The 142,526-nt window shown below is 46.0% G+C and overlaps 6 protein-coding genes and 1 long non-coding RNA gene across 8 annotated transcripts; 4 read left to right on the top strand and 3 right to left on the bottom strand.

The window, feature by feature from the left end:
- The first annotated feature begins 4,868 nt into the window (after positions 1–4,868).
- LOC128418298 (apolipoprotein C-II-like) lies at positions 4,869–13,582 on the top strand. Of its 2 annotated transcripts, none has more exons than XM_053397827.1 (5): positions 4,869–4,936; positions 5,424–5,477; positions 7,835–7,901; positions 12,670–12,826; positions 13,360–13,582. In XM_053397827.1, the coding sequence occupies exons 3-5, from the start codon at positions 7,850–7,852 to the stop codon at positions 13,448–13,450; spliced, it is 300 nt and encodes a 99-aa protein (XP_053253802.1). In that variant the 5' UTR covers positions 4,869–4,936; positions 5,424–5,477; positions 7,835–7,849; the 3' UTR covers positions 13,451–13,582. The 2 variants fall into 2 exon arrangements, with proteins under 2 accessions (XP_053253802.1, XP_053253801.1); XM_053397826.1 differs by having other exon boundaries at positions 4,896–5,014.
- A 5,962-nt stretch (positions 13,583–19,544) lies between these two features.
- LOC128418291 (trypsin-like) lies at positions 19,545–26,885 on the top strand. Its single transcript, XM_053397818.1, has 5 exons — positions 19,545–20,110; positions 22,951–23,125; positions 24,072–24,331; positions 25,132–25,268; positions 26,360–26,885. The coding sequence occupies exons 1-5, from the start codon at positions 20,071–20,073 to the stop codon at positions 26,507–26,509; spliced, it is 762 nt and encodes a 253-aa protein (XP_053253793.1). The 5' UTR covers positions 19,545–20,070; the 3' UTR covers positions 26,510–26,885.
- A 4,256-nt stretch (positions 26,886–31,141) lies between these two features.
- Positions 31,142–34,013, bottom strand: LOC128418289 (C-X-C chemokine receptor type 3-2-like). Its single transcript, XM_053397815.1, has 2 exons — positions 33,928–34,013; positions 31,142–32,516 (listed from the first exon to the last, which is right to left on the bottom strand). The coding sequence occupies exons 1-2, from the start codon at positions 33,964–33,966 to the stop codon at positions 31,479–31,481; spliced, it is 1,077 nt and encodes a 358-aa protein (XP_053253790.1). The 5' UTR covers positions 33,967–34,013; the 3' UTR covers positions 31,142–31,478.
- Positions 34,014–37,332: 3,319 nt separating this feature from the next.
- On the bottom strand, positions 37,333–50,437 carry CXCR3 (C-X-C motif chemokine receptor 3). Its single transcript, XM_053397814.1, has 2 exons — positions 50,209–50,437; positions 37,333–40,464 (listed from the first exon to the last, which is right to left on the bottom strand). The coding sequence occupies exons 1-2, from the start codon at positions 50,209–50,211 to the stop codon at positions 39,370–39,372; spliced, it is 1,098 nt and encodes a 365-aa protein (XP_053253789.1). The 5' UTR covers positions 50,212–50,437; the 3' UTR covers positions 37,333–39,369.
- Positions 50,438–74,159: 23,722 nt separating this feature from the next.
- LOC128418999 (uncharacterized) lies at positions 74,160–129,048 on the bottom strand. Its single transcript, XM_053399226.1, has 22 exons — positions 128,903–129,048; positions 126,133–126,328; positions 124,293–124,412; positions 122,975–123,025; positions 121,513–121,560; positions 119,337–119,360; positions 119,142–119,171; positions 117,731–117,819; positions 115,022–115,187; positions 114,055–114,186; positions 111,066–111,092; positions 102,875–102,988; positions 100,643–100,731; positions 98,534–98,729; positions 95,318–95,422; positions 90,308–90,427; positions 86,259–86,276; positions 83,980–84,074; positions 79,677–79,914; positions 76,697–76,816; positions 76,252–76,302; positions 74,160–74,915 (listed from the first exon to the last, which is right to left on the bottom strand). The coding sequence occupies exons 1-22, from the start codon at positions 129,031–129,033 to the stop codon at positions 74,877–74,879; spliced, it is 2,199 nt and encodes a 732-aa protein (XP_053255201.1). The 5' UTR covers positions 129,034–129,048; the 3' UTR covers positions 74,160–74,876.
- BLOC1S3 (biogenesis of lysosomal organelles complex 1 subunit 3) lies at positions 110,844–112,992 on the top strand. Its single transcript, XM_053397824.1, has 2 exons — positions 110,844–110,948; positions 112,167–112,992. The coding sequence occupies exon 2, from the start codon at positions 112,178–112,180 to the stop codon at positions 112,751–112,753; it is 576 nt and encodes a 191-aa protein (XP_053253799.1). The 5' UTR covers positions 110,844–110,948; positions 112,167–112,177; the 3' UTR covers positions 112,754–112,992.
- Positions 129,049–136,079: 7,031 nt separating the features above from the next.
- LOC128418300 (uncharacterized) lies at positions 136,080–141,764 on the top strand. Its single transcript, XR_008331688.1, has 3 exons — positions 136,080–136,596; positions 138,934–138,992; positions 141,678–141,764. It is a non-coding gene; the product is annotated as an uncharacterized LOC128418300 (long non-coding RNA).
- The last annotated feature ends 762 nt before the right edge of the window (positions 141,765–142,526 follow it).

Genomic DNA, 142,526 nt, shown 5'->3' with positions numbered 1-142,526 from the left:
GCTTATCTATGTACGTGCGGTTATGAACATTGCCATATATCTAAGACCTCAAAATTCCTATCACAGTGAAAAGCTACATTTGCTCATGTCTCGAGATCAAACTGCTGTCTGAAGCAGGAGGCTTAAATAGCTTTTCTTTTTCCTGGTCGGCTGGCAACCTTATAATAACAATAGCAATAAAATCTGAGAACAGTTGTTAATATCTGAAAAAGAAATGTGTCTGGGGTGCCTGGGAGCCACATTCCTTGGAGGAGAAGGTTTTGACCCCTAAGCCCTGAAATGTGTCGCTCCCGAGGAAAGCATATTATGGCTTTTGTCAGCCTGATGCCTTCCAGATGTTTTGGACTACAACTCCCATCAGCCCCAGCTGATGGGAATTGTAGTCCAAAACATCTGGAAAGCATCAAGTTGACAAAGCCTGGCATACTGGGTGCTCTCAAGCAGCCCCTGTTGTTATATTCCCATCACATGTTCCAGGGTTGATTGATAGTGCTCAGAAAGGAGTATTTATCAGGAAGCCCCACTGATGGATCTTAGTTATAAACCAGCAGTGTCTTCTCCTCCCCCCAAGCCAAGTCCCCCGCTTGGTGCCCAGAGATTTTCTCTGCTTGTGAAAGGTGGGGGGTGGGTTGGTTTTTTTGAAGCTCCTCCAGAATAAAGTTGGTTGATCAGTGACCGGGGACAAACATTGCACAAGGCCTAAGCAAACTGTCCTTGTCTCCCCAAGCTCTGCCTGCTCATCACTTTGCATCCTTGAATAAACAGCCCTTTGGACTTGCAGCCTACCAGGCCTTGCCCATTGCTGGGGGAGGCGCTTCAAAGAAAGGTCCAGCCCGGGGCTGGGATAGAGACAGCACGGATCGTAGGATGGCCGGGTGTGGCGGGTTAGGGGGAAAGGCCTTGTTCCACTGCTTCTGGTGCAGTCAGTGCGTTCACACAACTACTTTCCACACTGTGTATACAGTGGACGCTCGGGTTGCAAACGTGATCTGTGCAGGAAGCATGTTCGCAACCCGCAGCGGCACGTCTGTGCATGCACGGGTTGTGATTCAGTGCTTCTGCGCATGCGCAAAGCGCAATTTCGTGCTTCTGCACATGCGCTACCCCCGAAACCCGGAAGTAATCTGTTCCGATACCTCTGGGTTTCGGCAGCTCTGTAACCTGAAAAAGCGCAACCTGAAGCGTCTGTAACCCGAGGTATGACTGTCACAGAGAGAGAAAAATTATGCACAACCTGCATCTTTGTGGAATTTTTCCAGAGAGGATCCTGTGTTGTATTCAGGCATAGTTAACACTTTGCTGCTGCGGATATTATCATGGAATCGTAGAGTTACAAGGGACCTCAAGGGTCAACAAGTTCAAACTCATGTACAGTGGTTCCTCAGGTTACATACACTTCAGGTTACATACGCTTCAGGTTACAGACTCCGCTAACCCAGAAATAATACCTCGGGTTAAGAACTTTGCTTCAGGATGAGAACAGAGATCGTGCTCCGGTGGCGCAGCAGCAGCAGGAGGCCCCTTTAGCTAAAGTGGTGCTTCAGGTTAAGAACAGTTTCAGGTTAAGAACGGACCTCCGGAACGAATTAAGTACTTAACCCGAGGTACCACTGTACTGCATTTGGCCAATGTGAGACTCGAACCCACAGCCCTGAGATTAAGCGTCTCATGCTCTACTGACTGAGATATCCACCAGGGCAAGATGGTACGTGAGCCCAATTCCTCATTCAGAATCATCCCACTGGACTAATAATAATAATAATAATTTATACCCCACCCATCTGGCTGGGTTTCCCCAGACACTCTGGACGGCTTCCATCTTATCTCAACACCAAGGCAGCCATGTTCAGTGAGGTCTCCTCCTCCTAGAAAAGTGCCCATCAGAGCCAATGCCTTCGCTGTTCCATCTGAAATCACTACAAATTGTTGTGGACCGGGCTCACAAGCGAGGTCCCAATTAAAGAAGAACGGCAACTTAAACTGACGGAATATGTGCACCTTGCAGACCTAACATATAGAATAAGAGAACCTTTAAAGAAGATTGGAAAACGTTTATTGAATATATGAAGGAAAATTGTGTACACTTGAAAACATTGGCAGCATTAAGATAAATTAAGCAGTGTAGATAAGTTTTGATGGATGTAATCATGGAATACTGAATGGTTTAGTTTGTGTAAAATATGCAGGGATTGATGTTATGCAAAATGAACCATGGAAAGAGAAGTCATTGATATTTTAAGGTTATTTAAATGAATAAATTTATAAAACAGTAAACTAAATACACACAAACACACACACTTGTGGACTAAAGTTGTCCAGCTCTGCCCTGAGGGAGGAAGAAGGGAGGAAGGGAGGCGTGCAGGTGAGGGCAACATCAGGGCTTGCTCTTGTGAGGCCATGTTCCCATTGTCGCTCACGACCACTGCTTGTTTTCGAAGCCATGTGCACACAATATTAGTCACGACGCATGGCAATCCTGTAGTTTCTTGTCAAATCCTGTTGTTCGATGAGGGCTTTCCCCTCAAACCAGCTTCAATCCAATTAGAAAACCGGAAGCAGTAATGTGAACATACCCAACCCCCCTCACCTGTCCTGCAAAAACTGTGACATTCCGTGTTTTTCCTTGCGAGAACATGGCAGCCATTTTGGACACGCCACAATTCCCCCTTCCCTGTGGCCACAATCTTGGGGGGGAACCGTGGCATGAGAGATAACAGCGCCCCAAAATGACCACTGTGCTCTCAGGAGAAACAAATGGAAAGATGGCATCCCAAAATATAGTGTTCCAGTTTTTCCCTTTGACACGTTTTCCCTCAAATGATGTGAGTTTCTCCCTCTGGTGAAAATTTTGCTACCCAAAGAAGGGCGATTTTCTCACCAACAAGAAACAGGACACGCGTTCTCCACCATCCTGAGAAAACCCCTTAATCCCGTTTTTATTTTAATTTATTCTTTGGCAGATTTACAAAAAGAGAAACACACGCCAATAAATAAATTTAAGAAAGGGGCAGAATTAGATGCAGACGCACAAAGCATTTTTTACTGTTCATTTTTTTTAATTAATTTTCCAAATTTATAACCAATACAACACAACACAAAAAACAAAACATATAAAAAGAAAAACAAACAAACATATAGAATCTGTGATCATAAAGAGGAGAAATATCAAGAAGATTGGAAGAAATTTAAGGAATATCTAGCTAAATATTATAATATAAGTGGAAATACTTGCAAGTATCAAATTGGTTTAGGATTAAAGTATGTTGAATTGTATAATACTATGGATTGAGATTATGATGAAAAGAAAGAAAGTTAATAATTTGAACTAGTTAATTATATTAGAAAGTGAATATTGGAAAATTGCTAAATGAGATTTAATGAAAATCAGTTAGGAAGGATTCGAGGAAGTCACTTAATAATGGAAATTGATTTGGATTTTTGATCACAGAGCAACTTTTTTTAACACCCACACACCAAGACTCCTTGTTTTCTGCTCCCCCTTTCTTCCCACCCAGGGCAGCCCTGCCCTCTGCCTGCCCCTCAAATAACAACACTTTGGAGGTCTCAAGCCTCAAGGAGGTTAGATTGGTTTCAACTAGGGTCAGGGCCTTTTCAGCATTGGCCCCGACATGGTGGAACGCTCTGTCACAAGAGACCAGGGCTCTGCGGGACTTGACATCTTTCTGCAGGGCCTGCAAGACTGAGCTGTTCCGCCTGGCCTTTGGTTTGGACTCGGTCTGACCCTTATGTTTCCCTCCCCTTATGGTCTTGATTTATCAGCTATTTTAAAATGAGGCTGCATTTTAAATTGCATTTTAACCTGTATTTTAAATTGGGTTTTTTTTCTTTTCTCCCCCCTCCCCTCCCTATTATGTTTTTACTGTGATTTTATTGGTGTTAGCCACCCTGAGCCCGGCTCTGGCCGGGGAGGGTGGGCTATAAATAAAAATTATCATTATCATTATCATTGAGTTGCCCAGGGGAGGAGACTGGCAGCGGCAGCCATGGAGCAGCAACGGGATGTTCCCTCGCAGCCGCAGCCGCTACCGCCATCACTTGGGACAAACGCTGGCTCTTCCTGCTCCCAGAACTCAGTGCTGGCAGGGAAAATAGGGACCTTCTGGGATCAAGTCAGAAGCTGGGACGGCTTTTGTAATTCCGGGACTGGAAAATCAGAACCCCTGGAGGTCCTGTGTATCAGGCGAAGACATCCCTGCCTCCCATGACCTCACTGCATTTTAAGCTGCTAATATGGAGGGCTGGTTCCATGCGGATTAGGCCAGTGGCTTGCCAGTAGCTAACAACCCCTGTGGGAGGCAGTATGTCTCTAGGTACCAGTTTCTGCGAATCCCAAGATGGGGAGAGCACTGTTGCACTCCTAGAGGGGCCTCCAAAGGCATCTATCTGACCACTGTGAGAACGGGACGTTGGGCAAGATCGGCATTTCTCAAACTTGGGTCGCCAGCTGTTTTTGGACTACAACTCCCATCATCCCTAGCTAGCAGGGCCAGTGGTCAGGGATGATGGGAACTGTAGTCCAAAAAATCAGCTGGAGACCCAAGTTTGGGAAACCCTGGGCTAGAGGGACTTTTGACTTGATCCAGAAGGACTATGCTTCATGTCCTAAACTCTCGGGGCTCCAAAGTTGGTAATGGATGGGATACTTTATGACTGGGCAGTGTCCCAACTCTTCTTCATCTGAGCCCCCCAGCCTGCTGGCTCACAAAGGCGAATATTCTCTGGAAACTCTCGTCCATCGGTGTCGCAGCTCAGGCCTGTTTGCTTGAACTTTGGACATGTCAGGGGATGTGCCATTTGGCCAAGAGGATTGTGGGAGAAGGTGGGGCTGCGGGTGCAAGAGCGCCGTCTCATATAAATGTGCGGTGGCTAATTCTGGGACAGGGAAGGGTAACACGGACGGCGGCGGCTGCAGAGAGTGAGTGTGCTTGTCTACTCAGGGGCTTAACTCTACGGCCATCTCCCTTGTACCTTTGGAAAGACCAACAGGAGCCAGGTTTGACGGGGGAAATGGGGGAGAGAAGTTGTCTGCGTGTTTGGCTCCTGTACCCATGCAACAGATGAGGATGTTGAGGCTGCGCCAGGACCCAACAGGGAGATCCATCACATTAAGATGTGCTCCTTGGAGGCCCAGGGACCAATGCCGGGGGAAGGGGAGTGTTGCAGAATTTAGGAACTGGTGTTATAATTCTCCCACCTTTTTTAAAAAAATGTTGTCTGCTGTCCTTGGATGCCTTGCCCACAGTCCATTTATATTTTTGCATATTTGAGAACAAGGTAGGAAATCAAACAGGCTTTTTGGGATTCTTGTTCTAAGGAGGTCAAGGGCTGACCTCTGATTCTGAAAGGGGAAGAACCGTTTTTCCATAATGGGCTCTGTTTACCTGTATATCTTCTTTGCTTAGTTTTAGGTCTCCCTAAAAGCAAAAAGGAAGGAACGCAGCAATTTAAACTGAGAGGTAAGTCTCCATTTCTACTAGCTGCCGTATTTCATAGAATTGTAGAGCTGGAAGGGACTCCCCCCCCCCAGGGTCATCTAGTCCAACCCACTGCAATGCAGGACTCTCACTTAGATCTTGTGGGAGTCTGTTCCACCGGACATGCTCTTGTGGCTTTAACGTGATTCCACGCCGAAACAAAGCACCTTTCCCACTAAATATCTAATGCCGGGGAGAGCTTCACCTGCTTAATCCCTGCATCTCGGACAGATGTTAGAGATATGAAAGGCAGAGGCTATTGAAAAGTTTGCAGCCATTCCTGCAAGGCTGGAGGATCTGTGGCCCATCAGATGCTTTGTTGGACTCCAACTCCCATCAGCCCCAGCCAGCGGTCAGGTATGATGGGAGTTGTAGTCCAGTCACATGTTCCCCACCTCGGCGTTACTGAATGGCGGCATTCAGCATTATACCTCAAAATGTGTACTGTGAATGTCATTTATGGTAGCTTCATTAAGTACATAAGAAGATTAATCGGATCAGGTTGAAATGTTCTAGTCCAGCATTCTGTTCTTTTAGGACCAATCAAATTGTTGTTTTCATTTCTACACCAGTTTATATATATATATATATATATATATATATATATATATATAAAATCTCAAAGCGGTTTACAACCTCCGTTGGAATGTCAAATAAAACAATCCAGAATAGTATGAAAAACTATGGTAGAAACGGATTATTTAAAAATAAACAAATAGAGAAAATTAAAGGAAGCGGTTAAAAAGAAAAAGATTGACAATGGTAACCACAGAAAGGTGGAGGGAAGTCGGAGCATTCAGGGACTCCTAAATGAGGATGTTGATGTTTAATGTTTGAATTTAAATTTGTAACGTAAAATTCAGTAAAAAAATAATAATTAAAACCAATCCAGAATAAAGCATTGCAAAAGAAAATCAAATATAAAGTATAGATTCAAGATTATGCAAATTAACAAGTAAGCTAAAATGCCATCTGAAATATTTCAAAATATGACATTGCAAAGGAGGTCACTGCAGAATGCACATTGCCAGAGTTGTTTGCCTTCCATCAACGTAAGCAAAATGTGTTTTTGTGTGTGTGATGAATCTGCTCATTTGGCTGAATTCAACTTAAAAATAAAAAACACTGCAACCCTCCCTCCTAGCACAGAGGGTGAGAAAGGACTGTGTTTTATCTGGCAACGATTTATTTGTGAGATTCAAAATGTTTCAGCAAACACATATCATGGCCGTTGGGTCGGCAACTCCAGGGACTCCGCAGTAAGTGGATAGGGATGAATGAGATATCGACTGCCATCTTGTGCCCTCTGCCCTTCATCCAAGACCACCACCCCTTTATCCTCACAGCAACCCTGTGAGGTGGGCTGCACCAAGAAACAGTGATTGGCCCCAGGTCATTCTGCAAACTTCATAGCAGAGTATTTGAAATGTATCTCCACAGTCTAGGTCCAGCTCTGGCTCTTTAAAAACAAAAAGTATAATAAAGATAATAGAATCATAGAATTGTAGAGTTGGAAGGGACCACGAGGGTCATCTAGTCCAACCCCCTGCGATGTAGGATTCTTTTGCCCAATGTGGGCCTCGAATCCATGACCCAGAGATCATGACTCCAGCTTGGACTACTGCAATGTGCTCTATGGGGGGCTACCTTTGAAGGTGACCCGGAAACTGCAATTAATCCAGAATGCGGCAGCTAGACTGGTGACTGGGAGTGGCCGCCAGGACCATATAACACCGGTTCTGAGAGATCTGCATTGGCTCCCAGTACGTTTCCAAGCACAATTCAAAGTGTTGGTGCTGACCTTTAAAGCCCTAAACAGCCTCCTGTATACCTGAAGGAGCGTCTCCACCCCCATCGTTCAGCCCGGACACTGAGATCCAGCCTTCTGGCAGTTCCCTCATTGCGAGAAGTGAGGTTACAGGGAACCAGGCAGAGGGCCTTCTCAATATGGCACCTGCCCTGTGGAACACCCTCCCATCAGATGTCAAGGAAATAAGCAGCTATCCTATTTTTAAAAGACATCTGAAGGCAGCCCTGTTTAGGGAAGTTTTTAATATTTAATGCTGTATTGCTTTTAAGACTTGATTGGAAGCCGCCCAGAGTGGCTGGGGAAAATCAGACAGACGGACGGGGTATAAATAATAAATTATTATTATTATTATTATTATTATTATTATTATTATTATTAGAGTCTCGTGCTTAAACGACTGAGCTGCATGTGGGGGGGGATTTGTTTTGGCTGGGAAACAGCAGGACCTGCTATATCCCGCGAGGGGTTCAGCTTTGCCTGTTTCCTAACCCGGTTTACCTAAGCGAATGTTTGTGTTTCGACATCCTAGGCGGCGGTTGTGAAAATGGATCTGAAACTTGTGGCCGTGTCGATCCTGTTAGTGCTTTTCTGCTCAGGCAAGTTTCCTCCGATTACTGATTTGAGAAGGCGTGTCTGTATACGGATATCTGTATGTGCCGTACATTGAAAGCGAGCGCACCCAAATCGCTGGGATTTGTAGTTTGTTAAGGCTGCTGGGAACTGTAGCTCTGTGAGGGGTGAATCATAAGAACATAAAAAGTGACCAGTGGCCCATCCTAGTCCAGCAACCTGTTCTCACAGCGGCCATTGAGATGCCAAACACACAAACAAGACCTGAACACAAGAGCATTTCTCCTCCTATGGCTCCAGCAGAGGCATGGCCATTTTGGCCAGTAGCCGCTGATAGCCTCTCACCTCCATGAATTGGTCCAATCCTCATTTAAAGCCACCCAGGAGGGCAGCCACCACTGTTTCCTGTGGCAGAGAGTCCCACAGTTTAACGATGTGCTGTTCCCAGGATGCTTTGGGGCGGCAGCAAAAAAGCGTGCATTAAATGTTTGTGGTGTATACAACAGTTGACAACTGTGCTTCGGTCTCCGATAAAGTGGAAATCACGAATGGTTTTATGTTCCGATGTGCAGTGTAAAAGGCAGATAGGGTCAGGCGAAAGGGCCCTTGAACAGGGCACAACCCAAATGGTTGTAATCACTCCAAAAGTTTCCTGCGCTTTTTACCGTTTGTGTGCATTTAAACCCCATTAAGCTGATAATGGGACGCGGGTGGCGCTGTGGGTTAAACCACAGAGCCTAGGACTTGCCGATCAGAAGGTCGGTGATTCGAATCCCCGAAACAGGGTGAGCTCCCGTTGCTTGGTCCCTGCTCCTGCCAACCTAGCAGTTCGAAAGCGTGTCAAAGTGCAAGTAGATAAATAGGTACCGCTCCAGCGGGAAGGTAAACACCGTTTCCGTGTATTGCTCTGGTTTGCCAGAAGTGGCTTAGTCATGCTGGCCACATGAGCCAGAAGCTGTACGCCGGCTCCCTCGGCCAATAAAGCGAGATGAGCGCCGGCCGCAACCCCAGAGTTGGTCACGACTGGACCTAATGGTCAGGGGTCCCTTTACCTTTTAAGCTGATAAAATGCAAGTCAACATGCAGAAGACGGAGATTTATGTGGAAGGTGGAATGTCACTGCTTCAGCCTTTTGGTTCCCTTTGCAACATAAGCTGCACTTCCGAAATTTTTGCACAGTAAGGTAGGGTTGCCATATTTCAAAAAGTAAAAACCAGGACACCCCAAAAGTTGTTGAGCTTTTTTGAGCTTCTTTTCAAAAATGCCTCTAACAAAGCAATTTTTCGATTCACTTGTCTAAGATCCTGGAAAATCCGGACATATGGCAACCCTAATTAAGGGTACAGGAGCCCCATCCTCAATTGCACGTGGTCACCCAACTGGCACCTGTTGAATTGCTGCCTGGGGGGGAGGAGTCGGTGGCAACAGTACTATCATATATTCTGATGTGGCAGCTTTAATCAGAATCTGACCATGAGAACTGTTTGTTCTGAAAACATTAACATTTTTCAGAGTGAGACGCGTCTTTTGGCATTTATGGCATGACACGTGGAAGTGAAAACGTGCGTTTTAAGCTTTTGGTAAAGCTATAATTTGCCACTAGTCCTCACGGAAAGACTATACAGTGGTACCTTGGGTTGCATACACTTCAGGTTACATACGCTTCAGGTTACAGACTCCGCTAACCCAGAAATAGTACCTCAGGTTAAGAACTTTGCTTCAGGATGAGAACAGAAATCGCACAGCAGTGGCGCAGGAGGCCCCATTAGCTAAAGTGGTGCTTCAGGTTAAGAACAGTTTCAGGTTAAGAACGGACCTCCGGAACGAATTAAGTACTTAACCCGAGGTACCACTGTATATTGCCGACGATCTAAATGTAAAAAGCTTACACCTCATTTACACTCCTACTTCTTGTAAGCAGAACCAATGCTACCATTAGGCAGACTGAGGCAACTGTCTCAGGCTGCAGATGCTATGGTGATTGGGGGGGGGGGGACAATGATGGCAGTTCTTTGGCTGTTCCTTCAGAGCCCCATGCCATTCCTCCCTGTTGAGGGATAAGGGCCCGTCCATAAAGGTAAAGGTATTAGGTCCAGTTGTGACCGACTCTGGGGTTGCGGCGCTCATCTCGCGTGATTGGCTGAGGGAGCCGGCGTACAGCTTCCGGGTCATGTGGCCAGCATGACTAAGCCGCTTCTGGCGATCCAGAGCATCACACGGAAATGCCATTTACCTTCCCGCCGGAGCAGTGCCTATTTATCTACTTGCTTTTGAACTGCTAGGTTGGCAGGAGCAGGGACTGAGCAATGGGAGCTCACCCCGTCACGGGGATTCGAACCACCGACCTTCTGATCAGCAAGTCCTAGGCTCTGTGGTTTAACCCACAGCGCCACCCGCGTCCCATGGGGCCCGTCCATACTTTGACTTAATGTGGATTACAAATTCCTTGCATCTCCTTGAATTCCTTCCCCCTTCTCAGGGCCGTCTTAAGCATATCCAGTGCCGTGGTTCAAAGCTCCCTCCAGCGGCGCCACCCCCCATTTCCCAGAGTTTTTTTAGGTAGGATGGCGCTGCCAGTGGGGCTGGAGGAGGCGGGCAGCAGCAGCTGGAGAAGGGCTCCTCCACCGGGGAAGAGGCGGAGACTGAACGCGGCGCCTCCTGGCTCAGCTGGCCACTTCGTGCTGTGGTGGCCACGGCAGGCAGAGGCGGGCAAGGGCGGCGAGCTGGTGCTGCATCCAGCCTTCGCCTCTTCCCTGGCGCCCTCCAGAACTTGGCGCCCTGGCGCCCTGCGCTACTAGCCTCTATGGGTAAGACGGCCCTGCCCCTTCTCCACGTCACACTTCTCCTCCTTAAATCTGGAGATTCCTTTGGCTTTGAAAATCCAGAGAACTACACCGATTGCATAGGGAATCTCCAGATTTGCGGAAGAGAGGGCAGCAGCAGTTGGAGGCGAACGCCACAGTGGAATAACTGCTCTCCCATCAAAACCGGAAGGCGCCGTTTGTGTGGCCGCGGGCGGCGCCCCGATCCCTGAGACAATGGCAGAAGTTCCTGGTCCGCCTCCCCACGTCACAGCCCTTTGAGGTTCCCGCCAAACCTCAGTTCAAACGAACCTATCTGTGGCAGGGGGAGGCGGAGCTCTTTGCGTAGTTGAAAGGGGCGGAGCCTACCTGAGAGCGAACCGTCAGCTCCAGAGCTTCCCCCACCCTCCCCTCCCTACGGTCTTCGGATGGTTACTGTTAAGGGACTGGGAAGGAATTTCTCTGCATTGGCAGGTTTCGCCTTCCCTGTAGCAGATGTCACAACTAAATGGGGCAGGGGGCAGTGCCGGATTTACATATAAGCTAAACAAGCTATAGCTTAGGGTCCCGCTCTCTTTTAAATTAAAGGGGAAAAACAACTGGGTGTACATTTCCAAAATGTAAGATAAAAAACAAGTAAAATAAAACAGTGTTTTGTGTTGTGTAGGGTTCTATAATGGGCCCCACCTGCTAGCCTGCTCCCTAAAATATCACTGGTTTGCTCATTTCTGTATATAGGGTGCATACATTCTGCATGTGCAAATTGCTTTAGATACCTGTTAGGTCCATAAATTACCATATAGCATATATTCAACACAAAAAACCAGCGACAATTTGTTGTTGACAAAGGACAGCTGGCCATATAAAGGGCCCCATTGCCTTCAGTAGCTGAGGGCCTCATCAAACCTAAATCTGGCCCACTGGGCGTGGGAGTGCCCCCCCCCACGGTGGCGATCGCAGGGTTTCCCGTTAAAGGGGCTGAGTTGGAGGGGAGTCACTGGCCAAACACTGAAAGGTTATCAGTGCAATCCCCAGCGTTGTGGTGAAATGGGGGTGGGCACTCTGCCTAAACAAACATCTTCCAGAGCCAATCCAGACAGACCTGATTACCCTGATGTGCCTCAGATCAGGGAGCCAGCATGGTGTAATGGTTAAGAGCGGTGGACTCGTAATCTGGTGAACCGGGTTCGCTTCCCCGCTCCTCCACATGCAGCTGCTGGGTGACCTTGGGCCAGTCACACTTCTTTGAAGTCTCTCAGCCTCACTCACCTCACAGAGTGTTTGTTGTGGGGGAGGAAGGGAAAGGAGACTGTTAGCCGCTTTGAGACTCCTGAAGGGGAGTGAAAGGTGGGATATCAAGTCCAAACTCTTCTTCTTCTTCTTCAGATCCCCAGCTGGGGACTGGGAGAGATACGCGCCCAATGCCTAAGCCAAGGTCTTCCTACATCTGAAAGTTTAAATAAAGTTGTGGCCAATTTAATCCCATAACATGTTGTCAGAGTCATTCATTTCTTCCGGGCGGCCCTTGGGGTTGGGGGGGGGGTCTCCGCCTTGGCACACAATTAAAAGAGACACAACGAGTTCACAATCCACGTTAAGCCGAGGTATTTCTGACAGGGGACCCCCTAAATTAGCGTATTGTGCGGGGAGATGTTATCCGCATGCCGGCTTTAAAGTAAGATTTCACAGCCAGCCTAGTCACCCTCTGTATAGAGAATGGTGGGGGCGCCATCTTGTCTTCCGCCTCAGGCGGCAAAATGCCATGGACTGACCCTGGTCATAAGGAAAGGCCCAAACCGAACAAACTGTGGTTTCATTTCCCTTAATGAATTTACATCTCTCTTTGAACAGGAAGCTCCCAGGAGCTTACAATAACTTCAAAACAAAAGTCACCATTTCAATCACCCGAGAAACGCAAACAGTAAATAAAGCAATTCACCCCCCAAATCTTAACAGTTTACCTTTTTTTCTTTTCTGTTCACCTTTTTTGCAGAAGTCTCCAGCTATCGCTTGCAGAAACGAGAAGCCGAGGAGCCGGAACTGTTCGCTCAAGTTAAGGAGAAAGTCACAGGGGCCTGGGAACAAGTTTCCAGCACAGCCCAGGGCTGGCTAGAGAAAATCCAAAATCTGGAAGTCACAAAGCCAATAATGTGAGAATAAGGCAGGGGACAACCAGGAGGTGGACGGAGGGAGGTTTTCCAATAATTTCGGGTTGTAGCCAGTGTTACTCATACTCAGAAATTGAAATTGATGGACATGATTAACTCAGATTTATTAATTTCAATGGATCCACTCCAAGTTCAAAACCTATATTTGCAGAACTATGATAGCACTTTAAACTGTCATGGCTTCCCCCAGAGAATCCTGGGAACTCTCATTTGTTAAGGGTGCTTAGAGTGTTAGGAGGCCCGCTATTCCCCTTCCAGAGCTACAATTCACAGAGTGGTTTCGCAAGTCAATCCCTCTTCCTAGGGAACTCTGTAAATTACGGATCTGTTGGGGGAATAGGAGCAGGGTCTCTTATCAACGCCCAGCACCTTTAACAAACTACCTCTCCCAGAATTCTTTGGAAAAGGGGACCCCATGAGTGTTTCAAGCGGCGCCACTATGCTTTAAATATATATGGTGTGGATGTGGCCACTGACGACCCATCTTCAACCCTTCTTTCCTTTATCCTTTCCAGAAACATGTACGAAAACAGCGTGTCTAGGATTAAGACCTACACGGACATACTCTCCGACCAAGTTTACCACCTGCTGCAAAGTGAGAGTTAATGTCGCCCACCTTTCTCCCTTCTGCAGAGACTAGTCGCTGAGGCTCAGGGAAGCCTTCGATTTTTTTCATACATTTGGCTTGTAAAGATGCTCCCATGCTTAGGAAATGAATAAAGCTCCTTTCCTGCTGAAGTGCTGATTTGTGAGTTGCATTCTTGCTTTGGGAGGGACGAAAGTGTTGACGTTGCAACTGATGACCTAAAAAATAAGGAGAGGCATTTCAGGGTTGTTGTTTTTCTCAGCTCCTCGTTTTTCTCCAGTCGCTAGCTGAGTTCTCCACATTTCCACATCAGTTTTCATTCTATTTATTTATGTTAAAAGGTCACCGTGGAAATTCGCCTGCTCCTCGCTGTGAATGTATCCCGACAGACACATTCTTGAATTCAATTTTGTGTTTTGATTGGGAACCTTAGGGTGGTGGGCACGCAATAAATCGCAACGACAAAACAATAATTACACCTTTTGCAAAGCCATTTTGGCGTTCGTTATTTTCCACCACCGCATGCATTTTTATTTTATTTTTTGCAAACATTAGCATATGCATTCTTGTATTCTGGCTTGAGGACTCACTCGCAAAATTCAAAAAAGTGTGTGAAGGACGGTTGCGATTTGATTCGCGCAATGCTTCGGAAAGCACAAACGAGGTAAGTTCTCTTTCAAATGCAAGCTGACTTTAATTTCTGCCACCCACCAACTTCCCCTACCTGCCACTCATTCTGTCACCTTAAGAACTTTGGGGGAGATATCGCGAGGTTAGAGGGAGCTAGAATTCTCAGCATTCTGACTATGCATTTCAACAGGGACAAATGTAAGTTTCTATATTTGAAATAATCAGATGCACAAATATAGGATGGGGGGGGGAGAGACACGTGCATGTGAAAGGAATCCAGGGGTCTTCATAGACCACAAGCTGAACATGAGTCAACAGAATGATGCAGCAGCAAAAAAGGCAAATGCTACTCTAGGCTGCAGTCTAGTGTCCGGATCAAGGGAAGGAATATTCCCGCTCTATTCTGCCTTGGTCAAACCACACCTGGAGTCCTGTGTCCAGTTCTGGGCACCACCATTTAAAGAGGATATGCACAAGCTGCAAAGGAGAGTGACCAAGATGATAAAGGCTTTTGGAAACAAAGCCATATGAGGAACGGTTGAGGGATTTGGGTGTGTTTAGCATGGAGAAGAGGAGAATGACAGGAGGTATCAAAGCCATCTTCAAATATCTCAAGGGCTGGCACATTGAGGATGGAGCATGCTTGTTTTCTGCAGCTCCCAAAGTTAGGACCCAAAGCAATAGCTTGGCAGGGGGGTTGGACTCGATGGCCCTTGTGGTCTCTTCCAACTCTATGATTCTATGATTCTAAGTTTACAAGAAAGGAGATTCCGACTAAACATATGGAAGAACTTTCTGGTGGCAGTGGAACAGACTCCCACGAGTGGTGGTGGACTCTCCTTCACTGGAGGTTTTTAAGCAGAGCTTAGAGGGCCACCTGTCACAGATATTTAGTTGTGATTCCTGGGGGGGACCTTCCCAGATCCTGACACTGAGTTAAACCACAGAAGGTATGTTTGCATCTTCACCGATGAGGCTTCCGTTGCTTCAATTGAACATTTTCTGCTGCCTAGCGCCACCTCCAGGGCTTGGAGAAAATCGCACAAGCGAAATAATAAATGGTTAAAAACCTAAGAATTTGGAGAGCGTGGCGTCTTGGTTTTGCCATTGTGGGGAGCTTTGAAACATCCTACAATGGTCCAGTAGCATGGCATACACTAATACATGTGCCTTTCTGTTTAATCTCCACCCTGTTTGCTTAGGAGACAAATTTGCAGTGGTGTAGTACAAGGAAACAGAACTCTGGGACTATTTTCACAGCAAGAGTGAGGATATGTTCCAGAGTACTAGGATAATGGACAGACCCTCCTTGTCCTGGAAAGCATATGACCTTGTAGCTTTCAAGCTTGTTTGTGATAAGTTATCACAGAAAAAAAGCCATTCTGGGAAATAACCCAGGAGAGGCTGGGTACGTCGTCCCTTTCCTTTGACCGCTCTCCTGTTTCAGGATAGCAATTTAGATGGTGGATGTTTCTCTGCAGGATTGTTTAATTAATAGCCAAAGCCGCTGCGTTCCAGCTGGCTGAAGATATTTTGTTAAAGCCCAGTGTGTTTTGCAAGTTGAACTTACATCGTAGGAGAAGTAAGCCTCACTGTGTTTCATGGAGCTTACTCCCAGGTAACTGCTGTTGCAGCTGCAGTCATGCCACAGGCAATAATAATACCTGATGTGTTGTCTGAAGTCTAGCTAGGAACAGGTTTGATGGTTCTAGGGTGGGAGGGAGGAGCAGGATCCAGGCTGGCTAAATCCTGAGCTCCTCCACAGGCCACGCTGACAGATGGGTGGGGTTGCCCTCTTGTCAATCACCAGGTGACACCCTGAAAAATATATGAAGATTCCTGTCAGGCCTAATTTGGCCCAGGAGCTGGAGGTTCCCCATAATCTGTTCTGAAGATTTCATGACAAGTTCCTGCCCCTCAAAATTTACTCCCATGCCACTACCAATTATGAACAAACTGCTAGTCTCTGGTGTCAGCGCTGCTTAAAATGTTTATTTTATTAAGGCTTGACCTCAGGTCACTCAGCCCTGCAAATAATAAGACCATCATCTGGTGCATCCAAGACTTCTTTAATTCTTTTTCTTTTTAAAGCAAATATATTTATAAACAACTATTTGTTAAAAAAAGAAAAGAAAAGAAAAGATAAAGCAGATTGCAACAGATTTACATAAACCTCCACAATTTAAAAAACCACAACAAACACCAAGTTAAAACCAGAAATCAGCTAACTGTTGTGGAAAGATGCCTTCTTTATTGACTACTACATAGGCCTGAAAGAATAGAATGTTTTTTTCCAGGAAACGGAAGTTACCTGCTTTCTCTATTGCCATAGAATTTCACAACAGTGAGCAAATGACAATAAAGGCTCTTTTTTTCTTTTTTTGGTCAAATGAGCCTTGCCAGCTCAGGGAACAACCAGATGATCTCACCTTGTCCTTGAGGCAACCAGGACCTAAGGCCACATGCACCCCTTATCTTTAAAATATGACACCTCCTTAAGCAGACGTTGCTTCCTTCAAGGAATACTGGGAGCTGTAGTTTGTTAAGGGTGCTGGGCGTTGTTGGGGGGTGCCGCTATTCCCCCTTACAGAGCTACAATTCCCAGAGTGGTTTAACAGTCAAACCCTCTTCGCAGGAAACTTGTGGACAGGGGTGCTGAGTGTGGGCGAGTGGGACCACCTCATAAGAACATGAGAACAGAAGATCATTCCTGTTGTTTAGTTATTTAGTCGTGTCCGACTCTTCGTGACCCCCTGGACCAGAGCACGCCAGGCACTCTTGTCTTCCACTGCCTCCCACAGTTTGGTCAAACTCATGCTGGTAGCTTCAAGAACACTGTCCAACCATCTCGTCCTCTGCCGTCCCCTTCTCCTTGTGCCCTCCATCTTTCCCAACATCAGGGTCTTTCCCAAGGAGTCTTCTCTTCTCATGAGGTGGCCAAAGTATTGGAGCCTCAGCTTCAGGATCTGTCCTTCCAGTGAGCACTCAGGGCTGATTTCCTTCAGAATGGAGAGGTCTGATTTTCCTGCAGTCCATGGGACTCTCAAGAGTCTCCTCCAGCACCATAATTCAAAAGCATCAATTCTTTGGCGATCAGCCTTCTTTATGGTCCAGCTCTCACTTCCATACATCACTACTGGGAAAACCATAGCTTTAACTATACGGACCTTTGTCGGCAAGGTGATGTCTCTGCTTTTTAAGATGTTGTCTAGGTTTGTCATTGCTTTTCTCCCAAGAAGCAGGCGTCTTTTAATTTCGTGACTGCTGTCACCATCTGCAGTGATCATGGAGCCCAAGAAAGTAAAATCTCTTACTGCCTCCATTTCTTCCCCTTCTATTTGCCAGGAGGTGATGGGACCAGTGGCCATGATCTTCGTTTTTTTGAGCTTCAGCCCATATTTTGCGCTCTCCTCTTTCACCTGGATCAGCCCAATGGCCCTTTTGGTCTTGCATCCTGTTCCCACAGCAGCCAACCAGAAACCCATGGGAAACCCACAAGAAGAATCTGAGCACAAGAGCATTTCTCCCCTCCTGTACTGGTATTCAGAATCCATGGAAGCAGAGCGGAGCCATCACTGCTGGAAGCCATCAATAGCTTTCTCCCCTATGAATTTGTCCAACAATCCTTTTTTTTTTAAGCCATCCATGTTGGTGACCCTCACAGCCTCCTGCAGGTGTGAGTTCCCATAGTTATGCGTTGTGTGGAGAAGCACACACTTTTGTAAATAATACACACCCACGTGAACCCGTACACATCTGCACTGAACACCTTCACACCGGTGCATATTTTTAAATTCTTACCTATTATGGCACCAGCATTTAAGAAATAATTTTAGACCAAAACAAATCAATACAGAATTACCACCTCCCCAGTGGCACAAAACATGTGCTAAAAGAAAGGAGGCAGAGCAGTCTATCGTCACATCTCTAGGTCTCTGGGGAGATCAGACGTCTGCAGTGTATTTCGACAACAAAAAACCAAATACAGTGGTGCCCCGCAAGATGAATGCCTCACAAGACGAAAAACCCGCAAGATGAAAGGGTTTTCCGTTGCGGAGGCGCTTCGCAAGACGAATTTCCCTATGGGCTTGCTTCGCAAGACGAAAACGTCTTGCGAGTCTCGCCATTTTTCCCCCGCTTCCCCCCCTTTTTCAAAGCCGCTAAGCCGTTAATAGCCTTTTAACAGCTTAGCTGCTAAGCCTTTAATAGCCGCTAAGCCGCTAAATCACTAATAGCGCTGATCCTCTTAGCCGCTAATGGGGTTGCTTCGCAAGACGAAAAAACCGCTAGACAAAGAGAATCGCGGAACGGATTCTTTTCGTCTTGCGAGGCACCACTGTAGAGATATTTAGCCACTAAGTTGGTGAGCTCCTGATCATTCCCCAGTAATAGAAAATGTATGGCTTCCAACTCTGGTTTCCATTGGGGGATACAGAGTTGATCTAGAAATTGCTGGCGGAGATCAGCATATAGTTTACAGTTAAGAACCATATGTGTAAGAGTTTCCACCTGAAGGTCTTCACATGGGCAAATTCTTTCTCCTTCCACCATTCCTGAGAACCTTCCCCAAAGGAGGTTGGATGGATTTGAATTAAAGCTGGCCAGCGAAAATGCCTTTCTTTCTTGAGGCTTAAACAGAAATTCAAGATAATTGTGGTTAGTTTAAACCAGCTTTCAAACATGGCATGTGTGTGAGAGATTGCCGTTGGGATATCTTACAGCTTGCAGCCAAATACTATTTGTTCCCTGACCCCCCTCAGAAATTCGCCCCTGCTCTGAGGGTACATATTTTTCCCAGACAGGTGCCTTTGAAGTGTGTTTAACTTGGCAAGGTGCAGAAACTTCACCTGCCAAGCACAGACTGTCATCTGCTGGCAAACAAGCTTGTCCTTGTGTTTCCACGCCAGGGTCGCCAGTCAAGCTGTCCTTCGGTGAAATTAGCAACCCATTAAGCGCTAGTAATTTAATTGCGGTCGGAGTAAACTTGACCCTTTCCATTTCTTTGGCGCGGGGACAAAAACCTGTACTTATTAAAAGTCATGGCAGGACAGTCCAACCTTCGGGGGGAAGTGAGGTGTCTTGCCTGAGTGAGGCTCATTGATCGTGGAGCAACATTCAAGGCCGGCAGCTGACTGCGAATAGCTTTGTTTGCTCACATCGGCCAGCCTGTTCACCATCACAATCGGAGTGAAGTGTTGTGTGTGGCAGGAAAGATGACGTGGACTCCCAGAGCAGGCGAAAGCAAGTTTGCTCCATTTCCCAGGTGACAGATGAGTCCATCCATTGATGCCAACTCCCTGGGGCCCTGGGTGCCTGAGCACCCACAAAATTCCCCACAAAGGGGCCGGGCACCCACAGATTTTGGCGCAAAGGCCACAGTTGCCGGGCCAAGCTGAGTCCATCAACATCTGGAGGGCCACAGTTTCCCAGCTCTCTTTCACGGGTTACTAGGTCCACATGGCTGAAGTGAGGGAGGATTGGAACTGGTGCAAGTCCTCCTGGATGTCCCATTTGAGGGGTTTAAGCCAGCTGAATTTACACCAGCACAGCCCCAGTTTAGCCAGGAGAACCCAACATCTCCTGGATCCGAAACTCCATTTGCCTCAGTTGCCTATAGTTTGGATTGCTCTGTCCAGCTGTGACTGCCATTTAGCACCCTTAGATCTCAAAAATCCTTATAGCGGCTTATGAGAGAGAAGGCAAATAGTCCATGGAAGCCTGAATGCTGAGAACGGACAGCAGAAGAAGGAGGAAGAAACAACTCTTTGCTTTAAGGCCTATGTTACCTTGACTGCTTTTAGAACAGGGTGTGCCATTCTGGGTTATTTTAAAATTCCCACCCAGGGAATGTGTCAGGTGGAACCGACAACTATTTCCCTCAAAACGTAGATAGTGGGGGCTGTTCTTTCTATTTTTGGCCTGTCAACTGAGCAGCTGTGAGATAAGGGGAGGCGATGGCTAAAATATAAAAGGATCCAGGGTGACCACTGTTCTGTCTCGTTGTGACACAATGGCGATTTTCCTGTTGGCGGTTCTCCTGGGTGTGGCAGGTAAGATCTCTCTCTCTCTCCTGAAGCTTGTTGTTGTTGTTTAGTCGTTTAGTTGTGTCCGACCCCATGGACCAGAGCATGCCAGGCACTCCTGTCTTCCACTGCCTCCCGCAGTTTGGTCAAACTCATGCTGGTAGCTTCAAGAACACTGTCCAACCATGTCGTCCTCTGCCGTCCCCTTCTCCTTGTGCCCTCCATCTTTCCCAACATCAGGGTCTTTTCCAGGGAGTCTTCTCTTCTCATGAGGTGGCCAAAGTATTGGAGCCTCAGCTTCAGGATCTGTCCTTCCAAGGAGCACTCAGGGCTGATTTCCTTCACAATGGATAGGTTTGATCTTCTTGCAGTCCATGGGACTCTCAAGAGTCTCCTCCAGCACCAGAATTCAAAAGCATCCATTCTTCGGCGATCAGCCTTCTTTATGGTCCAGCTCTCACTTCCATACATCACTACTGGGAAAACCATAGCTTGAACTATACAGACCTTTGTTGGCAAGGTGATGCCTCTGCTTTTTAAGATGCTGAAGCTTAGCATCGTAGATTTGGAAGGGATCCCAAGTGTCATCTAGTCCAAGCCCCTTCCTAACATCTGAGGGGATGTTGCCAGATAGGGGCATTCCCTATCTCCTCAGAATATTGTGAAAGAATGATGTCAATCAACATTTGATGCTCTCCTTCTACTGGTCAACAATAGAAAGTGTCCTTTCATACTGCATCACGGTGTGGTACTCTGGTTTGACATCAACTGATAGGAAGTGCCTACAGAGGGTGGTGAATACAGCACAAGATATTATGGGCTGTCCTGTGAATCCGCTGGATGAAATAGCGGGAGAATGTTACCTCAGGAGAGTGAGGAAAATTCTCAGGGATGATTCACACCCTGGCCGGCACTTTCTTGATCTCCTGCCCTCGGGCAGAAGATATAGAAGCATGATTAGTCGCACCAACAGGGTAAAGAACACTTCTATCTGTGGGCTGTTAGGCTGCTGGATGAAAAGATAACAACAGGGCAACTGACTTTCGGGTTTGGTGGGTGTGCGTCAGCAAACGAGGGGAATTAAGACTAAGAGAGCTGAGTGGGGGGTGCTCGTGTAATCTCACTGTATACAAATTGTACAAGTGACAATAAAGTATTTCAATTCAATTTCAATTTCCTTCACCTATAGAGAGCATTAGGGGTTGATCTCCTGTTTTGCAACAACAACGCTTTATATAATAATGATGGAACTTCACACCCATGAGTTTAACGTGGTCACGGGAACCCCCTCCATGACTCGGGCAGCTAAAGTGGCCTGAGGCTGAGGGCTTTGCACATTTGGCTACAGAACTACAGCTCATGGTTGTGGTTTTGTTGGGGGTCTCAAGCCAAAGCTGCGATGTGGTTCTTAAGAATATCTGAACATCTGATGGATCAGCCAGCATCCAGTTCCCACAGGGGCAACCAGATGACCCAATGGGAATTTCTCGAGAGGAATCTGAGCACAAGACCACTCTTCTCACTTGTGATTCCTAGCAACCGGAATTCAGAGGCCTACTCCTTCTTCCAACCATGGAGTAAAGCCTAGCCATCATGGCTAGCCTAGTAGTAGTCACTGAGTATGTGGGTCCTCCTCCTTACATCTCCATCTCTGATCACTTTCAGTCTCCCATCTTTGTATTTCTGCCCACCATCCATAGTTTCATACCCTCCAACACTTTGAAGGCAAAATCCAGGACGACATCTTCTGAAGCAACATCTTCCCCTTTTTTCATTGTTAGAGCATGGCGGCCATTTTGGTCGCTGCGATCTCGCACAATTTCACAACATGGTTCCCCCCCCCAAAAAAAGTGGGTGTTTTTTTTAAGGCAACGTGCTCACAAATGTGTGTGTTGGGGCACCATACCAGAACACGGCCCCGAAAAAGCACACACGTGGTGGGGGAGGGAACTGCAACAAGAAATCATGTCAGATCGTGGCAACCAAAATGACCATCGTTCTCTCTTCTTTTTTAAAAAATATTTTTATTAGTTTTTTTAACATATCGTTTCCAACATTCATATAACATAATTTATTATCTTATACAATGTTTTTGACTTCTGTCAGCTCCTCTGGTGATTTTCCGCTTTTATCACTTATTCTGCATTTCCTAATTTTTCTATTACTCTTAATTATCATTAACTAATAATTCTCTTCATAGTCTATTTTTGCAATATTTCACATAATCCTCCTTACAAAACTTCTTGCAATCCTACTAGCGTAATCTGTTCATTACAATTACTTTTCAAATAGTTCTTATATTTACTCCAGTCTTCTGAGAATCTCTGGTCCCGCAGGTTTCGAATCCTTCCTGTTAGTTCACCTAGCTCTGCACAGTCCATCAGTTTCATCCTCCATTCTTCTTTCGTCGGTAGTTCTTCTTGTTTCCATTTTTGTGCCAATAATATTCTTGCCGCCGTCATTGCATATAAAAACAACTTACAATCCTGTCTATTTATATCATCTCCTACAATGCCAAGTAAAAACGCTTCTGGTTTCTTAATAAATGTATATTTCAAGATCTTTTTCATCTCATTATATCTCATTTCTCTCGTGATAACAAATGGGATGTCCGGGATTTTCCAGGACACTTGTGGGGCATGCAAAACATTGCACACTCGCCATGTGCTGTGACCTGCCTGTTGCTTGAGAAACCCATCTCCTTTCCCAGTTCCAGACAACTCCTAAAATCTGAAGGCTTCTCAAGATCCTGTTGGGCTGCACAAAGGCCTGCCATTTCTGTTAAGGCGCAGGAGCCCCCGCCAGGGGAAGGAACTGGCAACCCCCAATCTCCACTGACGCTGCACGCTTGTTTTGTCTTCCTGCAGCAGCTACACCGCTGAACGGCTATGATGACGACGATAAGATCATCGCAGGGTACGAGTGTCCGGCTCACTCCCAGCCTTGGCAAGTCTTCTTAACCTACGGTGCCGGTTACCGGTGGTGTGGCGGTTCCCTCATTAATGACCGCTGGGTCATCTCGGCTGCCCATTGCTACAAAACGTGAGTTTAATGTGTAGGGTCGATGGGTTTATATGGATCATTCTTTAAAAAGCAAGCATGGCTATATTGCAGACTCCTTGGGGCAGAAAGGGCTTGGCAGGGGTATTCAACCGAGTTACAGAACTGGCAATATATTGGGGAAAGCCAGATGTGTACACTAAGAAAACAACAGTTTTGGGTCCAGAACTTTCATAGAATCTGCTTCAAAGTCACACCCCATATTGCTCTCTCTGCTTCCCATAAAGAAACTGGGAGACATTCAAAAAACTTTTCTTTAAAAGACAATCATCTGCCGATTGGAAAACTTACCATGCACGCTGGACGCTATTTGGATAAGGCATCAGAGAGGACTTTGGCTGGCCCAGTGGGTCAGGTGATAGCAAAATATATTTTTTGTTAAGTACTGAAGTTCTCACCCTGGGCCAGCAGGGGGATACTGTAGATAGTTTTCACTCAGGTCCACATATGCAAATAAGGGATTGAAAGTGACATTCAGTGATTGGATAGTTACAGAAAATGGTTACTGTTGCATCGCAGTGGAGCTCTATATAAGCAGGCTGGCTGCTGCACAAAAAAAATTAGGGTGTTCCATTTTTCCTGGGGCACTTGGCAGGTATGAAGTAGTGGCGCAGGAAAGGCACTCTGCGCAGGCTCAGAGAGCCCCTCTTTGTTGCTTATGCTCTCTTACATATTTTTGATGGCGTGATTTTAAAATATTTTTGATGGCGTGATTTTAAAATATTTTTGATGGCGTGATTTCAAAATATTTTTGATGGCGTGATTTTGAGCCGTGATTTTAAAAACACAGGTTCTGGATGGAGCACAGGTTGAAGCCGGGTTAAAACCACGACCTGCCTGCTTCTGGCTTGGTCCTTCTTTGCTCTCGAGTAGGTTTACTGTGAATCACTCTGAGTTCACACCAAAGTCTCTCTCTCTCTCTCGCCAGCCCCCGAACTCTCATGGCCCACCTTGGGGAGCATGACACCAGCCAGGAGGAAGGTACTGAACAGCACATCCAGGTGGAGAAAGCTATCCGCTACCCTGGCTACGATGCGCGCACCACGGACAACGATTTCATGTTGATCAAACTCTCGCAGCCGGTCACTTTCAACGCCTTTGTCCAGCCCATCGACATTTCCCCAAGCTGCCCCAGCGCAGGAGAGGACTGCCTCGTCTCAGGCTGGGGGAACACTCGGACTACAGGAGGTACAGCGTTTATCCCTCACAATAATAATAATAATAATTTATTATTTATACCTTGCCCATATGGCTGGGTCTCCCCAGCCACTCTGGGTGGCTTCCAACAGAACACCAAAATACAATAACCTATTAAACATTAAAAGCTTCCCTAAACAGGGCTGCCTTCAGATGTCTTCTAAAAGTCTGGTAGCTGTTTTTCTCTTTGACATCCGGTGGGAGGGCGTTCCACAGGACGGGTGCCAATACTGAGAAGGCCCTCTGCCTGGTTCCCTGTAACTGGGCTTCTCACAGTGAGGGAACCACCAGAAGGCCCTTGGCGCTGGACCTCAGTGTCCGGGTAGAACGATGGGGGTGGAGACGCTCCTTCAGGTATACTGGGCCTTTGAGGCCGTTTAGGGCTTTAAAGGTCAGCACCAACACTTTGAATTGTGCTCTGAAACGTACTGGGAGCCAGTGCAGGTCTTTCAAGACCGGTGTTATATGGTCTCAGCAGCCGCTCCCAGTCACCAGTCTAGCTGCCGCATTCTGGATTAATTGTGGTTTCCGGGTCACCTTCAAAGGTAGCCCCACATTGAGCGCATTGCAGTAGTCCAAGTGGGAGATAACCAGAGCATGCACCACTCTGGCAAGACAGTCCACGGGCACGTAGGGTCTCAGCCTGTGTACCAGATATTGCCCTGAGACCCTTCTTTACAAAATAATAACAGTGGCAAACTGGCTTGGAATTGTGAAGAGCTGAACTGGGGAGCCGAAAAGGTCAGATTCACACCATCCCTAACTGAGGCGCACCTTTCTTCTTTCCCTAGTCGAATACCCAGACAAACTGCAATGCCTGAAGTTGCCGATTCTGTCCTCCTCTGCCTGCCAGACTTCCTATCCTGGCCGCATCACTAAAAACATGTTTTGCGCTGGCTACATAGAGGGCGGCAAAGACTCTTGCCAGGTAAGAGGGAAACTGGGTTTCTTGAACTTGGGGGGTGGGAAGGGGGGAAAGGAGAAGCCCTGTCGGCAGGGCTGGATTTAGGTTTGATGAGGCCCTAAGTTACTGAATCAGGTAATGGCCCTTTATAAGTCCAGCTGTCCTTTGTCAACAACAAATTGTCACTTTTTTTGTGTTGAATATATCCTGTATGGTAATTTATGGACCTAATCTAAAGCCATTTGCACATCACTTCTTGATCCATTCCTTGAAACTAGTAAATCAGCTCATCATGAACAACACTAACACTTTCTCTCTGATGTTCCTCTCCTTGCATGAGAAGCTACTTAATCTGTGCCTTTCAAAGCAATACGGGAACTGTAATGCAGTTATCCTTCAAAGTTCGTGCTTCTCTGAATTTTGTGCTGCACTTGTCCAAACAAAAATGCACACAAAGTGTCCATTAAAAGGCATGCTTTGGTGAAAAGAGCATTGAAAATAGCATTATATTAGGGAAAACGGCTTGCAAAAAGTGTGCATAATTCTCAGAACTGCAAAAAAGTACATTAGGAGAAATTTGCACTAAAAAGCTCACCAGTTTTCTCTAGGAATTATTATTATTATTATCATTATCATTATTATTGCAAATTGCTTCCAAAACGTGGAAAACTCAATTTAGGATTGGAGAAGTGAGAAAGTGAGAGAAACCAAAATCGACAGATTCCTCTCTAATTCTTGTGGCCTACCTTGCCTTTAGAGAGGTAATTTTAAGAACAAAAGTTTGTACAGATGACAAGTTAAATTCTTTAGGGGAGCAAGCTGTTATCTGACATAGTGTCCTGCTTCAATAATTATCTTAAGCGTGTAACGTTATTTTATTCCATTTTATGTATTTTATTTTTTGCAACAGCTTCGGCTACACAAATAACAAATATTTTGTGGGGGAATGTGCTTGATTCCTACGGAGGGAAGGATGAGAGAGAGAGAGAGAGAGAGAGAGAGAGAGAGAGAGAGAGAGAGAGAGAGAGAGAGAGAGATGTGTTCTTGTGTGGCTCAGTCTCTCCTCTTATTCTAGTTCAGACAGTCATGTTTTGTTTGTCTGCTCTTGGCTGCAGGGAGACTCTGGTGGGCCTCTGGTGTGTAATGGAAAACTGACCGGCGTTGTGTCCTGGGGTGCTGGATGTGCCCAGAAAAACAAACCTGGCGTGTACACAACAGTGTGCAACTACCACTCCTGGATCCAAGAGGTGCTTGCCAACAACTGAGATACTTGAGGATTTTCTTCAAGGAAAAGGGGGTTCCTCATCTAGGGAAAAGGCCACATCTGATTATCTTCCCTGCAGCAAAACAAACCACCTGCGTAAAAGTGTGAAAGCTGGTGCCCAAAAAAACCTGTGGCGCCCAATATTGGGAATTGTAGTTTTGTGAGTACGCTAAGAATCTCTAAAGTGTGCCTTCTTTGGAGCTGTAGTTCTTAGGGAAATCACAGAACTAAAGTTCCCAAGATTTAAAGCTGGGAGAAGTCTTTAACAGGTAGAAATCTGGAATGGACTTGGTGGGAAGATCAGAAAGCATGAAAGACTCGGAGGAGTTTGCACTACATTGCTGTGTTTAAAAATAAAACTTAGTATGGGCACCCTATCTCATTGTCAGGTTTATTTATTATGGTACTCATCATCACCAAAACTTTATTGCGGCCCAAAGACCCACAAAACAATTTCAAAACTAGATACAGTTAAAACGACCAGACAGACAGATGGAAGAAACCAAGGAAGTCATTTTGTTTTATCTAGGGCATAATCATCTTCGTTTCTTATAACCTCCAAAAGAAACTTAGCCACGGCCAGTGTAATATCATTTGACTGGTCTTCCAAAAGATATTTAATATGGGAGGCTTTGGATTTTCCTGGCAAATTTGCCAGTAGGGGTTTGTTCAGTTAACCCCTTGCTTGCTCATATTGCCCACAATGCAGTAGGATATGCTTCGTATAATCGACGTCCTGGGAACATAAACTAAGCCTATTCCGATAGGGGATGCCTCTCAGCCCGCCGTTTAGAACTTCCGAGGGAAATACATTTAGTCTGGCTTTGGTAAATAAACGCCGATAGGTACCGTATGAGGATATCTGAAAGTCGTATATTATGGTACTCAGTCCTGAACCCAGCGTGGTGCATCAATTCTAAGGAGGAGGCACATGAAGAAGGGCCTCGGAAGATGATGTCAGGGTCCGGGTAGGTTCATATGGAAAGAGGCGGTCCTTGAGATATTGTGGTCCTGAGCTGTTTAAGGCTTTATAGGTCAAAACCAGCACTTGGAATTGGGCCCAGAAACGTACTGGCAGCCAGTGTGGTCAGACCAGGATCAGGGTCATATGCTAAAACCATCTTGCTCCGGTGAGCAACCTGTCCGCTGAATTCTGCACTAGCTGAAGTTTCTGAACCGTCTTCAGAGGCAGCCCTACGTAATAGCAGATTGCAGTAAATTGTGTCCTCCCTCAAAGAGGGCACGTGTTGCGGTGCGACCTGACAACCAAACCCTGTGTTGTGGGTGGATACAATTGGATAGCCACAACACCCTATTGGTAGGTCCCTCGATGCTGGGTTTAATCAGGCCAATGGGACGCTAGCCAAACAGATCGAGGGACCTATTTATGCCCATGCACATGACCCTGATCTTCCTCTTTGGGCCAGTGCATCGGAACACCTGCCCACCTCTCCCTATATTTAGGGCTTGCACTTGACCTTGCTATGCCGTCGTGTGTCGTCTGTCATTGGGACAGGGGCACAGCAGGAATTTTTCCCACTTGGCTGATTAGCTGTTGCCATTTGGGTTTCGCCTGCCGCGTAGCAAATCGTCACAACTTGTTAGGTTGCGGATAGGCTCTGGTTTAGGTGATAGGGATGGGAGAACGCTCTTGCCATCCCTATGTAAAGAGTATTCCGTTAAAGGAATCCAGGGACTCAATAGTTTGGTCAACCCTGAGAGGGGTTGTGCCCGTACCTGAGTCCCGGGGGACATTTGGGTGGTGGACATAGTCTGTTCCCGGCTTTCCGCTGTTCCAGGTGTTCACCCTTGGCTGACCTATGCTGGTGCCCTGGGTCAGCGCTACCTGCATGGCAGGGAGCTAGGCGAACCAGAGCCTATGCAACTAGTCACTTTCTGTAATCAATAAAGTTGTGGCCTAAACTCTGCCAAAAACCAAACCAAAATTTGAGTCTTCTCTGAATTTATTTAAGGGGGAGGTTAAAAGGTCTAAACACACAATCTAACCCTGAGGTTACCAAAGCATAGACAACAGTAGTTATGCTGTCCCTGTCCAGAGAGGGGTGCAGCTGGGCCACCAGCTGAAGCTGATGGAAGGCACTCTGGGCCACTGAGGCCACCTGAGCCTCAAGTGACAGCAGAGGATCCAGGAGGACCCCCAAGCTATGAACCTGCTCCTTCAGAGGAAGTGTAACCCCATCAAGAGCAGGCGACCTCCCAGCCATCTGGTCTAGGGAACCACCCACCCTAGGGAACAGAGCCTGAGTCTTATCTGGATTGAGCTTCAGTTTGTTGGCTGTAATCCAGTCCATTACCAAGACAAGACACAGGTCCAACAGTAGGAGGTGTGCAATCCTTGTTGCTCAAGTTGTCACAGTAGACACATGGCATTCGGTAGCTGAAGCTTCTCCTACAAGACAAGGTTTCATCTCCTGCGGCATCCCTACGTTTCTGGGGTGGTGTTTAAAGGCACAGGAGCAGGCCAACGAGAGAGGGGGAAGTGGCAATCAGCAGTTAAGGGTTCAGAGATATCTCCGCAAACCGAACACCTTGAAGGGTGATGACGAAATCTGCTCGTCAGGATGAGGAGGGTGTGCACAATTGACTTCCTCTGACCAAGACAGGAGATGATCTTTACGGTAATTCCTGTGAGGGTGATGTCAGTTGCGTGCTTGGTGTTTTGTAACCACCTTTGAAGCTGTTGCAAGGCTGGAACCTTCCACTTTGGGGGAGGTTTCCCTTTCTCCACCCGGCCTCTGATAAGACGAAGCAGGAGGGGAAGAGACAGACTGAAGAAATTAGACTTTGTCTCTGGGATCTATCTGTCTGTCTATCTGTCTATCTGTCTATATCATCTATCTATCTATCTATCATCTATCTATCTATCTATCATCTATCTATCTACAGTGGTGCCTCGCAAGACGAAATTAATTCGTTCCACAAGTTTTTTCTTCTTGCGAGTTTTTTGTCTTGCGAAGCACGGTTTCCCATAGGAATGCATTGAAAATCAATTAATGCGTTCCTATGGAGACCGCTTGCCAGGCTGGCGGTGTGGAGAAGGGCTTTTCTCCCCACCGCAAGCCTTCAGGACAGGTACGGGAACAGAGGGGAAGGCGCGCAGCGCTTCTCCTCTGTTCCCGGGGCTTGCGGTGGGAGGAGGGTTTTTCCTCCCCACCGCCAACATTCAGAACAGCATTCTGAATGTTGGCGGTGGGAAGGAAAACACTCCTCCCACCACAAGTCTTCAGGACAGCCATCCAAAGGCTGGCGCAGGGAGAAGGTCTCTCCGCCCCACCGCCAGCCTTCGGAGGAGCCTTCCGAAGGCTGGTGGCGGGAGGAGGTCTCTCCGCCCCACCGCCAGCCTTCGGAGCAGCCTTCCGAAGGCTGGCGGTGGGAGGAGGTCTATCCGCCCCACCGCCAGCCTTCGGAGGAGGTCCGAGGACAGTGGGGAAGACGTGCTGCGCTTCCCCGCTGTCCCGGAGATTTCCCTATGGGCTTTCGTCTTACGAAGGAAGCCCATAGGGAAATTCGTTTTGCGAAGCGCCTCCAAAACGGAAAACCCTTTCGTCTAGCGGGTTTTCCGTCTTGTGAGGCGTTCGTCTTGCGGGGCACCACTGTATCTATCTATCTATCATCTATCCATCATCATCTATCATCTATCTATCATCTATCTATCTATCTATCATCTATCTATCTATCATCTATCTATCTATCTATCTATCTATCATCTATCTATCTATCTATCTATCATCTGTCATCTGTCAATCTATATCAGGGGTCAGCAACCTTTTTCAGCTGTGGGCCGGTCCACTGTCCCTCAGACCATGTGGTGGGCCGGACTATATTATGGAAAAAAATATGAACGAATTCCTATGCCCCACAAATAACCCAGAGATGCATTTTAAATAAAAGGACACATTCTACTCATGTGAAAACACACTGATTCCCAGACCATCCACGGGCCAGATTGAGAAGGCGATTGGGCCGAATCCGGCCCCCGGGCCTTAGGTTGCCTACCCCGATCTATATTATATATCTATAAACCAATGAATGATACTAAATATTGATTTCCACCATAACCAGGTTGAAGTAAGAGTAGCGAAATCACAGCTAAGGAGCTCAAATCGTCTATCTAATGGACAACCTTATTTGGAAATCAAACCCATGTCCAGACTTTAACATTCAAAAACTTTACTTGCAGAAACTTACAATAGATGAATGAAAACATCATATATACAGCCACATGCTTCTCCAAGCTTGGGATTACAGTCTCTTCTTCTAACTTCCAAACAACTGTATTTTCCTCCCTTCCTAGCACTTCCAGCCTTCAGTGTCTCAGTTGGGCCATGCTTCGCAGCTCCTATGAGAGTTTCCCATTTTTACTTTCTCCTGCAGCGTTGCTCACTTTCTTTCAAGTAGAAGCACCCCAGCACTCTGCTCCACTTAGCAGTGTTCACAGTGTATTCTAACACACAGTCCTCGTGCTTCGCATAAAAGAGTCTCTCCTTCATTGGATACCTCCCATGTGACCACCGTTAGCCAATCACACAAGAACCACCAGAATTCCGTTATGAACCAATCCAATTTAGACGTGTAGCGAATGTATACAACAAGCATTTACAATTTCAGTGAATTAAATTGCTATACAGTGGTACCTCGGGTTAAGAACTTAATTCGTTCCGGAGCTCCGTTCTTAACCTGAAACTGTTCTTAACCTGAAGCACCACTTTAGATAATGGGGCCTCCCGCTGCTGCCGTGCCGCTGGAGCACGATTTCTGTTCTCATCCTGAAGGAAAGTTTTTAACCTGAGGTACTATTTCTGGGTTAGCGGAGTCTGTAACCTGAAGCGTATGTAACCTGAGGTACCACTGTACTTAACAAACCATGATTTCTCTCTGTCTCCTGGGGTTCCAGTTCTTTGGGAAAGAGATCTGGTGCTCTGAATAAGGCTTCCTCTCGCCCCTAATGCTCACATCATGATGGAATAGTCTATGGGTCGGGTGATGGTGTGCTCTGTGGCTTGGCTGAATTCCCAGTCGGAGATCCTGCGCTGGCACTCTACATCCCTGTCCCGACAACGGAACAACATGGAAAGCTCTCTCCGGAACTTGACCCCCATGAGGGCATACACCAAGGGGTTGAGGCAGCAGTGGACCAGGCCCATGCTCTCTGTGAAAAGCAACCCAAAATCCAGAATCTTCTCCCTGGCGCAGTCTCGGGCCACGTGGCCCAGGCGCTGCAGGCTGTCCACGAAGATGAATCCATGGAAGGGCGCCCAGCAGAGGACGAAGAGAACCAGAATCACCAGCAGGATACGCACGGCCTGGTGCCTGCAGAAGATGCTGGCTTGGCGCAGGCGATGGAAGACACGGAAATAGCAGACCGCCATTACCAGGAGAGGCAAGAAGAAGCCAAAGAGGAAGGAGACCAAGCGCAGTCCCAACCGCCAAGACTCTGCTTGCCCAGCGTCGAATCTCAGGTGGCAGATGACGGCCCCGGCCTGCGGCGCGTAGGTCGCGGAACGGAAATGGAGGTCCACCACGGACAGGCCGAAGCAGGCGATCCACACGAGGGCGGAGAGGAGGTATGTGTGGGGAAGTTTCACGAGGTGGTGGAGCTGCATGGCATGAATGATGACCAGGTAGCGTTCCATGCTGAGGCACGTCAGGAGGAAGACGGTGCTGTAGCTGTTCATGGTGGAAATGGCTCCCACGAGCTTGCAGGAGACTTCACCGAACACCCAGCCCTGGGTGAACTGGACGGCGCGGAAAGGGAGAGTGAAGGTCAGCAGCAGATCCGCGACGGCCATCTGGAAGAGGTAGCAGTCTGCGAAGAGCCAAGGGCAAGGGCGCCGGCCCAAAATGGCCAGCACAAGGCCGTTGCCCACCAAGCCCACCACAAAAGCCACGGAGAACACCGCTGGGCCAAAATAACGAGAGAAGGCGCCCACCTCATCTTGTGTACAGGGGGCTGTTCCGGGGTCAATTTCGGGGTAGCCTGTGGGGTACTAGGAAGGAGAGAGGGAGACAGTGAGCTGGAGAATCTCTGGGGATTCAACTCACCCGTCCTGAAGGAAATCTTTCAGCACAAATTCACGGCACGTTTTTTTTTAATTCGGGACAAAGCCATTGGGTTTTGTAATTTTCAAAGGTTTGCAGGCAAATGCAGAAGCAGCAGCAGCTAATCTGTGGGTTGCATCTGGCGCCATCCCCCCCACGAAAGGGTTTTTTTGTGGTCACTCAAGGCATTCCCCACCGCCACCAAAAATGTGTGGCCTTTTTATTTCAGCTTTTAATAAAACTGCCTGCTCCTGAGAGTCCCCTACTATCGGGTCAAGAAGCCGAAAGCTTTTTGGGCGCCTCCGCCCAGCCATCCACTGCGTCATACACATATAACACAAACAAAATGTTGATTAAAATAATGGCGACATTTGCTGACCTAGACCCGTGATAGTGTGATACCAAAAGAGCTTTATATGCCCTCCCCAGTCCCATCAAAATGTGTCCATTAAACATTTTCATTTTTTCACAGACAGTGAGTCCCTGTTCTTGTAATGTAAAAAAGTTTTGGGGGGTCACCCTCCCAAATTTCAAATTTATTTATTTACCCAATTTGACTATGAATGAATTATAAAAATTCTGAGTTGGAATGTAAAGAAGAGAGGTTTTGTTTTGTTTTTGTCACCCCCACCCCACATTTTAACTTCGACTTTATTTACCATATTTAACAATGAATGAATGAGGGGGGAGGGAAATCTGTCAAAGTGTTTGGGTCGCCGGTGAGAAAACCTTCTGGTAGCCTGCCTTGAGGACTCCACATTTCCTCACCAAGCCCCCCCCCCCCAATTTAATGTGTGACACCCTCATCCCCACACACAGGCCTCCCCACAGCAAAGGCACAGGATCCAATCCAAAATAGCCATGCCTGGAGTCCCACTTATAAGGGAGGACTTTAAGCAGGTGCTGAACGAATGGGTTCCAGCCTATAATTCACTGGTGAGAGGCAGAAGAGCCCTGGACGAAAAAAAGATGGCAACCCTTCACAATTTGGGAAACAGCTTTCTTATTCCAAGCCAACCCCAGGTAAACGGGCGTCTGGAAGTGTGTGTATGTGAACATCGCTAACGTTGTGTCTCAGTCTGGTCTTAAAGGTGGCCAAGTGACAAACAGGACAGGGGCTCCTGTGCTTTTAATTGGCATGTTGTAGAAGAGGTGATTTTGACAGGGTGCCCTGAGCAACAAGCTATGCCTGCCTCTTCTGCATCGCTATTAAAGGCGCAGGATGCTTGCCCTTTTTTCTCAACTCCCCACCAGCTCACCCTAGCTTAAAGGCAGAGGAGCAGGGCCAGTTTTTAAAACCCCAAATGTTGGCAGAACAGGGAGCTATCCCAGTTGCTAGACGGAGGGAGTGTTACGTACCTCTATGTAATCGGAGTAATCTCCCCAGTCGTCCGACATGTTTGCTTCTGCTACCAAACCATTGCTTTGAGCCCTCAAGTTATGGGGTAAGGCTGGCCCTGCTGCACCTTCCCCACATCTCCTCCCCCCACCTCCAAATGTGGAAGTGGCCCAAGTCATAATTCCGGAGCAGACGCCAACGTTTGCTGCAGTGACAGGAAACAAGGTGAAACCCAAGAAACCCTCCCCCATTGCAAAACCGTCCCAGATGGGGAAGTCAAGAAGCAGTGAGCCTGTTCTCCTGGCCCTGTGCATTCAAAGGCAGCCTAACGTAAAGGTTTCCCTCCATTCAAAGGGCTACCTTTGAAGGTGACCCGGAAACTACAACTAATCCAGAATGCAGCAGCTAGACTGGTGACTGGGAGCAGCCACTGAGACCACCAGTCCTAAAAGACCTACATTGACTCCCAGTACGTTTCTGAGCACAATTCAAAGGGTTGGTGTTGACCTTTAAAGCCCTAAACGGCCTCAGCCCAGTATACCTGAAGGAGCGTCTCCACCCCCATCATTCTGCCCGGACACTGAGGTCCAGCGCCGAGGGCCTTCTGGCGGTTCCATCACTACGAGAAGCCAAGTTACAGGGAACCAGGCAGAGGGCCTTCTTGGTAGTGGCACCCACCCTGTGGAACGCCCTCCCAATGGATGTCAAAGAGAAAAACAACTACCTGACATTTAGAAGACATCTGAAGGCAGCCCTGTTCAGGGAAGTTTTTAATGTGTGACATTTTAATGTATTTTTAATCTTTGTTGGAAGCAGCCCAGAGTGGCTGGGGAAGCCCAGCCAGATGGGCGGGGTACAAATAATAAATTATTATTATTATTATTGCTGAGTCTCCATAGAATCATAGAAATGTAGAGTCGAAATGCAGGAGTCTCAGCCAAAGCATCCAAGACAGATGGCCGTCCAACCTCTGCTTGAAAGCCTTCAAGGAAGGAGAGTCCACAAGCTCCTGAGGGAGAGCTGTTCCACTGTCAAACATCTCTTACTGCCAGAAAGTTCTTCCTGGTGTTTAGTCGAAATCTCCTTTCTTGTAGCTTGAAGCCATTGTTTCAAGTCCTACTCTCCGGAGCAGGAGAAAACAAGCTTGCTCCATCTTCCATGTGGCAGCCCTTGAGATATTTGAAGATGCTATCATATCTCCTCTCCGTCTCCTCCTATCCAGGCGAAACATATCCAGCTCCTTCAACCATCCCTCATAATGTTACGAAAAGGAGCAATGCAGAAGCGAGCTCCAGGTGGCTGGAATGGAAAACAGGATGTTGATGTTATGGGACTGTACCGTGGGAACCAGGGACAGTCTATTCTGTGCACTGAGCACCGGATGTTAGCTCAGAGTGTCACATGACCCTGTACTGGAAGTACATGGGTGGAGTTATTCTCTCTCTGCTGTTGGTGATGAGAGTGTACAGACATGATTTCTCTGTACTGCTGGAAAGACAGGAATAAAGGCATGTAGATACATTTCTGTCTGTCTTTTTCCCCTCCCTGGGAATGGGAGGGGGAGAAGTGGTGTGTTCTTCTCACGTTAGAGGAGGATCGCCGATTGAAGACCTCCCCTGGTCTTGCCGGGAGTCGCTGACAGGGAGGTCAACAAGAATTCAAGCCGGGCACCTGGAGGGTGGCCAATTCCTCTGAACTTCGCTGGCTTTTGGCTTGAATTCAACACATAAGGCATGATTTCCAGACCCTTGATCATCTTGGCTGCCCTCCTCTGCCCACATTCCAACTTGTCAATATAGAGCCGTCTTAAGCACATCCGGCGCTGTGGCGCAAAGATCCCTCCAGCGCCCCCTCCCTTCCCCAGAATTTAGAATTCTGGCCCAACTTGCAGACCACCTCACAGCCCAGGGAATCGCCACCCACAGAAGACATCGCCGATGTGGTGGCTGCGGCGTGGCTGGCCAGACCACCGGAACCCTGCGTTCGCTTGCAAAGCTCCGGGGCTCCTCCTCTGCTGCCTGCCAGTGCAGCCCGCTACCGGCATTATCGCTGCTGCCCAGCGGCCTGAGGAGCAGAAGGCAGTTGCCATGCTGCCGCCTGTGCCCCGGGGAGTGGTGGTGGTGGGGGGGCGGGCACCAGTGACGCAGAGGAGGCCCCTCAGGAGCCGCTCCCGCCACCACCGCTCCCCCCACTCCCTCAGACAACAGCGGCTTGGCGGGCCGGGCAGCGACTGAGGGGATTCCTGCGGCCGAGGGAGAGGAGGTGGCGGCAGCGGAGGAGGAGCCATAGGCCTTAGTGGCTCGTTGCACCCCGCCAACCATCTGGCAGCATGCAGGGAAAGAGGAGGCCGCCGGCAAAGCTGCACAGCTCCCCCACCTCGCTGGAGAGCCCCTGAGAGGCCGGCGCCCTGGCGCAATGAGCCACTAGGACCTAAGGGGAAGACACCTCTGTGTCAATATCCTTCTTAAATTGTGGTGCCCAGAACTGAACACAGTACTCCAGGTCTGGTTTGACCAAGGTGGAAGAGAGTGGTACTCTGACTTCTCTTGATTTGGACACTATGCAGCCTAGAACAGCAGAAAATATTTTCATAGAATCTTAGAGTTGGAAGGGACCCAAAGGTCATCTAGTCCAACCCCCTGCAATGCAATGTTTCATGGCTAAACAGGGTCTATCAGGCCCTTGGGAATGCTTCCACAGGCCAGGCCCCCTCATTACCCACACGCCCTACCCTCAGGCCTGCTTTGCACCCTAAATTTTTTTTGCCTGCCTGGAATGGTACAGTGGTTGGAGTATAGGACCAGGACCTGGGAGACCAGAGTTCAAATCTCCACTTGGCCACGAAGCTCAGCAGGTGACCTTGGGCCGCTCACTGCCTCTCAGCCTAACCTACCTCACAGGGTTGTTGTGGGGAATTAAATGAGGAGTGGGAGACCCATTTGTGCCACTCTGAGCTCCTTTGGGGGAATGTTGGTGTATAAATGCAACAAACAAACAACAAATGCATCTTTGAAATGTGATTGCACCTTTTGCTTGCCAGGATAGAGAGGAGATGTTTGAGTGACAGGTGTCAAAACTAGCCTGCTGTGAAAAGGCAAAAATTTCCCTTCCCTGTTCTGCCTGCTTTTGCCTCTGGACACACTGGGCTGGTGGGTGAGATCCTGTTCCCCACCCGCATATTCCGCCTGAGTGTAAATCTTAGTTGATGTTTTACTGCACAATTTTCACGGTGTCTACGTGGAAATAAGTCCTATTGAATTTGGTGGGGCTGACTCCCAGGGAAGTGGGGTGAGTATTGCAGTCTATGACACTTAGAATAAACAAGCATGGAGCTTTCCGGAGGCAGGGTTCACACACCCCGATTTAAACACGTTTATTTGAATATCTAAAGAGTGCACACTGTACAGGTATTTATACATGTTGTGTGATCAACCCTTTTCTGGTACTTGGGTGTCTGTAGTTTTCAACATTGTCCACAAGGTGGCGCATGGACTTTCATTTGGATGGACTCCCTTTTAATTTGTTATCTGCTAGGACCACATTCACACATTTAAAGTGCTATGATACCACTTTGAAGAGTCGTGGCTTCCCCCCAAAGAATTCTGGGAGCTGCAGGTACAGGCACTCACCTATGACATATTTTCTTTGTGAGCACAGCTGTGGCAGATGAGATGCTCAGGTGCTCATGGAACCGACCGAAAAACCTTAGAAGATTCCTGCTGTGTCAGACCAAGCGCTCATCTAGCCTAGCATCATGCTTCTGACAGGGGACAGCTGGAAGCTGATGACCAGGGTGTGAAGGCATCACTCTTCCTCGCGTATTTGGCTCCAGCACCCGGTTCAACAGGCTCCCTTGGACATCCCATGGAAATATAACCAGGCTGGATCAGGCGAAACACCTATCTCAGAGCACCCCCCCAACATTTCTCCGATAAAAACAGGGACGTCTTATTCCATAGTAATTTTATTAGTTATACCTTGCCCATCTGACTGGGTTGCCCCAGCCACTCTGGGCGGCTTCCAACATATAAAAGAGCATAATAAAGCATTAAACATTTAAAAACTTCCCTATACAGGGCTGCCTTCAGACGTCTTCTAAAGGTTGTATAGTTACTTATCTCCTTGGCTGCGGGGTCGCAAAACTCAGTGTCTTCCAACATTTCTCTGATGAAAATAGGGACGTCCTAAGGAAAAGTGGGACATTCTGGGATCAAATCAGAAGCTGGGACGGCTGCTGTGAATTTGGGACCATCCCTGGAAAACAGGGAGACTTGGAGGGTCTTGCATGGAAGCATGCGAGCTGCCTTGCCCCCGTGACTGAGTGGCCCTAGGCCACGTGATGTCAGCATGCCCCCCAGCATGTGTGGATGTCACGGGGCGTCCTGGCGTCACACACAGCAGGGCATGCAGGTGTGTAATGGGGAAATTTGGGGTGGTGGCCCCCTGCCCCCACCCACTTGGCTCCCCTCTCTGGAAGGAATGTGCCCCTGGCCTGTGATCCTGCCTTTACTTGCATGGATGGAGAAATGTGTGTGCATATCAGAAACCTCACCTTTGCTGTATTCCCTCTCTGCCCCTCCCCAATACAAAAGTAAAAAAATGCACACTTGTTCCTTCACCTGCTTTTGCCTCTGGTCCCACCCACCACTGGGATGTGGCCCCCAGAAGGGAACATGGCCCTTGGCGGAAAAGGATTCCATACCCCTGACCTAGCTAGACCAACATCCCGCTCTCACTGTGGCCAACTAGACATCTGTGGGAATCCCAGAAGCCGGGCGTGAGCTCAAGAGAGCTCTCTGGTTCCATGTTGTTCACTGGGCGGAAGTTCCAAAGTTCCAAAAATATTTACATTCAAAATGTCTTGGGTGCGAGTCTCAGAAACTCTGAAGTCACAACTCTTCGTCTGAGACTTTGTGGTGAGGAAGTGAAGAAAAAAACAAAACCTGAACGTAAACACCAAAGGGGTGTGACTTGTGTAAGTGAAGTGTGAAATAGCTATGTTCACCAGAAAGCTTTCAAAAAAAAAACCCCTAGAAAATCCTTGTGGATGGAAATGGACGTTTCAAGAATCAAAATCCCCAAACCCATATTTTGAAGGGTAGTTCTTCAGAATCTTGGAAGCCTACTTTTGAATTACGTTGAGGCCCAGACCCCAGGAGGCTCCATTCAGCGCTAGCCTAGTGATAACTTTTTCGCTGTTTTTAAAAAGCGGTACGAAAGAAACAACCGCTGCTCACAGTGTGAACATTCATCTGACTGTCACCCCTGGTAAATAGGTTGTGAAGGGCGTGTGTGGGTGTTATTTCAGAAATCTGTAAACCCAGGTTGGTTGTGTTGAGAGTGGGGCAATGTAAATGCATGGGTGCATCGAGAAGGATGCCACTTTCGACTCTCTTAAAAGCTGTTGACTGGCTGGCTCAACAACAGGGAAACTCTGGATGAATAGGGAAACTCTAGGCTTACTAGAGCCCCGAGTAGGAGGCCTCTGTGCTCTCAGACCAAGTTGAATCTCTCCTGTGGCTGGAGCTCCTGGCATGTCTCTGCAGGAACGCATGGCTGACGCAGCCAAAGGATTCGAGAAGGCTGAGGAACCTGTTCTGAAACTTGACGCCCACGAAAGCGTAGAGCAGTGGGTTGAGGCAGCAGTGGAAGAATCCCAAGCTGGTAGTGACTGTCTCGGCCATGTCCAGTTTGGCCTCCCACTCGCAATCCTTCTGCAGGGCGTTGAAATCAATCAGGTTCTCGATAAACTCCACCAAGTGATAAGGAGTCCAGCAGAGGAAGAAGACAACCACCACAGCGAGGATGACTCTGAAGGCCTTGTTCTTCTTGGAGCCTTTGGAGTTCATGAGGCTGAGGATGATCCTGATGTAGCAACAGGTCATCGCTACCAGTGGGAGGAAGAAGGCAAGAAGTTGGCTGAAGATGCGAATGAAGAACTTGGCTGAGCTCGAGCCCGGGGGGAAATTGAGGGTGCACGAGGTGGTGTTTTGGCGGGAATCGGGTTCAGAGGTCAGGTAGATGAAATCCGGAAGCGTGAGGAGAATGCAGAGAACCCAAACGACCAACGAGCTGAGGAGGATGAGAGAGGACCTGCCCCTGTTGTACATGCGAATGACGTAAACAATGGAGAGGTACCTGTCGAAGCTGATGCAGACCAGGAAGAAGATGCTAGCGTAGAAGTTGATCTTGAAAACGCTGCCAACCATCTTGCACATGACGTCCCCAAAGACCCAGCTGTGCACGGCCTGGACAGCCCAGAATGGAAGAGTCAACACAAGGAGAACATCTGCAACAGCCAGGTGCAAGATGAACACATCCGTCCCAGGTAGGGATTCCTTGGCACGCAGCAAGACAGCAATCACCATCACATTCCCACAGAGCCCCAGGAGGAAAATCAGGATGTAGAAGGGAGGCAGGAAATAGCGCCTGAATGCCTGGGTGGTGTCGGAGCCACAGAGCAAGGTGTCATTGTTGCTATCGTAGTAGTTGAGGTATGTGCTGTTGTCCATGAAAGAGGCAATGTCAGCTTCCTCACCTGGATTCCAGACATAAGCCTAAAAAGGAATAATAATAATTGTTATGATTCCTCCTCACCACTATGAGCTGAATAAAGAGCATAAAATCCACTCTCGACTCCTGGTATATTTTAATAATAATAATAATAATAATAATAATAATAATAATAATAATTGTACCACGGCCATCTGACTGGGTTGCCACACCATTTCTGGGCAGCTTGCAGCATATACAGTGGTACCTCAGGTTAAGTACTTAATTTGTTCCGTTCTTAACCTGAAACTGTTCTTAACCTGAAGCACCACTTTAGCTAATGGGGCCTCCTGCTGCCGCCACGCCACCGGTGCACGATTTCTGTTTTCATCCTGAAGCAAAGTTCTTAACCTGAGGTAATATTTCTGATTAGCAAAGCCTGTAACCTGAAGCGTATGTAACCTGAAGCATATGTAACCCGAGGTACCACTGTACAAATATATAATTAAACATTAAAAAAAATTCCCATTACAGGGCTGCCTTCAGATGTCATCCAAAACCCAGCTAGTTGTTTATTTCCTTGACATCTAACAGAAGGGCGTTCCACAGGGCAGGTGCCACTGCTGAGAAGGCCCTCTGCCTGGTTCCCTGTAACCTCACTTCTCGCAGTGAGGGAACTGCCAGAAGGCCCTCAGAGCTGGATCTCAGAGTCTGGGCAGAACGATGGGGGTGGAGACGCTCCTTCATGTATACTGGGCCTTTGAGGCAGTTTAGGGTTTTAAAGGTCAGCACCAACACTTTGAATTGTGCCTGGAAACGTACTGGGAGCCAATGTAGATCTGTCTGGACCGGTGTTACATGGTCTCTGTTGCCACTCCCAGTCACCAGTCTAGCTGCCGCTTTCTGGATTAGTTGTAGTTTCTGAGTCACCTTCAAGTTCTCCAAGCGGGAGATAGCCAGGGCATGTACAACTCTGGTGAGGCAGTGTGCAGGCAGGAGGCTGTAGCCATTGGAAACCTTCTTTCCTATAATGCCTGTCATGGGAGATTTGTGATCAGATATCTCACATCTTTTATATACAGTGGTACCTTGGATTACCTACGCTTCAGGGGACATACGCTTCAGGTTACAGACTCCGCTAACCCAGAAATAGTACCTCAGGTTAAGAACTTTGCTTCAGGATGAGAACAGAAATCGTGCTCTGGCGTCGCAGCAGCAGCAGCAGGAGGCCCCATTAGCTAAAGTGGTGCTTCAGGTTAAGAACAGTTTCAGGTTAAGAACGGAACAAATTAAGTACTTAACCTGAGGTACCACTGTATATAAAAAACCCTGAAATGCAGCTGCAGGGAGTGGATAAGCACTGCCAGTTTCCTCAAAGAAGCAGCATGTGGAGGGAGGGCCTAACTCCTTTCCACCTACATCATTTTCTGGATTAAAAAAAACCCAAAACAAAGCTGTCCCTGGTGCTCCAATTACTGTGCACTTTAGCAGCTGTTGAGGGGGAAATGATTTGGCTAAAATTGAGTGGAGTCAGGAGCTGGCGAGCTTCATTAATGGGCCTCCTACAAAGATCCAATTCTGCAGTTTGCTCAACAAAAGTACAGTGGTACCTTGGGTTACATACGCTTCAGGTTACACACTCCGCTAACCTAGAAATAGTGCTTCAGGTTAAGAACTTTGCTTCAGGATAAGAACAGAAATCGGGCTGCAGCAGCGCGGCAGCAGCAGGAGGCCCCATTAGCTAAAGTGGTGCTTCAGGTTAAGAACAGTTTCAGGTTAAGAACGGACCTCCAGAACAAATTAAGTACTTAACCCGAGGTACCACTGTATATGTAATAAGAGCAGGAAGGGGATAGAAAGAGCAATTTCGCAGATCAAACCTGAAATACAACAATATACCATGATATTGGTCTAACTCTTATTACACTAATCCAAACTGAGATGGGTAGAATGTACAATCAATGGTCACCTCAGGGCACTGGCAGTTTCATGCACCAGTTGTAGGTTGTGGGAAACTGAGAGGAGCCAACGATGATGATGATGATGATTTTGCAACAGTCTCTTTAAAGCAGGGCTTTCCAATCTGTGTGTCTTGATATGTTAGTGTGTCGGCTGCAGTGTGCACGTGTGTCGTGCAAATGCCTCCTGCTCTCCTCCCGGGGAGGTTTAACCTTCGGTTTGCTAGTAAAACTGAATTACTGTGTCGTGAAATGAGGCACGTCTAAAAAAGTGCGTCGCCAACAAGAAAAGTTTGGAAAGCTCTGCTTTAAAGGGATTTGGGACTTCAGTGGTGGTTGGCTCTTTCCTACCCATCACACATCCAGGTCACATTTGTCACACAGAGCCTTGGGCACCTTTGGGAGGTCAGGGGAAATGGTTTTGTGGTGTTGATTCACCACCAAATTTCTCCTTCGCCCTACCTGACAGAACCCGTTTGTGTGGCATTGCGGAGTTCAGGGAGACCCTTGACTGCTCCTCTTCTCCATTCCCCGTTCTCTTATTCTTCTTCAGTGAACAGGCCTTTTCATTACAACCAGGCCATTTTCACACCAAACACATTTAAAGCGCTACAGTACCACACTGAATAATCATGGCTTCCTGCAAAGGATTCTGGGAGCTGTGGTTTTGTTAAAGGGGCTCAGAGTTCTTGTTTAGTCATTTATTTGTGTCCAACTCTTCGTGACCCCATGGACCAGAGCACGCCAGGCACTCCTGTCTTCCACTGCCTTCCACCGTTTGGTCAAACTCATGCTGGTAGCTTCGAGAACACTGTCCAACCATCTCGTCCTCTGTCGTCCCCTTCTCCTTGTGCCCTCCATCTTTCCCAACATCAGGGTCTTTTCCAGGGAGTCTTCTCTTCTCATGAGGTGGCCAAAGTATTGGAGCCTCGGCTTCAGGATCTGTCCTTCCAGTGAGCACTCAGGGCTGATTTCCCTAAGAATGGAGAGGTTTGATCTTCTTGCAGTCCATGGGACTCTCAAGAGTCTCCTCCAGCACCATAATTCAAAAGCATCAATTCTTTGGCGATCAGCCTTCTTTATGGTCCAGCTCTCCCTTCCATACATCACTACTGGGAAAACCATAGCTTTAACTATACAGACCTTTGTTGGCAAGGTGATGTCTCTGCTTTTTAAGATTCTGTCTAGTTCTTAGAAGACCCCTATCCCCCGAAGACATTTCCCAGAGTGGGTAGGCAATCGACCCCTCTTCACAGGGAACTCTAGGAATTGTAGCTCTGGGAGGGGGGATAGGGGATAGGGGCCTTCTAAGAACTCTGAGCCCCTTTAACAAAACCACAGCTCCCAGAATCCTTTGCAGGAAGCCATGACTGTTCAGTGTGGTACTGTAGCGCTTTAAATGTGTATGGTTGTGTGGTCTCTTGACAACTCTCAGCACCCTGAACAAAACGCAACTCACTTCTTCTCGTGGAATAAATGTGCGAATGCGAGCGTGACCAGAATGCCTCTCGCACATGCACACTACTGCTTCAGAAAGATCATTAGTTTAGAGTCTAAGTTTCCCCAGCTGTTCCACTGGGACCCCTCCCCTCATTTGCCCCTCATCCCACTCCTGCGTCGCCTCACCAGCCCCACAATTCAAAAGCTTAGTTCTGAGAGCTGAAGAGGGGATGCTTAGTTCGTTGGTTCCTTGTGGTGTACACACTTCATTTCACTCGCCCCTCCACCATCTCTGGTGAAGGCGGTTTTGCAGATTTTCAAGACACCACCACATCTTTCGAAACCTGTCACCAGAGTCATTCGGGGAACGAGTGAGCAGGGCACAAAGGAAGATGCTTCTCTCGTTGTACCTTTGGCTCTCCAAAGGTAGCACATGTTGGCAGTTTGTCTCCCCCTCCCCAAGTGTGGTATTAATTAGAGCATTTTTACCCCCAAAAAAGGCTCCTGGAGTGGCTTACAGACAATCAATCAAAACTAGACAGCCTCTCTCCGAGAAAACAGGTGCCAATTCTTAAATAATAGATCTTATAATGACCCCCTCAGCTCGGGAGCATGAGGAGGTGCTTGATAGAGCTGGTTTGGGGGCAAACCTGATGGAAGGACCCTACTGCTCATTTCTCCCACTGAGGCAAAAGTATGGCAAAAGCAGAGTTGTTTTTTTGACTCCCCTGCCCTTGCTTGAGATACCGTACTTTTCTGTCTATAAGACGCCCCCATGTATAAGAACCCCTATTTTGGAGGACTCAAATTTAAGAAAATAGGGGGAAGTTGCCCAGAGTTGCTGAGCTTTTGTGAGGAGGATTGCCCCAGAGTTGTTGAGTTTTGGGGGGGGAGGATTGCGCACATCAACGAGCCCGCCAATCATCTGAATGCAACACAACATGAACCGCAAATCGCCCACCCTATTGCCGCAACAGCAGCCAATCCTGGACAATCCATAACTCACTTGCAAAAACACCACTGAAAATCTCCACATCGTGTGTCTCATCAGCCCCCCCCCCCCGATGCACTATCCGTGTGTAAGACGAGCCCCCCATTTTTGAAGTTAGTTTTCCAGGGGGGGAAAACCTCGTCTAATACACGGGGGGGGGGGATACGGTAATGTCATTACTGTGTGTGTGTGTGTGTGTGTGTGTGTGTGTGTGAACAAAAAGACAGAACAAAAGACAGGCAGTTTTGGAATTAGTCAGAGATAGTCGCAGAGTTTTAGACTCCAAAAGCCCTTTCAGTGGTGATGGCAGCATTGCGCTGGAAAATTGATAGGGGAGCAGTGAACTTTGAGGTGTTCATTAGTGGTACCTCAGGTTAAGCATTTAATTCGTTCCAGAGGTCCGTTCTTAACTTGAAACTGTTCTTAACCTGAAGCACCACTTCAGCTAATGGGGCCTCCTGCTGCTGCTGCGCCGCCGGAGTACAATTTCTGTTCTCATCCTGAAGCAAAGTTCTTAACCTGAGGTATTATTTCTGGGTTAGTGGAGTCTGTAACCTGAAGCGTCTGTAACCTGAAGCGTATGTAACCCGAGGTACCACTGTATAACTGCAATCCCATCCATCGCAAAATCGTCACAGATCTCCTTCCAAGCAAACAGAACCTTGGTGCAGGCTGGGTCCCCAGCATTTTCACCATGTGGGGAAACTGGGGGGTCACAGCAGGGCATTTTCCTTGCACACACAGAAGCCCCCGGGTTCAACCCCTGGCATTTCCAGGTACAGCTGGGAGAAACCAGTGTGTGAAATACTCTGGTAAAGGTAAAGGTAAAGGGACCCCTGACCATTAGGTCCAGTCATGGCCGACTCTGGGGTTGCGGCGCTCATCTCGCTTTATTGGCTTCCGGGTCATGTGGCCAGCAGGACTAAGCCGCTTCTGGTGAAACCAGAGCAGCGCACGGAAACGCCGTTTACCTTCCCACTAGAGCGGTACCTATTTATCTACTTGCACTTTGATTTGCTTTCGAACTGCTATGTTGGCAGGAGCAGGGACCGAGCAATGGGAGCTCACCCCGTCGTGGGGATTCGAACCGCCAACCTTCTGATCAGCAAGTTCTAGGCTCTGTGGTTTAACCCACAGCGCCACCCATGTTCCTAGATTATTATTATTATTACCTAAATTCATACTTCCAGATAGCCTGTTTGACCTAAGGGTGCAGCAAGAACCCTGCTGAATCAGCTCCTATCGGGCCTAGAATGTTGATTCCCACAGTGGTCAGGCAAAGGACTCTTGAGCAGGACACAAAAGAACAGCTTTGCCCCCCCCTTCCTTTCTCTATTTCTCGCCCCCTTCTCTTTCTCTCCCATCTCCATGTCTCCCTCGCTACCTTCTCACTGGTCCCTCTCCCTTCCTCACCCCCTCAACTTCCTCCCTGACACATCACACCCTTTGAAGCAGCTTCCCCACCACAAGCACAAGACAATGATTGCTGCACATCGTTTGCGATGCTCCTGAATCCACCACTGTACGTAATTAGTTCTAGTAAACGATCCTGGCCTGCAGGACTGCGTGCCAGAGATGGCAGTTTAGGAGTGGGGGGTGGGGAGTGTGATAGCCATGAGAAATAATACCTCTGCTCTGTCTCATACACACCAAACACACATGTGGGCTGCATTCCTGCAAGAGAACCAACTTTGGGTTAACCCAAGAACAGTAACTTTCCAGAACGCGGTTAAATGCAAACACACTTCCAGGAAACATGTCAAATGTTGCTCTAAACAAGTTCAATGCAGGTAACAGCAAAAAGAAAAAAAGAAAAGAAAAAGAAAGAGCCACACACACATCTTGCATCCTTTACTCCAGTGTAAATCTTCCCTTTTAAATTAACTGAGCTTTCCCCCCCAGAATCAATTGTCATTATGCTCAGGGAAAGACAAGTATGGCAGTTTTTTGTTCCTCCTCATTTTCTCATTTTACACATTTTTTTTCAAAGCAATGTTATATACTTTAATGTCTCATTTCCCAAATACGTCCAATGTAATGCACACTTTATGCTAGCATACGCATTTTTGCAGACGTTCGGATGTGCAAAATTTGGATGTGTGGGTTTCGAAGGACTTTCAGTTCTTGTGTTGTTTTGGAGACCGAATCAAGTGAGCTTGGATTTAAGTGCAAACTGGGTCAAATTCCACCCTCCTCCTGAATTAAGGTCCAATGCTGCTCTTGATTCCGGCCGACTCGTTTCAAGTCGACCAGGAGGATGAAATCTGATCACCGTAGGCAGCCGTCTTGTGGCCTCTACAGCTTCAAACAGGCTGGGTTGAAAAGATTAAAAGAAGAAGAAAACTACTTTTGTCACTGTCGGCCAAGATGCAAGGATCATGTCCCTCAGAATGAGAAGAGATCAAAGAGATCTCCTGCTGTGAAAGTGCGGGGGAGGGGACCTTTGGCTCCCATTCAGCTGTGAGCACCACACTCTTGCCAGAGCTGTGCACTTCAAAATGCAGCCGTTGCTCTAGCCAGCTGCTCTGAACAAAGATAAACGTGGACGAGCCATGGAGTTCAGGGGCAACAACACACGTACAACCATGAAAACAAAGGCCCCGCGTTCGATTCCTGGCACCTCCAACTCTGAAAAGAATCGGGCAGCATGTGAGTCACCCCAGAGAGCCCCGTCAGTCACAGTTTCCAGCCCTGATAAGCCTGTTCTGGCAAAAACAACAAATGTAAAAACACTTTACATTTACAGTGGTACCTTGGGTTAAGTAATTAATTTGTTCCGGAGGTCTGTTCTTAACCTGAAACTGTACTTAACCTGAAGCACCACTTTAGCTAATGGGGCCTCCTGCTGCCGCTGCACCGCCGGGGCCCGATTTCTGTTCTTATCCTGAAGCAAAGTTCTTAACCTGAAGCACTATTTCTGGGTTAGCGGAGTCTGTAACCTGAAGCGTATGTAACCTGAAGCGTATGTAACCTGAGGTACCACTGTATAGCACTCCCCCACACACACACAAAGAATCCCAGGAACTGTGGTTTGCCTGCACAGAACTGCATTCCCAGCACCCTTAACAAACTACAGTTCCCGGGATTTCTTAGGGTGTGTGCATGTGCTTTAAATGTCTGGTGTGCGCATAGCAGAAGAGCCTTGAGGTGTGAAATCCCATAAATGCACGCCGCATAGGTCACAGATGGACAGATAAATAGCCTGACCTGGTTTGTATCCTGCACAAGTTGGAAGGAGGCAATCAAGCTCCTTTGCCTCTCTCCAAACAGCTGACAGGAACAATCACAGGTTTTTCTTAAAAGAAGAACTCTGCACATGCCTCTAGGGCAGTGGGATCAGAGAGGGTGCCATACGGGATGCCTGATTCTCTGTCAGCATCTTGACCCACTTAGCTCAGTGTCATCTTCTCTGACCTGCAGTCGCTCTCCAAAACTTAAAACTGTTTTCAACGTATTTTAAAATGTTGTAACCCACCCTGGGACCTTAGGGTGAAGGGCAGGTAATACATTGAAACAAATTTTAAGAAAAATAGCAAAACCATTACTACAATCATGACAAGATCCATCTACTAACAAGAAAAGCAGAAAAGAAAAGCTATTGCAGGTCATGAGTTGCGAATGAAAGTCAACTGCAGCAGCAGCAGCCTCTAAAATCGTTATGAATGAATCTCTGTTCTACAGTCGCAAGCACCCAGCCCATTTATTTCAATATAAGTGTCACAAATATGCCCACGTGGCTTATCCATTTCATCAGTAATGTTGGTTTGTTGCTTATGAGAGTTATCTTCTTGAGGATTAGAGACATGTATAGTGTCACCTGAAATAAGGTTTAGAGGAGATTCTCTGTTTTGCTCCTCTGTAGCTTTAGAGGTAACAAATCTGAGATGGAATTCTTCAAACATCAGGGAGTGAGCTTCCTTGAATTCAGTAGAACTCCCCGCTCCCCAATTGTATGCACGTAGGATCAGGCTGATAGGAACAATCACAGGTTTTTCTTAAAAGAACTCTGCACATGCCTCTAGGGCAGTGCGATCAGGGAGGGAAACATAGGGAATGCCTTATAGATCAAACCTCTCCATTCTTAAGGAAATCAGCCCTGAGTGCTCACTGGAAGGACAGATCCTGAAGCTGAGGCTCCAATACTTTGGCCACCTCATGAGAAGAGAAGACTCCCTGGAAAAGACCCTGATGCTGGGAAAGATGGAGGGCACAAGGAGAAGGGGACGACAGAGGACGAGATAGTTGGATAGTGTTCTCGAAGCTACCAGCATGAGTTTGACCAAACTGCGGGAGGCAGTGGAAGACAGGAGTGCCTGGCGTGCTCTGGTCCATGGGGTCACGAAGAGTCGGACACGACTAAACGACTAAACAACAACAACAACAACAAGGATCAGGCTGCAAAATAATCTCAGAAGGCAAATCTGGATGGGTGGCTGTCTGTGCTTTTGGCAATGTTGCTTCTCGTGGCACAACTCTTGATTCTTTAAATGTCTCAGAGGGGCTTATTAGAACGGTGATGCTGGAAGTTTGAATCTAATATCTGGGATATGGCACCTGTTGTCGTCTCGGCGATGCTCAGTGGCGTAGCGTGGGTTGTCAGCACCCGGGGAAGGCAAGTAATTTGCGCCCCCTAACCCATGGATTTGCGCACCCTAACCCTAACCCCCAGATGTTGCGCCCGGTGCGCCCGGCCCCCCCTGCACCCCCCACGCTACGCCACTGGCGATGCTGAACTCCCAACTTCTGTCAGCCCAGCCAGCATGGTCAGTGCTGGGAGTTGCAGTCTAACAACATGTGGAGGGCTACAGATTCCCCATTTCTGATCTGAATACAGCCTGATATTCAGTTCCATTCAAACAAGGGTAGCAGTCTAGTGAGAACAGTTCCTACCTTCAATGCCCTCTGGCAAACTGCATTCCTAAATTATTTCACATGGGTTAGCTCAGTGGGTAGATCACGAGACTTTTAATCCCAGGGTTGTGGGTGTGTGTCCCATGTTGGACAAAATATTCCTGCTTTGCAAGACTAAATGACTCTTGTGGCCCCTTGCAACTCTGCCATTCTATGATTCTGTCCCCGCACTTGTTTTTTCAAGGCATCAGGCTCCCCACCCACCCATGCTCTGTAAAATTTTACGTTCCCTGCCCACCGCTTTGTAGAATGTGCAGCCTGCAAACCTGCGTAGCCCCATCAAAACCCAGACCACAATATCATCAGCTAACTGTTATTGGTAGGTTTTCTTTCATATTAGTAACCCACTTTAAGCAACTTCTCTGTGGATGGGGAAAATGACACACACAAACACACACACATACGTAACAATTAACCCAGTTTTAAGAGCAAAGTAGATTAGATTCAGCACTGTCTATGCCTTATTTGATTATATAATCACAAATATAACCAGAGATGGAGAAACTCACCATAGCTAGAAGTGTTTAGACTTCACACAGCCCAACGGAGTACACGGGAGGAGGTTCTTCAGAGGATGGAGCCTTTGATCTGGCCTAGACTATTTTATATCCTCTCTCTGCTGAGCGGAGGGCAGGAAGTCTGTTGAGGTAAAAGTATGGTATGATTGCACAGCATGAAAGGGGGCTGGAGATTTGCCTCCCCCTGGCCTGCCAAGGCTCCTGACATCGTGCAGAGTGCATGTCCCCCTCCTCTCAGCGACGACTGGATGGGTCGAAGAATCCAGGGCAGAGAGAAACCTCCCAATGAGGCTTTGAAAGAGGCACTTCTCAATAAGAAATTCAGCATCAAGTGGAAAGTAGGAGTGAAACCTACTTTCCCTCGGTGGAATCCATTATGTACATTAAAAAGGGGAAAGAAAGCTGTGTGTGTGTGTGTGTGTGTGTGTGTGTGTGTGTGTATGTGCACGCGCATGCATACTTGAAGCCAGAAGCTGATAAACTATTTCATCACAGTGAATCATTAATTGATTTAGGATCACCAGCTGTTTTTACCAAGCCTGCTCCCCTCACCAGATGCAAACATGTACAGAGATTTTTAAAGCGCATGTAGAAGAAAGAGAGCGTTGTCTCAAGTGCATGAAAATATGATATCTTCCTCCTAAGTGCAGATCCAAATCACCTGGAATAGGCATCACAAATGTTTATTAAACACATAAATTGTTCAGCATGTGGCAGGAATCCACCCAGCACTCATGGGAAAATGTGGCATGATCTCTTAGAATCATAGAATCATAGAGTTGGAAGAGACCACAAGGGCCATCGAGTCCAACCCCCTGCCAAGCAGGAAACCCCATCAGAGCACTCCTGACATATGGTTGTCAAGCCTCTGCTTAAAGACCTCCAAAGAAGGAGACTCCACCACACTCCTTGGCAGCAAATTCCACTGTCAAACAGCTCTTACTGTCAGGAAGTTCTTCCTAATGTTTAGGTGGAATCTTCTTTCCTGCAGTTTGGATCCATTGCTCCGTGTCCGCTTCTCTGGAGCAGCAGAAAACAACCTTTCTCCCTCCTCTATGTGACATCCTTTTATATATTTGAACATGGCTATCATATCACCCCTTAACCTCCTCTTCTCCAGGCTAAACATGCCCAGCTCCCTTAGCCGTTCCTCATAAGGCATCGTTTCCAGGCCTTGGACCATTTTGGTTGCCCTCCTCTGGACACGTTTCAGTTTGTCAGTGTCCTTCTTGAACTGTGGTGCCCAGAACTGGACACAGTACTCCAGGTGAGGTCTGACCAGAGCAGAATACAATGGCACTATTACTTCCCTTGATCTAGATGCTATACTCCTATTGATGCAGCCCAGAATTGCATTGGCTTTTTTAGCTGCCGCGTCACACTGTTGGCTCATGTCAAGTTTGTGGTCAACCAAGACTCCTAGATGCCAAGACTCTTAGAGTAATCAAATGAAACTTGACATGATAAAAGCCTGTGATTTTATCAGGGCAAGTTACTTGTTTACTGTTGTAACAATTTTTTTCTCAAAATGTATCTTCTGTACCATGAAAATAAATAAAAAATACATATAGCAGAAGTGTTTCGCATCAGAAAGGACTCATCCAGGCTACCTTTTGCACCACACTTTCCAAGCACAGATCCAGTATTTAAATCTCTTTGTCTGAGCATTCTATTTCTCTCTCTCTCTTTTGGGTGTGTCCAGTTCTTTCCCTGGGAAAACCTGAGTTCTGCTGCTGAATCAGAGCAAATGGCAAATCCGGGGAGAAATTGATTGCCGTTTTCTCCGATTCAACGGTAAAACATGGATTTGCCCAGCGAAAACACAGGGACCAAAAAAAGAGAAAGTATGGCACAAAGGGAATTCTGGAGGAGTCCCCAGTCTGCACCAATTATGCCTGATTCACTGAAATATCACACATCACAGTATCGATATGGGTTTTCACATGTGCTAGCTATACAAGTAGTAGATCCTGCAATTCCAGTCAAATGATACATCAAATTGCCATAGTATTCACAGACTGGCTCCTGAATCCAAAAGAACCATTCATGGCTCAGATCGCAACTCCCCCTGTTTTTCATATTTAGCTAACACCTAAGGCACTGTGGGTTAAACCACAGAGCCTAGGACTTGCCAATCAGAAGGTCGGCGGTTCGAATCCCTGCGACGGGGTGAGCTCCCGTTGCTCGGTCCCTGTTCCTGCCAACCTAGCAGTTCAAAAGCACGTCAAATTGCAAGTAGATAAATAGGTACCGCTCCGGCGGAAAGGTAAACGGCGTTTCCATGCGCTGCTCTGGTTCGCCAGAAGCGGCTTAGTCATGCTGGCCACATGACCCGGAAGCTGTACGCCGGCTCCCTTGGCCAATAAAGCGAGATGAGTGCCGCAACCCCAGAGTCAGCCACGACTGGACTTAATGGTCAGGGGTCCCTTTACCTTTAAGGTCTTCCACTGCAATGTGTTTGTAACGCTGCTACAATAGTCCAACCTCCACAAGGGCCACTAAAGTTTAGGTCTCCCTATCCGTCACCTTCTCCTTTCATCTCACTCTGAACCACAGCCAGGCTTCTGCCTTGAGGCTGAACTTCAAAATCAGAGCAAGGTCTCTGTGCATTCCCACCAGCCCCTGTTTTATCAGCTTGCCCGGCAGGATCGATGAGGCGAATCCCTTTCTAGCACAGGGCTAAGGTCCGTGGTTCATTATTATAAGCGCAGGAGCAGGGACTGGTAAAATGGTTGGCAACATTGCCCTGAAGGTAGGCTGAATCCAGTGCCAAACCTTGGCTGGACTGAACCTGAACCCAACAGGCAGAACCTTAGTCAAAGTGCATCCCAAATTGGAACCAAGTTGAAACACTCCCTATCTGATTAGATTTGAGCCAATTGGGATTCTGTTGGTGAAAGGCTCCCTAACAGCTGCACATTTCCTTGCTATGTGCCTGCAGTCAACTCTACTTTATCTGTTGCCTTATTATGAAACAAACAGGAGTAGCTGGATCAGAGGGAGTGTACTGGCTGGCTGTATTGACATTTGGAATCTTCTTCAGTGATCACTCGTAGCCGAGTAAGATTGTCTTCCATGAACGGTGTGTCCATAGGTGACTATGGAGGCCAATTCTGGATCCACACGTCCTTCCACAGTGGGGACATTGGTTTCCAGGTAGGAGTTGATCACAGTAAGGATTTGCCAAATTTGCCTTCCTCTTAGCTCATTTCTCCCTTTCATCCTGAGTAAAGGCTATTTTCCCATTGGAGCGCTCGCAGTCCAGTGTTTCCCAATTTTCTGTGCTTATACTGCATTTCTTTTTAAATTTGTCTTGAGAGCATCTTTAAACCTCTTTTGTTGTACTGGAATAACCCAGGCCAGACTGAAGAGAAGTGAAACTCTTGGTTTTAAGAAACGCAACAGTTTCTTTTCCAGGCTCAGATCATCAAGAAACTTTAACTTTTAACTTTGTGTCCATACACTCAAGACAATACACATAAATGAATGTTCAGCTTGAATTCTGCCGACCGGGCATTTGAAGTCATATCTGCAGAACTGATGAAACCAGGAGGAGCAATTAACTAGCAGAGGTGTGAAAACGTTCAATTGTGGACAGCCATCAGAAACATTTCCGGTTGATGTTTTTTAAAAATAATTTTTTTAAAAAATTAAAACATGCCAAGAGAGAGCAGGAATAAATATGTGCCGCTAATTTGCCACCGTTTCGTAACCAGCCAATCTGAGTTTGTTCAGGAGGCCCACAAGCTGGCCATCACTGATCTGCACCCAAGGTTGCCCATTGCCCCCTGCCCTACCCTGGCCAGTCATTTTGAAAGACATGTGCATCATGGGAAAGGGCAAGAACATCTGTTTTGTATGCAGAAGGTCCCAGGTTCAACCCTCAGCATGTCCAGGTAGGGCTGTGAATGTTCCTCACCTGAATTCCTGGAGGGCCACTGCCATTTAATGTAGACAAAAGCTAGATGGACCAACCTCTGCTGGGTGTAAGGCAACTTCCTCTATGAAAGTTGTTGCTGCTGCTGCTGCTACTATTATTATAACTATTTCCCACATCTCCTCCAAGGAGCTCAAGGAGGTGCACGCATGGTTCTCCCCCTCCCTATTTGTGTCCTCATGAAGAAGAAGAAGCGTTTGGACTTGATATCCCGCCTTTCACTCCCCTTAAGGAGTCTCAAAGTGGCTAATAATCTCCTTCCCCTTCCTCCCCCACAACAAACACTCTGTGAGGTGAGTGGGGCTGAGAGACTTCAAAGAAGTGTGACTGGCCCAAGGTCACCCAGCAGCTGCATGCGGAGGAGCCGGGAAGCGAACCCGGTTCACCAGATTACGAGTCCACCGCTCTTAACCACTACACCATGCTGGCTCCCTGATCTGAGGCACATCAGGGTAATCAGGTCTGTCTGAGAAGTGGGCTGTCTCTGGAAGACATTTGTTTACGCAGTGCCCACCCCCATTTCACCGCTGTCACTGGCTCCTGACAACCTGACAAGGCAAGTCAGGCTTAGAGAGACTGGGACTGGCCCACACTGAGTTGAGTCCAGAGGCGTCAGCTTCTCCAGAGGATCGGGGGAGCCCTGTGTGACATCGCACGAGGTCCTCTGAATATTCGGGGCGGTGAAACTGCCTTGGCCCCTAGGAGTCGGCGCCTATGGTTGAGTGGGAGGATTTGAACCCTAGTCTTCCAGGTCCTGGTCCAACATTCTAGCCAATACACTTGTTTCACACAAGCTGGCTACCAGCAGCAGGAGTTGAGAACCCTCTTTCAGCCTGAGGGTTGGCTTCCCACCTGGCCAATCTTCCAAGTGCCAAAGGTTCCAGAGGCAAAGTGGGGCAAGATGTTGTGCCTCTTGCTGTGATGGCCTGGGATTCGGACTCGGATGCTGAACCTGAGGGATCCCAGCCTGCACAGGATTCCCCGCCTCCAGAACCAGCTGAGCCGGGGCTGAGGCTTGAGCCTGAAGGGTCCTCACCTGTGCTGGATCCTCAGGTGCAAGCACCAGCTGAGTCTGCTCTGGCTCCTGAGCTGATGGAGGACCCACTGCCTGCAGGTGCTCCACTCGCAGCCCTGTCAGAGGAAGCTGAGGTTGCCTCTGGGTCCGATAACCCTCCAGCCTCTCCTGAGCTGCAGAGGCTCAGGTCAGAGAGGCAGAGGGAACTAAGTTCCCGCAGGAGGAGTGCTCACCTCCAGGCCAGGAGAGGTGAGTCACCAGAGGGATCAGGGCTGCCCTATGCCTCTGAGGAGATAAAGGCCAGCCAGCCCCAGTCCCAGGTTGCAGGAGCAACATTGTTGGTTGCTAGTTCCTGCCTGAATCCTGTCCTGCTTTTCTGCCTGACTCGCCCTGGCTCCCTGCTTGCAAGCCTGTTCCTGACTTCACCCGACTCCCTGCCCTGCACCCAGCTTCAGCTACTATGCACTGCCTCCATGTTGCACCTTTGACCATGGACCGGACTTGGACCTCGCCTCTTGGGTAACTCATGGGACCAGCACACTTACCTTTGATGCAAGTGACAGAAGCATCCACATCGCATGGCCTCTTGCTGAGATTCTTGAGGGGAGCTCATTTCCTCTCCACGGAAATCCCAAGAGGGCTGATTGCCATTCCTGCACTCCAAGATCTTGAGAACTTCAGACACATGCATGCACAGGAGCATGGTGTGAAACTGGTTCTTGCTTCCACTCAGCAAAAGTGGGAAGTGTGTGGGGTGGATCTCTGGAAACAGAGGAGGAAGACCTCAGGAGCCGCTCAAAAGCCTCAAGTGGAAATTTGGCAGAGTGGAATGGTTCACATTGGCAAGAGTTGCAGAGATAAGGAACACTGAAGGTCACTGTCTAATTTGAAATATCCAGTCAAGCTGTTGTCTGCAGGTGGTAAGAAGTGTCTTCTGGGTGAGACAAAATGGCCACCTAGTTCAAGATCCTGTTCTCGGAGTGGCCAAAACAAAAGAGATAAAAGGGGTAGCAGAAAGATGGAGAGAAGGGGTGGTCCCTCCCACTTTTGCTCTGGCCCCACCCACTGCAGGCTTCATCCTGCCCTCAATTGGTATGTGGCCCTGAAAGATAGACTCTGAAGGAATGTGTACAAAAACTTGGTCTACACTCTAGCTCTGTGATACAATCACATTTCCTCCAGTTCCTTAGACAATGATTTGCACATCAAGTACCTTGGTTTAAGAACAGCTTAGTTTATGAACAACTTGGATTGAGAATGCAGCAAACATGGAAGTAGGTGTTTGGTTTGTGATCTTTGCCTTGGATTAAGAACATTTTCCGCTTCCTGTTGAGTGTGTTCCATTTGTAAATTGAGTCCCCCACTGCTATGGGAAAGCACGCCTTCGTTTAAGAATGCTTTGGTTTAAGAACGGACTTCCGGAACGGATGAAGTTTGTAAACCAAGTGTCAGGGAACTGCCATCTGAGACGCAGGAGGTGAAAGGGCTCACGGAGGGTGAGAGAGACCATTCAGCTGGGGAGGGAACCAGCAGGGGGAGAAGTGGAGTTCCAAGGGAAAGTGAGTCGGAGGGAGGGCTCAGAGACACTTCAAGCGAGAACAGTGGGGAGGTTTCAGGACCTCCTATAGGGACACCCACTCCTTGCCGGAAACTGTCACGCCGAGAGTCCAGAAGACGCGTTTCCGTTAAGGAGCTTTTATGCTGGAAGAAGTTCCGTAAACGCCCACTGTCCGATTCAACGAGCGACTGATGGAGCCATGCTTAAGGAGCTCCGTCACAGACAGAGGTTTGTGGACTTAGCCAAACTCTGAGGGACTAGGATTTTACGCACAAGCAGCTCACCATCCCATCACAGCAATCGGACAGTCCCTGAAAGCAGCTTGTGCAGAGAGGCATCATGAGCAACCCAGCCGGAGCCGGGGGAGCAGGAGGAGCTGGAGAGGGTCCAAGCCTGGAAGAAAGGTACAGGGTGTTGGAGGTCCAGCTAGCACTGCAAACGGCGAGGCTAGAGGAAAGGAGGGCGCAGGATGCAGAAAAGGCAAAAGGCGCTACACTAGCAAGAAAGATGCCAGGATTGGTGCAGAAGTTTGGGGGGGACCCCAGGAACTACCAAGCCTTTAGGACAGAGATGCAGTATGCTCTCGAACTGAAGTTTAACGACTTTCCCGACGAGGCATCGCGAGTGGCGTTTGTGATTGGCCATCTCGAAGGGGGGGCGAGAGACTGGGTTAGACCCCTGATGGCAGGGAATAGTGAAATGCTGAAGGACACGAGGAAGTTTTTTCGCGCCATGGATTTGATGTTTTCCAGCGAGATTGAACAGGGACTGGTGCGCAGACAATTGATGGCTTGCAAACAGGGTAGCCGATCGGTTCGTGAGTACTGGACTGAGTTTACAATGTTGATACATAAATTGGGGTGGGACCTATCGGCGGAACCCATTCAAATGCTCTTTGAAGAGGGGCTTTCTTCGGAGGTGAAAGACGAACTTTCCCGGGCGCCCAGGGCGGAGTCTATGGACCAGCTGACCAAATCAGCGCTGACCATTGGAGCGCGCCAGGAGGCAAGAGCCTTGGAGAAGCGGGAGGGGAAAGGAGAGCGTTGGAGGGATTTCCGCATTCCAGAGATTCCAGAGCCAAGTTTCCCGCCAGGAGAGCCGATGGAAGTTGGAACAGCGCGCGCGCGCGCAGTTTCAAATCCCAGTGAAGGGAGGAAGAAGGAGGGAAAGAGCGCCAAGAAATGTTATCTCTGCCAGCAGCCAGGTCACTTTGCCAGAGTCTGCCCGCAAAGAAAGGAATGGCAAGGGATGGCGGGAGCTGTTGGGGGGAAGGAGGAGGGAGTCCAGGAGCCAGTAAAAGCCAACGCCTGGCTGCCACCGTCAGGGCACTGCAGCCAGGCCAAGGAGCAGTAAAAGTGCCCACTCCGGAACCTCCAAGACCAGCCCTAGTAATAGAGGTGTTGCTAGAGCTGGCAAACGGATACCCACTAAAGACAAAGGCGCTGTTGGACTCAGGCAGCTCCTGTAATTTTATGAGTAAGGAGTTTGCAGCTGAACACCAGATACAGATACTCCCTTTAAGCAACCCCCTGCAGGTGACCACGATCGATGGGAGGGAGCTGTTGGGAGGAGAAGTTAGCCTACAGACCGTCCCAATGGTTATGAGGGTGGCCAGGCACACCGAAAGGATAGCGTTCAATGTGGCCACCCTGGGAGGGGCTCCCGTCATTTTGGGAATGAGCTGGCTAGCGTTGCATGACCCGCTAGTGGGCTGGCATCAGAGAGTGGTCTCCTTTGGGTCAGCACATTGCCTGGAACATTGCAGAGAAGGAAAGGTGCCAGAAGGGGCAAAAGCCTTTCTAGCAGGGACGGAAGCGGCGGACAAAGGGAAGGTGCCCAAACAATACGCTGACCTGAGCAAGGTCTTCAGCGAAAGGGAAGCAGATAAACTACCACCGCATAGAGACTTTGACTGCCAAATTAACCTGGTCCCTGGGGCCCAGCTCCCCGTGGGCAAGCTGTACGCCATGTCAGACAGGGAAATGCAGGAGTTAAGGGAGTTTATTGATATAAACCTGAAGAGGGGCTTCATCAGAGAGTCCAGAGCGGTGGGGGGGGAGCCCAGTGTTTTTTGTGGACAAAAAAAACACAGATAAACCCAGGCTTGTAGTGGACTACCGGCGGCTAAATGCCGTGTCAGAACCAGTGACTTTCCCCATGCCCAGGATTGATGACATTTTGACCAGGGTGAGGAAGGGAAAGATATTCACGAAACTGGACCTGAGAGGGGCATACAACCTGATACGAATAAGGAAAGGGGATGAATGGAAAACCACCATGTTCACCCCTTTGGGGGCTTTTGAATATTTAGTTATGCCATTCGGATTGCAATCAGGCTCCGCCTGTTTTCAATCGCTCATGAACCATGTCCTGGGACCTTTGCTCTACAAGAATTGCGTGGCCTTCCTCGATGACGTGCTGATATATTCAGAGAATGAGGAGCAGCATGTAAAGGATGTCAGGGAAGTGCTGAGCCAGCTGCAAGCAAACCAGCTGTGGGTGAAATTGGAGAAGTGTCAGTTTCACACCAAGGAGGTGGAATTCCTGGGGTACCGCTTATCAGACAAGGGATTAGCCATGGATCCCGGCAAGGTCCAGGCGGTGCTGGAATGGAAGACACCGAAAACGAAAAAGGATGTGCAAAGGTTCTTAGGGTTTGGGAACTTTTACCGTAAATTCATCAAGAACTTTGCCCACTTAACGGCTCCCATCACGGACTGTCTAAGCAGCAAGAAGAAATTCGTTTGGACAGCGGAGGCGGAGCAAGCATTTGAGGAATTGAAAAGGGCATTCGCTTCGGAAGAACAGCTCCTGCATGTGGATTTACAAAAACCCATGAGAGTGGAAACTGATGCCTCAGACCGGGCGGTGGGGGCGGTGCTGCTTCAGCCAGGGAGCAATAAGTCGGAATGGAGACCGTGTGCCTTCTTTTCGCGTAAGCTGAACAAATCCGAGAGGAACTACACCGTATATGACCGAGAACTACTCGCCATTCACGAAGCGTTCCGGAGATGGAGACATTTACTAATTGGCGCACAGCATAAGGTGCAAGTGTGTACGGACCACAAGAATTTGGAGTATTGGAGAACGGCACGAGTGCTCAACCAACGACAAGTGAGGTGGGCCCAGGAGTTCTCCAAATTCCATTTTGAAATCTGCTATGTGCCAGGTCCAGAAAACATCAGAGCGGACGCTCTCTCACGCAAACCTGAATATTTGGAGGGGGAGGGAGCACCTGAAGAGAGACATATTATCCCAGAGGACCACTGGGTGTGTGGGGCGGCCTGGGTGGGGCAAAGAGAACTGGTAGAGGGAACGGTAAATGATGAATACGCCCAGGATAAGCTCAGAGGTTTAAGGAGAGAGGGAGAAGACCCCGGAGGTTTTGAAGAAAGAAACGGGGCATTGTATTACAAAGGGGCACTATATATACCCGAAGGGGAATTGAGGGGGAGAGTACTCAAACAGCTGCACGACAACCCCACAGCGGGGCATTTTGGGCAACACAAGACCATGTGGTTGGTGACCAGGGAGTTTTGGTGGCCCAAGGTGAGGGAGGATGTACGGGAGTATGTGAGAAGGTGTGACCAATGCCAGAGAGCCAAAGGAGAAAGGCGGGCGCCAGCGGGGTTATTAGAACCGTTACCCACACCAGAACGACCGTGGGAGGCGGTATCGATAGATTTTATGACTGATCTGCCTAAATCCCAGGGGAAAACCGCCATACTAGTCGTAGTAGACCTGTTAACTAAGATGGGTCACTTTGTAGCTTGCTCACATGCAGTCACGGCGGAAGAGACAGCGAAATTGTTTGTAGAACATATTTTTAGGCTGCATGGCGCCCCCTTGAGGGTGGTCTCCGACAGAGGGAAACAGTTCACGTCCAGATTCTGGAGGAAACTTATGAGCTTGTTGCACGTAGAGGTCAACTTTTCGACTGCCAGGCACCCTGAGACCAATGGGCAGGCGGAGAGGGCAAACGGTATCCTCCAACAATACCTGAGGTGTTATGTCAATGACAGAGAGAACGATTGGGTCGAAAAGTTGGCGCTAGCGGAATTTGCTTACAATAATGCAGAGAATGTGTCCACCGGGATGAGCCCCTTTTTGGCTAATTATGGGTGCCACCCCAGGGCGTTTCCAGGGGGAGGAGGGGAGAGATGGAGTGTCCCGGCCGCTGAACATTTTGTAGAAGAAATGGAAGCGATCCATCGTCAACTCCAACTCAACTTAGAAAGGGCCAAAGTAGAATATAAGAGGCAGGCAGACAAGAGCAGAAGGGAAGGTGAAACCATTAGGGTGGGGAGTCAGGTCTGGCTATCAACCCAAGGGTTGCCGTTCAAGGGGGGTTGCAAGAAATTGAGACCCAAAAGATTGGGACCATTTGAGGTCATCCAACAGGTCAACCCAGTGGCTTTCAGACTCCGGTTACCGAACCACATGAAACTGCACCCAGTATTCCACAGGTCATTACTGTCACCATATAGGGGGAAGGTGAAGGGGTATCCACACGGGGGCCAGCCATAGAAGAAAGGGAAAGCAGCAACCATGTGGCGGAAATCATCGACTCCAGGTGGAAGGGTGACCAGGTGGAGTATTTGGTCGCGTGGGAAGGGGAACCGGAGTCGGAAAACACCTGGGTGACAGCAGAGGAGGTCCGTGACGAGATCTTGATCGAAACGTTCCACCAAAGGTTCCCCAGGAAACCTCAGCCAGTAGCGAGGTTCCGGAGGGAGTACTTGGAAACCGGAAACAGCAACAGGTGGAGGGAAGTGTTCGAAACTTCGGAAGATGAGGGAGGTTCCTTCAGGGGTTTTGCTCCCTCGCCTCCCGCAGAGGAGGGGAGGGAAGGGGGTGAAGGGGGCCCTGGAGGGGAGGTGGATGTCAGGGAACTGCCATCTGAGACGCAGGAGGTGAAAGGGCTCACGGAGGGTGAGAGAGACCATTCAGCTGGGGAGGGAACCAGCAGGGGGAGAAGTGGAGTTCCAAGGGAAAGTGAGTCGGAGGGAGGGCTCAGAGACACTTCAAGCGAGAACAGTGGGGAGGTTTCAGGACCTCCTATAGGGACACCCACTCCTCGCCGGAAACTGTCACGCCGAGAGTCCAGAAGACGCATTTCCGTTAAGGAGCTTTTATGCTGGAAGAAGTTCCGTAAACGCCCACTGTCCGATTCAACGAGCGACTGATGGAGCCATGCTTAAGGAGCTCCGTCACAGACAGAGGTTTGTGGACTTAGCCAAACTCTGAGGGACTAGGATTTTACGCACAAGCAGCTCACCATCCCATCACACCAAGGTACCACTGTAATCTAAAATTGACAATACCTACTCATTGAAGACACGAGTGGCGCTGTGGGTTAAGCGACTGAGCCTAGGGCTTGCCGATCAGAAGGTCAGCGGTTTGAATACCCGTGACGGGGTGAGCTCCCGTTGTTCGGTCTCAGCTTCTGCCAATCTAGCAGTTCAAAAGCACGGCAAAGTGCAAGTAGATAAATAGGTACCGCTCTGGCAGGAAGGTAAATGGTGTTTCCGTGCGCTGCTCTGGTTCACCAGAAGCAGCTTAGTCATGCTGGCCACATGACCTGGAAGCTGTATGCCGGCTCCCTCAGCCAGTAAAGCAAGATGAGCGCCGCAACCCCAGAGTCGTCCGCAACTGGACCTAATGGTCGGGGTCCCCTTTACCTTTACCCAGTGAAGAAACAGAGGGACAAAGTCAAAGTGTAACCCAGAAGAGGGTTGATGTGGTGTAGCAGTGAGAGTTTGGGATGTGGACAAAGGTGATCTGAAGTGAAGACCGAGGGAGCAAGAGTTGCAATTTCCAAGTGCTGGAAAGATTTCCAAATGAATAGCCTTGAATTTTGTTGACATCCGTCTGCCTCGGGAGTTAATGGAGGAGAGAGCCTTTGGGGGTGAAGTCAAATGCTTAGAAGGTTGCAGTGCCCACTGTGGCATTAGAAACTGGTAGGGGAGAGACATGTTTTGTTGCAGCTGGGGCAGATGGAGGTGTTTGGTTGTGCTTCTGCAGACGAAGCATGGTGTTTCTTCTCTCTGTGTTCCTCCCAGAGGCCATCCCTCCTTTGGTCACTGCTATGGATGCACAACCTGATCCAAGGGATTCACACATGGCAGGCTGATTTTAAGACCAAACTCTCTGCAGACTTGAACAAAAGGGTTGGTGAGTCTCTGTAGAGCTTCTTGGTGTGCTGTCAAGGTTGCATCATCTGCAGACACCATCTCTCAGAGAAAGGCCCACCACAATTTTTTCTTGGTGCACAAACATGCCAGGTTGGACAGATCTCCATTTCTCTTTGATGCAGCATCTTCAGTCGAGCTGAAGGCACATGAGAGCAACAGGGAGAAAAAAGTGCCAAAGGTAGCCTGGAACCTGCAAGGAAGATGCTTATTAATTAAAAAGTGGAACAAGCGAGATTTTATTTATTTGTCTGCTCAATTCTTCCAAGTGATGATGTTATCGTAGATGATTTATTTGCAACAATCCTCGACGCCACTTTACGTTCAGCTAATTGGTTCGCGTTGAACGAGACGGTTCCTTTTGTGTGCTTTTCTTTAAATTTAATAAAAATCATTTAAACCAACAAAACCAAAAGTAATATGCACAGAGCAGTTGCTCAGCAGGTTCTTCCCCTCACAATCTGAGCTCAGATTCCCAATTTGCATAGCAGACGTAGGAGGAAATAACTCTCTGGTTCAGTTCTCCTTCCCCTCGTTCTTCATACGGTCTGCTGCATTCCGCTCCTTAAAAAAAGGTAGGCAAGCAGGTAGGTGGAGTATTGCAAGCCTGTTCAGATATATAGAATATTAGCATGTGTTTTTAGGGATGCGGGTGGCGCTGTGGGTTAAACCGCAGAGCCTAGGACTTGCCGATCAGAAGGTTGCCAGTTCAAATCCCTGTGACGGGGTGAGCTCCCGTTGCTCGGTCCCTGCTCCTGCCAACCTAGCAGTTCAAAAGCACATCAAAGTGCAAGTAGATAAATAGGTACCGCACCAGCGGGAAGGTAGACGCTGTTTCCGTGCGCTGCTCTGGTTCGCCAGAAGCGGCTTAGTCATGCTGACCACATGACCCGGAAGCTGTACGCCGGCTCCCTCGGCCAATAAAGTGAGATGAGCGCCGCAACCCCAGAGTCGTCCGCGACTGGACCTAATGGTCAGGGGTCCCTTTACGTTTACCTTAAGCTTACTATTGGTATTATTTTCCAAATGTTTAAAACAATTGTTTTTACCTATTTTGCCAATAATTTTATTGCGCTATTCTTTACACAAACCGCTTTGAGCGTTTCTTTCAATGATCGTGCGGTATAGAAACGTTATGAAATAAATAAATAGGTGCTCGTGGTGTGGAGTTGTTTGAGCTTTTCTGCTCTGAACATCTTTATCACACCATCTCAACACCTGCTCAGGTCCTTTTAGCATCGGCTCTGCCTTTCCCCAGTCTGATTGGCATGACGGAGCTCAACAGGAAGACTAAGTATGTCACACATGGCGGTTTCGTTTTCACACCTTCATCATCAACGAAAAGGCTGGCAGGTTTTCTGACCTACCATCTTCTCATTGCGGTTTCTGAGTTCGCACTTTGCTTACTTTGCAGCCAGGTGGAAAGACATCAGAAAGGGGGGGAAAAACAGGACTGTAAAAGAGAGAGAGAAAGACGTTACGTGTCATGTCATGAGCTCAGCGACACTTCCACTTCTCATTTGTGTAGGGTTTTTTTGTTTTGCATTGAGTGCAGTTTCAAGTAGGGACATTTGATTTGGCTTGCACTTAAAGGTGAACTTTCCTAATTTGCCCATTCTGAGACAACATGCAAACTGGAACACACCCATCCTTTGAAATTCACACTTCCCTGAATTTTGCAGTTCGCCGATGTTTACAAAACTGCACATTCCAAGGTGAAGTGTACGTATACCGGTGAAAGTAGCATTTGTTGTTGTTTAGTCGTTTAGTCGTGTCCAACTCTTCATGACCCCATGGACCACAGCACGCCAGGCACTTCTGTCTTCCACTGCCTCCCGCAGTTTAGTCAAAGTCATGCTGGTAGCTTCGAGAACACTATCCAACCATCTCCTCCTCTGTCGTCCCCTTCTCCTTGTGCCCTCCATCTTTCCCAACATCAGGGTTTTTTCCAGGGAGTCTTCTCTTCTCATGAGGTGGCGAAAGTATTGGAGCCTCAGCTTCACGATCTGTCCTTCCAGTGAGCACTCAGGGCTGATTTCCTTCAGAATGGATCGGTTTGATCTTCTTGCAGTCCATGGGACTCTCAAGAGTCTCTTCCAACATCATAATTCAAAAGCATCAATTCTTCGGCGATCAGCCTTCTTTATGGTCCAGCTCTCATTTCCATATGTCACTACTGGGAAAACCATAGCTTTTACTGTATGGACCTTTGTTGGCAAGATGATGTCTCTGCTTTTTAAGACGCTGTCTAGGTTTGTCATTGCTTTTCTCCCAAGAAGCAGGCGTCTTTTAATTTCGTGGCTGCTGTCACCATCTGCAGTGATCAGGGAGCCCAAGAAAGTAAAATGTCTTCACTGCCTCCATTTCTTCCCCTTCTATTTGCCAGGAGGTAGAAAGTAGCATACCAATGGGCAAAATATTAGGGCAAATTGCTTTGCTGAAATGTGTGTCTCAGGCAAAATTACGTACAAAATGTGTATATTAGGAGGTATTCAGACTAAAATGCTGATGGATCATCATGAGGAGCTTTTTTTTTTGCTTCCTCTTTTTTTGCAAACTGATGTGGAAATGAGGACAAATGATAAACTGAGAGAAACGGATGTTGACAGCTTCGCTCATCCCTGTCCATAAGCATAACATAAAGAAACATGGGGATGCAAGAATCGCAGCCAGCGCTTTTTAATCTTGCCCCATCACATTTCAACCCACATGGTGCTGAAACCAAGGTTTTCTGTGTCAAAGAACTGGTAAGGTTTCACTGGCCTTCGCTCATTTGTTTGATATTGATTATTTGCTATGTTTCCCCCCAAAATATGCTTAGAGTGAATAATCTAATTGCAGAGCAAGCATGAGGAGACCCACCTGCTTCCCCCCTGTCTAGCACTCCACTCGATGTGGCTGCAATGAGGATGCTGTGATGGCCTTTGTCCTCCTTATATGGTGTCCTCCTTGTCGTTCCTATATCACCCAGGAAAGGGAAGTGGGGAGCAGGAAATTAGATGAATAATAAATTCTTCTATTATTATTTTCCTGTTTTGTTTTCACTGTAACTCCAGAAGGTGGATATCTCCAGAGCTCTGTCTAGGACCTAAATCTCCTTTGAGATGTCTGGAGGCTGCCTGTCCCCTTCTGGAGCGGGACCATTCCTGCCTCCTGAGGAACGGTATAGCATGCCCTCTGGAATATGGGGAGAAAGGGCAGCTTAATAGCTGCATAATGATGCCTTTTGGAACCCTATTCTATATCCAAAGTTCGTGCGGGGGGGTGTCATCAAATGCCTGAAATATAGGCATTTATATATGTTACTAAAATGGTACTCGAACAATTGTTAATTGGGTGAATGGTGACTTCTCCATTTTAATTCTCAGATCTCTCTTCGATTTGATTTGAAGATCTTTGGTACTTCACAACTTCCCCTTGGCTAGGAGGAAGTAGACAAGCACCACCCATGTGGTTACTACATCTGGGCTCTTTCTGGTCCAATAGGCATTTTGGACTTCCATTTTTAGAATGGTGTGAATTGCGATATATATATAGTCCTTCAACAAAGAATTTGTTAATTCTTTGCTAAAGAATTAACTCTGCTAAATCTTTCTTAACGTGCTTAGGCATTCTTTCCCTTTGAAAGTTTCTTTTGAATTTTTATTAGTTAAAATTAGTTAATTAATGCCTGCAATCCATTATTTCCTTAAATCCAAAAGACACAAGCTCACTCTCTTTGGTTTCCTCCGCCAATCCCTCACAATCCGCCCCCCTCTGTTTGCAAGTCCTGGCCGGGGGTCAGCAAATGTTTTCAGCAGGGGGGCAGACTATATTTTGGAAAAAATAGTAGTAACAAATTCCTATGCCCCACAAATAACCCAGAGATGCATTTTAAATAAAAGCACACATTCTGCTCATGCAAAAACACCAGGCAGGCCCCACAAATGACCCAGTGATGCATTTTAAAGAAAGGACACATTCTACTCATGTAAAAACACGCTGATTCCCGGACTGTCCACGGGCCGGATTGAGAAGGCGATTGGGCTGGATCCAGCCCCGGGGCCTTAGTTTGCCTACCTGTCTCCCAGAGGCTGCAAGAGGTAAATAGACCTGGTGAAAGAAAGAAGAACATGAGAGAAAGAAAGGATTGAAATAGGTGAGAAGGTGGAAGAAAATGCCAGCAGAGGGGGAAAGGCAGCACGCAGGCCACTGTTGATAAAGGATTTGGAAAGTTGCTGCTCGAATTTTACCAGCCAAAAAGTGGAAAACCGAAGAATTACCAACGGTGGAAGAATGGCAGATGAAGATGATGGATTTTTCGGAGCTAGCCGACCTAACTAGAAGAGTCCGCGACCAGAAGGAGGAGGAGTATCAGGAAGAATGGACAAAATTTAATGATTTAGCTAAATTTGTTAAGTTAAACTACCGTATTTTTCGCACCATAGGACGCACTTTTTCCCCTCCAAAAATGAAGGGGAAATGTGTGTGCGTCCTATGGTGCGAATGCAGGCTTTCGCTGAAGCCTGGAGAGCGAGAGGCATCGGTACGCACCGACCCCTCTCGCTCTCCAGGCTTCAGGAAGCTATCCGCAAGCCTTGCAAGCCCGGCGGGAGTTCCCGCGGGCTCACAAGGCTTGCGGGCAGCAGCCTGCAGCCCCGGCGAGTGTCCGCAAGCCTTGCGCGCCCGGTGGGAGCGTGCGAGGCTTGGCGCGGCAACCTGTCGCCCGAAGCACGGGGAGCCCTCCGGAGGGCTCTCCGTGCTTCGGGCAAGTGTCTGCAAGCCTTGCGTGCCCGGCGGGAGGTCCCGCCGAGCGCGTGAGGCTTGGGGCGGCAGCCTGTCACCCGAAGCACGGGGAGCCCTCCGGAGGGCTCTCCGTGCTTCGGGCGAGTGTCTGCAAGCCTTGCGCGCCCGGCGGCAGCTCCCGCCAGGCGCGCGAGGCTTGGGGCGGCAGCCTGCAGCCCGAAGCATGCGGAGCCCTCCGGAGGGTGCCCCGTGCTTCGGGCAGGTGTGCGCAAGGCTTGGGGCGGCAGCCGCGGCTGGGGGGGGAATAATTTTTTTTTATTCATTCCCCCCCCCCCCCAAAAAAAACGAGGTGCGTCCTATGGGCCGGTGCGCCCTATAGAACGAAAAATACGGTAACTGGAAATAGCTTGCAGGTAACAGATTGGCTTAGGAATTTATATAAGTTAAGTGATGTTTAACATGTTTAATTTTGAATTGAAAAGATATATGGATGTTAATAGTCTAAGTTAAGTTTATAAGAATTATGATTTGGAAAGCTGTTAAAAGGATATGCATGGAAATTCAGCCAAGGGGAAGCAAGGAAGTCACTTAACAATGTTAATAAGTGTAATTTTAATAAGGTTATGATTTATGTTTGTATGTTTGTTTGTTTGTTTGTTTATAATTTTGTGAAAATTAATAAAATGGGGGGGATAAAGGATTTGGAAGGAAGGTGAGACAAGGGACAGAGTGGCAGCAGAAAAAGTGCAGAGAAAGGGCAAGGAGGCAAAGAGAAAGCAGGAAAACAAAACCAAAGCAGAGGACAAGAAGTGCAATAAGGTAGGAGAAATAAAGGGAGGTGCTCCAGAGAAGTGGACACGGAGCAATGGATCCAAACTACAAGAAAGAAGATTCCACCTAAACATTAGGAAGAACTTCCTGACAGTAAGAGCTGTTCGATAGTGGAATTTGCTGCTCTATGATTCTATGATTCTATGACAGAGAAGGAAAATAGGTTTTGAAAGCAAAAGAAAGTAGTAGAAGACACAGAAGATGATCCTGTGAAAAACCCCAGAAAGCAGAGAGAGAACACAAATACTGAAAGTTTGGCCAACAATACATGAAATATGGTTTCACGTATTAGAAAAAAATAGCATGTCAAGATATTTGCATGTGAAGGGTGGTTAGATGCTAGAAAATGAAAATTTGCAACCATCAAAGCTGTTCATATTCATTCATTTAGAAACAAAGCATGCCATTTTGAGATTTTATTATTATTTTCAAAAATATGGACAACCAGTTTTAGAAGAGCAGGGAAACTTTGTTCCATATGCGACAGGAAGGAAGAATGGTTGGATCCAGTCTGCTCAGAAAGCAACTCTGATTCATTGCTTTCTTCTCCACAGAGGAGGAGAATAATAATAATAATAATAATAATAATAATAATAATAATAATAATAATAATAATACTTTATTATTTATACCCCACCCATCTGGCTGAGTTTCCCCAGCCACTCTGGGCGGCTCCCAATCAAATGTTAAAAGCAGTACAGCATTAATATTAAAAACTTCCCTAAACAGGGCTGCCTTCAGATGTCTTTTAAAGATAGGATAGCTGCTTATTTCCTTCACATCTGAAGAGAGGGTGTTCTACAGGGTGGGCGCCACTACCGAGAAGGCCCTCTGTTTGGTTCCCTGTAACCTCACTTCTCCTAATGAGGGAACCGCCAGAAGGCCCTCGGCGCTGGACCTCAGTGTCTGGGCTGAACGATGGAGGTGGAGACGCTCCTTCAGGTATACTGGGCCTTTGAGGCCGTTTAGGCAGTGGCGTAGCGTGGGTTGTCAGCACCCGGGGCAAGGCAAGTAATTTGCGCCCCCTAACCCGTGGATTTGCGCCCCCTAACCCGTGGATTTCTGCCCCCTAACCCGTGGATTTGCCCTAACCCCAGATGTTGCGCCCGGTGCGGCCGGCCCCCCCTGCACCCCCCACGCTACGCCACTGCGTTTAGGGCTTTAAAGGTCAGCACCAACACTTTGAATTGTGCTCGGAAACGTACCGGGAGCCAATGCAGATCTCTCAGGACCAGTGTTATGTGGTCCCGGCGGCCAGTCCCAGTCACCAGTCTAGCTGCCGCATTCTGGATTAATTGCAGTTTACGGGTCACCTTCAAAGGCAGCCCCGCGTAGAGTGCATTGCAGTACAAGCTTCCAAACAAATGAGTAAAGTCCTGCATTCTGTCCGAGGATGACGTGAAAATTGTTACTTTCGTCGAAACTAGTGCTCTCGACAGAAGCTGTCTGCAAAGAATTGGGTTCTGAACACAGAATTCTGTGGTTACACATAGAAGTGAGGTGACTGCCGTGAGGAAAAGGGTTTGACAGGCCTTTTGAACTTCAACACAAAGTTCTTGAGAGATAAATTGTTAGCATATGCTCCATTAGTTGACAACTCCTTGTGTCTTTTAAGGTTGGCACACCTTGTGGATGTGTTCAGATGTTAAAAAAAAAAAGCATTCAAAAATAATAGTAATATTGAAATTTGTTCACATGGTGAATGGTGTAGCACACTCTGCTGGGCAGAAGAAGCAACTTATGAATATGAACCATAAAGCAAGAAGCCAGTCTGCATTTTTGAAGTGTGGCTGCTTGCAGTGAGCAAGAAAAGTGGGTGCTAAGGGTTCAGGTGTAGGAGTGCAACTATCCAGAGTGTGGGGTCAGGTGGGATTACTATGAGTAATTATAAAATATGCATCAAGCCATTGTGTCCACGATGAAGGCATTGTGTTGACTGGGTTTGATTCATTGACAATAATTTCTGATCAAATCCCACAACCCTCTGCATCTCTGGCCGTTTCCTCTACTGCCCATTTCTCTTGCTTGACAAGTCACGTACACAGCCCAGTTGCTTTGCCAGGCATGCATCCTGGGCCATAAAGATAGTGGGCAAGTTTCTTTGATGTAGCTTTTCTGATATGTTAATCTTAGGATGTTAATCTTAGGGCCAGGAAACAGATCTCACCTGAAGGCAATAATGACCACTGTCTTCCTGGCCATCCTTCTTATCATGTATATTGCTTATCACCTCCGGGGTTGCCAAATGCACTCCTTTGTAGTTCTGTTCTTCGTTTGCCCTAGAAATATGCGTGCTTAATTAGTTTTGGTAGTTTTAACTTTTCCCCATGTGGGGTTTGTTGAAATGCTTAGAAGAAATCTGATTAGTTCTTACGAACACTCTGTAAAAAGTTCTTTTGTGAATAAAACGACCTGGGCCAGGGGGTGGAGAGAGAGATTATTATACGCACCCTTGGTTCAAGCCTCTGTGTGTATTCTTATTAATCAGAGTTCAATCCTTCCTTTACTTTGAGAACGCCTCATTCAGGTTCTGGTAGGCTCCCAGAAAACCCCTTTGCCACCTACCACCTACCATTTAAACCAGCAGAAGCCAACAAAGTGCCCTTCAGATGATGTCTGACTACAACTCCCATCAGCCCTAGCTAGTCAGCATAATCAGTGGACAGGAGTAATGGGAGCTATAGTCCCAATATCAGGAGGGCTCTGTGTTGGCTGTTCCTGATTTAGACCAAGACTGGTAGGAAACCTTATGTAAAAACAACCCATTGGGCCATAGTATTTGTGAATTGTTCACTTATAAAAAGAGCTAAGGTTGGTTCAACCTATTGGAAATGAAAGCCATTGCTATATAGCCCCATATTTTGACATTCTTTGACCTTTGGGGCTGTTTTTCCTCTTCATTTACCGGCCTAGAAGATTCCGGCCGTTGCTAGCAAAGAAGAAAAAAATCCTTTCTTGTTGTTATTTCTTTATTGACCCTCCCAAATAATTCAATAAAAATATAGTTGGAAGCAGTGGAACCTCATAACCCAAAATTCTTACGAACTGAAGTTTAATTTATTTCCAGATTGATTGATTATTTCCAGTCGCCCTACATGTGTGGGTGTGGGGAACAACCTTTTCCTTTCTAATGCGTTTGCAAACACACACAGATAGAGACATATATACAGTATTTCTCCACACTTCCCAACATCCCTGTCCATTGGCCAAGCTAGCAGGGGAAGTGCCAAGGGCACTTTGCACTTAAAGGAATTCACACAGCAGAGAGTTAAGTCTTTATTGTCAAAGATAACACTGACAGTCACTTCTACAGCTCTGGATACAGACACACACCAATCTAGCTCCCAGGCAGCTATTCCACATCCTTGCGACCAGGATCCACCCATCCAATCCATCAGGTCTGCCATAAAATCATTCAGGGGGAAACGAAACAGTGAGTCTGCAGGGTCCAAAGTGGGGGCTTGGGCAGATTAATTCCAAATATATGGGGCCACCATAGAATATGTCTTGTCCCTGACAGCCTCATGAAGGCACCTCTGGTTGAACACTTCATCACACATCACCATTTGGATACAGATTTATTATTTACAGTACTATGGGTAAACCAGAAGAAACGTGGGGTTGGGCGAGATTTTGAGCAGCTATTGCATCAACAAGAAACCCGTTTATTTGTTTAAATCCACATATCCTGGGGGGGTTGAATTCAGAACTCGACTTCAATTGTTTTATTTAAAATCTGTTTTATGTAAAATCCATTGTATTTAAATACTATTTCAAAACCATCCAAATCTGTTCTGTTTTAAGTCTGTCACTTTATGGGTTGTCTTTGCATTGTGATGCCAGAATTGACGTACTGCTCCTCTAAGTTTCTTTACATTGTCTGCAATTAATTGTTATTTGAGACACTTGTGGTCAACTTTATACGTCCTACGCATTTGTGTTGCAAGCATCAGCAGCGACACTATCCAGTGAACACTGATCCACTAGCATGATCCTTACTAGTATGAATATTTTATTGATAATTATTCAGTATGTACCTCTTTAAATATTTTGTTCTATTGTATAACTTACACGCAGGTTGCTCAGTTTTGTTGTCATTCATTGCTTGCAATGCCTTGTATTCCATTTCCAGTTGATGAAGACTTTATTCCGAAACAGTTGAACTATTCCGGACATACTGTCCTTTTGAGACTTCTGAGAGACGTCTTCCTTTGAGACTTTTGTGAGACGTCTTCCTTTGAGAGACGGTTTGGCGTTCCTCGCTATTCATTGATTTGTTTGATTCTTTGTTTGACTCTGATATATATAACAACTTGTAGTTACTTGTATATTTTGTGAGATGTGTTGTATGATATATAAGTGGCTTATTCGTATATTTTGAATGACATCATAACCAATTACATATTCACTAATAGTTATTAGCCAGCATGTTGCGTTTGCATTTTTGTAGATCGTGGTAGACTCAGGCAGGTTCAAATTTTGCCTGACCTGCTTCTGAAAAACCCAGCCACACCCCCACATCTCTCACCGGCCCCACTATGAAAGCTCCTTAAGTGTTTGGTCTGGCTGGAATACCTCCCTGAACTCCGATGATGCCACTTCCTTGCCTGGAGGGAGAACACAGGTGTGTGCTTGTGCAGAAACTAGCCTACCGGAGGACGGCAAACATTAAATTCCTGCTCTGCTCGCTTTTAACTAAGGCCGTATCCACCCCTGGCATGTGGGCTGAAAATGGTCTCCGCCAACCTTAATATCATCAAAAGTCTCTGTTTGATCTTTTATGGTGTAAAGCAACCTCCAATGTGCAAGCCATATTTGGCTGGCTGCTGGTCCCAATTTGGCCTACGAATCCTTTCCTCCCCCAAACCACGTCCACCGGCCCGACACTTGACATGGCTGCTGTCAGAGAACTGCCATCGGTTCAGGAGGGAGAAAGGAAAAGCCGAATGGATTATAAAGAGCCTCCAAGGATCACGGGAAGCAGCTCCTCTCCAACGGAGGAGAGTAACCACGCCTCCAGTGGAGAGGAGCTGCAGGGCTCGGAGGAGGCAAGGCGGTGCCAGGACACCTTGTCTGGGCAAAGTGGGGAGGAGAGGGGTCCTCCGTTACCCACACCCTCCTTGCGCAGTAAGCTTCCGCGCAGAGAGGGGAGGCACAGACTGGGCGTCAAGAAATTGCTTTGCTGGGGAAAGTTTAAGAACCGCCCACTCACGGATACTGCCAGTGAATGAGCCAGCCACAATAGAGTGGCGCTCTGGACAGATAAAGTTTATTTTTGCAGCTAAAGCAAGGCTTTACTACCGAGTAGGCAGGTAATTGCCTGCTTGCTCTCGAGCAACCGCTTGGAACCCTTACAGCTGCCAATGCACAAGTGGCAGTCTTAAAGTGTGCTCCTGGTTGTGCCTGGGCAAAAGGAGGATTGCCCCTAATGTAACGTGCATTTTAGAGAAATCACATAAAAGTAATGCAATAATTCCTAAAGGATCGCACCTTTCGCTTTTCTGTTATTTATATAGCACTTTTATTTATATATTTCAAATTTCCAAGCTTGTTTGTTTCAGTTCTATACCACCTTTGCGGGTGGTTAACAAAGTTATTAACATGACAAATTAAAGCAGAAGAAAATAAAAATGGAATTACCAGTCAGCACAAAAAACCTAAAACCTAAAACCTAAAAGCCAGCATAAAGTACATGCAGGTCCTGCTGTCCACCTGCTCACTATCTGCCAGTTCATTTATCCAAACATAAATAATCATGCCCAAACCTCGCTATATACCCCACAGATTCACATATCCAAAGAGCCGGCGTTTGCCCACTTCCTCACTTGTGCTTGGCTGGTCAGTGGCAGCCATTTTCGGACAGAAACGGTGGGGAAAGGGAGTGGGGAGAGAGATTGGACAAATCTGTTTTTTGCTTTGCTTCCCTTTAGCTGGTTGGCTGCAGCCATTTTAGGAACAAACCATGGCAGGAGGGGACAGAGATAACCGATTCCGAAAGGCATCAATGGAAACTGTGGATTTGTTTGCAAACATTTGCCTAACGAATGATTTCCAGGAAATGTATTGAGGACGGCTAGCAGGATCTGCTGTTAACAAAGCACTGGTGGTGACTGTTGAAGGGCCTTGAGTTTACTTGTGTTTATAATGTTTATTCCCCAAGCCTTGTCGTTTTGCAATCTCCCATTGCCCTCACAACAGCCAACAATAACAAAGTACAGTATATAGAAAATATGCAAATATTTTGCTAACTACTGGTTTTTATGACACTACTTAATTTTGCTTCATTCCACACATAACAGCTGAACTCTATCCTCAGGTCAGGAAAAGAGCACCCATCCCTTTACGCAACCAGCCAGGGCTTCCATTTTCCAAAGGATCACACAGGCTCATCTTGGGTCTTCACTATTTGGTTGACTTTGCTTCTGGGGCACACTTCTCCTGCTGAGTGGCAGAGACAAAAGAAAAGAAAAGCACAGAATGAAGTCAATGCCAGGTTATCACCAACCTAGGTGAGCTTATGGAAGACTGCCATAAAGGAAACGGGGCCAAAGCTTGTCCAACCATAAGGAGGCTAGGGTGACTGCTTATTGCTGTTGCAGTGCTCAATACATATAGCATTAAAACTTGAGTAAAAGCAAAGTTTTTTGAAGGATAATTGCTCTGAACAAACCCAAAAAATCCAAAACTTTTGTTAGCCAGCAGAGGCAGTGACCTTTTAGTGTAAAATATGCCTTTGGCAATGACAAACCTAGACAGCATCTTAAAAAGCAGAGACATCACCTTGCCAGCAAAGGTCCATATAGTTAAAGCTATGGTTTTCCCAGTAGTGATGTACGGAAGTGAGAGCTGGACCATCAAGAAGGCTGATCGCCGAAGAATTGATGCTTTTGAATTATGGTGCTGGAGGAGACTCTTGAGAGTCCCATGGACTACAAGAAGATCAAACCTACCCATTCTTAAGGAAATCAGCCCTGAGTGCTCACTGGAAGGACAGATCCTGAAGCTGAGGCTCCAATACTTTGGCCACCTCATGAGAAGAGAAGACTCCCTGGAAAAGACCCTGATGTTGGGAAAGATGGAGGGCACAAGGAGAAGGGGACAACAGAGGACGAGATGGTTGGACAGTGTTCTTCTCGAAGCTACCAGCATGAGTTTGACCAAACTGCGGGAGGCAGTGGAAGACAGGAATGCCTGGCGTGCTCTGGTCCAGGGGGTCACGAACAGTCGGACACGAGTAAACGACTAAACAACAACAACATGCCTTTGGACATCATGGTAAAGCCCAAAGGTCTACAGGCTGTGTTAAGATGGAAGGCAGAGCTGCAATCTCAGTTAGGATACACTGTATTGGCTGGCATGGGGGATAAATCTGATTCAGTTTGCACTTACGAAGTGAACCTCCCTAATTCACAGTTTCCTAAAGAGTACGCAAACCAAAACACGGGCATCCTTTGAAAGTCACTTTTCCAAATATTGCAGTGCAGTTTCCAAGCCAAATAATGTGTACAAAGATGCATATAGTATATTTTTTAAAACAACAACACAAGAATGTGCATTCTATTAGGGGAAGTTGCTTTGGGGGGGGGACCCCATCAGGCAAAATTGTACACACATATGCATATCACAATAAATTCAATTAAACTGCTAATGAATCTTCATGAGGACTTTTTTTAAAAAATTATAAACTCATGTGCAGAATTGAGCTTACTGAAAAATCTTTACCAGTTCCATCCATTATTGGGAGAGAAGTACAAATAAACACAGGGGACTGACTTACTTTGTTATATGTGGTGTCACCGGAATCAGGTGGGCTGTAAGGGGGTGGAGCCTGGAACACAAAAATATAGATACCAGGGGATGAGAGCAGATGTTGAAAAGTGCATGGCTTCAGATAGTGGGGACTAAGCTTTAGAAATCCAGCCACTTGCATCATAACTGTTTTCTTGTTTCAACTTTTCATCCTCAGAGACCTGAAACTGCTATGCAGTCTCATCCATCTTTTCCAACTCTGTGCTGAATCACTTAAAAGCAGAAATCAGGCATTCTCCCAGAAATCATTAATATCCTGTCCAGAATTTTGCAGGTAAAAAGGTGAGGGCCTCCTCAAATTATTTTTGGGGAGCCTCATTTCTTTGACAAATGGCTGTTTCCCAGGTTAGATGCCCCATAAACCACACTGGCAAGTTTAAGCTAAGGACGAAAGACGAGAAAAACCAACTCACTTTAATCTCAGAAAATTCAAAGCGGTTCACTGAGACATCACCTTTGACCTCCAAGGTCTGGATATCTTTGAGGGGAACACGGTGCTTGTACTCTAAAAAGCGATTTCCATTGACATACACCTACAGGAAAAATGAAACAAGCATTCAATTACCAGCTGGCAGGGACAAGAAGAAGGCTTCAGGTGTTTAAAAGACTACCAGGCGTAATACAATGTAAGTTCTTGTGGGATATATCTGACTGTCAGCTATTTCACCGAAGCTTATTCCAGAGTAATGTAAATGTTTTCTACTTAATTTAACATGTTTTTGCCCTTCCTTTCTGCTGTTTAGATAATCAGCGCAGCTTACACTACATGTAGGGGTCAGCAAACTTTTTCATCAGGGGGGCCGGTCCACTGTTCCTCAGACCTTGTGGGGGGCCAGACTATATTTTTTTTGGGGGGGGAATGAACAAATTCCTATGCCCCACAAATAACCCAGAGATGCATTTTAAATAAAAGCACACATTCTACTCATGTAAAAACACCAGGCAGGCCCCACAAATAACCCAGAGATGCATTTTAAATAAAAGGGCACATTCTACTCATATAAAAACACACTGATTCCCTGACCGTCCGCGGGCCAGATTGAGGTGATTGGGCCGGATCTGGCCCCTGGGTCTTAGTTTGCCTACCCATGCTACAGAGGTTCACAGCCTCGGGGGGGGGGGCTAAGCTTCTACCTCAGAGCTTTCCAGACTTTTCATGTTGATGACACACTTTTTAGACATGAATCATTCCGTGACACAGTAATTCAGCTTTACTAACAAACCGGAGGTTAAACTAACCCCTTTTAAGCCCCGGGAGGAGCGCAGGGAGCATTCGCACGATACACCTACACACTGCGGCAGACGCACTGATGTGCTGTGACACACAGTTTGGAAAGCTCTGTTGTTCTATGTGTAAATCTTCCACCCTAGAACAAAGGAGCAGATCCTTGCCCTGTTTTAGACTTATTTCTACCCAGGTTTTTTGTTTTCTCTCTACTCTTTGCTTCCACCACTAGATGGAGCATTTTCTTTTTTCTATACAGCTTTATATTTACTTTTTTAAAAAAAGCACCGCAACTGTCACTTCCCAACTGCCGCTTCTCCAACGTTCTACCCCCTCAGCCCCTGCCTTCGTTTGCATAATACCTTTGAATACCTTATTTGCAATCAAGAAAACCATTCTGAATATTTCGCTGCTTATAGCTCAGAAGTTAGACTGGTTGCAAGATGCTTTGGGTTGCCCTGAGCCAGATAAACCAACTGAGAAATTTAATTAAGAATAACTGATGTCATTTGTTTTAGCCCAAGCCTGAGAAAAGTGTGTGGGTGAGTCAGAAACAAGATTTTGGCTAGGTAGGGAAGCCGAGTTGTGGTGAGGCAAGCTCACTAACCCTATTATCATAGCTGTCAACGTTTCCCCTTTTTTTAAGGGAAATTCCCTTATTCCAAATAGGATTCCTCGTAAAAAAAGGGAAAAGTTGACAGCTATGCCTATTATATCCTTTTAAGCCAGTAGCTCCACTCCCACAGTGCTGAATAAGACAGTATTTTACCCACAGGGACACACTCTCACTTCACTGCCAACCTACACATTCACACTAAGGGCTTATCCCACATTTCTTCTCCTCCTGCTGCTTTCCTCTGGCAAAAACCACTCTTTAGCGCTGAATCAGAGCAAACAGCAATAGGGTTTTCTGTGGGTTGCATTTTGCTCCAATTAATGGTAAAACACTGGTTTTTCCTGGTGGGGGGGTGGATAAACAACAACAACAACAGCCGTCTGGACCTGTGCCTAGAAAGTGTGGAGCCAAGTCACGTGTGGACAAGCCCTGACACAATCCATGCTGAGGTAACTTGAATTCTGATTGGCTGGTTAGTTCTGGACCCTTAAATAAACTGCTTTGAGGCTTTCCCCCCCAAAAAATCAAGCAGCATATAAATTTTATGGCTTAAACAAATAATAATTTAAAAAAGCAAACCCCTGTACTTCTCCTCGGTTATTTACCCAGCACTGTTGCACGCCACCCCAATCTCCACAACAGTGCGAGACTCCAGGGGTCCTGGCAGAGTTCGTGTGTCCTTTGGGAACGAGGCACAGCGAAGACTGTCGTGTCTTTATAACAGATGGTTTATTTACACATATATTCAACCTGAGCCTACGATGAGTCCTGCTTCTCTCATGGCCACGATTCTGGATTCATGCTGCCAGCCCACATGGTGCTCTGATCCCTGCCTTTCTCCAGCCTGCCGCCTCTTACAAACTGACACCTTTTTCCCCTAGCTCACCTCAGGCAAGCTGAGATCTTAAGTGCAACTCTGCTAACTGACACAGAGATGGAGAAGGGGCCCCATCCCTCTGCTGCCTGGTACAGAGTCTCTGCTAATGGCGCATATCCCTGCTTTGTTTGCTTAGCGAATTGGCTAGTCTCAGCAACTGCTGCATCTGGGGATTGGTTAAATCCTAAAACATTTCTGGTTCCAGGAATATAGGAGAGTCTTCCTCTCCTCCTCAGCCTTTCCTTTTCCAGCTGACACTCCAGGTTAAAAAGGTAAAGGGACCCCTGACCATTAGGTCCAGTCGTGGCCGACTCTGGGGTTGCAGCACTCATCTCGCTTTACTGGCCAAGGGAGCCAGCGTACAGCTTCCGGGTCATGTGGCCAGCATGACTAAGCCGCTTCTGGCGACACTAGAGCAGCGCACGGAAACGCCATTTACCTTCCTGCCGGAGCGGTACCTACTTATCTACTTGCACTGGTGTGCTTTCGAACTGCTAGGTTGGCAGGATCTGGGGCCGAGCAACGGGGCTCACTCCGTTGCGGGAATTCAAACCGCCGACCTTCTGATCAGCAAGCCCTAGGCTCTGTGGTTTAGACCACAGCGCCACCCACGCCACTCCAGGTTGCTTACTATCAAATGGAGTAACCTGGCTCACCGCCCCAGTCCCACCGCACCTGATAGCAGCCACTCTCAACATCGATGCTCATCTCAAAAGAATTGTTCTGCTTGAAAGGCATGCTGGGGGCAATTTCCTCTTCATCCCAGAAGACTTCATCGCTCTTCCAGAACTCCCAGAGCTGTTTTTTACTTTTCATCTGCGTGTTGCACACGACCACCGGCTTTAGCGTATCAAATCGCGGATTGAAGTGGAAGGCGATGTCGCCATTGGCGCACAGGAAATTCACTGCAAATCTGAAATGTGAGAAGGGCAAACACACTGTGAGGAAGGAGAGAGCGGCCGATCGCAGAGGGAAAGGAACTGGAAAAGCCAAGTGGACAAAGAAGCAGGAACAACAATACACATGTGGTGGGGTTGTGAGGAGATTAAGAAATTTTGGGAAGTAATACATGAGGAATTAAAGAAAATGTTGAAAATCCCAATTGTTAGAAAGCCAGAGGCATATCTCCTAGGCTTGATAGGGAAAGCTATACCGCAAGTGAAAAAAAAAAGAATTTTTCTATATGCAACTACAGCAGCCAGGGTAGTGATTGCTTCTAAATGGAAATCTCAAATCTTGCCCTCAAAAGAGGAGTGGATTTGCAAATTAAATGAATATTTAGAACTGGCAAAGCTAACCTCAATCGTAAGATATCAGTCAAATCAAAAATTTAAAAAGGAATGGCAATGTTTGGAAGATTATATGTTAAAATCTTGTTCTGAGAAAGATATGCTAATCTGCCTAGAATAAAAATGTAAAGTGTATCCATGAATTGGAAAAGAGAAAAGATAAAAGAAATACAAAGAATGATACATTTGGAGAATGCAAAGATAAAGGTGGAAATAGAGATTCAAAGAAGTCGAATTGTGGTGGAAGAAAGCTGCGGGTGGGGGGCGTATTATATGATAAGTATGAAATATTTGTTTTCAATGTTTTTGGATTGTTTTCAATTTTTTGTTGTTGTTGTTTTGTTTTTTTCTGTATTATTTAAACAAAAATAAATAAACATGCAAACCAAAAAAGAAAAAAGAAAAGGCCAAATGGAGGGGAGAATGGAGCAAGAGAGAAAGGCAAGGTTTGGAAGATGGCTGACCTGAGGGAGCATAACTGGGACTCAGCAAAAGGAAGTGGGAACACCACAGCAAAGTTTCTGTGCACCTAAAGCATGCCCATTGATTATCCTCACCGAGTCTTTTAAGCATGAATATAATTCTATCAAGGCATGTACTTGACAGTGCTCTGAATTAACCCTCCAACGAATAACAGGCTGAAGTTCGTTCCCAGATCCTTATCCCCAATTCCCGGTTCCTTGCTTGACAAAACAGAGAGCTGAGGAACCACTTGAATCAGGACTTCTGGTGCATGTGCCCCTGCAGTCCAATACACCTCTGTGGTAAGATGCTCACTAGCTCTCAGCTATAACAATGCAGTGGGACATGAGTGGCACTGTGGGTTAAACCACAGAGCCTAGGACTTGCCGATCAGAAGGTCGGCTGTTTGAATCCCCACGATGGGGTGAGCTCCCGTTGCTCGGTCCCTGCTCCTGCCAACCTAGCAGTTCCAAAGCACGTCAAAGTGCAAGTAGATAAATAGGTACCGCTCCGGCGGGAAGGTAAACGGCATTTCCGTGCGCTGCTCTGGTTCACCAGAAGCGGCTTAGTCATGCTGGCCACATGATCCGGAAGCTGCACACTGGCTCCCTCGGCCAATAAAGCGAGATGAGTGCCGCAACCCAGAGTCAGTCACGACTGGACCTAATGGTCAGGGGTCCCTTTACCTTTACCTATAATTATATCAAGGCATTGACAGTGCTCTGAATTAACCCTCCAACGAATAACAGGCTGAAGTTCGTTCCCAGATCCTTATCCCCAATTCCCAGTTCCTGGCTTGACAAAACAGAGAGCTGAAGGAACAGCTTGAATCAGGACTTCTGGTGCATGAGCCCCTGCAGTCCAATACACCTCTGTGATCAAGTCTCAAGATTTGCTCTGGCCACTGAAAAAATGCAAGCCAGGTTCCAAGAAACTTGGTGTGTGTGTGTGCTTCTGTTCTGTTGTAATATTTAACACTTTATAGTGAAGGGGTACAGTTAGGGTTACCCCAGAAAGCCCTAAAAAACTGTTTGTGAATCCCCCCCCAGCCAGGCCTCGGCGTATGCATTTTAAAAACTGCATTTTCCTCTAAGACAAAAAGCATGAGCTAAGCAGTCCTCTCTGTAACAAAAACGCTGTAACTAACCCATAGCTGAGAACAGAAAAGCTTTTCGCTTCCCAGATCCAAGATATTTGTCCTGGTACATTGATTTGCAACATACTTCCGGGAACAGAGGCAGAGAACGAAAAGCAACATTTCTATGTAAGAATCTGTGAAGGGGGAGAGGAAAAAGAGGGTTTGAAAAAAGGATAAAACCTGCTTGTAAAATGTTTTCGGTGCGGCCTGTCTTTTGTGAACTGAATCACACAGGTGCCTCTGCCCCCCCCCCCCCCGGATGGCAGAATAAAACGCTCTTTCTCTGGATTAACCCCCTGGTGTTGTTTGGCTCCTTTTGTCTCTGCTCGGGTGCAACAATTATTCCTACCCATGGATTAAAAAGGCTACAATAGCTTATTGAAGAGTTACAGTGTGTGATATGCATGTCATAGAATTCTATTTAGTATTGATCCAGAGCAGAACCCCAATGTACAGTGAAATATAATCCAGGCTTAGTACATAACATATAGTTAGCAGAGTAAAAATTTAAACATGTTGCAGGATTCCCTAAAAATAGACCAGAGGCTATTAGTATTTCATCCAGCAGAGCTTTACTGCTACTGAAGGCAGATGAGCATAATGGTCACAAATCCAATACGTTCAGGATTGGCACTGTCCCTAAGAAATCCAGTTGCACCAGACTTAACTTAAACATATGATACCTTATGATAAGTCTAAACCTTAACACTATACAGTATACAGAACACCACACCAAAAGGAAAAGAGATAGAAAGTGAAAGTGAAGTCCAGGCTCCTTCTGGCCCTACTTTTATAGTCAGCATGACCTTCACAGAAAGAGATAAGAGAACCAGTTTAAACTAGCTGTACTAGCTTCTCTGAAGTTAATAATCAAACATCATGAACCTTCTTGCTTGTTTCTTTCACACAGAGAAGCTTTCAAAATCTTTCCGCAGGGCCTGCAAGATAGAGCTGTTCCACCAGGCCTTTGGTCAGGGCGCAGCCTGACCGCCTCCTCTGGCAATCTGCACAGAATTTTGCTTGATGGTTGCCATTAATTTGATTTTAATTTGATTTTAATTAATTTTATAATGAATGTCTTTAGAATGTTGGACTATTTTTATTGTTGTTAGCCGCCCTGAGCCCAGCTTCGGCTGGGGAGGGCGGGATATAAATAAAATTTATTATTATTATTTATTATAAAATCCTCTTGAATTAATTAAAATAGGAAAGATCTCTACACATCAGATTAATACAGTGGTACCTCGGGTTACATACGCTTCAGGTTACAGACGCCGCTAACCCAGAAATAGTGCTTCAGGTTAAGAACTTTGCTTCAGGGTGAGAACAGAAATCGTGCTCCGGTGGCACGGCAGCAGCGGGAGGCCCCATTAGCTAAAGTGGTGCTTCAGGTTAAGAACAGTTTCAGGTTAAGAACGGACCTCCGGAATGAATTAAATACCTAACCCGAGGTACCACTGTACTTTCTGCACCAAGAAAGGCAAACTGACACTGCAAGGGGGCATTATTAGTTTTCATGTGTGTGTGTGTGTGTGTGTGTGTGTGTGTGTGTGTGTGTGCTGAATACCTCAAAATGATTATTTAGCTCAGCCAGTAGACCATGAGACTCTTAATCTCAGGGTTGTGGATTCGAGCCTCACACTGAACAAATATTCCTGCATTGCAGGGGGTAAACTAGATGACTCTCGTGGTCCCTGCCAACTCTACAGTTCTATGATACTTTTGTTTGTTGTGTCTTTTTTGTAGTGGTCTATTGCAACAACGAATGGCAACGAAATCAAGCGGCAAAATAAGCCCCACAGTAACACATTCAAATCAGCAACAACACTTTTCAAACTTTTTTAAATTTTATTTTAAATCAGCATTTCTTTATGGAGTACTATTTTTGTAAATTATTCCTAAATGAACTCAAGAAGATTCAACAGCAGAACACAGCAGCTTCACTACCCTGACAGACTGCATGCATCACCCCACATCCATGATTTTGTCACAGAGGAAGAAGGGCCGGTTCTGAGAGGAAGAGATGTATGGGGCAGAACAGCTCCCGAAAAACAAAGGGAATCGAACGTGACCAGCAGGCTTTACAAACCTTTTCGTGTATGGTCGGACAAAGCCTTGGATTAAAAACCTCTTTCCGTCACTGAGGCCTTCAATATTGGTCCAAGCAGCAGCAATGGGAAAACTCTGTGGAGTGGGGAGGAAAGTGCAAAAAATAAGCTCATCACATTCTCGATCCAATAGCCTCAAACTCAGCCTCAAAATCATCCCAACCGTCATGAAGAAAACTCACATTTTAATGGAAACTGTTTATATCGGCTGCATACATGCTATAGTTTTAAAGCACATTCTCTCCTCACCTCATTGTACTTTGTTAGGGGTTGCTGAGAATCATAACTCTCTGGGGGATAATGCCAGAATGCCCAGAATTATTTGAGGGGGGGAAGGCGTGTCAAATGTATTTTAAAGGTAGAGTTTTATGTATCTGTTGTTTAAAACGATAATTTGTTTTAAGAGCATGGCTTTCAAGGGCCCAGGGTAAAGACGAGAACACTGCACAGAACACTAGCTCAGGTTTTGAGAGTCTACCCCCATCTTCTGTGCTAGTATAAACTGCATTTATATACTAATATTCATTCATTCATCCTTTATTGGCATTATTTAGACAATAAAAACCATAAAAGAGAGGGGGAATCTATAAAACACAGGTAATCCAGACATATTAAACACATAAAACATAGAAGACTCAGTACTAAAAATTAAGGAACAGGAAACCTCAGAGCACATTCTCGGCTAAGGAATTTATGATCAGTACCAGGACCAAGATCAAAAGTATTTTTGCCCAAAACCCACTCCTAGTTCTCCACCCCCAAACCCCTGTGTCCTTTTTCAGCAACTTAACTTGGGGTCAGGGGATGCGGGTGGCGCTGTGGGTTAAACCACAGAGCTTAGGACTTGTCGATCAGAAGGTTGGGGGTTCGAATCCCCGTGACGGGGTGAGCTCCCGTTGCTCAGTCCCTGCTCCTGCCAACCTAGTGTTGTAAATAAAAATATGCCCTTTTCCCTTATGGGGTATCCAAGAGCCCATATAGAGTCCTTACATAGGTTCCCTATTGGTAGGAGAAAATAACAGAGGCCAACCAGAGAATATTGAGAAGCAAAGCAGCTAGTAAGCTTGATCTTTATTGATCTGTTGCAACAGGGTGCTCCCCTCACCCGCAGGAGAGGAAGAGGACCCCAAAAAAATGCTGTGCAAGGGCTTATAAAGACTTTTGAAATTCCCATCCTCTAGATCCAGACCACCCCCAGAAACATTATGCATTCATCACAGAAGGGGTGTAACCTAAGACCACCCCTCAGATAAGGCGGTCTAAAACAGAACATTTGCATGTTGTTTTCTCCTGTCGCTTTGTTTATTTCCTGTCTGGCAGGTTACTTGATTGGATTTCTTGGGGAGCCTGGGCAGTCTTTTGTAATGATAAGGCTCACACCCTTATTCAAACACAGATTAAGACAGGATTTGTGAAGGAAGAGACAATGGGGAGGCTTTTCCATTTTGACCATGCAGAGAAACATTTGCTCAGTTTAGGAATCAAAATGGTTCCAGGTTGGCTTTCCTGTGCTGATCTATGTACGTGTTGTTATGAACGTTGCCATATATCTAAGACCATAAAATTCCTATCACACTAGCAGTTCGAAAGTACGTCAAAGTAGATAAATAGGTACTGCTCTGGACCTAAGGGTCAGGGGTCCCTTTACCTTTAACTTGGGGTCAGGTAAGTTTTTCAGTTAGAAAAGATCCTGTTAGAAAACTGGAGTCATAAAAACTTGCCGATTTGACACAATAACTCCTGGGAGATCTCAATCTGCCTTCTGCTCACCTGACTTCCTGAGAGCAAAGGCTCTTCTACTTTCCCCAAACATCTTTAGGCTGCTTTCCCATACCCTGCAAGCCCCATTTAACAATGGGACTTACTTCAGAGTAGCCAAACTTTCAACCATGTAGGTGATGTCACGGAACATGGGATGGAGAGGAAGAAACTCTTATGCAGATTCACAAAACTTTTGAGAAGCCAACGACATGATTTTCCCACAAGGCAAAACAGGGGCAGTGCTCTGCTAAGGAAAGGGGCATTAAATAGGGACTGTGCCAGCTAAAATGAGGCCGTTAAGAGCCGATCCTTTCCTTAGGAGTGAACTGCATCACACTTCAAGAAAGATGCTGTCGCTTTTCCTGATGATGATAAAGCAACAGCTCAGTGCTGGGGATCAACAGCACATGTTAAGGCTGAACCAGAAGCACCACCCCACTGCCACATGAAGAAAGGGTGGTCCCCCCTCTGACATGCCCTTTCTCTGCACCCCACTCACCATCTTGGAGCTGGTTCGTCAGCTTTTCTTCTCACGTTCTCCTGGAGTGAAAATGAAAGCAAAGCCTCATCTAGCAAACATCAGCCTTCCTCAGGAAAGGGTGGGACACAATGCTGGCAGCTCCTTTTGAGCGAAGTTCATGCCATTAGGAGAACATCCTCATGGAGGGGAGGGATGGGCCAGTAAGTCCATTTTGGTTTCTCTCAATTTCTCATTTTTCCAATCCTAAGAATAGCTCTCCACACTTCCACATCAGGTGCAGTTTCTTTCCCCAAAGCTCCCATGAAAACTAATCAGCATTTTGGTGTGCATGTCTTGTAATGTGCCGTATAACACGTTCATATGCAGTTGCGTCTCATACACATATTTTTGCAAATCAATTTCCTCTAATGCAGCACATTTCTGTTTATTATTTTCATATGGGTATTTTTATTTCCATATTACTCCAGTAATGTTGTGCATATTATTTTGCTACATTGCAAAATTCAGATAAGTAAGTTCCAAAGGATAGGAATCATAACTCTATGGACAGAATGCCCAGAATTATTTGACAGGGGAAAGGTGTATTGAATGTATTTTAAAGGTAGAGTTTTATGTATCCGTTGTTAAAAACGATAATTTGTTTTAAGAGCATGGCCTTCAAGGGCCCAGGTTATAGACGAGAACACTGCACAGAACCCCAGCTCAGGTTTTGAGAGTCTACCCCCATCTTCTGTGCTAGTATAAACTGCATTTATATACTAATATTCATTCATTCATCCTTTATTGGCATTATTTAGACAATAAAAATCATAAAAGAGAGGGGGAATCTATAAAACACAGGTAATCCAGGCATATTAAACACATAAAACATAGAAGACTCAGTACTAAAAATTAAAGAATGGGAAACCTCAGAGCACATTCTCAGCTAAGGAAGTTATGATCAGTACCAGGACCAAGATCAAAAGTATTTTTGCCCAAAACCCACTCCTAGTTCTCCACCCCCAAACCCCTGTGTCCTTTTTCAGCAACTTAACTTGGGGTCAGGTAAGCTTTTCAGTTAGATATGATCCTGTTAGAAAACTGGAGTCATAAACACTTGCCCATTTGTGACAAATTACTCCTGAGAGATCTCAATCTGCCTTCTGCTCACCTGACTTCCTGAGAGCAAAGGCTCTTCTACTTTCCCCAAATAATCTTTAGGCTGCTTTCCCATACCCTGCAAGCCCCATTTAACAATGGGACTTACTTCAGAGTAGCCAAACTTTCAACCGTGTAGGTGATGTCACAGAACATGGGATGGAGAGGAAGATTCTATCCTGAAGAAACTCTTACACAGATTCACAAAACTTCTGAGAAGCCAACGACATGATTTTCCCACAAGGCAAAAGAGGGGCAGTGCTCTGCTAAGGAAAGGGGCATTAAATAGGGGCTGTGCCAGCTAAAACGAGGCCGTTAAGAGCCGATCCTTTCCTTAGGAGTGGACTGCATCACATGTCAAGAAAGATGCTGTCGCTTTTCCTGATGATGATAAAGCAACAGCTCAGTGCTGGGGATCAACAGCACATGTTAAGGCTGAGCCAGAAGCACCACCCCACTCCCCCATGAAGAAAGTGTGGTCCCCCCTCTGACATGCCCTTTCTCTGCACCCCACTCACCATCTTGGAGCTGGTTCATCAGCTTTTCTTCTCACGTTCTCCTGGCGTGAAAGTGAAAGCAAAGCCTCATCTAGCAAACATCAGCCTTCCTCAGGAAAGGGTGGGAAACAATGCTGGCAGTTCCTTTTGACCAAAGTTCAGGCCACAGGGAGAACATCCTTGTGGAAGGGAGGGATGGGCCAGTCTGTCCATTTTGGTTTCTCTCGGTTTTTCATTTTCCCAATCTTAAGTATAAGTAAAGGTAAAGGGACCCCTGACCATTAGGTCCAGTTGTGGCCGACTCTGGGGTTGCAGCGCTCATCTTGCTTTACTGGCCGAGGGAGCCAGCGTACAGCTTCCGGGTCATGTGGCCAGCATGACTAAGCCGCTTCTGGCGAACCAGAGCAGCGCACGGAAACGCCGTTTACCTTCCCACCGGAGCGGTACCTATTTATCTACTTGCACTTTGGCGTGCTTTCGAACTGCTTGGTTGGCAGGAGCAGACAGGAGCTCACCCTGCTGCAGGGATTCGAACCGCTGACCTTCTGATTGGCAAGTCCTAGGCTCTGAGGTTTAACCCACAGCGCCACCTGCGTCCCACTAATCTTAAGTATAGCTCTCCACATTTCCACATCAGTTGCTGTTTCTTTCCTGTGAAGCCCTATGAAAACTAATCAGCATTTTGGTGCAAATTTCTTGTAATATACCTTATAACACATTCGTATGCAGTCATGCCTAATACAGTTGTACCTTGGTTATTGAACGGAATCCATTTGACTTCCGAAAACGTTTGACAACCAAGATGTGGCTTCCAATTGGCTGCAGGAGCTTCCTGCACTAAAACGGAAGCCGAGTTGGACATTTGGGTTCCAAAGAACGTTTCCAAACTGGAACACTCACTTCCGGGTTTGCGGCGTTCGCGAGCCAAAACGTTTGATTTGCAAGGCGTTCAGAATCCAAGGTAGGACTGTACACATATTTTTGCAAATTGATTTCTCTGATACAGCACATTTCTGTATATTATTTTCATATGTGTGTTTTTATTTCCACATTACCCCAGTATTCTTGTGCATATTATTTTGCTACATTGCAAAATTCAGAGAAGTAGGTTCCAAAGGAGGGCTGCGTTTCGGTTCTCATATTGTTTTGGGAAGTGTGAATGTCTTTAAATGCAAACTGAATCAAATTTCTCTACAATCCTTAACGAAGGGGCCAAAAGCCAGCGCAGGAGGACAAGGAGGACTATGGACCGCTCCACCTCCTCTCCTCTAGTCTTGAACCCTTGAAGGGAGGAGGCAAGGGAAGGAGAAAGTGACAGATCATCTGCAACCTGCATCTTAAACATTGGGATTGTGAATACAAATTATCAAGCAAGGATCAATAGACCACCAAAAGGAGGAATTAGCCCAGGTGCAGGGAATATTTTTCAGTCTGGGGGTGAGAGTCCCTTCTGGGCAATTTTCTGGGGGTGAGCACATGCCAGTGATGGTCAGCACCAGAGGCAAAATTGCACAGAGCAGCAAATGTGAATTTTACCTTCACACAGCACACAAGAATATAAGGTAAAACTGCTGAATCAGGCTATCTAGTGCAGCATCCTGTCTTCACATTGGCCAACCAGGTTCCTGGGAGAAACCTGAGGGATGTAAAGCACATAGCAATCAAGTACAACATTCCTAGAATGGACATGCTAGTGGATGCTCTGTGCCAGCCAGGAGTCTTGTTTTATATTAACACACCACGGTCTTTTATTCCAGGGAATCAGGTTTTTGCCCGGAACTTTGTGGGGGACATTCCTTGGGTGTCGGCCACAGTAGTGGGGGTCACAGGGCCCCGTTCGTACCAGGTGAAACTCGAGAACGGACGCTTGTTGGACAATTAATGAGTTGCTGCGCCATAAAAGATAACAGATTTGGACAACATCCCAGAATTGGAACGGAATCAGACGTAGCTGAGCTGATAAAAAGGCATTTGGAAAAATTTTATATTAACAAAGCTGTATTCGGCGGATGAAAGTATATGGTGTTTGACATGAATGAGAATCCTGGACCCAGGGACAAAAAATTACCAAGCATTAATATTGAGATGTGGAAAATATGGAAACAACAAGGAGAAGCAGGACTAAGATGCGGAGATATGCTCCAGAGATCCAGACCGTGGGGAGCCCCAAGAAATTAATAAATACGATTTGGACTATAATTTGATCTTTTTTATTTTAGTTTTTTATTTTTTTAATTGAAGTATCATGATTGGATATTTAATTGGATGTTTTTTATTGGAAAATCAATAAAAATGATTTATTTTTTTAAAAAAGAGAATGGACGCTTGTGGTGCCGGCACATAGACCAGCTAAGGCGCAGGGTTGGGGATTTGGACACTACCCTACTGTGGCCCCAGCTCTGGAGCAGTTGTTAATGGAAGTTGTTAACCTACATCTTCCTCAAAACTGCGGACGTGGAGCTGAGCCAAGTCGTTTCGGTGGTCTGCCTGGCTCTCCAGAGACTCGGACCACCGCCGTGCCTGACCGTCCGCTGAGTCCGCTCGCGGCGGTTCCTTCAACAGCAGTGGAGCCAGGGAACTCAGGCTCAACGCCACATTTGGTCACATTACAGTCGCAGCCAGAATCGGGCGGCCACCTGGACTCTGATACTGGCCCTTGGCGGTCCGGCAGGGTTTCCAAGCATCCAGCTTATTTAAAAGACTATGTTCAGTGGACAAACTGCACATGTAAAGCGGTATGGTGAATAGGGTTAACTAATATGTGATGGTGAGTCTTACAGGCAATATAGTTGATAGCGAAACAGTTATGCCTGCGAACTTGTAAAATTGGAATCGATATGCTCATGTGCCTTACTGAAACCAATAAGGGTATTGCTGTATGTAATGGAACAACTATGATTGTAACTAATGCCTAATCTCAGTGGGGAGGTGTGTTATGTATTGAAGTTCTCACCCCGGCCACCAGGGGTATCGTGTATATAGTTTTCACTCAGGTCCACTTCAGTTAATTTAGGCGGGAAACCCTGGGTTGTTGTTACAATGTTGACAGCCGGCTGCCTATAAAAGCAGGCTGGCTGAGTTGTTTGATGTTCAGTTCAGTTTCAGCTTACAAATAAAGAACTACTTGGAGAAATCTCTGTGTCGTTTGCTATGTCCACCCACTATTTAATAAGTCTGACTTCCTGTTTCCTCCTGAGCTGGGACAAACTTTCTCCGCATATGACTAGAGGCCTGTGTGTGTGAGGCCTAATCTGGGGAAGAGGAGTACACCATCTTCTTTAGCTCCTCTCCTCCATTTTGTTTTTCTACATGTTAGCAGAAGTGACTGCCTGTCATCAGTCACTTGGAACTATCTCCCTTATGGGATAGTTCCACATGTACATATACTTTTGTAACCTAAGTCTGCCTTCAGGGATCCAACTGTGAACTGAATGATTGTGAGTAAACTAGTTTTATATTGACTTTAATAAGATTGCTGTGTCTATTCTTTTTAAGAGGGCAAGAAGGGATCTTACCAGGAATCTTATATTGAGAGGCTCAGACGAGCCTGCAACAAGCTTTAAAGGGGAATGTTTAAACTCTGCTAAGCCATAGAACTTGCTAATGCAAGTTAGGAAGGATATCATTAAATAATATATCCTCTCCTGCCTCCCTGAACATTCCCACAAAACCGACACACAGGAGTCAGGACTCAAGCATAAGGGTATTCTCCCTTCCTGTGAAATGTCGTTGCAATGGGGGAGGCAGGGGGCGGTGCGCCCCAGGTGCCATGTCTGGGGGGGGTGACAAGAAGGCACCCCGTGGGGTCTTGCAGTGGCACGAGCAGCCATCCTGCTGCCACCACCGCATGTGGAGGATCCTCCGTTTGCGGCTGCAGCCGTGAGCAGAGGATCCTGGCGCCGGCAGGAAACCGCGATGCCGCACATGCGCTGTACATAACAACGCCGCACATGTGCTGTACATAACGGTTTGCTGCCAGCGGCACCGCTCAAGCTGCGAGCAGAAGATCCCGGCACCATTCGTACAGCGCTGGAGTGGTGCCGGCGGCAAACCGCTATGCACAGCACATGTGTGGCACCGCTAAGTACAGCGCATGCATGCAACACTGCACATGCACCGTACATAGCGGGTTGCCGCCCCGGGTGTCACGACGCCTTCGTTCGCCCCTGTGACTTCCAGCAATTCAAAAGCATCACTGCCTCCAACAGTGGAGGTGGAACATAGCCATGTCATGGCTATAAGCCATTGGTTGCATACCCTCCAACATTCCTCATATGAAAATAGGGATATTGCTCACCCCTCACCCCAACTGACCCTCCTCGAACCCCCATTGCTGTGCCCCCTCCCCCACAGAGCATTTCCTATCAGATGAAGGGTGAGTGCCACTCCCCCCACTTCACCAGCACACCCCCACCCTCCACCGCCCACAGAAAACCCATCAATCCTGATTTGATTTTAGATAGATAGATAGATAGATAATTATTACGGTCAGAGACCAACTTATAAAACACACTTGGGGGTACAATCCCAGAAGGAAAACAAACATTTAAAACAATGTACAACAATAAATTTAAAATTTATAAATGTGATAAGCATATAGACACTTAAAACTTTAAGATAAGCTACCACAAAGAGATGACCCAGAGCCACCCATGGAACCGAGTTTGGGGATTTTCTTAGCAAACCAGTTTGGGTCGGGGGATGGTCTCCATCTACAGATCTGTACACAGAATCTGGTGGCCATCTGGGGCGTCTTATGATCTTTGCCTAACAGGAATAGGTCAGATTTTTGCTTTTCCGGGAGGTCAGCGAGCCTCACCAGCAGGGGATCAATGGTCTCACTACGTGCCTCTTCATAAAAGGGACATCTAAAGAACAAGTGCTCTGGGCTTCCTATCTCCCCCAATGAACAGGCGCAAAGTCTCTGAGCATATGGGACTTTTTTAAAGGATCCTTCCAGGACCGGCGAGGGCAGAGCCGAGCTTCTGGTGTGTGTAAAAGCCCTTCTTGCATTTTTGGATACGAGAAAGAAGAGATATGCTGCCGGTGCGGCTATATCTCTCTCACTGATTTGATTTTATTCTGTAGTAGATTGACAAGAAGAAAAACACACTCCAGTAAATAAATTTTAGAAAGGGGCAAGATTAGAGGTTGACATACAAAGCATTTTAAAATAAAAACATTCAAGACTTCTTTGTTCTCCGCTCCCCCTTTCTTCCCACCCAGGGCAGCCCTGCCCTCTGCCTGCCCCTCAGAGCCAGTGCCTCATGTGGGGCTGGGCCTTGGCAGCGGCAGAGAAAGGCTGGGAAGGGATGAGGAGGTGTGGAGCTCCCTCCCCACAGAGCTCCATCTGACACCTTGCCCCTGGCAAGTGCTGGACACACAACACTTTGCCCTGGCTTTTGAGACCTGAGGTGTTTATTTTTTGGACCACACCTTATTTCTGTGACTGCAAGTTTTTTTGAAACAGTTTTAAATGTTGTGTTTTAATGTTGTAACACTCCCCTGGTCCTTAGGGTGAAAGATGGGTAGCTAATAATAACAATGGGTCCAGATTTCTCTGTGGATTGCTGTTTCCATGTGCACATTTGTGTTCCCTCATCCATACATAAAGGTAAAGGTAAAGGGACCCCTGACCATTAGGTCCAGTCGTGGCTGACTCTGGGGTTGCGGCGCTCATCTCGTTTATTGGCCGAGGGAGCCGGCGTACAGCTTCCGGGTCATGTGGCCAGCAGGACTAAGCCGCTTCTGACGAACCAGAGCAGCGCACGGAAACACTGTTTACCTTCCCACCGGAGCGGTACCTATTTATCTACTTGTACTGGTGTGCTTTTGAACTGCTAGGTTGGCAGGAGCAGGGACCGAGCAACGGGAGCTCACCCCGTCACAGGGATTCGAACTGCCGACCTTCTGATCGGCAAGTCCTAGGCTCTGTGGTTTAACCCACAGCGCCACCCGTGTCCCACTAGTGGGCGGTGTGCTTGGTGAAATATATTTGCATTGTCTGTTGCTGTCCCCTCCCCTAAATTGGCACTTCTCCGTCCACCATAACTTCTAGAAGCCTCAGATCCATTATGGGCATGCCTGCAAGTATTTGTTGATTTTATTTTTTTAAGGAGAGGAATGATCTGTTGCAAAAGATATTTTCTTGGAGAAATAATGGTTTCTCTTCCTAATGTTCACAGACTCTTCAGAATCCATATACAAGAGGCCATGAAAGCTCAGACTCATTTTTATATACTAGCCAAAAATATTTCTTCCACAAACATTAAGTTGCATTCTCTTTTATTTTATAGTAAGTAGATAAGGTATAGCAGTTTATAATCCTTTTTAAAAATAAATTTGTTTTCTGTCCTGTGTCATCTTTCTGAGCATTGTCTTCTCTTTCCCCCTCTTTTTGTTTTGTTCCTGTAAAAAAAACAACCACACACAATTTTAAAAATGCAAATGAGTTACCGGCACCACAGGTATTCCCCATTCATCACAGCCCAACAAAGTGGTCCAGAATAATACTCTGACTGATTGCATCAACCACCACCAAGAGATCCAAGAGATTCATCAGGGTCTCAGCCTCCCTTGTCTTCCAGGGATGATCATCCACTGGAGCAAGGAGAAGCAATGTTGTGTAGGTTGCCATACGTCCAGACTTTCCTGGACATACTCAGTATTCAGCCCTCATAAACAGCATCTGGACGGAAATCGCTTAAATGTCCAGGAAAATCTGGCTATATGGCAGCCATGTTGGTAGTGTGTCCGGATTTCCACTTTTTGAAATATGGCAACCCTATTGTTGTACCCTCTACACATTTGAACTACAACTCCCAACAGCCCCAGCAAGCCTGGCCAATGTAGAGAATTATGGGAGTTGTAGTCCAAAACATCTGGAAGGCATTACATTGGCTACCCCTGCCCTACAGCAACCAAAGCAGTTTAAGATTTCAAAATTAGGAGAGACATCACAATGGAACAGATCCAAATAACCTGCCTTCATCCAAGCATACGTGGAAGTCACATTGTCCTGATACATCAGATTTGGCCAGGGTCAAATGATTTGACACTGGTCAGTAGTATCAGTAGGACTAAGGTGGTCCTTTAAGAGAGGTCTGACTGAAAACTGCAGACTTTCCTCTTCCAACAAACCTTTTAAACTGAGTTCGCTCCCAGTTTGCATCTGTACTGGAATTATGTTCAACGTGTTTTTATTGCTTTATCACTTGTTGCTTTGCAAATCTGTCTCCTCTGGGAGGAAGGGTGGGAGATATCAATGTAATAAATAAATAAACTTGCCCAACAACAGCTCCTTTAAGATTAGATTGCCTCATTTCAAAGAACTTCTCTTTAACTGACAAACGGCTGTTTTCCTTACCGTAAGCAAGAGAAACCACGTTGACAAGTTTTAAATGGGGAAGGATAAGAGGCTATAAAAACCTGCCACTCACCCTAAGAGACCCTCTGCACGTTGACATCCCCTTTGATCTCCAGAGCCCGGGCGCTAAAAAAGGGAATGCGGTGGACGTATTTCAGGAAGTCTTTACTATTGACAGTTACCTAGGGAAAGAATAGAACAAGAAAGTGACAGCACAGGCAGATTTAGGGCAGCACGACCGGTACCTCTGCATAGGGTGCCAAGCAATTGTCATCTAAGACATGTGCCCTCTCTGAGGGACGTGTGGAGGGTGGTGACATGAGAATGGGCCTTTTCTGTGATGGCTCCCTGCTTGTGGAATGCTCTCCCTAGGGAGGCCTGCCTGACAGCATCATTATACAGTGGTACCTCGGTTTAAGAACAACCCTGTTTACAAACTATTCGGTATACGAACTCCGCAAAACCGGAAGTAGTGTCCTGGTTAGCGAACTTTACCTCGGTCTAAGAACGGAAGCTGACCGGTGGAAGGGCACCAGCGGCGGGAGGTCTCATTAGGGAAAGAACGGCTTTGGTTGAAGAATGGACTTCCGGAACGGATTAAGTTTGTAACTGAGGTACCACTGTATACAGTAGTACCTCAGGTTATGTACTTAATTCGTTCTGGAGGTCTGTTCTTGACCTGAAACTGTTCTTAACCTGAAGCACCACTTTAGCTAATGGGGCCTCCTGCTGCCGCTGCTGCACGATTTCTGTTCTCATCCTGAAGCAAAGTTCTTAACCTGAGGTAATATTTCTGGATTAGCGGAGTCTGTAACCTGAAGCGTATGTAACCTGAAGCGTATGTAACCCGAGGTACCACTGTATCTTAATGCAACAACATTTTTTTTCACCCAGGCTTTTGCATGTAAATTTGGACGGTTTCAGACATTTGTTGTCTCTTTTTAGTGGGTGAGATGTGTTAATCCTGCGAAAAAGCTACTAATCAGTAGAAATAATAATAACTATCATAATAATGACTACCACTAGGAGTCAGTAAAGTTGTTTTGATACAGGAGAGAGAGGTCTCATCGCCTAGCTCCCATTAGCAGCCTCGCCATGATTTTTTCAGCTAGCTGCTGCCTCTGAACTGTCTTCAAAGGCAGCCACACATGGCCAGATTCTCTCTGTCCAAGAGAAACCATAGTTAGGAAGCCAGTCTCAGGAATGCTTCATGCCTCAGAGGCTATTTGGCAAAGATGAGTTCACTAGGAAGGTGAATTCATACTTTGAAACATACTTTAGATAGGAGAGGGAAACGTGCCTTATCTAATATATTAACATCAGGGGCTGTGTGTTTTCCGAAAACAAGGAGTAAAGGTAGCTCAGAGCATGTTTGCATTTGCTCATCCTTGAGAGTATTTGGGGATGCGAAAGAATAGAGGGAGAAGCAAACTCAGAAGCTTTATGCACATCTATGTTCTTGAGAGTCCCATGGACTGCAAGAAGATCAAGCCTATCCAATCTGAAGGAAATCAGCCCTGAGTGCTCACTGGAAGGACAGATCCTGAAGCTGAGACTCCAATACTTTGGCCACCTCATTGGAAAAACATTTAAGAACTCACATTAGGTAGTCAAAGAACAGTAATTTAAACAAAATGTTTATAAAAAATAAGATAATTACTTAACGTTTAGCTTCTATTGCACATTGTATCCACTGAAGTCAAAAGAAAAAGTATAAAAGATGGTGTTCTAGATGTGCCCTTTGAGAAATTTGGTTTTGGCAACTGCAAAACAACGTCCTTGAAATCAGCACTTGCCTTACCTTCTACAATGAGGAAGACAAGCATACAAGATCCTGGTTTTTTTCCTGAGATATGACACTTGATAATCGGTCATATAATATTTAGAAATGACTTTGACCATGTAGTAAACAACAGTTTTTTTCTTTTCAAATTTCATGTGTAGGAAAACAGTTTTGAGATTTCATGCAAACTTGTATATTGGGGCACTATTGTACACTAGTGGGGCACTTTTATATGTATCAATGTGCCTTGGTGTATCAAAGTGCCTCAACGGACATTTTCAGAAAACTAACAATTATTAATGAAACCACTGAGCTTATTTAAAAATCATGTGTAATCCTGATTACTGATTACTTACCTTTGGTGTTTTTAAATCTTAACTAAACGACGTAAAACAACATTGGAACACTTTTACATTTCACATAATTTTTTAGTTGGCCTCACTAAAAACACACCTACTCTCGTCAAACACCAACGGCGAACTGGCAAGCGGCGCAGTCGCAACTGTCGTACTCACACATGTATAGACACGTTTTAGTGATGTCACGACACAAATAACATTTCTCGATATTGAAATATTATTGGTGTATCAGTGTGCCCCTTGCATCAATGTGTCCCACCCCCCCTACACTATTCTGGCCACAGCGGTCACGTAAAGAAATAGATGAAGTCCTTTTTTTTGGTATATCATCATCTGTTATAGCCAATAAAAAGACTTTGAGTTTTTTAGGGAGTGTAAATTTAAAGATCCTTTTAAGTTCCACATACACCATGTCCCAATAACCTTTAGCAAATGACCACCACATAGGTCATTCTCGTCAAGGTGTTCACATCCACATCTCTAAAGGGGATGATGAAAAGACATACCCCTGCAATTTCTTCTGAATGTCTAAACGCAGGGCTTTTTTTTCAGTCGGAACTCACCAGAACTCAGTTCCGGCATCTCTCAAGAGGGTGCCATTATCATTCTAAGAGAACAAGGGAGGCGTTCATGTTGAGTTCTGACACCTCTTTTTCTAGAAAAATAGCACTGCCTAAACATAAAGCCGGGACATGGGTGGCACTGTGGGTTAAACCACAGAGCCTAAGACTTGCCGATCAGAAGGTCGGCAGTTTGAATCCCCGTGATGGGGTGAGCTCCCGTTGCTCGGTCCCTGCTCCTCGAAAGCACTTCAAAGTGCAAGTAGATAAATAGGTACTGCTCCGGCGGGAAGGTAAACGGCGTTTCCGTGCGCTGCTCTGGTTCGCCAGAAGCGGCTTAGTCATGCTGGCCACATGACCTGTACGCTGGCTGCCTCGGCCAATAAAGCGAGATGAGTGCCGCCACCCCAGAGTCGGTCACGACTGGACCTAATGGTCAGGAGCCACTTTACCACTTTACTTTATTAAACATAAAGCCATCCTGCCCGTTACAGAAAAAGTAAAGCCATCTTGAGCCACGAGAATTAAAAGCCCACAGGCCATGAGAAGACTGTTTGATGAAGAATAGATATGCCCCGCTGGCAGCCTCACCCTGTAGCAGTCGCTCATGACATCGATGATCATCATAAAAGTGGCTCCTGACTCAAAAGGAATGGGCCAGCGTTCCTCTTTTCCCCAACCTCCGTTTTGCTTCGTATTGCAGACCACCTCGTTTTCGTTCATCCGCGGGTTGAAGTGGAAGACGATGTCGCCATTCTCGCCCAACAGATTAACAGTGAACGCGAACCTGAAATGCGATATTGACACTGATGCTGCGCAGGAGCAGATGGTACTGAAGGGAAAGGTGGGGTGAGGGGGGTTAATAGCGGAGGGGTAGTGGGAGAAAGGGGTAGTTTGAGGCTGAATTAAGAAAGGATGTCCTGAAACTCACCTTAGAACGATAGAATCAAAGTTGTAAGGGACCCTGAGGATCATCTAGTCCAACCCCTTGAAATGCAGGAATGTGCAAATGTCCCATATGGGGGTCAAATCAGCAACCTTGGCATTATCAGCGCCATGCTCTAACCAACTCAGCTACCCAGACTTTGGGATAGGATGGGCCATTAAAGCTTATTAAATACATACTGGTGTATAGTGCTAGGGAAACTACTTAACGCAAAGATGGCTGTAGTTTTCACCTCCTTAAAATGTGTAGCATTTAAATGCACACAAGTATCTGCTTTAAAAAAAAGGGTGGTGAAATATACTCGGAGTCGAGAGGGGATTTCATGCTCTTTATTCCCCTCATAGTGGTGAGGAGGAATGGAATTTCCCCCACAATATCTGCTTTATATACATTATTTACACAATGGGCTGCACGTGATTGGCTAATTCCGGGATTCTGCTGTAGGCCAATCAGGTTGTGGATTCACTTCCACCTGGAGCTGGATTGGGGGGCTCCTGCGGACCAATCATACTGCTGCATTGTTCTAGGACCAATCAGACTGCTGCATTCTGAATCCTGTTGTTCTAGGACCAATCAGACTGCTGCATTTTGGATCCCATTCAACTCAGTGCATAACAGGTGGGGAGGTTTGCTCACCCCGAGGGCCACATTTGCTTTCTGGACAACCTTCTGAGTGCCACCCCCCAGTGGTGGGCAGGGCCAGAGGCAAAATGGAGGAAGGAGTTGTACTTATTTAGTAATATAGTTTTACCTGTTGCGCAGCAGATTAGTTTCTCCATCAGCCTTCACCAGCCTGGTGTCCTCCAGATACTGTGGGACAGCACCGGGTTGTTGAAAGCTGTCGTGCATCCGCTCACCCATCCATCCCCATCCTTTACCCAGGGAAGCAGAAAATGCATGATCAGAGTTTGAGGGCCAATTCCAGCCAGGCAAAAACACTCTGGATATGAAGTAGGGCCAGTGAACAGTGTGGCCTGTGGAGAGCTCCAAGGACCAAATGCAGAGGCCTGGAGGGCCGCATCCGGACCCCAGGTCTGAGTCCCCCATACTAAATTGTCACAGAGTGGTGGTGTGATGTGTAGCCAGTGCAAAAAAAAAAGTGACCTTTTAACAGCTGCACAGAAGAATTCTGGTAAGTGTGATTTGTCCTGAAGGGGTGGAAAAAGTTGTGACAAGTATTGACACCCTGCAAGGGAACACTGGGCAGGGAGCAGCTATAGAATAAACTCTAGCTTTCTTTTAAAAATAGCAACTTTTGATAGCAGTCATTATTGAAAGGAAGTTTTGACCAGTACAGGCTTTTTAGTCACAGCACTTTCCTCAGGAAGACCCAAATTTCACCACTGAATCGGAGCAACTGGAAATAGGGTTTTTTGGGAATTGCCATTTGCTCCAATTCACTTGGGTTTTCCCAGGTAAAACATGGGTTTTACCCGGGAAAACCTGAGGACACAACAAACAAACACTCGAACACAGAGCTGGAAAGCTTGGGCAGTTGCCTCGAAAGCATTAAAGGAAAGGTGAGTGTGAATGAGCCCTCAGTGCTGCTCATAGTATCTTTTCTATGTGACAAAAAGTCAAAATATAGTCTGAAGAGTTAATCTCGATGTGGTAGAGGGTTTGGGCTCCCTAAGATAACTTTCTGACTTCAGCCTGGGAAATTCTTTAGTAATAGAAGAAAAATTGGTGTAGGAGGGGTAAGGGCATTTCTTGAGGGAGGGAGGGCATGGGAGACAAAGAGGAGACACACAAACCCTTTTGCGGAATGCAGGACCTGGCCTATGATGCAAATTGACATCCCCCCACGCAAGGGCGCGTGAAAGTATTGCAGAAAGGGAACACCCTGTGGAGCAGAAAAGCAAAAATCATCACATCCTTGTTCCTATTCTCCAAAATGAACTATACATTTATCATCATCATCTATTATAAATCTCTACTGGAAGTAAAGGTAAAGGGACCCCTGACCACTAGGTCCAGTTGTGTCCGACTCTGGGGTTGCGGCGCTCATCTCGCTTTACTGGCTGAGGGAGCCGGCGTACACCTTCCAGGTCATGTGGCCAGCATGACTAAGCCACTTCTGGCGAACCAGAGCAGCGCACGGAAACGCCGTTTACCTTCCCGCCGGAGCAGTACCTATTTATCTACTTGCACTTTGACGTGCTTTCGAACTGCTAGGTTGGCAGGAGCAGGGACCGAGCAATGGGAGCTCACCCCATCGCAGGGTTTCGAACCACCGACCTTCTGATCAGCAAGACCTAGGCTCTGTGGTTTAACCCACAGCGCCACCCGTGTCCCCTACTGGAAGTAGTTAAGTTTTAAAAATCAGGAGGCTGCTTCTCAAATATGCACACTTGGTCCTAGAGTTGGGGACACCCTAGGAAGAGACCTTAACTTGGGAATAAACTTGAAGCCACTGGTGGGCCTCAGCTGGGGGAGCAAGGGTTAATTCATCCTCCATGCCCACCACAGTCCCAAAAATCATCAGGCCTCCCAGCTAATGCTATTCCATCAGCCTTAGGGGGTGGAGGGAGCCCAGTATGTTAAATGCAAAGATGCATTTAACACATAGCTGTCAACGTTTCCCATTTTTTAAGGGAAATTTCCTTATTCCGAATAGGATTCCTCGCAAGAAAAGGGAAAAGTTGACAGCTATGATTTAACCTGCTCCTCTGATTTGGAGAGGAGGAAGGAATGTGAGCCACATCACTGCTGAGGTTAACTGGAAGTCAGCGGTTAGGATTTGCCATCAGGAATAACTTTCTGATGACAGTTACAGAAAGGTAGCCGTGTTGGTCTGCCATAGTCAAAACAAAACAAAATTTTTCCTTCCAGTAGCACCTTAAAGACCAACTAAGTTAGTTCTTGGTATGAGCTTTCGTGTGCATGCACACTTCTTCAGTGGTATCTGAAGAAGTGTGCATGCACACGAAAGCTCATACCAAGAACTAACTTAGTTGGGTATCTGAAGAAGTGTGCATGCACACGAAAGCTCATACCAAGAACTAACTTAGTTGGGTATCTGAAGAAGTGTGCATGCACACGAAAGCTCATACCAAGAACTAACTTAGTTGGGTATCTGAAGAAGTGTGCATGCACACGAAAGCTCATACCAAGAACTAACTTAGTTTGTCTTTAAGGTGCTACTGGAAGGGGAAAAAAAATTTTGTTTTAACTTTCTGATGGTAAGAGCTTTTTGATAGCTGAACGGACGTGCTCAGAAGGTGGTGGACTCTCATTCCTTGGAGGTTTTTAAGCAGAGGTTGCCTGGCCATCTGTCATGGGTGCTTCAGTTGAGATTTCTGCATTGCGGGGGTTGGACTAGATGACCCTCAAGGTCCCTTCCAGCTGACCCATTCTGTTATTCTATTATCTTAGCTGTCCCTCCCCCCACACCCATTTACTGTGCCTTGAACAGCAGCCTGGCAGACAAAATATTTAAGGAGGCAAGCTTTTCCATCACCCAATTCCATGCCATAAACCCTGCTGGGATCCTTTGCAGATGACCGCAGTGCCTGGAGACAGACAGTCAGGTCATGTATCCACAGCAGTGATTACAGCAGGAATAACCAATAAAACAAAAAAACAAAAAAAAAACAGGCACTGTAACTCTTCAACCGTTTGACTGTTCCCCCAATGGCACTTTCCTCCATTGTCCTGCCAGGCAGATGATGACAATTTCAATTCCATGCCAAAGCTCTGCCTACTTAGTTTCTGCATTTCCTATATGTTTGAATCAATATCTGATCCTAGCTGCAGGTCGCCATTCCACCTGCAAGCTTGGTCAGGTTGCCTGCAAAAACTCTGCTGCGAAGGAGGCAGGAAAGGGATTGTAAATCTGTTTGGCTACTTCTGACCACCTGATTTAGAGATCTGCCTCACCGTATGAGATGCATGCTGTTATTTAGAAAGCTCCAGCCCACGCCACCCTTCTTCCCATTGCAATCCCAAAAGCTTTCATCTATTAAACATCTTATTTCTATACTCACTGGATTCAAAATAGGTGAGGAGAAAGCCATCTTATAGCGCTTGCTGGAACTGACCGAATGATTCTCCACCTTTTTCTGCCCTCCAAAAACGCAACGAAAGGAGATGCTTATATAGAATTAAGTTTCATTTCCTCAGGAAGCAAAACGTGTGAAAGCAAAACCACAAGGACTGTTTTACCTTTAAATGAGATGGTTCTTGGAAATCTGCTTTGCTGCACAAGCATTTTCCCCCACCTGCACTACATTACCCTGTGACTGATGTCAGCAATTTCTAAAAGCTGATAGAACTGTGGCTTTTACTTTTTTAAAAAATACTATTGTTTGATGACATACCTCTATGCTCTTTGGAAGCCCAGAGCACTTACTTGAATTGTTATGATTTTTCCTTTTATTCGTGATTATTTATTGGGGAAACAAAGTGTTTTCATTCATTAGGAAGCTGTTTTTAAAATTTAAATTTGAAGAAATGTTTGTGGGTATTGATGCTTTTCTTTGTTGTTTATAATAATAAATGTGAGAGAAACGGGATTCTTTCTGGGTTAGAAAGTTTGCACAAGTATTAAGGGAACATTGGGCAGGGAGGAGATATAGAATAAACTTTAGTTTTCTTTTTAAAATAACAACTTGCGTGAGCAGTCATTATTGAAAGGAAGGGTGTCCCTTACAAATACTGAAGATGTATGGTTCTGTTACTGTTTGTATGGTTATGTGTTAAGATACTTTGTACATATGTTCATGATAAATCTATGTATATATTGAAGAAAGAAATGTAACGTACTGCATTCTGTGAATCAATATAACATCTTCTGGGAAGGTTCCACCTTCTGTATCATGTGTGTTACATCAGTGGAGTTCGCTGCCTTCTTAGTAGTTTGGTTTTTATCTTCAGCTGAACACCAAAATGCGTAGCTAAACCAGGGACAGGGAACATTCCCCTCTGAGCAATCATCTGTGGGTTGAGCACAAGCCAGTGATGGTCAGGGCCAGAGGCAACAGCGAACATAGCAATAAATCTTAATTCTACCTTCACACCGTACACAAGAACATAAGAGGAGCCTACTGGAACAATCCAATGGCCCATCTAGTCCAATATCCTGTGGTCACAGTGGCCACCCAGATACCTGTGAGAAACCAGCAAGCGGGACCCGAGCACAAGAACATTCTCCCCTCCCGTAGTTTCCAACAGCTGGTATTCAAAAGTAATATTGCCTCACTGTGGAGGTGGAGAATAGCCATCGTAGAATCATACAATTGTAGAGCTGGAAAGAACACCAAGGGACATCATCTTTTTTTCCTCTGGGGCACATCTCAGGGCCAAGTCTCTGTGATTTAGTCTAGCCTAAGTATTTTTGTGGGGAACATTTGTTTAAAGGTGGATGAGGGCAGATATCAATCTAAACAATCTTGTAATGTTGCTCTCCGCTGCACATGTTCCAGCTTGTCAATATCCTTCTGAAATTGTGGTGCCCAGATATGGACACAGTACTCCAGGTGTGGTCTGACCAAGGCAGGAGTGGCACTATTGCCTCCCTTGAATAAAACCTAGAATAGTGTTAGGGGATTTTTTGCTGCTGCATCACACTGTTGACTCATGTTCAGCTTGTGGTCCACTAAGACCTCTCCATCCTTTTCACATGTACTGCTAGTAAGCCAGGTGTCCCTCATCTTATATTGGTGCCACTGGTTCTTGCTGCCCAAGTGCAGAACCTTGCATTTGTCCATTTAAATTCATTTTGTTAGCTTGTGTCCAGGTCTCCAATCTGTTAAGGTCATTTTAAATCCAGATTCTGTCTTCTGCGACATTAGCTACCTCTCCTAGTTTGGTGTCATCTGCAAATTTGATGAGCATCCCCTCAATTCCTTCATCCAAGACATTGAGCAACAACAGGCCTAGGACAGAACTTTGCGACACCCCACTTGTCACTTTTTTCCAGGATGATGAGGAACCATTAATGAGCACTCTTTGGGTTCAGTCATCCAATCAGCTATGAAAAAAACTGAAAACCAAATGAACACTAGGCCCAGATGGTGTTTCTTCAAATTTCTACAAGAAGTTTAAAGATTTGATTCTTCCTTTTCTAATTACAGTGGTACCTCGCAAGACGAATGCCTCGCAAGACAAAAAACTCGCTAGACAAAAGGGTTTTTTGTTTTTTGAGCTGCTTCGCAAGACGTAAACGTCTTGCAAGTTTGTTTCCTTTTTCTTAACACTGTTAATACAGTTGCGACTTGACTTCGAGGAGCAACTCATAGAACGCGGTGTGGTAGCCTTTTTTGAGGTTTTTAAAGACTTTGGTGATTTTTGAAGCTTTTCCAAAACTTTCCCGACACCGTGCTTCGCAAGACGAAAAAAATCGCAAGACGACAAAACTCGCGGAACGAATTAATTTCGTCTTGCGAGGCACCACTGTATTTTATAAAACAATTGGAATGGTGAAGAAATACCAGGCACTTGGAAATCATCTCAAATAATTTTGCTTACAAAACTAGAATGTTTATAATCTTTTTTATTTTTCTCTGTTATAATTGTTCTCTTTCTTTTATATACAATATAAAATGAAATAATAAAAAACTTTACAAAAAGAGAGTAAAATTAAATAAACACTTTTAAATCTACAATATATTAGACATCTTACAGCTGTGATTCTTGCACTGCAGGAGGGTGGACTAGATGTTCCTTGTGGTCACTTCCAACTCTATAATTCCATGACTGGCAAGCATCAAAGCCTTATAGAAAAAGCTATGATTTGACCTAAATGTCTAATGCAAACAAACAGGAGTGCAGGGAGGATGAGGAAGAGTAAGGGTGGTTTCTTTGAAAAATCAGAGGACAGCAGTCACTGGATATTTCCAATGATAGCATGCACTGAATGAGTGGTTAAATTCATGCTTCTCCCATTTATTTTCCCATCTATATCAGGGATGGTCATCTGGTCCACAATGCCTTTGAATCTGGCCTACTGCCTCCCATTCTCAACCCTGTCCCACCATGCAACAATAATTACGCTTAGATTAAAAAAAAATCAAAAAAACGAAGATCATGGCAACTGGTCCCATCACCTCCTGGCAAATAGAAGGGGAAGAAATGAAGGCAGTGAGAGATTTTACTTTCTTGGGCTCCATGATCACTGCAGATGGTGACAGCAGCCACAAAATTAAAAGACGCCTGCTTCTTGGGAGAAAAGCAATGACAAACCTAGACAGCATCTTAAAAAGTAGAGACATCACCTTGCCAACAAAGGTCCGTATACTTAAAGCTATGGTTTTCCCAGTAGTGATGTATGGAAGTGAGAGCTGGACCATAAAGAAGGCTGATCGCTGAAGAATTGATGCTTTTGAATTATGGTGCTGGAGGAGACTCTTGAGAGTCCCATGGACTGCAAGAAGATCCAACCTCTCCATTCTGAAGGAAATCAGCCCTGAGTGCTCACTGGAAGGACAGATCGTGAAGCTGAGGCTCCAATACTTTTGCCACCTCATGAGAAGAGAAGACTCCCTGGAAAAGACCCTGATGAGGGGAAAGATGGAGGGCACAAGGAGAAGGGGACGACAGAGGACGAGATGGTTGGACAGTGTTCTCAAAGCTACCAGCATGAGTTTGGCCAAACTGCGGGAGGCAGTGGAAGACAGGAGTGCCTGGCGTGCTCTGGTCCATGGGGTCACGAAGAGTCGGACACGACTAAACAACAACAACAAAAAAGCTTCCATTTTCTATTTTGCCAATTGCTTTCTGTGAAGTTCCTGTATTTTCTAAACAGTGAAAACGAAGATGAACTTTTCATAATAAAACAAAAACTAAGCATTTCCCCCTTTTTGTTTCTGCATGGCAAGCATTTTCTTTGAACATGGCTGTGTACACATTGCCATTTACTCTGGCAATCCCACAGCTGGCATCTGAAGCCATGTACACATGATATCAGCAAAAACTGCAAGGTTTTAAGTGGGGGCAATTAGAATAAGATCTATGATTTGATTATTGATGTAAACCCCCTAAATGTATTTTCCATAGTTAAGTTTTTAACTCTATCTTCAGTACATTTTATTTTCTTGCTATGGCTAGCCTCTGATGCAAATAAAGATTCTTCTGCTACATATTGTCAGCCACAATCCATATCTATCATGTAGTTTCTTGATAAATGCTGCTGTTTGATGTGTCGTCCCTCATCCCAGCTTCCATCCAGTTTCAGGATGTAAGCCATGGTTAAGCTGAGTTGTGTACATTTGAGACAGCCATTGTACATGCACAGATGACAGCTTTATGAATGGGATTTGGAGGGATTGCAGGCTCAGGAAAACCAAACAGATAATGCTCCTCAGGTGAAGACATCCCTGCCCCCTCTCTAGTGTGTACTGCCATGTGCAAAAGCAACTTGTAATGCAGTAGGTAGGAGGAATAAGCTCGCTGTAGTTTAAGCTGCTAATGACCCCCAGCTTTAAGTCTGAACTTTACAATGACCTGGAGAACCAAAACTTCTAAAGGTTTGTTTTCCTTTTGTTAATGCATGACAAAAAAAAATTCAGTACAGTCCACTCTTGTTCGCGAGAAAGTTAAAATCTTGCTATGTAAGGACATGTTGGAAGGAGATGCTAGCAAAAGGAAACAACAAGGAACTCTTGAACTTCCTCTCCAGGTCATGTGAAAGTTCAACTCTTGCAAGGAAAACGAAAGATGAATTACGGTAACTATCCATGGCTCGTATTGGGTTATTTCGGAAATAACTGCAGCCCTATCTCCCTAAATCCAGAAGCAGTTGGGCTAATTTCCTAGCCAAAGTGGAGTTTCATGCACACACATGCACACAAACACAACGGACAGTCTGTGATGATCACTTGCAACAATCCTGCCAGATCCCTGGCAGTTTCATGTGGTCAGCAGACATCTGTCCTGAGTGACCTGGCTCCATAAAATCCTTAAACAGGATGCACCATCCATGGGCAAAAAACAGGGGCATGTGGTGGAGTCCCTCAGTAGAGGACCCTTAAGGCAAGAAGGTCTTCTGCAAAGGAGTGACCTTTCCTCTCAACCAGCAGTTTCCAAGGGTGCAGCTATAAAATACAACCAGAGATTAGGGGCCACTCTTGCAAGTCTGCAAATCTATCAGCTTTTGACAACTATATATGCTCAGGAGAATTCCCATAAATTTATTTATACTCCTAAATATTCCATTAGTTGTCTCCTCTGAAATACAAAGTGGCAGAGACTCATACAGCATTTTATATGGAACAAAAATCAAAACAAAAACAAAAGGAACTTAATTCGTTCTGGAGGTCCGTTCTTAACCTGAAACTGTTCTTAACCTGAGGTACCACTTTAACTAATGGGGCCTCCCACTGCCACCGTGCCGCCAGAGCACGATTTGTGTTCTCATCCTGAAGAAAATAAAATAAAACCTACATACAGCAACAGTCTTCTGTTTTGTGTTGTGTTGTGTAAGTAATGGGCCATGCCTGCTAGCCTGCTCCCTAAAATATCACTGGTTTGCTCATTTGTAGGGTGCCTATATTATGCATGTGCAAATGGCTTTAGATACCTACAGTGGTACCTTGGGTTAAGAACTTAATTCGTTCTGGAGGTCCGTTCTTAACCTGAAACTGTTCTTAACCTGAGGTACGACTTTAGCTAATGGGGCTTCCCGCTGCCACCGCTGCACGATTTCCGTTCTCATCCTGAAGCAAAGTTCTTAACCCGAGGTACAATTTCTGAGTTAGCGGAGTCTGTAACCTGAAGCGTCTGTAACCTGAGGTACCACCATATTAGGTTCATAAACTACCATATAGCATACAGTCATACCTCTTGTTACGTTCGGTTCAGGTTACGTCTTTTCAGGTTGCATCCCGCGGTGACCCGGAAGTACCAGAAAGGGTTCCTTCTGGGTTTGCCACTCGCGCAAGCGCAGACACTCAAAACAACGTCACGCACATGCGCAGAAGTGGCAAATTGCAACCCGTGCATGTGCAGACGCAGGTTGCATTCTGCTCATGTTGCGAACGGGGCTCCGGAACGGATCCCGTTCAAAACCAGAGATACCACTGTATATTCAACACAAAAAACAGCAACAATTTGTTGTTGACAAAGGACAGCTGGACATGTAAAGGGCCCCGTTACCAGTAACTTAGAGCCTCATCAAACCTAAATCTGGCCCTGCATCTAGCCCAGCATCCTGTTTTCACTGTGGCTGAAGAGTTGCCTGCATGGGAAACCAGCAAGCACAAGAGCCCTCTTCCCCTCGAGTGGCTTCCTGCAACTGTGGTGCTTTGTTGTTGTTTAGTCGTGTCTGACTCTTTGTGACCCCGTGGACCACAGCACGCCAGGCACTTCTGTCTTCCACTGCCTCCCGCAGTTTGGTCAAACTCATGTTCGTAGCTTCAAGAACACTGTCCAACCATCTCATCCTCTGTCGTCCCCTTCTCCTTGTGCCCTCCATCTTTCCCAACTCCAGGGTCTTTTCCAGGGAGTCTTCTCTTCTCATGAGGTGGCCAAAGTATTGGAGCCTCCGTTCCACATTTGCAAGAACTCTGATTGCATAGCGTGGCGGCCCCTGCCCTTTGGAACTACCTGCCTATTGAGATCCAGAAGGCGCCTTCACCACATTCTTTTCGGTGCCTGCTAAAAGCATTCCTGTTTAGGCAATGCTACCCAGATGCTTGGGGATGTGGGTGGCACTGTGGGTTAAACAACAGAACCTAGAACTTGCCAATCAGAAGGTCGGCGGTTTGAATCCCCGCGACGGGGTGAGCTCCCGTTGCTTGGTCCCAGCTCCTGCCAACCTAGCAGTTCGAAAGCACATCAAAGTGCAAGTAGATAAATAGGTACCGCTCCAGCGGGAAGGTAAACGGGGTTTCTGTGCGCTGCTCTGGTTCGCCAGAAGCAGCTTAGTCCTGCTGGCCACATGGCCTGGAAGCTGTCTACGGACAAACGCCGGCTCCCTCGGCCAATAAAGCGAGATGAGCGCCGCAACCCCAGTCGGCCACGACTGGACCTAATGGTCAGGTGTCCCTTTACCTTTCCCCAGATGCTTAGGAAGGAATCGAATCATAGACTTTTAAAAGCTGGAAGGCACCCCAAAGGTCATCTCACCCAAACCCCTGCATCTCAACTAAAGCACCAATGCAAACTCTGCTTAAAAACCTCCAAGCAAGGAGAGTCCACAACTTCCCGAGACCATGCCACTGTCAAACAGCTCTTAAAGTCAGAAAGTAAGTCGACAAGGTCATTTTAATCCGTGTTAGCATGTTAACTTTGGCGTGTTTTAAAGTAGGGTTGTAGATTTTTGGTTTCTTTGTAATTCGCTTTGAGGGTGACTGTGCGTTTACGATGAAGCGGTGTATAAATTCTATGAAATTAAGTAAGTATGTGATGAATGATGCTTTACAGGGTTAAAGAAAAGGGAAAATGACGTAAAAAAGTATAAAGATAGAAGTAATCTACATTAGACACAACAATTTAGAAAGAGTAAATTTTTTGAGGTCTTAGAACAAAGGAAGTCAATATGTGTATATGTATGTAATGACTAGATTAGAATGAAGATATGGTTTTATTTGTAGATGTATGCTTCTTTGTTTTCTTTTTTGTTTGCTCTGTTTTTCTTTCTTGTTTGTACAGTATTATTTTGGATTCAATGTTTGTAAGTTTTGTAATTTTTGTTGTAACTCTGCATTGAAAATAAAAAATAATAATAATAAAGAAATTAAGTAAGTGCGTCTTTTGGCCCAACCGTTGAGCTCTTCCCCTTCTCCGCCCCGCCCCTTAGAGCTCAACAAACTTCGCTAGCGCTGAGGTAAACGCGCTCTGCACCAGCCGAGCGGCCCCTTTTATAGCCTCTCCTCAGCTCAAAACTTTTCGACGCTTGGGCTCGCGAAGGGAGGGAAGGCGAAGACGGAGAGGCGCAGGCGAGAGAGGATTGGCTGAGAGAAGAGGACGGCTCGCGCCAGCCTTCAGCCGCCAGCGCGCATGCGCTACGTGCTGCTTTTTTTTTTTAACCTCCAAACATAAATCGAAGCGCTGCTGCGGCACGTGATCCGTCGGTGTCACGTGACCAGCTCAAAGGTGGAGACGCTTCTTCCTGATCGAAAGGTTGAGTGGAATATATATATAAAAAAGAGAGAGAGAGAGAGAGAGAGAGAGAGAGTAGCTGCAGTTTTGTGTGCATTTACTTCAGGATAAAGCTCCCTTGGAGCTAGTGGCGCTTACTTCCGAGTAGGCATCCGTTGGGTCAGGCTGTGAGAGAGAAAAGGGAGGGGAGGGCAGGGGAGAAGAGGATGGGGGGTATTGCGGCTGGTTCTGCAAGGGGGTCGCACCTTTGCTTGAGCTGGGGTGGCAAAGCATGCATTTTAAAGACTCCTGCATTTTATGGGGCTGAACTAGATGAAACTTGGGTTCCTTTCCAACTGCACAGTTCTCTGATTCTATGAAGTGGGGCGGGGGGTGTTGACGTTTCCTATCTGCATTTAGCACCTGAAGTACACACTGAGCAGCCACACAGGTAGCCTGGCCACAGTCTTTCTCGCTATCATCAACATCATTATTATTATTATTTTGTCAGTTGCTTTATTGTGCCCAAGGCAACCCAGAGCAACTTAAAACTATTTAAGTGAGACGTATGGTATCTCACCGCTGCGGTGAGATGCATTTCCATTTAAGTTACAGTAGGCTTTTATAAGCAAACAGTTTAATAGATATAAATTAGCAAATGCTACACAAATCTTGTTTGTGGTGGTGTGTTAAAAGTAACAACCCTAGGGTAACCCGTGTGAGAGGATTGGGTAATGGTATGCTATCGGGCTGCTGGCATTGTGAGTGTGGAGGAAGTTTCTGGGCGAACTTCCAGGAGCCGTATTTCCACGGTGGGCAGAGTGAAAGTGAGAGGCATAAACAGAGTTTGAGGACACCTTCCAGCTGGACAAAAGGAAGATGCGAAGCTGTGATGTGAGAGGCTTGGAGGGGCACATTAGCCTCCCAAGTCTGAGGTTTCCTCACCTCTGTCTCCAACAGTGATTAGACAGCTGTTCCTGAGAAGATGACAGAGGGGATGATGGAGGGAGCCACCCCTCTTATGTTCTCTCATCTGTCAGCACATAGATGGAACTGGTCTCTGGACATGGAGGATTCATGGAGCAGTTCCCTTATTTTTTGTATCGCGCCCCCCCCCATCAACCTCCCACATCAACAGCACTGTCTGTACATCCTTTTCTTAATTACTGCTCCGTAATAGGATATAATCAATTGGGATTATCCTGGTAGGTTTATCTCCGTCACAAATTCTCAAAACTGAAGTTGCTTTTGTTTCTTTAGGTAATGCAAACATGACCACCCGGAGGTACAAAACTGTTGTTCAGGGAGAAGCCTCAGAGACTGATTCAGAGGAAGAGGTTTATCTGTCCTCCGTTCCCCAGGCTTCATGTCCCAACCTTTCCGGCGTAAAAATTGCTGGGGAGGCCTCTGAAACAGATGAGGAGGAAGGTGCAAGCCCCTGTAGGCCAAAAGCAGAGCCTAAATTGATCGGCACAGACTTGCCTCCACTGATTGTTTTCAGGAATGAGGATCTGGGGTCCCCCACAGCGGTTGAAGAGAAGCCTGCCCTTCGTATCAGACATCGCGGCCGCTACAGCACTTTGCTACAGCAGAAGCTGATCGAGAGCAATGCCCGCTTGTACTACGATGTCAGCAGCACCGTCAAGCAAGTGTACCAGACTGCTATCAAGGAGATTGGGGCCATAACTGGACAGCTCAGTAACTCCCAAAACGGCATCATCAGCGCATCACACAACATCCGGCTTGTCCTGGAGGACTTGCGTGCTGTTGCAGAAAAGATAGACATCATCACCAGCTGCAACCTGCTGCCTGATATCCAGATAGAGCTACCTCCAGTAAACACCTAGCTGGTTCTAGAACAATAGCTAGCCAATTAACTGCTTTTTGCAGGCAGTTAAAGGTGTTGAGAGAGAGAGAGAGACTGCTGCAACTCTGGCCATAAGGTGCAATAAGAAACTGGAATAGAAGCTTTTGACTCAAAACTTTTGATGCCTAGTGTTTCAATCACACTTGTATATCCTGTAATAATCTTGCCTAAATAGTCCAGCATGGTAGAGTCAAAGAAAATTAAACTGCTCTTGATAAATCTTTTGTTGCGCTTCAGTGTATATTGAATTTTTAAAGCTAATGTTTACCATATTTATACTTGCACCAGCATCTTAAAAGCTTCCATTTCATGTAAAGAAAAAACCTTGTCTGTCCACACATACCTCTGTTCATTTGTGACATGTGAATAGTCTGAGAAAGAGCAGGAAAGCCTGCCCACCTACAGACATATTTAATGTAGGTGATTAAGCAAGTGACTAGTACAGGGTGAGTCCTTTAAAAGAGGCCCCGCGGATACACAGTACACATGTTCCACGGGGCATCTTTTAAAAGTCTTCGCCCTGTACAAGCTTGTGATCCATCATGATGGTGGTGGAACAGGACTGGTTTGAAATTAGTTGTGTCTTTATAAAACACAATCCTCTGAATACAAAAGGCTGAGTATTTGTGGAATTCAGTGAGAGAGTTGTGTTACACCTTGAGTTAATTGTGTGAGCTTGTTTCGTTACTTCATACTTTCTTTTGCAGGTGGTTATGGAGTCTGCTCAGACAAAAATAGCACAACTATATAGAATATCATTGAATGCTGCAGTTTCAAGTATCATTCCATCTTTATCTTCATTGGCATTTATTTTTCATCAAGGAGGCATATGAGCATAATTTACATAACTGCAAAGTATGATTAAGGGTACAAGAGAAGAAGTAAATGATTATCTGAATTTGAGACAAAACAATTCTATCTGCTGTCCAGTTAGTAAAATCTCCATTCAACATCTTTATTCAACACCTGTATATTTGCATCAGTACCAGAAAAAGGGTTTTAACAGAGTTTGCAAGCATGGCTTCCCTACCCACAGGTATCCCACAAGGTTACCACATTTTTTCCTGCAAGTGATCCTTTCAGACTATAATTCCCAGGGTTCCTTGTAGGGAAGCCATAGTAGTAAACATTAGCCTTGCAGGTCAGGTATGCCTGACGTGGTTTGAAGCAGCGCTGATCCACAGGGGGAAAAGGCACTACAGAAATATATTTGCTTTTCTCTTTCAAGATAGCTTATTTAAAATGTTGTGTAAGAAGAACAGAGACTCGTCAGTACTGCACACAGGAGAGGGTCACATCCCCAGCTATTTCCAGGTGGTCCACCTGTCCTGAAGGGATTCGATGGGTATAATTGAATATCACAATTCCATTCACAGTCACCTGATAGTGATTCTTTAGGTTGGTGATCTCCATCTAGTGGTAGAAAGTAAGAAATGTTTTATTCTGAGTTTTCAAACCATACTAATCCACGCACAAGAGACACGGAGCAGGTTTTATCCATTATATCAATTTTATTAGGGTTGCCATACTGTTGTTGAGGGGTTTTGTTTTTTTGCAGAATCACTTCTGACATGGGTTGCTAAACATCCGGATTTTCACAGACATCGCAGTGATTTCTGCCCGGACACTTTCTGACTGCCAAATCCTGGCTCTGTCTGGGAAATTATGGACGTATGGCAACCCTAATTTTATACCAGTTTAATGATTTCCTAAAATGAAGCAGTTTGTTCAGAGTGCCAAGAATCCTGTCAGATGTATAGCACTACTTTATAAAAGTATAGCGCTCTGGTCCCAAGAAAAGTCCAGCCCCCTACTGGACTACGGTAATTAGGCTAATCTGGGGAGGGGGCAATCTCTCCCTTCTTAGCTGCTTAAAAGGCATTGTTTGAGACAGAATGCTGGAATTGATGGTCTGATGTGGAAAGGCAAGTATAAGCCAGTAAAATGGCTGTAGGAATATAAACACTGCTTTCCTTGATCAGACCAAAGGTCCTTCATGTGTTTTCACCTGCACATGAAGAGCAGGAAGAAGTGGCCAGTTCCTCTCTGCTAAAAGGGCAGGGGGCAAGGAGAGTGTTGGAAGGGTCTTTCCAAGATCAGCTGTTGAAACTAATAGCTGCCACAGAATGTCAGAAGCTTCTGTGTAACCGTTGCAACCTAAATTGGTATTGTTGATGAGATGTGCCTTCTGACAAAGATCTGAAATTTAAGCCAGTGCAAATGCTCATTCCCCAAAGGTATTTCTTACATGGAAGGCCTGGCCAGAGGAGAAAGGCATGGCAGTCAAGTGCCTCTCCTCAGAGCCCCAACTGCCATGGATCAAGGTGTTCCGGACTATTGCTCCCTCCTTCAGTCGGGGGTTGATGTGCAGGGCAATGTTGCCGCTCATTGTGTTTTTCAGGTTCACATGGAATCTGGGAGAAAAGAGGTTACAATGCATATTCCTGGGGTCTCCAAAATGATACAACACAACTTTTAACCCAGCATAGATCTTAGAGAACCAAGTATTCCTAATCCTTTGCAAATTTAATGTAGCTATAGAGTGGAAGCAATACAGAAGTTTCCCCACTTATGCACGACTGCATATATGCGCATTGCCGGGATAAAGATAAAATCAATTTAAAGGGCAAAAAGAGCCTAAGAAGAGCAGAAAAACTGCAAAAATCACATGAAAAGAGCAGGAAAATGGCTAGCCTTTGCACAGACCTTTGAGGGCTGTGGAGAGTTGGGAGTTTGAGAAAGGAGGTTTGGAGGGAGCAATTGTGATGGAGTTTGGCAGATTCTTGGAGGAGTTTGGTTTTTTAGATGGTGTTCCCCACTATATACAATTTCACGCACACCTGGAAATGTAACCCCTGCCTACAAGAACTTATAAAATGGGTGGGTGGGATAAATAACTTCTTCACAGCTTTGCAAATAAATCTACTGAAGTTACATGCCCACTGAAAATGTTTACTAGCCTGGCTGCTCCCAGTATAAATATCTAATGCTATCCTCTTCTGTACACTTAACTTGGAGTGGGCTGCACTGAACTCACTGGGATTTAGTTCTCAGTAAATATGCATAGGACCTGTTAGTTGCATGTGGCCAGAAAGAAAAACTTATTTTGATCATTTTTGTTCTTGCCATAGCCTTGAGGACTCTCCATTATTTGCCACAAGTGACTGGGTAAGTGACTATTTACAATCTGCTGTTTCTTCGAGAAATACACAAAACAAATGGGTATTTGAGAGTACTTACCTGATAAACATTCTTCTTGAGCCTGCCTTTCTCTGCTTCTTGCTCTACAGCCATCTTAAATAATTCACTCTTGCATCTGTTTGGCCTAAACTTCTTGATCTGGCTTTTATTTCACTCATGGCTCATCCAGACTACCTTTTATGCCACATTTCTAGGCACAGGTCTGGGATTTAAAGCTTTGTGTCCAAGCAGGTTTTCTTTTTTGTCCCGGTGGTTTCCCTAGGGAAACCTGCACTTTACTGCTGATTATGGCAATCAGGTTTTCTGCAGATTTTTATTTGCTCTGATTCAGCAGTAAAATGCGGATTTTCCCAGGGAAGCACTGAGATGAAAAAAACCCAACCAACATCACTCTGACACACAGCTTTAAATCCCAGATCTGTGCCTGAAAAGCGCAATGTAACAGAAAGTCTGGATAAGCCCATGATCTTTTTAGACCTGAGTCTGCCCTGGATCAGATTTGTATTACCACACTGGTACCATCCCTTTCCTCCAATATACAGTGGAACCTCGGGTTACGTACCGTCCTCCTTATAAATGCTTCAGGTAATGAGCTCCACTTATCCTGGAAGTAGATGCCCCTAGTTGCAAACTTTGCCCTAGGATGCAAGCAGAAGTCGCGCGCCAGCAGCGTGGCGGCAGCAGGAGGCCCCATTAGCGAAAGTGCGTCTCATGTTAAGAACAGTTTCGGCTTAAGAACGGACCTCCGGAATGAATTAAGTTCGTAACCGGAGGTACCACTGTACTCAGGGTGGCATCTTTGAAGATTACTTTGCCTTACCCTCACAATAACCCTATCAGTTTCTGGCTCAACCTCATCCAGTGAGCTTCATGGCTGAACGAGGATTTGAACTCTCCAGCCGAACCACAGCGCTCACCACACTGCCTCTCGTTACTGTCCTCATTTGCAGAAAAGCAAACCTGCACCTAGGAGCCGCAGGTTGACCTAGAAGCTCAGCTTCTGCTGCATGTGTGAATGTTATGAAATCAGCCACCCTTCATGACACTTGCATGTCGTTCCCAAACAACGTCACTGCCAATCGAGAAAGAAAATTACTCTGAAAGAAATAAATATTTTGGAAAAACCACACACAGCAAAGGTAAACGTAGTAAGAAGGCAGCAAAATAAGATTCAAATGTGATAGGGAAGCGAATTAGATTGGTTGTATCTCTGGAACCTGCAGACATAATTTGACAGATACCGTATATACTCGAGTATAAGCCGACGCAAATATAAGCCGAGGCACCTAATTTTACCACAAAAAACTGGGAAAACTTACTGACTTGAGTATAAGCCAGTTCACCACACCACAAACCTCCTGGTGGGCCAGAGTGCGTGTGCACATGCGCACACGGCAGAGGGGGCTTCTCTCTCCCCCCCAGCCCCTCCTGTCCCCCAGCCTACCTAGGGTGCTGCCAAGAGGCGGAGGCTGGTGGCGGCAGTGGCGGAGTAAGAACAAGCAGCCCAAAAGGGCTGCTTTCGGGCTGCTTGTTCCTCCGCCGCCGCCGACAGTGGCAAAGGCAGAGGAGGAAGGAGCAGCCTGAAAGGGACCCTCACTCAAGTATAAGCCGAGGGGGGCTTTTTCAGCATTAAAAAATGTGCTGAAAAAGTCAGCTTATACACAAGTATATACGGTACTTTCTGATTGGCTTCAACTTCATATGATAATTGAATGTAGGAAGTTGGTGTATAATATTGCCCCCTCTGCTGACACACCTGTTTGCGTGAAAAGGCACATTCCCCACAATTGTAATCTTGCGGAACTGAGTGAAATTCCCCGGGATGGCAATGTGGAATGGTACAGCCTGGGAAAAATAACAACAGGGATTCAGTCCTTCATCAAGAGAAGCAAGAAGACAAAGCAGAACTAAGACTCCCAGAAGCTGAAGCCACCCAGGAAGCTGAAGAATGTTCCTGCATTCAGAAGTCAGCACAGGTGGATCTTGATCTATTATCAGAGGCGGAAATTGGGTAGGCTGGCTGCAACCAAAGGACACAATTTACAAGTCAGCTGTAATCACTCTTCCTTAGCCCTAAAATGCAAATACATCTTGAATTGCTAGAACCTTCCCACACTGTATCTCTACCCTCCAGCCCCTATTGGAGCAGGGAGAAGCAAGGTACAGTTTCATGCCTCTGATTATGAGGCGCCTCTAAACACCAAAAAATGGACTAGTTTCTTAGTTTTTAGTTGCATCCTTGCCTTTGTGCCAATATATATGCAAATATCAAACGTCATTATTTCTATCTTCCTTGTCTTTTCTGATAAAATATACACATCTTCTTGGTAGTGCTATGGGATCTCTTTAACTTATAGCTTATGTTATGTACTGAGTTGAATAGGATCCAAAAGGCAGCAGTCTGATTGGTCCTAGAACAATAGGATTCAGAATGCAGCAGTCTGATTGGTCCTAGAACAATGCAGCAGTATGACTGGTTGGCAGGAACTACCCAATCATGCTCCAGATAGAAGTGAATCCACAACCTGATTGGCTTACAGTAGAATTCCGGAATTAGCCAATCATGTGCAGCCCATTGTGTAAATAATGTATATAAAGCAGGTACTTTGAGGGGACATTCATTCATTCCTCCTCACCACTATGAGCTGAATAAAGAGCATGAAATCACTTTGCGACTCTATTTCAGCTTATGTCTTAAGGGGAGAAGCTGCTGGCACGCAGATCAAATCTCGTGATTATATTTGCACCTTGGTTGCCTCTTGAACTTGCTTACTTAGCCTTTTCTTTCATTGCGCCCTGCCCAGACCCTCTTTGGCTCCAGTCTGCTTTGCTGCCTCTTAACACTCAGCTTTCCCTAATCTAACTATGCAACCTATGTCTAGACTTGGCCTGATGCCTGTATAAGATCAGGCCAATCTGTCTTGACTAAGCGTCCTGTCTCCCAAGAGTGGAAAGATTCAGGAGCTTCAGGGGGAAAATGCCACAAGAACACTTCATATAGCCAAAAGGAGATGCATCTGTTGTGTGGGTGTGTTGTAAATTATATTTGGGGCCTACAGGCTGCCAATTTACCATCTTTAATCTATGTCAAAAACGAGCAGAAATTTCTAAATTTATCTATGATGGAGGACCAAGAAGCATAGAAAACAGAACACCAATATACTCACAGGATTGGACAAAGTTATTCCACTGTTACCCTGAGAAAAGATGAAGAAACAGAGAAAAAGTGAAAGGCCTTGCAATAATAATACTGTATAGCAGAACCGAAAAGCATCAAAATTCAGTCTAGACCAAACCCCTGCAGTCCTGCCTTATCTAAACTAGGTAGACTACAATATTGCCCCAGATTTTAACCCACACACCTGGGCCGTCTTCTTCTTCCTTGTCTGCAAAGAATGAAAAGAAAAGCAATCATTTAACTTACATAGAACTATTGTTTGTATTATTATTATTATTTTTGTTTCAGGGAACACTTGTTGAACCCAGTGAATAGGTGGAGCAATCAAATGTCTCCAGAGTTGTCCACTAACTAGAGAAAATGTTTCACTGACTAGTCTTGCCAGTGCTTTTTTTCTTAAAAAATGTTTAGGGGTATTCTCATTTTCCTACTCATACTGAAATACTGCCCCTTAGTGAGGCCAAACTTAGATTCACAAAATGATTAGGGGTATGTGTCCCCCCAGAAAAAAAACACTGAGTCTTGCTTTTTGATTAGTCAGTTTAAGTAACCCCACCCCCCCTCAATATAATTTTAAATGTTTTCTTTGTAAGGGCCCTGCATGAAATATCAGAATCTATACCACGGGTGTCAAACACAAGGCCCGCGGGCCGAATCCGGCCCGCCAGACCTTGTCATGTGGCCCGTGTAGCCACCGCCGGCCTTCACCTTTTATTCTCGCGCTTTTTTTTTTTTGACACAAGAAAGCCGCCTCTTCAGCACATGCGCGGCAGCCTACAAGCCAGAGAACGTCTGCCCTCTAGCGGCGCCGGCCATTCTACACAGGAAACCTCCACTTTACATGCATTCAGGAAACCTCCACTTGTTTTTATATTGAGCGCATGCCATCCTGTGATGTGACATATCCAACGGCTGCCTGAACAACCGGCCCTTTGAGGGTGACCAAACTGCTGATGCGGCCCCCCGATGAATTTGAGTTTGACACCCCTGATCTATACTAAGAAAGAAAGGAAAAATCATCACTCTGGAATCTATGAATACTCCAGCTTCTTCTCATTTAACATCTCACCCTAATTTTTAACCCCATTCTTCTCCTAATCCTCACTTCCTCTCTGCAATCCTGACTTGCCAGTGGGCGGATCTATACGTAGCTCAGTGGGAGGGAACAAAACTCTTCCACAGTCTCATTATTTTGCAGGTAGGATTGAAAACGCATACCAGAAAATTTAGGTTTGCACAATCAAAGTGGATTAAGCACGTGGATCAAACGGCGTTTCCATGCGCTGCTCTGGTTCGCCAGAAGCGGCTTAGTCATGCTGGCCACATGACCTGGAAGCTGTACACCGGCTCCCTCAGCCAGTAAAGCAAGATGAGCGCCACAACCCCAGAGTCGTCCGCGACTGGACCTAATGGTCAGGGGTCCCTTTACCTTTACCATGTGCTTGGTTTGTTTTTCTGTTCTTTTTCTAATATTTCCCTACAACTGTTTTTCATGTTGTATATACATTGATTTTAAAAAATGGACGAAGAAGAAGAAGAAAGTCCCACAGATTTCAACAAGACTTATTCCCAGCCAGGTAACTGAGTATAGGATCGCAACCTGTGGAACCTTCTGCCTGGAAAGCATGTACAGTGGTACCTCGCAAGACGAATGCCTCGCAAGACGGAAAACTCGCAAAACGAAAGGGTTTTTGGTTTTTTGAGTTGCTTCGCAAGACGCATTTCCCTATGGGCTTGCTTCGCAAGACGGAAACGTCTTGCGAGTTTGTTTCCTTTTTCTTAACACCGCTAATACAGTTGCGACTTGACTTCGAGGAGCAACTCATAGCTAGCGGTGTGGTAGCCTTTTTTGAGGTTTTTGAAGACTTTGGTGATTTTTGAAGCTTTTTCCAAAACTTTTCCGATACCGTGCCTCGCAAGACGAAAAAATCGCAAGACGAAGAAACTCGCGGAACGAATTACCGTATTTTTCGCTCTATAACACGCACCCGACCATAACACGCACGTAGTTTTTAGAGGAGGAAAATCCGTAGGCATGCCACCCGTAGGCATTCCCTCCATAACACGCACAGACATTTCCCTTTACTTTCTAGGAGGAAAAAAGTGAGTGTTATGGTGCAAAAAATACGGTAATTTCGTCTTGCGAGGCACCACTGTATCTTTCTCATGGAGCTATGCCCTGCTTCCACTGAGCTCTGGGCTCAGTGCCAATCCATTTGCCAACAGGATTCTGTTGTTGTACGGCAACCACAACAAGTCACCATTTGTGAGTGGATCAGGGTGCCAGGTTGTGCCTTAGGCCTCCCATCCTTTGACCCAGTAGTTTATAGGATCTGTGAAGTTTCCACGAAGCTACTCACAGAAAAAGATGGCTGCACAAAGTTCGGCTGAGCAAACATACCACCAACCTGAAAAGAAAGAGATATATCGTTAAGGGAGCATTAACTTTTGCACTGATAGAAGGATATTTAGTGTTTTGATTCTCTTAGCTCTGGGATGCAGTTTCAGCATTATTATTATTATTATTATTATTATTATTATTATTACTGCAGGCAGAGGTCACTTTAGTGCTGCTAACACAGCCATTTGACTTCAACCCCAGAAGCGTGCTCTATTGGTATGTTTAACCTAGAAGACTGAGGGGGGGGTATGATAACACTGCTCAAATATCTGGAAAGCTGTCACAGAGAAGAGGGGAAAGACTTATTTGCTCCTGGGAAAGATCTAGATCTTAAGTTACAGAAGGGTAGACTTCAGTTGAACATTAGGATAAATTTTTTAATGGTGAGAGTGGTTTGACAAAGTGGTCTGCCTGTTCACTGTGCATTTGGACACCTCTTAAAATATCGTTGCAAAATTTTGCATGGTGGTTCCTGAGATCAAGACACAGGTTTTTGTCTGTTTGGATATAGCTAGATGTCATTTTGAGCCTTTCAAGACTGATTTCCGAGCAACGCAGGGTATGAGACCACTGGTTACGTATATGGGGTCATGGGGCTTGCGCTTACTGGAGGTCTACAAGTTGACGTTAGGCAGCCTTGTTCTAGGAAGGCCTTAGTGCTGAACAGTGGAGAAGGTTGGCCCAGATGATCTGCACAACAGGTGTGGGGAACCTTTGGTCCTCCAGATGTTGCTGAACTATAACTTCCATAATTTCTGGCCACATTTGCTTGGGAGTTGCAGTTCAGCAATATCGGGGGGCGGGGCAGAGGTTCTCCTAGTCTACAAGGCTCCTCTAACAGTGATTCTGTGATTGGCTTCCAAGAATTAGGGAGGTAAAGGTTCAATGTGAACACAAACAGGATTCTCAGCTATTTTCCCCCAGTGCACCATGTGCTCAACAGCCATGTGACTAGGTCTTCAGAGGGTGACCTTGAATAAGTCACTTATTTCTCCGTTCCAACCCAGAAAATGGGAAAACTAGTGGCCTACTTTGCAAGGAGTTATGAAGGTGAATGTAGTACAGTGGTACCTCGAGTTACAAACGCCTCAGGTTACAAACGGTTCAGGTTACAAACTCCGCTAACCTGGAAGAGTTACCTCGAGTTGAGAACTTTGCCCCAGGATGAGAACGGAAATCATGTGCCGCCAGTGCAGTGGCAGCAAGAAAGCGAAAGCACACTTCTAGTTAAGAACAGTTTCAGGTTAAAAACGGACCTCCGGAACGAATTAAGTTCATAACTAGAGGTACCTCTGTAAAGCACTTTGTGCATTGAAACTGCTACATAAATAACCAGTACTAATCAATCCCAACCAGCCCGCCCCCCCCCCACTAGATTTGCAAAGCAAAGAGATGCAAACAAACTAAGGGTTTCTACTTACTGTGGTGGCTGTCACAACATTGTAAGCAGGAGGGGTGTATGGGGGTGGAGGCTGAAACACAATAAAAATACATTTGGAAATAACTATTTTTTTATTTAAAAAACAAAACAAACAACAACACAACTTGCCCTTCTGGCACTGTCTCTTTTCCCAATTTGATCCAAAAGCCATCAACTGCCACCTTAAAGTGATACACCCATTAGTAAATATATGAATGAGTAAATAACATTATTGGCTTCCAAAGCAAAAAAAAAATCCTTTTTTATTTGTTTGCTTCCGAAGCAAGTTTGCATTTCTTATGCCCTCTTAAGATTAAGTATGAGCACACAAAGCCACTTTGTACTAAGTCAGATCACATATCCAGCTTGGCCCATTCTGCTTACTCCAGCTGGCAGCACCTTGGGTAACAGGGCCATGAGACTTCTGGTAGAATCCTCAGACATGCCTCTCACAGTTCTCTTACCTGATATTTGAAAATTTGAAACTTAGCATTATTGGTGGTGGTACCTTATTTATGGAATGCATTCTCTGATAGGTCTGCCTGCTGCCTACTTTCTTATACTTCACGTATCAGGCAAAGGCTAATCAAGAAGAATCTTAACCCTGCTGGTCACCTTGTGATATAAAGCAAAATCTTCTGTTTCAAATATTTGTGGGTACTGAGAAATCAATTTCAAGAACTGGCAAAGACGCACGGCAAGTACGTTTCAAAAAATAACTTACAGAACAATCCTAATGGGACACAACGTGTGTGTGTGGAATTCTGTCAAATTCTGCCAAGTCCCAAAAGCTTATGCCAGGCAATGCAGTTGAAGGTTTATTTGGGGTCACAAGGAGGCTTGGGATCCTGTACACCCACAGCCTCCTCTGACAGAGGCTTGGCATGGCACAACACAGTTCATTGTTGGTCTTGCCACCGCTGGTGTAGCAATGGCAGAGCACAGCACCGATGGCACTTAAGTTTTCTGCCACCACGAGGAAGAAGAGTCTGTCTGCAAACCACCCTCTCTGGCACAGAGGGAGGTCTGCAGCATCCCTCCCCAGGACTGCGCCCCAAGAAGGGTAAGTTGTTCATACAAATTCACTGCATCTTGTTTCTAGTGTTCAAGCTCGCATGAGAACTGCAACCACAAATGTTTTGTCTCTTCCGACTCCATATGTCACCAGTTGCCAGCACCTCATTTTAAAAATTGACTGACACATTTCTAAGTGTTCTCCTTTGATTTGCAAATGGCTGCTACCCACATTACAAGGTACATGATCCACCATGGTAAGCTGAAATTGGAGAAGGTGTAAGAGGTGAAACTGTGCAACTCACATTAGTGCCAGCAAAGCTGATGCAGTTCAAAGAGACATCTCCGTTGATCTGCAATGTCTGGACCTCATGGAAAGGAAGGCGGTGTCTGTACTCCAGGAAGTGGTTGCCATTGACGGATACCTAGAATAATGGAAGGAGGAGGTGAGATTAGTTCTTGGGAAACAAGAGGCAGAATTTGTGCTTTGTGGGCTCCTAATCCGGGGGTGGAACTTGGAGGGACAACCTAGTTAAGGTGTTGGAGTCAGTGAGTTGAACTAGATTATAATCAGAGTAGACTCATTGAAATTGATGGAACTAAACTGACTCTCATGTCCATTAATTTCAGTTGTCTACTCTGTGTAGAACTACAATTGGATATAAGTAACTCTTAGCATTTAACTTTATTGTTATGAGTTTGGAGGAGGTTGAGGAACTGGTTAGGCGAGTCCCTTTGAGACGAGGCAAGATTTTGTGACATTTTGCCTCGCCGGAACCCACTGATGCTGCTGCCACTTCATGGGCAACCCAGGTAAAGGAGGAGGAAGAGGTGTAGCATGGCAGCGCAGCACCTTCCCACTTCACCTCGGGTGACACAACGCGACACACTGCCCCTGCCCTCCCCACTATGACGAGATGGATTATATTTCCATTCAGATCGATAGAAAAATGGCAGGCGCAAACGTTATGCAAATCTGTGTCTCCTTTTTTGGTGGTGCTCACATGGCCCCCCTCCTCTTATGGTTTCAAGATTTAATAAATAGAAACATTTAGAAAATCCACTGTCAAGTTTATTTCTTAAAGGTTGTTTGAATAAAATTATTATAAGCATAAATACACCCCCGTACATGATTATACAGACTACAGCAATCTCCATAATGCCTTGGATTGATTGATGTCCTATGTTTGTTTGGGTTCTCTCTTGGCCTAGCTGCTTAAAGCTGAATGACAGCTCATAGAGAGAGAGTTTGGTGCATTGTACTGGATGCCTCATATGATCTGTGGCGGTTTACCTTCTTCTTGGAATAGAATTCCACCCTTGTTCTACTTCACCCACTAGGTGGTAGCAGCTATCAAACAAAGGGGACTTGTGAGGCAACCCATTCAGAAGAACTCACAGGTGAAGCATTTCTTCTGTATTTTCAGAAGCCTGGCCCTCCTGAAACGGAAGGCTGTGCCCACACTTGTACAAGCGCCACACCCCTCAGCATGAAAGTATGCACAGAACCCCCTAAACACTTCACTTCCCAGACACGCTTACTGTGGTTAGGGATGGGCAGATAAATCCATTCAAGTTTCTGCAGGTTCCTAATTCTTCTAGTCCTAAATTCATTTCTCCACAATTTGCATATCGGTCTGCTCATTTCTGTTTTAAGTCCTCATGAGAACTCATTGCAACACCGAGCCAGCCTGCACAGCTCTTATACAGCCTTTATATATTTCTTCTTCACTATCATCATCCTCTGCCAAATGGTTCTTGTCAGCCAAGCCGCATCTCTAACGGGAATGCGGCGGGAGGGGAAGGAATGGAGAAGCATATCTCTTACAGAATCATAGAACTGTAGAGTTGGAAGGGACCCCGAGGGTCATCTACTCCAACCCCCTGCAAAGCAAGAATTGCAACACGAGGCTCCCCATCCAATATGAAACCATACCCGACCCTGCTTAGCTTTGCAAATGTGCTAGCAGCTCTATTGCTGCACCACTATGGGGCCAAGCTTCCACCGGCCTACACATAAAGCCGAGTCGGAGTCCATGCTGGAGATAAATCTTGCACTTGCAAATTATCAAGTCCTTCCCCTGCAAGACATGAAGGGGCTGCATGGTAGACAGCGAGCCGGAGCAGCTTCTCCAGCCTCCTCACCTGATAGCAGTGGCTCTTGACGTTGATGATCATCTCAAAATAAATATTTGGCTGGAAAGGCATGTTGTAGGCCCGCTCCTCAGCTCCCCAGCGGCCGCCTTGCTGAGTGTTGCACACGACGACTCGGCCTTCGTCGAAACGGGGGTTGAAGTGGAAGGCGATGTTGCCGTTGCCGCACACTAGATTGACCGAGAATCTGAAATGTGAGGGGATGGTTGGGCTGAAGCTCAGCGGGAAGAGATGGGCAGGTGGGCTGGTTGACCATGACCACACCTGCAGGGAAAGAACTGAAGAGATGAAATGGAGGGGAGAGTAGGGGAAAGGGGTGATTCGGAAAGAGCAGGAGCCATGGAGGTGCATAAAAGATTGTGTTGTTAATGAGCTTTAGGCTGCGTACACATCATCCCTTTAAAGCACAGTCCTCTCCCGCAAGAACATTGGGAACTGTAGTTTACCCCTCAAGGACCTAGAATTCCCAGCACCCATAACAAACTACAGTTCCCAGGAGGTTCTTTGAGGGTGCTTTAAACGTATGGTGGACCAAAAATATATATATATTTGAAGAGACTGGCAAAAAAGTTGTATTCCTCAACTAGCATCGTTGTCTATATTTGATAATAAAAATCCTGGTGTTCCTTACACTTTTAATGGTGGCGGCTCAACGGCTGATAAGTACTGGTAAAACTACTCTAGGATTAACATTATCCAGGTGGTATGCAAACATATGGCAAATTGATTTAGTTGAAAAGTTAACGGGAAGATTGAAGGCTATATTTTTTTAAAAAATGACTGACATAGTTTTGTTTCATTTCATATGTTAACAGAGCTTAGTCACACGATAATTCCTCCATCAACCCATGGAGAGACTCTTTAAGTTAATCTACTGGACTTCACGCAGAAGCACCATGCTTCTGTTTTAGGATAATGTTTGTTAATTGTATGTTCAGAAAGCCAGTCAATAAAAATATTTGCCAAAAAAACCAAAAGTATGCCACTTCAAGCCACCCCTACCATTCTGAGTGATTAACAATATATATAGCCACATGCAAAATGAATTACAGGGCTTTGTTTTAATAACTGTGCATATGTTGTGCGATTTGTCATGCTTGGGTGAGAAAAGTTCCATATTCTATATACCTATTGAAGGTACAGGGACCCTGACCACTTTTGCTCCTGCCCACCCTATTTTGTTTGTTTGTGTGAAGTTCCTTTTGGCCTAGTGCAGACCCTCAACATGGCTCACAATATTAAAATAAAATAAGAATAAATTTTAAAATAGCCATTTAGGCTGGGATCCCCAAATAGCTACTTTTGACACACTTGAAGGGATGGAGAAACTTAATGTGGTTTCTGCCTTTTTAATAGATCTTCTCCCCAAGCTGCCTCATGACATAAACCATTTCTGAGACTTCCTACAGTTTCAAAAGCGGCTCGTTGTGTGACCTCTTTGGTACCAGGAACTAGTTTCCTGCTTCTTTAGATTAAAGTCATAAAACTTTGTTTAAAAAACAAACAAAAACCCAACAACAATTTCATTATATAATGCTGCAAAACAAGCCTCTCAACAGCACCCTCAGATCAGTATCTCCCTCACACAAGAAAGGCTTTTTTGAATGATTCTTCTTTAAAATAAAATAAAAACTTTACCAGTTCTTATTCTATGGTTGCTTATGGCAGCATCCTCACTCCCATTTACCACCAGTAATGGGCAAAGATGTAAGTGGGGGAGCTGCCATATTGGCAGCCATGGAATGTTCTTCAGGTGGTTTTGTGGTAATTTACCTCATGTGTCTGTATAAGAACAGCACCCCATTACTAGGGGCTGGTTTTCAAGCAACTGGTAAATTGTTGCTTCTTTTAAAAATATCAAAGGGATATAATTTCTCCACAGAAATTAGCGTCAAGTACCATGAGCTATGCTATATACAGAACCAGCACCAAACAAGGTGGCCTATGGGTATTTTGAAGTGTTGACTGGAATGAGCCCTAAATCCTTAATCCTGCTGCTCTTCCAGCAGGTAGGATGCCCTTCTTAACAGAAGACAGTCCTCTTTTTTGAAGGGATTTCTGGTCTAAACCCTGTTTAAAGGCCTTTTCAGTGATGGCTCCCCATTTGTAGAATGCTCTCCTCAGGGAGGCTCACCTGGTGCCATCATTACTTACTTATAGGCACCAGGCAAAAAAACATTTCTTATCACCAGACCTGTGGCTTTGAATTACCCGTGGCCTAAAACATTAGATTAGAAGAATGCTTTAGCCATGCCTTTTTAAAATACTAATGAGTTTTAGCTTTTTCTGTTTTGCTTTATGCTGGTTTTAATGTATGTGTTATCTATTTATTTTTGTAAGCTGTCTGGGTTGTGTGTGTGTGCGCGCGCTACTAATAAGTTTAATTAATTAATCAATGATTAAAAACAGCCAGTAAGGAGACTTTGCAGGGGCCCATCAGCAATGAGCACCTGGGAGTACGTAGGCACACAGCTCACCTGCTCACAGTCTTCCCCACTATAATGAGAGCAGATGTATTGGTCTTTTTAAAATAAAATTATGGTACACAGATTTCTCTAACTTAGTTATACTCGGAGGAGACCCACTTAAAATAGTGAACCTACGTTAGCCTTGTCCATTAGTTTTAATGAGTCTAACTCTGAGGAGAACTAGCATTAGGTACAACCCAAGATTTCTGCACATTTTGGGCAAATCTGTCTCCTCTTATTTGTGGTGTCATCTAAGTGGGGAAAACTATATGTTGTTGCCTGGGCATTAGTACCTGGAACCAACCCCGTTTGTGGCTAAATACTGGTAAATTGTAATATTTCTACAGATATTCTTAAAATCAAGAATACTGGTAACAGGGTAGGGCTTGATGTCAAACCCTCCAAGTTCGGGGGTAGACCACATCAGTATGGGCGGTGAAGTTTATTCACTTGTGGTGAAGAGCTAAAAATAGCGATAGTAAAGGCTGGATGGAGTTGTGGCTTTAATCGTTCTGGAAACTATTCCAAAAGGAAAACACTGCCCATGTTGTTGTTTCTCCTGGTTCCTTGTTCACACAAATATATTTTGTCCCCTGAGGCACAATGCAAATGACACCTCCTCTAATGTCAACATGAAAGTTACCTAGGGCTGGGCAAGTTATTATGGCGCCTGAGGCAGGAAATCTCACATCTCCCCGGGAGTAAAAATCTCAATAAATATAAAAGTAAATAAGAGGTGATTTAATGCCTTGTCTTGCCGACACCCAAAATTTCAGCCACCTGAGGCAACCAATTTACTCTGCCCAATGCTAGGGCTGTTCCTTACAGAGCAACGTCACGTTAAATGCAAAAGAGGCACTCTCTGGAATTTGGGAGAGCAGGGGAAAGTCAGTGAAGAGGAAGGAGACGGAAAGACTGTAAAAACAGAGAATCAAATGTGAGGGGAAGGTATTGATGAGGTGGGATAATTCTCAAAAGGGCACAAGCGGAAGCAGGACAAACCTTTTCACAGAAACCCGGACTTGGCCTTGGATTACAATCATCTTCCCCTCAGTCAGACCCCCAAAAATGGGGCCAGTAAAGGGAACGCTCTGTGGGGCAGAGAAAAGAAAAGAAAAAGGTGGTCATCTGCTGGGTCCCTATTCCCCAAACTCAAGTATAATCTCCTCAGGCGTTACATATCTCTGAATATCATTGGTGTGATAAACAATGGAAATGGTCTTAAAAGTCCTGTTTTCAAAATACACATTTTTAGCTTAAGGCCCCAAACTTGGTGGTGGGGACATTCTGGGCAAAGATTTGACTCAAATTTGGTAGTGCACAAGGAGTGAGGGACCTCAGGGGCAACTTAGATTGCATTGACTGGAAGGCAGCAAAGAGTCACAACCACGTTAAATTTTGTCTTGCTTTTTTCTTACCATGCCTTTTGGTTGAGGTAACATAGCTAAGGTTATTCAGCATTTATCCTGATACACTTCCACAGAGCTAACACGAAGCTTAGGCGATGTCCGGTTTTTACTGAGCATTTGTTCCAATTTGTTTATACTACAATGAGCACCCATCCCAATTTGCTTGCGGGAAGCTTACATGTCTTCTCGCTGCTACTTCGTTCCCCGCATACTTTTCAATGCATTTCCAAACCACAAAAAGGGCTCTTCTTTGTTAAGCAGATTTATTGCACTAGGGTAACAGAGCCCTTCAGTCCACTTTAACTGTGCAAACCTAAAGTTCAGGTACACACTTGAATCTCTCCCACAAAACAGTGTCAGTCCAGAGGAATCCAGAGAAATTGAGGAGCTGAGCTTTCCCCCTTACTTATCTCCCTGCCAAGAAAAGCCTTATCAGCTTCTGCATTTTCTCTGGGGGTTTTCTGTAACTCAATTATCCTTGCAGCAGCTCAATCCTAGCTGTAAGGATGCACATAGAAAGCTTGCTGCAAGGAGACAGGGAAGGGCTAGTCAGATCTCCCTGCTAGTTCATCCTTAGGAGAGACACAACCTCTTTGAAAATGTCTATGCCGCCTTCCTGACCACCACCTTATCAAGCTTTCCCCTCTTACACACACTCTCCACACTCACCGGGTTTAAAATAGGCTGCAAAGCCATCTTGGAGCTTCCTGGATCTCAGCACCTGGTCCTTCTCTTTCTATGCCCTTCTGAAGGAAAAGGAAAAGCTTGCCAAAGCAGAATTAAGTTTCGTTTCCTCAGAAAAGTAGGCGGGATACAAAACTGGCCGCTGTTCGTTCTTTTATCAAATGGGAATAAAGCTATTATCAGGGACCCAAGAGATAGCAATGAACCTGCTCCAACAACACCAGTTACCGCATATTTTTCTGGCACGATACATTTTTTTACAACATGAAGGTGCAGCCAGGGGAGGAGAGAAGGGTTATCTGTTGAATTTTTCCCTCTTCTGCAGCCATTAAAGCACTCTGCACTGAAATACAGAAGCAGGCAAAGGTTTACTATCTGTTAGCTCATATGAGAAAGTTCTGTTTAGGGATTGGGTGTGTGTAGAATTCTGTTTAGTTTGTATCTGAAGGTGAACTTCGTACTTTTTGAGTCAATACATGATCTGAAACACAGCCATCCTTTGAAATTTGGACTTCTCTGAATTTTGCAATGCAGTTCTCCAACCAAGTAATGTGCTAAAAAAATGCAGGTACTGATGTAAAGGTGCACATAAAATGCACAATAACATACAAAATGCATTCTATTAGGGGAAACTGGTTTGTAAAAATATGTATATTTTGCATAGAAAAAAAGGTGTGTATTCGGACTAAGCACTAAGATGTGGACGGATATTCATGAGGACTTTTTTTTTAAGTCACAAACTGATGTGGAAATGTCTGACTGGAAATGTGAGAAACTGAGAGAAATCAAAATTGACAGATTTGCCCATCCAAACGCCTGTGTGAGACAAATTGGGTCCTCCCTTAAAGAGGGCACGTATTGCGGTGAGACCTGGACAACCTGTGTTGTGGGTGGGTACAATTGGTTAGCCATAACACCCGATTGGTAGGTCCCTCGAAGCTGGGTACAATCTGGCCAATGGGACGCAGTCTAAACAGTTTGAGGGACCTATTTATGCCCATGCACGTGACCCAGAGCTTCCTCTTTTGGCGCGTGTATTCGGAACACCCACCCACCTCTCCTCTACTTTTGGGGCTTGTTGTGCTTGACCTTGCTGTGCCGTCGTGTGTCATCTGTCGTTGGGACAGGGGGACAGCAGGAATTTTCCCCACCTGGCTGATTGACTGTTGCCATTTAGGTTTCGCCTGCCGCCTAGCAAATCGTCACAACTTGTTAGGTTGCGGATAAGCTCTGGTTCAGGTGATAGGGATGGGAGAATGCTCTCACCATTCCTATGTAAAGAGTATTCAGTTAAAGGAATCCAGGGACTCGATGGTTTGGTCAACCCCTGAGAGGGGATTGTGCCCGTGCCTGAGTCCCGGGGGACATTTGGGTGGCGGAGTTAGCCTGTGCCCGGCTTTCTGCTTATCCAGGTGTTCATCCTTGGCTGACCTATGCTGGTGCCCTTGGTCAGCGCTACCTGCATGGCAGGGAGCTAGTCGAACCAGAGCCTATGCCACCAGTCACTTTCTGTAATCAATAAAGTTGTGGCCTAAATTCTGCCAAAAACCAAACCAAAATTTTGAGTCAAGTGTGAATTTATTTAGGGGGGAGGTTTCTGGGTCTGAACACGCAAAAGTTACCACATGCTCACAGCTGATTATAACAGCATGGTAAAATCTGCCTCTTCTAATGGATGACTGTTTTCAGCTCGAGGTGTGTGGACAGCAACTTGTCAGGCAAACATTAAGAATCTGTAAAGTCCAGTTCTTCAGCCTACAAATCCCTAGATCTTTATTTATATAAAATAATCCTTATCTTGTTCTACCTCCCTAAGGAGATCAGAGTGGTATACACTCAATCCAGTATAACAATGTAAGCAAGTGATAGAAAACAACAGAACTCACAGCAGCCCAAATAAGTATGAGAGCCAAAAGACCTGATGAAAAAGGAAAAAATTAAGCCAACCTCCTAATGGCAAACAGCGAATGATCACCTTACGGGTAGAACATAACCATCAGAGTTGGTGGCCACTGACAGCATTATCTCAATGAATTTGCCTAATTCTCTTTTAAAGTCATTCAAGTTGGTGGCCATCAAAGGACTGAGGGGGGCATAGAAAATAGCATATTAAACATTGCCATCTTTTGGATACCTGGAAGGAAGGCAAGAAAGGCCTCTGTCGAAGATCTTGATTCTCGGGAAGGATTATATGGAGGGGAAGAGGACTTAGTTATACAGCTGCAAATAAAACTTTTAAAGCAGGCATCCTCAAACTCAGCCCTCCTATGTTTTGGGACTACAATTCCCATCATCCCTGACCACTGGTCCTGTTAGCTAGGGATGATGGGAGTTGTAGTCCCCAAAAAGCTGGAGGGCCGAGTTTGGGGATGCCTGTTTTAAAGTGTGTTGTAAAGTGCAATATACAGATGTGAAACTAGATGGCGACATTGAGCTATGGCAAATTCAATGTATTTTTCAGAACATTTTTTTTAAAAAGCATTTTCACAGCCTTTTTTATATGTGTGTGTAGATTCCACCAGAGGGACGCAGGTGGCGCTGTGGGTTAAACCACAGAGCCTAGGACTTGCTGATCAGAAGGTCGGCGGTTCGAATCCCTGCAATGGGGTTAGCTCCCATTGGTTGGTCCCTGCTCCTGCCCACCTAGCAGTTCAAAAGCACATCAAAGTGCAAGTAGATAAATAGGTACTGCTCCGGCGGGAAGGTAAATGGCGTTTCCGTGCGCTGCTCTGGTTCGGCAGAAGTGGCTTAGTCATGCCGGCCACATGATCCATAAGCTGTACGCCTGCTCCCTCGGCCAATAAAGCAAGATGAACGCTGCAACCCCAGATTCGGCCACGACTGGACCTAATGGTCAGGGGTCCCTTTACCTTTACCTTAGATTCCACCAGAGTCCTCCAGATTACCTGGCCCCCCAACCAATTTCAGGCGTTATGGGTCAAGGCAGGTTCATTGACCTGTACTTGGAAGCAGATAAGCAGCCAATGCAGCTGGGGGAAGAGGAATAACAACAGCTGTATATTTTATTTTGCACTATATATTCATCAGTTTCTAGAATGCTTACTATAAAGCACATCAAAGCACGTTGGCTGGCATCCGTCTTTTTGGGAGACCATGGAGGAGTGCCTTTGGGGGTGAAGTCAAAGTGTTGGAAGGTTACAGTGCCTGGTCTGGCTGTAGAGAGGGATGCTGGACAGTCATGTTTTGTTGCAGCTGGGGCAGAGGAAGCACTTTACAATAATAAGAATCAAAATGTTAAAACATACTTTACACGCCACCCCAGCCTCCAAGCGGAGTGGGATTCCAGGGGTCCAAGCGCTTATCCGAGGTCTGTGTTTCCTTCGGAAATGAGGCACAGAGTCAACTGTTGTGGTGTCTTTATGACATATGGTTTATTTACACATATATACAACCTGAGCCTACGGTGGAGGAATTCAGAGCTTGACACCCCAAGCAGGTCCTGTTTCTCCCGTGGGTGCAAAGTTGGATTCAAACTGCTAGCCTGCATTGTGCTCTGACCCCGCTTTCTCCAGCTCGCAAAACATTTACAAAATGCAACTATTTTTCCTCCCACTTACAGCAGGCCAACTCCAATCCTGAAACTGGCCCCCCCCCCAAAAAAAATCTGTCCTAAGTCTTTTGCTAACTACCCAGAGCACAGTGCAAGACTCAACCCATCTGCTGGCTGGCACACAGTTTTAGCTTTGCTGGTAGCTTCCCTTCCTGTCTTTGTTGACTTAATGGCTCTGCCTATTCCCTTCCTTTGTTCTCCTTGATGGTTCCTTCACCAGGCAATTTCCTGCACACACAGAAAAACTGGTTTGGCCTGTATTTTAGCACTTTGCTAAATCCAGCGCCTGGCAACCTATTTCAATACTCCAACCATCGATTAAATTATAACATCTACCGAACCCAGAAATTATGGGTGCCTGTTACCCACAAACTCATAACATCACCCACCCAGGAACCAAACATCTGTCCGAGATGCACCACACACAGCTCCCCTATGCAAAAGTAACAGAAAAGTTACAACAGGCATTTAGAACACACATCATCAAAAACATATTGTAACACAACATCACTTTTATCCCAACCTAACACAGCAACAGCTTATTCCCGTTTAACAATATCCAGTCCCTTGTGAACTCTTCAAGGCACCTTGTTCCCCATGGTGCACACTCCCAGTCACTTCTACATCCCAGTCCAGCTTACCCAGTTACCCCACCTTGGCATGCACAAGATAATGTGTTTCCGACATGTTTAAGTCGGGATGTAAACCTCAGTGGCAGAGCTGTATCGCCCAAAGGCCTTTGTTCATTCTTGTAGCACACACATCGCTTTCAAACAAACACACAGTTACCCAAACAATCATCACAATCATTTCTTTTCCCCTTGGGTGACTGCAGCACAAGGTGGCTTTTAAACACACAGAGAGACACACACACCATGTTCTTAAAACCATTAAACAGTTCTCATCACTTAAAGGTAAAGGGACCCCTGACCATTAGGTCCAGTCGTGGCCGAATCTGGGGTTGTGGCACTCATCTCGCTTTATTGGCTGAGGGAGCCGGCATACAGCTTCCGGGTCATGTGGCCAGCATGACTAAGCCGCTTCTGGCACGGAAATGCCGTTTACCTTCCCGCCGGAGCGGTAACTATTTATCTACTTGCAATTTGACATGCTTTCGAATTGCTAGGTTGGCAGGAGCAGGGACCGAGCAACAGGAGCTCACCCCGTCACAGGGATTCGAACCACCGACCTTCCGATCGGCAAGTCCTAGGCTCTGTAGTTTAACCCACAGCGCCACCCACATCCCTTTCTCACCACTTAACAACCTGCAAAAAGCACAGATCAACAGCATTTTTAAACCACTGCTAAAACTTGCAGGAAAAATCCCTGTAGCAAAAGTAAACAGCCTCCCCCCACAAAAAAAAAAAAAAATACAAACACACACACACATTAGGCAGCGGCCTACTGTATGTTGTTTTCATCTTGGGGTTTTCACAGAGTTCTCCGTTCCTGCAGATTAAGCAGCTACTTCAGGAAAAAGAAAAATCACAGGTTTAATCATTTTGGAGCCACCCCAGTTGTGGATCGGTCTCTGCAGCTGCTTCAAGACAAAACTCCACAATCCAATTTGCTTTCTCACTGGCACACTGGGGATCCTCTAAATCCTTTTTTCTCTTGGTTCAGTCCACTTCATCCCCCAATCCAAACTGCAACAACTGTTTGCTGACCAAGATGGGAATGTTTTGAAATGCCATAGTTTTTGACTTTGCAAGATGGAAGCCTGTGCCATAGAGCTTTTTTTGCTGACGTCCAATAGGGCGATGGGCTTCACTATGGCGGCCAAATGTCTACTTTATTAGTAGCATGACAAATAAGTTAGTTTTGCAAACATTCTGTTCTGCTGTAATTAGTTGCTTTTTCTACATAGTCCACACACAATCTAGGTGCGTTGCATTTCTCCTTGCCCCGCTGAAAACCACTTATTGAGAAACTGGTTTCAATCCGGGAATAAAGCAGGTTGGTTCTGCATTACCCTGCAGTGCCATATAATCATACAATTGTAAAGTAGGAAATTGTGTCCGTTTGTAGATGGTTCCAGCAACTGAGGAGGGGGGGTGTAACCACACTTGCCTAATTCCATTGTGGGTGGACTAATAACCAAGATTGCAGTCACCACTTCCTCATTCACCTGGGCCATGTGCAGGGAGGAAGAGGAGTGGTTAATCCTATCACAAGGGGAGGGGTTTATAATGTGTTTCAACTAATCACACCCCACCCTTGTGCACGGCAGGATCCAGAATCAATTTTGATTGAAAGCAGCATGTTGAAGATGGGCATGAACAGTTCCGGACTGAGATGAACTATATTTTTGTGCTCCAGACAGGTTAGTGTGTCCGCAGCCTGACTATGCTATAGTTAATGACAGCCTACCTGGCAACAATCATTTGGCAGTGGGTGACTGAGCAGATCTTACTCTGTGCACAGGAAATACTCATTAGGGACCAGGCTCCTCCTTTTCTGCTGGTTATCTGGGCAGTCCAAGATCTTTCCTCATCCAAACCATCTGCTGCCTGTATCCAGAAGCTGGCTTTGATCACATCCACACTATAAATGTAAAACACTAATACAGTACCACTTTAACAGTCATGGCACCGAAACAAGTGTTTGCCATAAATATTTATCATATTCTGGTTGCCTAGGAAAAAGTACTGATTGCAGCATTAGAAGTGCTCACGATGACTTGCACTGACTGCTAGAAGTCTAAGTGGCTTAGGTTCATAGATGAGCGACTAAATCTCTGTCACAAACTACTTTTGGGATGAATTCCAGAGAGGCAACTCCATTCGTCAAGGATCCTTGTGGCACCTCGGTGACTAACAGTTTTATTCAATGAATTATTTACTTATGAGGAATATTTATAGCCCGTCCTTTAGCGGATGCGAGGATGGGGTGCAAAATACAGAACGCAGTCACATAAAACAAAAATACAAACCCACTGAAAACCAGTTTAAACAATAAGAACACACACACACATAATACCATGAAAATGCCTTTGCAAATAAGTAAATCTCTTACTTATAAGAGCCAGTGTGGAGTAGTGGTTGGAGACCAGGGTTTGAATACCCCCCCCCCCCGCCTTGGTCATGAAGGTCACTGGATGACCTTTGGGCCAGTCACTGCCTCTCAGCCTAACCTACCTCACAGGGTTGTTCTGGGGATTAAATGAGGAGGGAGAGGACCAGTGTTCGCCACCTTGAGTTCCTTAGAGAAAAAGGTGGGATACACAGTGGTACCTCAGGTTAAGTACTTAATTCATTCTTGAGGTCTGTTCTTAACCTGAAACTGTTCTTAACCTGAAGCACCACTTTAGCTAACGGGGCCTCCTGCTGCTGCCGTGCCGCCAGAGCACAATTTCTGTTCTCATCCTGAAGCAAAGTTCTTAACCCGAGGTACTATTTCTGGGTTAGCGGAGTCTGTAACCTGAAGCATATGTAACCTGAAGCGTATGTAACCCGAGGTACCACTGTACATGCAATAAATAAATGAATAAATAAAACTTGGCACCAAAATGATGGGAAGTGTCAGCAAAGCACCACTGCAGAGAGGGCTCTTTCTTGCTTCATCACATAATGAGACTACCCCACACACAGTGGAATGCAAAGGAGAGCTTTCTCTCCACATCTTACAGCACGAGTAGGATGAAACGGTGAGAGGATCTCCTTACTATGCCAGAATCCATCCAGCTTAGTCTTTGCAACACCTGGGGGCTGTTTGTTGTTTACATCTTAGGGATGCAGTTCCTCTCCAGTTCTCCACCCCCTTAAGGATTCCACTGGTGCTTTGACTTCCTTTGAATTCCAAGCAGATAGGTTTGTTTTTATTCTGAACTGACGGGCCTGTGAGATCATCATCACAATGATATGCAGAGTGTCACCATGTGGGTTAAAGCAATCACTTTTCCTGGGCCAACATCTCTTGGGAAGAAATACAAAGCAGTTGTGGTAGGCTGGAGCGGCTTAAATTTGTGTTTTCAACTCATACCAACCATATTAATTAACAATGTACATATTCCAGTCTAGTGAGGTAGGCAACCAGTTAATAAGCCTTCGCCACATGAAAGAAGCATGCACAATAGTGCTGTGACTTTTTAAAGAAATATAAAACTGTTGCTGTCTATCTATTTTGCTCTGATATGGTGATTCCTTTATCTTTTTTAAACACAGTGATTCCCAAACTTTCCCCCCTCATAAACCACTTTAAAGTTGCTAAGCATCTTAAAGGGGGACCCCTGACCATTGGGTCCAGTCGTGACCGACTCTGGGGGTTGCAGCGCTCATCTTGCTTTATTGGCCAAAGGAGCCAGCATACAGCTTCTGGGTCATGTGGCCAGCATGACTAAGCCACTTCTGGCGAACCAGAGCAGCGCACGGAAACACTGTTTACCTTCCCGCCAGAGCGGTACCTATTTATCTACTTGCACTTTGACGTGCTTTTGAACTGCTAGGTTGGCAGGAGCAAGGACCGAGCAACTGGAGCTCACCCGGTCGTGGGGATTCGAACCGCCGACCTTCTGATCAGCAAGTCCTAGGCTCTGTGGTTTAACCCAGAGCGCTACCCGCGTCCGCTAAGCATCTTAGCGGATCACTAAATGACTTCTCGGCCTGTTGTAGCAACTGCTGTACTACATCGTGCATGATTATTAATTGCATTTTTTTTACAGGTATGCTGTGGACCAGCTGAATGAAGCTTGTTACCGGGATCTTGACTCTGCTATTAATGGTAGATGAATCTCAAGGGGTGTCCATTCCTGTTGTGTTGGGCGAGTTTTAGCTAGTAAAGCTCAAGAATGTGGACAAGCTGTCAGGGCAACTACTTGTATTCTGGACCCTTGCCCCTCTTGGCTGATACAAATTAGCAGAGAGGGGACAGCTGGCTGAACCAGGGAGGTGTTCAATATTGCCTTGCAAGAGGGGGGGGTCCCTGCCCGCTTGAAGGAGCCTGTGGCAAAACCACTCCTCAAGCAGCCAATCTCCCCTTCCTGGGCAAGGTTCTTGAGCAGGTAGTCCTGGACCAAGTCTAGGGACTCTTGGAGGAAACAGATTTTCTAGATCCATTTCAATTGGGGTTTCGGCACAGAAACTGCTTTGGTCAGCCTGTATGAGGAGCTCTTTTGGGAGAGAGACAGGGGAAATGTGCCGCTGTTAATTTTTTTATTTTTTATTTTATTTATACCCCGCCCTTCCCAGTTCAGAAAACCGGGCTCAGGGCAGCTAACAACAAATTTAAAACACTTAATTGATGCAACAACAACAAAAAAGCATAAAATACAGTATAAAACGTGAATAACAATAAATTCAGAATTCAAAAATCAATTTCGGGGGGAAATCCATCCAATAAACATTAGATGATCACTAGGGCTAGCTGGCTAAATTAGTCCCATTTGGGCCAGCGAGGAGACCAGGGGAGAATTAGCTGTGGGATCCTAGAGCGGGTAATCTTCATAAAAAGGGGAGGGGGAGGGAAGGAAGGGGAATAAAAGATCAGGCTAAGTTCAAATTGAAAGCCAGGTGAATAGCTCTGTCTTACAAGCCCTGCAGAAAGAAGTTAAATCCTGCAGGGCTCTGGTCTCATTGGATAGAGCATTTCACCATTTCTTCCATTTCTTCCATTCCATTTCTTCAACCTCTCAGCAGCTTTTGATCCCATCAACCATGGTACCCTCTGGAACAGCTGTCTGAATTGGTGAGCTTTGTGGTGGTTCTGGTCCTCCTTGGATGGCCATTCCAAGAGGATGATGCTTCAGAAGTGCTCTTCGGCCCTGTGGATCCTTCAGTGTGGGGTTCCTCAGCATTCAATTTTATCCCCTATACTGTTCAACATCTATATGAAATTGCTGAGTGGGGTTATCCAGAGTATGTTGTCAGCAATACGGTGATGACACACAGCTCTACTTCTCCTTTAAATCCACAGGTGGGGCAGTACTGGATTGATGTCTTGCCTCAGTAATGGACTGGATGAGAGCCAGCAAACTGAAGCTCAATCCAGATAAAACTGAGGCACTCTTAGTGGGTGGTTCCCTAGACCGGATGGATGAGAGGTTGCAAGCTCTTGAGGGGGTTACACTCCCTCTGAAGGAGTTGGCCAGGTGGTTTACCAGGACAAGATAGTTTGGGCATATGACACCGATCCTGGCCTGACAGCACTGGCTGCCAATTAGTTTCCGGGCACAATTCAAAGTGCTTGTTTTGACCTATAAAGCCTTAAACGGCTCAGGACTGCAATTCCTTAAGGACCACCTCTCTCCATATGATCCAACCTGGACCATGAGATCATCATCTGAGCCCCTTCTTAGTGTGCCCCGTTCAGAGAGGTGCAGAGGGTGGCAGCACAAGAATGGGCCTTTTCTGTGGTGGCTCCTCAATTGTGGAATGCTTTACCAAGGGATGTGTGCCTGGCACCTTCATTATACATCTTTAGGCGCCGGCAAAAACGTTTCTGTTCAACCAGGCATTTGCATTGTGAACCGCCCTGTGATCTTCAGGTGAAGGGCAGTACAGTGGTACTTTGGTTTAAGAACAGCTTAGTTAATGAACAACTTGGATTAAGAACGCTGCAAACCCGGAAGTAGGTGTTTTGGTTTGGGAACTTTGCCTTGGAATAAGAACATGTTTCGCTTCCTGTTGAGTGTGTTCCATTTGTAAATTGAGTCCCCACCGCTATGGGAAACCACGCCTTGGTTTAAAAATGCTTTGTTTAAGAACGGACTTCCGGAATGGATTAAGTTCATAAACCAAGGTACCACTGTATACAAATTTAATAAGTAATAACATAAAGTTCTTCCATTGCACTAGATTGACAGAGCACTTCAATCCTTTTTAATTTTGCAAACCTAAATTTCCAATATGTGCTTGATTCCCTCCTGCAAAATAGTGATAGTCTGGAGGCATCCTTAGTTTATATATATATATTTGTTTGTTGTCTTAAGATGATTTCTCTCTCTCTGAAAGGCAGGATATCATTTTTGTTAAATAAACAAAGCATTGTCAGGACTATGCATGATTAGCATTAATAAGATATTTGTCACACTCCTACTCGGAGCCGAGAACTGACAAAACATTTCCATGACTAGCATTGTCTGCAATCCTTGCAATGCCTTTTCTCCCTGGAACACTTCCCCTTTCCCTTTGCCACGTGTTTTCATTAGTTTAGTCAAGGTATGCATTTCATTGTTCTGTATCAGAGTTTGTTGCATCTGTTATCCTTTTTGAAGCTCCTTGCCTTAGGCAGGTGCCTTTACTCTATTACTTTAGACGACTGCAGAAAACCGTTTTGTTTTTTTCAGCAAGCCTGCCCACACATAAAATTCAGTTATCTATATTTATTTTGTTTTATTAGAAGTTCTACTCATTTTTAGCTGCGTTTTATTAATAGTTTATGTTTATTTGGGTTTGTTTCTTTTAACAGCCGTGGATTTTAGCTGTGCTCTGTGAACAATTCCATCATGTACGCTGCTCAGAGAGCTTCACGATTAAGAAATCGACAAATATTTCTAATTAAGCGAGTTTTATTTAAGTATTTTATTCCATTCATGAATCATCGGCTACACTAGTCCCTCATCTGCCGTTTTCGTCAATTATCAGGACTGGAGCTCAAAGCGGGATTTGAACTGACAGGGTCATCAGAAGGTCAAGCAGTGATTTAGCCTGTGCACTAGTGCCACTACTGAGCACCAGCCAAGTCAGGGATGTACTACAAGACAATTAAACACACAGCAAAAAACCATTTTTAATTTCACAGGCCAGAGCAGGTCACATGAGAATCCATCAGGAAATCTGCCATTGAACAAGCCCTATGCTCAGTGGTGGCCAAAGTCTGTGACAAGTGTGCCACAACAAGTCAAGCACAAAGCATGAGATTGTGCCATTCAAGGTCACACTACAGTGTCCAGTCCTCTCTGGTGTCCTGTGTACACACTCCTGTTTACTCTTTGTGGAGAGATTAGATGACGCCAGCTATTTCAGAAGCATTTATGCTGACTTGTTTGCGGGGAGGTTAGACGATGTCGCACCACGCATTGTCTCACACTTTCCAGTGCCATTTTCCAATGACTTTTCTTATCAGAAAAAGTCCAATCTTTTGGAACAGCCCCAATTATCAGCTTTAATTGTGTAGCCTGAGTTCACCAGGATGTGATTGAATACCACCAAAAAATAGTGATGCTCTAGAAGCAGAAAAAAATGCCAGAAAGGAAAATTGCTAAGCAGTCCCTCCAACCTATGCTTCAAACACGAAGGTTGTTATTCATTTAATTTT

Source organism: Podarcis raffonei, chromosome 8 (assembly GCF_027172205.1).
Source record: "Podarcis raffonei isolate rPodRaf1 chromosome 8, rPodRaf1.pri, whole genome shotgun sequence".
NCBI classification, from domain to species: domain Eukaryota; kingdom Metazoa; phylum Chordata; class Lepidosauria; order Squamata; family Lacertidae; genus Podarcis; species Podarcis raffonei.
This window is presented reverse-complemented; position numbering and strand designations above follow the sequence as displayed.

Coding starts and splice junctions, on each gene's coding strand:
- LOC128418298 (XM_053397827.1), top strand. CDS start 7,850: ATGGATCTGAAACTTGTGGCCGTGTCGATCCTGTTAGTGCTTTTCTGC. Junction 7,902..12,669: donor GTTAGTGCTTTTCTGCTCAG/GCAAGTTTCCTC, acceptor CCTTTTTTGCAG/AAGTCTCCAGCTATCGCTTG. Junction 12,827..13,359: donor GAAGTCACAAAGCCAATAAT/GTGAGAATAAGG, acceptor TATCCTTTCCAG/AAACATGTACGAAAACAGCG.
- BLOC1S3 (XM_053397824.1), top strand. CDS start 112,178: ATGACCACCCGGAGGTACAAAACTGTTGTTCAGGGAGAAGCCTCAGAG.
- LOC128418289 (XM_053397815.1), bottom strand. CDS start 33,966: ATGTCGGACGACTGGGGAGATTACTCCGATTACATAGAG. Junction 32,517..33,927: donor ATTACTCCGATTACATAGAG/GTACGTAACACT, acceptor TCTCCTTCCTAG/TACCCCACAGGCTACCCCGA.
- LOC128418999 (XM_053399226.1), bottom strand. CDS start 129,033: ATGTGGTCTACCCCCGAACTTGGAGGGTTTGACATCAAGCCCTACCCT. Junction 119,172..119,336: donor GGAAGAAGAAGACGGCCCAG/GTGTGTGGGTTA, acceptor ATCTTTTCTCAG/GGTAACAGTGGAATAACTTT. Junction 100,732..102,874: donor CCTCACCTATTTTGAATCCA/GTGAGTATAGAA, acceptor TCTGCTCCACAG/GGTGTTCCCTTTCTGCAATA.
- LOC128418291 (XM_053397818.1), top strand. CDS start 20,071: ATGGCGATTTTCCTGTTGGCGGTTCTCCTGGGTGTGGCAG. Junction 24,332..25,131: donor GAACACTCGGACTACAGGAG/GTACAGCGTTTA, acceptor TTCTTTCCCTAG/TCGAATACCCAGACAAACTG. Junction 25,269..26,359: donor GCGGCAAAGACTCTTGCCAG/GTAAGAGGGAAA, acceptor TCTTGGCTGCAG/GGAGACTCTGGTGGGCCTCT.